Source organism: Apus apus, chromosome 6, assembly GCF_020740795.1.
Source record: "Apus apus isolate bApuApu2 chromosome 6, bApuApu2.pri.cur, whole genome shotgun sequence".
NCBI classification, from domain to species: Eukaryota; Metazoa; Chordata; class Aves; order Apodiformes; family Apodidae; genus Apus; species Apus apus.
In genome coordinates this window covers 39,053,851-39,191,038 of record NC_067287.1, presented here as the reverse complement: position 1 = coordinate 39,191,038, position 137,188 = coordinate 39,053,851, and the positions used below count along the sequence as shown (strand labels likewise).

Below are 137,188 nucleotides of genomic sequence, written 5' to 3'. Positions count from 1 at the left end.
TTCCCAATCACCAAAATGATCTGTACCCCCTGGTGCCATCCTGCCCCAAGGAGCAAGACAGAGGTGGCTTTGTTGGGTCTGATCTTGGCCATCAATCCTGCTCCATGTTCGGATCCCCCAGATGGAGCCCAATTCAGTCCCTCAGCTTCTTGACCCTAACCACCCCAGGGTGTCCTTGGAATGCTCAGATCTCTCACTTCTCTTAAACAAATTATTATATTCCTAACGCTAGGGTGCATATATATATAAAAACCCCAATGCTACACTTCTAACACTGGGATGCAAAAGCTACATTACATTTAATTTCTAACAGACCTGAAGCAGTTGAGTTGTCTTCTGTTCTCATCTGTCAGAGGCAATCGTGTCACAACAAAGCAGCATCCCTCCTCTTCAAACCTCCATGGACTTCTCTGCAGAGGTGTCTGCTGGAAGCCTGCTGTAGATCTCCATAACTGCCACTTGGCCATCTTCCTATGGCAGAAGTTCCTTGCAGTCTGGCAGATTGCACTTCCTCCCCCCTGTTCCTTCAGCCCTGCTCCTTTCCACGATCCTTAGGCTGTTCCTTGTTTTTGAAAAGTTCATCTGAAGGCTTCATTAAACTGCTTCATGGTGCCTTTCAGATGCTCCTTATAGTTGTTTGCTTGTGAGACAGTGGCCATTCAAAGTGAGTTTGGAAACAGATGTCATGCAGAAACTGTCATCAGCTCTTCTTTTTTGTGCTTAGATAATCCCTTCCATCCCACAGTTTATCAGTCTGAATGGATAATAACATCTCCTCCTCCCAGCTGACAGCGTTCAGACAGAAGTGGTATTTGAAGTGCAGTTGTGACTAGCAGCTCATGTCTTGTCTCCTGACTTCTCTTCAAAAGTGAAGTCTGGTGTCACGAATCCCTGAGCACTCTCCTGATGTTGCTAATGTGTCACTGTCACTTCTGCAGCTCCCCTGCTTGTGTCTAAGGTTTGTTCAGGGCTGTAAAGGGACAGGGAGGAGAAAGCACTGAGATGGAGGCTGCTGTGGACTCATTGCATATTTTGTGACTTGATTAGAGAAGAATAATTAATAACTGAAGTGTCTTCCTGGGGAGATAGTGGCAGCTGAGCTGACCTGAATGTTTTTATAGGTACACCTGGCCTTTTTTGTGCTACAAAACTTAGGGAAGTGAACTAGAACCTCAAAGGTTGAGCTCTCCAGTTTTTCCATATTAATTGGACTGGTCTTGCTAATTATCCAGATGACAGGTCATATCACACAGACCTGTCTGGAATGCCGGGTGAGGTAACTTGTCCTTTCACAACTCTGGCAGCTGGTAGAGCCGAGGGTATTTCTGCTGTGAGGCTGTTGCACCTGCAAGCCTGCTGAGCTCCAGAGAACCCTGGGCCAGAGAACAGCAGGACTTCATGTAGTAACACACATTTGTTTTGTCTGTATCAATGGTGCTGTTGGGAATCTGGTCAGCCTCACAGTTCTAATAACTGGGACAAGCCTGCACAGCAGCTTCTGGGCTCTGTGAGGGGAGGAACTGGTCTTTCTGGCCCTGGAATTCCAAGCTGCCATGCAGAAAAATGCCTGCCTCTCCCTGCCAGGCTGTCTCTCTTCCTGCATTCATGCTGATTCAGCCACATATATATCACAGAATCATGTTTGCTCCTGGTTTTCCTCCATTGCCCCTAAAATTCTGACAGCTGGATATATTGGAAAGGGAATTTCCATGACTGAGAGGTGGAGGGGCAGTACAGCAAGCAGGAGCTGACTGCTGGGAAGGGAGCAGAGTAGCATGTGTGGAATGGATGTGGGTAACAAAAAAGGTCAGCACGTCTGCTGCTGTGCTGCAAACTTGCATTAGAGATGGGCTTGATTTTCAGATACCAAGTGTTAAGCTGGTCCTTTCACCATTTAACCTCCCCTTCGATGTGATGGAAAATTACTGCCCTCATAGTCTCTCTCTGTCCTGTTGTAATTCTAAATACTCTCAGAGAGATGCTTATCCATGCTGTTAATGTGTAGTAATGGGATTGCTATTTTAAAAATCAATACAAATATCACACAAAAAAAGAAAGGCTTATAGATTAGTCTGTCAAGAGCTGTTTTAATAGATCTGACATTTGAGACACTTTCCCCAAAAGTACTCTTTCAGTTTCAAATTACTTTTTAAATGTTGCTGGCTGCAGATTCCAGGCTAGCTAATACAAATTGTTAGAGTGAAAACCTTTCTCTGCAGTTTGAGAGAAGCTGGAAATCATAAATGTTTTCATTATTTGTTCAGTTGATCAAGAATGTGTCCTCTCACAAATTAGGGAGCGGCAGCTTCAAACACATGCTTTATTTTTGTGGTTTCAGCCTTCTGGTAGACTGGAGGAGCTGGGAAGTTGAAGATGATGTGCAAGTTTAGAACAGATCTTTCTAATACTGCCACTTGCCCTGTGAGAAGCTGAATGATGCAGGCTTGATTGAGACTCTCTTTTTGAGATGCCAGAATTTTCTAGCAGAGCAGATATGCATTTATAGTCTTAAGTATTTGAAGTTGTCTTAAATATTCTTTTAATATTTTGACAAGATTCTTAACCTTCTCATTGCTTTCCACAGCTCTGTGTGGAATGTCTCAATGGTCCTCATCTGTCAGTGTACTCACAGCTTTTCTTTTTATGTGATTTCTAAAGGTCTATTAAATATGATAATTGCAGTTGTTCATCAAATTCAGGGCCATGTCTCTGGGGTGTCTGTGTCCTGGTGAGAGGCTGAGACCAAAACACGTTAATGCCAATAGCCTGGAGAACGGCAAATCTTTGGAGAATTACTGCTGTTGTTACTCCCAGATTTAGCACTGCTCAGAGAAATACAAGTGTTCACACATGCCAGAGTTTGGTCCAGGGTCAAGTTCATCTGAATGTCTGCTGTAGTGTCCTCTTTGCAGGCAGGAAGGAATGAAGACCAGGACTCCCTTCCCCTTAGAGCCCACACTATCAGTATGAAGCAGGTGGATAGACAGAGGGAAGAAAGGGAAAAAGGTGGTAGGCATTCACAGCTGCAGCTGAGTGGTTCTTCCCTCCTTTGGAGTTGGTCCATTCTGAGACTGGACAGAAGGTTCTGCTTGTTTGGGATCACCTTTGTCCTGTAGCAGGTATCAAGAAGTGTTGCCAGGGACTGCTGGGCTTGTTGGTGCTGATCAGGATGCTCCAGTGAAAGCCTGGGTGGTTGCTGCACTTCAGTACAGCTAGCAGATTTTGTGATGCTCTCACCTTTGGAGGCCAACTGTGGAGCCATCCTGCTGGTTTATGTGCTCAGATTATTCTAATCTATGCAAAATATTAGGATGTTTTGTCCTTACTATTCAGCATTTTGTGGAGGTTTGCTCTAAAGCTGTGTTTGTCAGAAGATCTGTGTGGAAGGGCTACGTGATCCAGGCTTTCCCAAATAGGCTATAATACCCAATTATCTTTAGAGCACACAGCTCTTGGCATGAACCTGATAAAGACTCCACAACTGCTTGGAGGTCCTCAAGCTTTAATCAATATAGAGCTGGACGTTCAGACTTGGGGAAGTGGTGATGAGACCCTCAGAGCTGGGGTGCTTGGTGGTAACTGCAGTGAAAGAGCCAAAGAAGAGATTTGGCCTGAGGTGTCCACAGGGCAGTGAGGCTGAGAGACTTTGGGGTAATGTTCTTCCACTTCAGGTCCACCAAAGCCACTCACCTTCCCAGATACCAAGCTCCTTATGGTCTTGGGAAAACAGTGAAATGTATAAGTAAGTGGATCAAATTCATGGTTTACTCTGAATCACTTATCTTCCGTTACAGTGCTGCATGATGGACATCAAGTTTATAAACTAGCCCTGTAAATATTGCTTAGTGTTTTTAAGCACATAGGCTTGACAGCAGCAGCTGATTAATAATTAATTAAAATAATAGTCAATGAAAGAAATATACCTTTGCTAATCTTTAATTACTTGGAATCTTCTTCATACATTTTCTATGAGACTCTTTTCCTTGTAAGAATCTGAAAAAGTATATTTAGTGTTTGTTTGCTTTCAACGATGGTTTTCAGCGGATATGGACTCAAACAGTGTCTTAATCAGCCTGACCTCAGCCTCCAGGGGACTTTTTTCCATTGACTCTCTCTCTTCCTCCTCACCTCTCTCCCTGTGTGCTGAAATTCTTGTCAGAGCTGCTACCTCTGTCTCTTAACTTTGCCCCTAGTCCTTCTTATTTTAAGACTCTTGTTAGCTCCAAACTTTTCTGAACGTTCCCATCTAGGTGGGCAATTCTTCATTTTGACCTTCCAATTGTCTTGGAAGCAGTTTTCTCCCATCCTCCTACTTTTCTCAAACTGGCTTTCCAGCAGCAGCTGTGCTGAGAACAAAACAGCAAGTAAAGCAAAGCATTTTAGAGGGCTGGAGGAGTCAGGTCGTCTGTGTGAAGACGATCACTCCAACTGGGTTATTCCCACTGCAAGCCTGGAGTTTGGCTACTACTTTTTCTGTGGACTTGGTGAAGGTTCTTGTATTCTGTTGGTCTTCTCTGCATTCCCTGCCCCCTACTTTTCCATTATTTCCTATTTCAGCAAGTTTGTTGAATCCAGCTTGGGAAGGATGCTTGTTGGGCTCCTCCAGGCAGTGGATGGATCGAGGAGAAATGAATAAGAAGGATCAGTGTCTCTGACAGTCCCATTCAATCTTTTATGACCTCTGCACGTTGCACCCTTGCAGTTTCCAACAGGCACTGCTGGCTGGTAAGTGGGTTTAGCCTGTGCCCACATCTGTGTTGGAGCAATAGTCCAGTTCCTGCTGCCAGAACTGTTTTCACAAAGCTGGAGCACCATAAATTTATCACTTTGCATGACCTGCATTTCCAACCCCTGCTTGAACAAGTCTCCTGGCACTCTTCCCATATCACCTCCAGTGATTGCTGTCCCTTCCTGGGCTTGTACCAGCAAGAGTAGGGCCAGCAGCTCCAGCAAAGGGATCCTTGGATCCTTCCTCTTTATGGAGCAGTTCTGAGGGCATCTCTGGAGTGCTGTGTCCAGCTTGAGGCTCATCAGTGCAAAGAAGACCTGGATGTACTGGAATGAGTCAAAGCAGAAGCCACCAGGGCAGTTGGAGCTGGAGCATGAGGAGAGGTTGAGATGAGAAGGTGCTGGGAGATCTTGAGGAATCTTAAACTGCCTAACATGGGAGAGGGTAGAGAAACCAGACCCAGCCTGCTCCGAGATGTGCGGGAATAGGGCACGATGCCACGACACAATTTGGAACACAGGAAATTGCAAGGAAGTAGTTGAAAAAAATTTCAGCCTGAGCGTGGTCACACACTCAGAAAGGGGTCTTGAGAGGTCGTGGGGTTTCTGTTCTTGGAGAGAGGTTGCTTGGAGCCATGTGGAGTTCAGTTTTCATTTACCTGGACCTGTTTTTTGGGGGATTAAACCAGAGACCTCTAAAGGTACCTTCCCACTTAAAGCCCCTGATTCTGTGATTTCCATGGATTAGAGGCATTTTACCAAGGGTATTGTTTGGTTATTTGATTAAGTCTACCTGTTAGGGGGGGAATAATCAAATGCCTTCCACTGACACACACTGTTATCTGCATAGTGCTGTGAAACTTGAATAGATGTACAAGGTTTGCAAGTCACATCCAGTTTCCAGACAAGGGAGTCTGAAATAATCCCAAGAGTATGTTCATTATGACTGAATATGATTAGTTGAATTTGACAGTGTATTTTAGGAATTTGTTTCTATAAAAACAAGTGTACTTCTTCACTGGAGCAGTTTCTTTGGATCAAATTAAAAACTGTGAAAGCTTTTTCTTTATTGTTACTGCTTGTCCTCGTGCCATACACCTTGGATTTGTTTATGATCTCAGTTTGTGCAAATTAGGCCTGTGAATATTGTACATAAAACCCCCTCAAGACAGAAAGCTATATTGTCTAGCATGTCTGGATTATGAGCTTTACAAGAGTGGTACTAGTTATTACTAAGGAGAATTTTCTGAATCTCACACCAATGTTCTAAGGATCTTAAATGAATGGATTGATATTTTTCTCAAACGTCCTAAGTATGTTCAAGCTATGACTGAAGTATGTGTGCCTCCTTCTAAATAAGGTGGTCTTGATTGAGTTTAGTTTTGATTCAAATGTGAAGAGAATTTAATTTCAATTTCTTGACTTTTTAGTTTTCCAAGCTTTCATTGCTGAGTCCGTATCTTCAAGAGCTCCAGAGTTAAATGCAGTGGACTTCCCTGTGATAGTCAACAACTGGATTATTCTGGATTAATGCACATTGTTATTTCAATCCCAGTTGAATCTAAATAAATCCAAATAGCTGTAGCAAAGCAAAGCTTGTGAGCCTACTGCACTGAGAGTGGTGGGAGTGAGTCCTCAACTGACTAGTGTGTTTGATGTAAGGGACTTGGTTGGGGGTTTTTTTAGCTGATCTAAAGTGTCCTGAGCTTTTCCTCTTCTCTTGTTTCACTTTTGGAGCTTGATGAACACTTTCTCAGAACATTTCCATCAAACTGAGTGCATAAAAGCCTGAGGTGCACAACTGCTACTCACGCTGAGCATTGGTAAGCTGAAAATGATACAATTATTTTTGGTGGATTTCTTTTATTTTTAAGGCTTTTACAGAAAGAATCTGACAGTGTTCTGTTCAGACCTATTAATATTTCACACCAGAATCACTTTTCAAGCTTTCTGGGCTAACATGCCTATTGGAATGATTTCACCCATTGTACTCCAAATGCAGTGCACTCTCACACTTGAAGTAAACACAAGTGTCTGCATTTAGGAATCTAAATTGTTAAAAAGGGTTTTAAAAGCTTGTGAAACAGCAGGATAGGTAATAAGAGAGAGCAGAACCTCAGCTTGCAGGGTCTCATAATGCCAGGTCTCTCTTTGCAAGGGCAGGCTTATGCTTGTGTAGGAGATTGTCCTCTTTAAGTGAGACAAGCTGGACACTGACTAATAAGAGCTGCATCTCACAGATTTGGACTCTGTCAATAAACCCTTTCTGAATTGTTCTAATGTCTGTAATTGCCAAAATATCACCATTTTGCACAGGTTATGTCCTCTACAGTGTGACATTTAGTCTGTCATTGTAGACTTGATAGAATATTCTGTTACCTACCTTGGAAAGAAAAAGGACTGAAATTAACTAAATTGCTGTCAGTAATTAATATTAAATCCTTGTGACTTGAGCAGCCAGCCAGACACGTGCCATTCTACAGGGCTTTCCATTCAGGATAAGTAAGAGTCACTGGAGCTGCCTGTCTTTTACCCAACTTTATCTTCAGTGGTGCACCTGCCTTCCTGAATACGGGAAGAAAGGAGTAACCAGAAGGTGTTGCTGCTTCATTGAGCTGTGTCTCTGGAGCAGTTTTCTCCACAGAGGTTATCTTCAGGCTTTTCCAAGATGCTTAAACCCCAAAGAAGCTCTGCTATCTGGGGTTTTGTTGCCAAAGTTGTACGGGAACGGGACTTAGCACACCTACACTGCAGGGAGGATTCTGGTATAGGTTGAATATTTTGAGGAATACCTTCTGCAGATTCTCCTCTTACTGGTCGTTAATATAATCTAGAATTAAACCAACAAATTACCTGTGTTATCTGAAAAGGAAGGACTTATTGTAGTGGCTGGTAGGTGCATCCCAGTGGTCCACACACAGAAATAGGAGTCAGATCTGTCTTTGCTAAAACAGTGAGAGGGACAGTCTGCCCTGGTCCTTTTGCTTGATTTGAAGAGTTTCCTCTGCTTTATCTCAAGGCTTCTGTGGTATGCCTGTGTGCTGAAGAACTGACCCTCCAGCTACCTAACAGCTCCAGATGGCCTTAGCCAGAGCTGGGAAACAGTAAAAGACACAAGCAAAGAACTTCTCAGCTTTGCTGAGACATTTATGGAGCCAGGTGAGGTAGACAGACAAAGGACATGGGGGTGAAATGGCAGATAATTACCTTTATTTCTCCCCAGCTTTGTTGTGCTTATGCTAATGACATTCAAGGTGCTTTTGAGGATGAGAAGTGCCAAAGTATTATCTTAGAGTTCACATTTCATCATTTTCATTGCTTTTTCCCCATCCTCTTCTAATGCTGTTGAGAAATACAGTATCTGAGCTGAAAGCACCATGAAACAGTTTTGTTCTCCCCAGTGGTTATGAATAAAAAGTAAGGAATTGAGAGCAAGTTTTTTGTTGAGTGAAAGTATCGGTTGCTAAAAAATCCCCTGTTGTACTCACCAGTGTCTAAACAACCTTGTAGTAAATTAGATTAATAGGTGTTGATTTTAGAACTGTTTTGTTATCTTTTCTTACATTAAAATCTAATTATTTATTCCCACAAACATTTCCTTGTGCTTCTGGCTTTTTAATAGTGCTGTTGATGGCATAAATTTAGCTGCAGTGTCATTACCAATGTCTGCAGCCCATTGGCAGCAGGTGGGACAGGAGCATCACTGTTCCCCTACAAATAACCTGCAGCTGTGACTTCCTGTACCCTGCAGCAGTTGTGCATTATGAATTGGTGAGTAATCCTTGCTCCTGGGCTCGCTCTCTTCCTCTGTGCCCTCCCTTAAAAGGAAAGCATGACACAGATTAAAAAAGGTGGGGCTTTGCAAGCTGGAGTATATCAAAACCTTGCTCTCTGAGTAATGATATCAGTAGGATTGCTGGAGCATGTTCTGGAGTCTTTGGTAAGTGCTCCACACAGGTACCTGATTTGGCAGTGTCTTTACATAAAGTATATGCTTTGAATTTGCTGAAATGGGGGTGGCTTGTGCATCAGAACTTTGGCAACATCTTTCTCTTTCTGGAAGCTTTCATGTAAAGCCAGTTAGATTCATCTGGTTAGATTTAGCTGAAACCTTTCTGAGAAGCTAGTCTTGCTTTTTCAGTTGCAGACAAGTTTTTTTAAAGCCTGTTTATTAAAGTCTCTTTAGAACTAGTTTGTTGTTGTTGTTGTTGTTTTTGTTTGTTTGTTTGTTGTTTTTTTTTGTTAGCCACTTCCAGGCTGAAGTTTTCCTTGGAATATGCTCCTTCAAGTGCTGTGGAAATCATAGTAATAATTTTATATTTCCAAGATTATTCTGGTGTTTATCTAATCATTATTACTCTCAAAATGTTTCAGCTTAAGAAGGTTATGCTTTTTGCTAGTCTGTGCTTTAAAAATGTCTTTCTATATATTTGGTGGCTTGGAGATGTGATGGGAAGTGAACTGCGTTTGCCTGGAAGGGTGGCTGCAGCTGTGCCACGGCTTCTAAAGGCTGAACCATTGCTGTGCTGCTTGGAACACTTGTGGGTTTCATAAGCTTCTCACACAAATACCCAGTGAACACTGTGCTGTCAATGCACCCCTTTGAAACTGAAATTCAGAAACAAGTCCAAGGTTTTCAGGGTTCATTGGCACTCTTGATAACTTTTTTTCAGCTTGCAGCATGTTCATTCTTATCAATTATTTACAAATGCAGTGAGACAAACTTGAAATACTGTAGTGTTTTGAATGAATAATTTAATGCTCTTGTTTCCTTTTCTCTCTGTACATTTCTGTCCGTAGTCAGTTTTATGGTGTTAACTTACTATACAAATCAACAAGTAAAGTAAAACTCGGCCAGTAACCATGTTGCATAGATCCGGACCAAAATCTCTTTCTCTCCTTGGAACTTTCATCTTGACTTACAGCTTTAAAAACATCTTTACACCAAGCATCACTCATATGAAAGGAATTGGGTTGTTAAGAAATAAGTCTTCCAGTGCACAGTTGTTGTTCTTACTCGGTGTAACTGGTGTGGTGGGGGGTGTGGGTGTGTTTGCTTTGTTTTAATCAACACGATGTTTTTAGGGACAAGGCTCTCTCAGCCATCATTGTGTGGGTTGTTAGCAGAGCCAGCAGGGCAGGGTGGTTGTGTTGTGGCTGTAGCCCTGGCATTCCTCTGGCATTCCTCCATGTCTCTGTACAAGAAGAGCTGCCAGAGCTTTTTGATAGTTGCTTCTCTGCACCTAGCTCATGCCTGGAAACCATTCTTGCACTAGGGAAGGTGTGCAAAGCTCACGTGCTGCACGAGGAGGAAAGGAGCACTCCTAAAATGTTTAGGCTGCTGAGTGAAACCTGCCATAACCAACACTGAGGTCAATTCTCTTGGAGTTTGTCCTGCTTGGAAATAGTGTGAGACTTACCAGCTTCACTGGTAGTCTTCTTGTTCACCAGGCCCTTCTTGATCTGTTCTGGAGTTAGGGTCATGTCACCTGCAGGACCGTGGACTTGGTTGGTGTTTAGAGGGTTTGTGCAAAGCCAGGGAGACCTAAGGATGGACAAGGGGTGGTGCATACTTAGGGAAGGTGAAGCCAGGCTGTACTTGACCAGATTGTATAGCCAGACTGTAAAGCCAGGACTGCTGTGTTTGGTCTTGCATCTGTCAGTGAAGGAGCCATGCTAGCCAGGTCCCTGAATGGTTCCCAGGTCTCGCTTCATGGGTGTCCAGCATGAGGCTCCAGTGACCCTGAAGTGGCAGCTGAAATGTTCTTGGGAAAGTGATGAGCAGGAATGGTAGTTTGGCTGTTCTTGGCAAACTTGTACTGCTTCACACACCTTTGATAGGGCTCTGGGCCACAGCAACCTGGTGGTTCTTTACCAACCCTCTCCACTGAGCCAGCAGAGACAGGAGGTCACTAGTGCAGGCACGTGACACTCTCTGGGCTCACAAGCACACACACATTTGCAGACCCTCTGAGCACCTGAACAGCCCTGCTGTCTGCCCAGCAGCTCTACCCAGGTGGTTATGAAATAACTTATTAATAGGGACTGCAGTGATCACAAGCAGGGCTCAGCAAGACAAGTGCTTGGCTGGCCCTGTTTCACGTGCAAAGGGCCCCATTTATACCCTTTTCTGCCCTTCCTCCTTTGTTCTTTTCCCTCCTCAGCTGGCAGGATCCACAGGCCCCTCTCCAACATCCAGAATGTCGGGTTTTCATCTAGTCAGCTGCAAAGCCCCAATTCCCGTGCAGTTTCTTGAGACACCATCAACTGGTGCAACAGACAAGGGGGTGTTTTTCTTGTCTTAGTTTCCATTACATTTGCTGCAAGTTTGAACCTCTGTATATTTTGAGTATGGCTTTCTCTCTTTCCCCCTGTATCCCATTAGACAAGCTCTGTGGGATTCAGGAAACATTCCCTCATTCCACATACCTTCATGAGTTAGTGTAATGGACCATGTTTGAGTCTCATGACTCCCTTATTGTCTGTCATTGTTTTCTTCTCTGTATGTTCTAGTTTATGGCTTTTCCACTTCATTCTTAGCCTTTTCTTTTTTTGCATGGAAAAGGCACTTGAGCAAATACCTTTAAAGGAACAGATGCTCTTCTCAGCATCTTCCTTGCAGTTCTTGGACAAATAAAGCCATCCTTCTTTTGTGGAGATCTGAAGCAGGGTGTGACCAGACCAGTGGTCTCTCTGGAGGTCACTTTGTTCTACTGTTCTGTTATGATCTGTTGTACTAAGTTTGCCACAAAGTCTTTTCCTGAATCTGGCCCAAAGCTTGCCAGACTTCTGTCCTTGCTTCTGATACATCATAGGATATTTGTTAGTAAATTCAATAGAAATATAGCCTAATAAAAGTTTACTAAAATAGTGAATATACTAAGGGTTGCTTTTAAAACAAGGTGATTTGTGAAACTATCAGTCAACTATGCCCAGCATCCTGTAGGTTGTGATAACATCAAGTCTTCTAAGAACCTGTGGGGCCTACAGACAAGTTATGTGGATTCTGACCCACCTGGGCAACCTACCAGCGGGAGACTGGAGACAGGACCAGAATGAGAGACCAGGACAAAGACAACAAAGGACTAGAATCAACAAAGACCCCCACAGGAGACCCTCGAGCAGGCATAATTACAAAGATAGCCAATTCCAGGAAATAAAATGACTATGTAAAAGAATTCTGGGAACTCATTGACATGGAACTGAATATGCCTGGTTTTGGTGTATATTATTCGGGTTGTTTCACTGACTCGTTGGAGCACTCATGGTGGAGGATCCCCAGTGCTGCCCAGCGCTGCAATAAGGAATGCCTGCTCAATAACAGCTTGTTTGTTGTGATTGGGTCTTGATCTGGGAATCCTCACCCAGCTGCACCAGCCTCCCGCTGCCGTGAGGAGTGTTAGGAAGCAGGGGGGTTTGGAAGCTCTGAAATTTTTGTTTCACTCCAAAGAGAGGAATCTGTGGAAGGTGGTGATAAGCTGTGCTCTTGGCCAGTCTTGAGGGACAGCATTGCTGGTCCCCTGTAATAACCCTTGGTTCTTCCAGGCTTTTGCTAACATTGGCTTTCTGTAGGTGCTGGTTCCATGAGGTCAGGTCAAATCCTGTGTTGGAACTGCATGCAGGTGCCTTTCTAAGCATCTTGCTTTCACACATCACTCAATCAGTGCAGAATAAATGGGACTTGACTTCAAAATTTGGGGCAACTGCACGGTGCCAATAACTCAGGTTGCAATATGATGAAATGCACTTTCCAGCCTTTTGCCTTTTGTTGTGTTCAGATCTTTCCTGTTTTGTGCAAAAGGTGAGAAGGAGGCCAAGGAATTTTTCTGTGTCCTTCCATCACCTAATGGTGATCAAGAGAGCAACTGAGATCCCAGGCATGCCCATGAATTTGGGGAAGTCACTGTGAACTTCTACCATGATCAGTAAACAGCTCTGAGTGAGTCAGTCATGCTCCCCCTCAACGTGAAGTGTTTTTAAAAATATTTTTAATAAGCAAGGTATAAATATATGGCATTTTCTCTGCAAACTCATGTTTTCTTTCTGCTTTGGGGGCTGCCCAGGTCCCATTCCATCACTCTATCTATGACTACTGCTTCCTGCTGCCAGTACCATCCCTATTTTCTCTCAAATACCCCAAATATATTGTTGTTCTTGGACTTCAGAAATTATGTGTTCTTACCCAGGAATGCTTCATCAGGGCTGGAGAATGTGTGTTCCTGTGTCTGGGAGGGATGCTTTTCACCATAGAGTGTCACCTGAGAGGCAAGCTCAGGGCACACGGTTGAGAGAAAAAGGCAGGAGGGGAAGTAGTGGAAGTGGAATTGGAGCTCACAGTTGTGAGAAGCGTTTGTCACGCTAATGAACAGGCCGACACAGATCCTTCAGAGAAGCACAGTTTATTTACACTCTGGCAAGAGTGGGTGACCTAAGCAAGTAGGCACACCCACAGTAAGGTGAATAACTGTTTATATTCCCTATTCCCGACGCAAAGTTCCCTCCTCTGTTTCCCCACTGGCTGGGCACTCCAGGGTTTCCAGCCTCTCCGAAGCTTCAAATTATCCTGTAAGTTTCCTGCCCCTGTTTACACATTCCATTCTAGCAGGTTACTTTTTACCTTTTAAGGCAAAATTTTGACCTTTTCTTGCCCCTTTGGCTGTCTTCCCAATTAACAAATCTACTGGTGTCATCCTGCCCCAAGGAGCAAGATAGAAGTGGCTTTGTTGGGTCTTATCCTGGGCCATAAATCCTTCTTCCCCAGATGGAGCCCAATTCACTCCCTCAGTTTCTTGGGCCATAAACCACTCCCGGTGTCCTTGAAATGTGCAGATATCTCACTTATCTCAAACAAACTATATATTCCTAACACTAGGATGGATATATATATATATGAACCAAACCTGACACTATGTTTCTAATGCTAGAATGCAAAAACAACACTACATTTCATTTCTAACACCATGATAACTGGCTAATTCCCCTTCAGGAAAATATATTTTTCAATATGGTTTTGCAAAGTAGTGTAAAGGGAATTGAACTTTTGGCTGGTGGCATAAATAACATTTTGTTCTGTGCTTTGGTGCAACTGAAGTGATGCTCCTTCCTAGACAGTGAGGTCAATACAGGGATCTGCTCTAGAGGGCACTGAAGTGATTTGCTTCCAAGGGTGACTTGTTACCTTTTGGACCCAGCAAACTTTAAATCCCTTGGCAGATGCAGGCTGTCCTTGGTAGAGACCTGAGGGATTGGTGTTCAGGTGCTGTATCTGTCCTAAGCTTCTGGAGTACTGCCAGACCAACTCCTTGTCTCCAGGTTTTTTTTCTCTGTGATTGAAATGTTTCTTTTTAATATCCCATGTAATTTGTAAATCCATGGGATTAGGGATTGCTCTTTGTGTGCAAACACTGAATAGCACATCTTCCTCAGCACACCCATCAGAGAAGGGAAGGGAAAGAGTTAAGACGTGGCCATGAATTGCACAGGGTGGCTGTAAGGTATGTTCCTTTCTCAAGCCTTGTTGACTTGGAGTTCTTTTTGGAATGGAGAAAGAAAGAGGAAGATCTCTTTGTGGTATGAAATAAAGAGAAAACATTATTTTCTGAATGTTAGTTTCCCATTTTATGAATCCATACACCTCCTAATCCTTTATGCTGGATTGGAATAACCTCTCCCTTGAGTTCCAGGGGCACTGGGCGGCCTTGCTGGCTTTATCTGGACTGTTGGTCCTTCACCTCCCCCTCCGCTGTGTTCTTCCAGGTCTCTATGGGCACCATGCGGCACCGAAGAAATGGGAATTTTGAGAATTCCAGGCTCCTCTATTCCAGCATGTCTCGCAGCATCGACGTGTCCTGCAGCGATGGCGTGAGTACCTGGTACACCCTGGATAAGCTCAGGAGTGGGGCTCGGGGGTTGTGCATCGGGTCATGACAGGAGGAGGATTGATTGATTGATTGATTGATTTCCCTGCCAGTGCCCCTCCAACCAGCAGCAGTGCCTTGTTGACCTGGTGGATGTCTTATAGATGGATTCCATTCCTTTTGATTCCTGTGCCTCTGGATCGTTCATTCTCAGTCACTTCTGCTTTTAAATCCTTTTTCACATTTCAGTCAGAAACAAATCCTCAGTTTCTAGAAATGTGGGAAATGTTTGTCGTGCCAATGAGCAGGCCCACACAGATCCTTCAGCCAAGCACAGTTTATTTACATTCTTGCAAGAATGGGTGACCTAAACAAGTAGTTACCCCCACAATAAGGTGAATAACTGTTTATATTCCCTATTCCCAACGCAAAGTTCCCTCCCCTGTTTCCCCACTGGCTGGGCACTCCAGGGTTTCCAGCCTCTCCAACACTTCAAATTATCCTGTAAGTTTCCCGCCCCTGTTGACACTTTCCATTCTAGCAGGTTACTTTTTACCTTTTAAGGCAAAATTCTGACCTTTCTTGCCCCCTTGGCTGCCTTCCCAATCACCAAAATGATCTGCACCTGCTGGTGTCATCCTGCCCCAAGGAGCAAGATAGAGGTGGCTTTGTTGGGTCTGATCTTGGGCCATAAATCCTGCTCCATGTTCGGATCCCCCAGATGGAGCCCAGTTAAGTGCCTCAGTTTCTTAGACCATAACCACCCCAGGTGTCCTTGGAATGTGCAGATATCTCACTTCTCTCAAACTATATATTACAAACACTAGGATATATATATGAACCAAAGCCGACAGTGTTTCTAACACTAGAATGCAAAATCAACACTACATTTCATTTCTAACAGAAAGAAGCACCCCAGCCTCCTCCTCAAAGGCAGACAACATGTAATTATGTTAAACATTCCTTGAAAGCCTCAATCGTTTGCTGATCACAACGACTGTCTGGCAGATTTCTTGCTTCTGATGGGCTTGCAAGACGCCTAATGACTTGAGGAAGTTCGTCCCCCTCCCTTTTATTTTTTGGTCTCGCATCATTGTGGCTTTTACTGGCTAATTATGTTCACTTCCATTGTCTTTGTTTTGCATATTACAGTCCTTTTCAAAGAATGCTTTTCCACTTGGAATAACTTCCTCTTACTGCTGTTTTAGCTACAAGTGTTCTGTCCAAATGGGTAACTTAGTGGCTGAATGTCTTCCCTGTTCCTCCCAAGGGATTGCAAATCCACCCTGTGCTTAAAAACAAAACCCCCAAACCTTTATCAGCAAGTGGGAGTTAGTTTCCTAGCTTGAAGAGACAGATCAAGAGAGAATTTGCATCTTCCAGGTTTGAAAGCTTCCCCTGCACTTGCGGAGTTCCAAGGTTAATGTGAGAGTTAATGGTTAAACAAACTGTAGCTCACATAAAGCAAGACTCCAGTTGTTCAGGACTCCTGCTGGGCTCTTGTGTTGAATTAAAATATCCCCTGCCCAAGAGGGCTTTAATGTCTTTTGGGTTTGTTTTGTTTTTTTCTTTGGGAAGACAGTGTTCGCCATAGTCTTTTAAGCAGTATTTAGACCAGAATTAACCACTCTTTTACAAATATTGTCAGTGCTGCAAGTTATTTGGAAGCAAAGCAGTGCATGCACATATAATGCTGCATAGGTTACAGGCAGCCTATTGAGCCACTGAAGCCAGGTAAGGTGTTTTCTCTGTGTCTTGTGGATGATAAACTGAAATGAAAACAGGCTGTCCAGCAACACTTAAGATAGCAAACCTGCTCTGCTGTTCACGATGATGTTTTTAAGGGGAAACCACACCTTTTGGTATATGTTGTTCTGTAAAAATACTGACATCACATGTTTTTTGGAATGCCTATTTGTGATTTTTAGTGGTCTTTTGTGTTCTGTTGACTCTCACCAGTGCCTTCTAGTTGCTTCCTACCATCTTCTTTGAGAGAGGAGACACGTATTAGCAGCATTTTTACTTTGTGTTCAAACTGTCTGTGCTGTTTCTGCAGTTTCTCCTGTTTTCTGAAGTATTTGAAGTATTTTTTTTTTTCCTTTTCAAGGACTTGGTCAACTTCATCCAAGAAAACTTCAAGAAGAGAGAGTGTGTCTTTTTTACAAAAGACACCAAGTCAACGTAAGCAAACGTTTTTCTCGTTTTACAGGGGGGCTGGGAGCTGAGGGTGTTTCTCCCTTGTGGCAGGGAGCAAATTTTTTTTATTTTTGTGAAGGGCCTGAATCGAGCAGTGCAGCCTCACCTTGGTCCCACTTGTGCAGCTCTCAGTGTTGTCACTGGGTTTTCTGCAGTCACAGTCAAATAAGCTGCAAGCCTGATGGTCAGGTACCCTGGAGTGCTTCCCCCAGCTCTGGACCAGTGATCTCCAAACTATTTTGACTGCACACCCAATCAGTAAAACAATTTGAGCGTACCCCCAAATATCTGTTTATTTACCAAGCCTGTACATCTACTACTGTACTAATATTATGTACATTATAAGACATTTTTAAAATCACTTGATTATGAGAGATAGATGAAATAAGTATTTTTAATTTTCTTAAAGTTTAGTGCACTCCCCACTTCGAAGACCACTCTAGACTGTCAGGAGTTCATGTAAAAACTGGAAATACATCAGTTTGAGCTCCTCCACAACTAACTTGGTGCAAAACTAGGGGCCTGACCTTCATGCTAACTTTGTCAGGATGCCTTCCAGTAGCTCTGTTGAAGGGCTGTAATATCAGATTCCCCATCTGAGGCATAATTGTGGCAGTATGTAGGTGCTTTCAGGGGTGCAGTACCAGCACTGGTATTGGTGTATAACAATATATGTATGTAACAGAGCTTTGCATAATCTCAATTTTCCTTTTAAACCCAAATCACAAGCCACAGGCCTTTACAGCAGAGATGCAGCCATCAGGCTGGTGTTTTCTTAAGAAGGATATTACACTTGCTCTGTATTTAGGCACAAAGCTCTTATGCAATCGAAGTTTGAGGACCATAACGTTGCTTTTGGGTTTTTTGAGTTTTCTTTGTAGTCTTGGGAGAAAGGTGATCAAAGTCATGTAGCTGCAGAAGTTCTAATACGGAACTCTGAGGGCTCTCAGTAACTCCATTCTCCTCTGAAGCTGGGGGCAGAATTGCCTTGGAGAGAGAGAGGGAGGGAAATTAGTCTTGTTTTAGAAAGCCTTACCTAGGGTCCTCTTCTGCCATCTAAAATGGGGTGTCTGGCAAAGGACCAGCAAAGATGGGGAGCTGGTTCTTAGCAGCTTCTCTTCCTCCAAGCCCACTGGGAGAGGAATGCAAGTCATACTTGACAACTTGCTGGCTTTTTTTGTCTTACCTGTTTTTAACATAAGCTGGTTTTATTTGAGAGCTGCAGCAGAGCAGGAGGACCCATGTCAGTTCTCTCTCCTTCAGAGGGGAGGGCTGTGACAAGCCCTCTTGTCACAAGCCCTCTTGAAGCTGCAGTCTTCACAGGAGGACATGACCCCATCTCACATCTGCAGTCTGCAAACTCAAAGCTAACTACAGAGGTCACTGTAAGCGCACTAATTAGTGTCCTCATCTTTTGGGCCGATGCATTTCTCCGTCCCCCGTATAGGCTAAATCACACGGTGCTTTCAATAGCATCGTTCCTCTGGCTCCCTAGCTACTTTTTTCTGTGCTGCCAGCAAAATTAATACCGTGCAAATGTTTCCCTGATGCCTCTTGTTAGTGCAGAGGCCGCACTTGTTCCCTCCCGCTGCTGCTGGCAGCGCTACTGATAGGCAGGCAGTCCTGTCTGTGCGAAGCCAGGACCTTCTCCCTGCCCTCTGAGGAAGCAGGGATTTAGGCTGTGCAGAAGGTTCCATGGTCTGTTCTGCAGCGTTTCCTAGGAAAAGAGTTCTGCCTTTCCCAACTGGTCCTGCACAACCCAGAGTGCAGATTTTTTTTTCCCCCCTCTTTGATGCACTTGGAGTGTTGGGGAGGACAGTGGTCGTGACTGCACACCATGCTGTGCAGCAGGCAGGGGTGGTGGGAAGAGTGCTAGGAGCACAGAACTGGCTGCAAAACCTTCTGAGAAACCAGAAAGGGAAGAAGCCATTTGTGCACACCAGGTTAGCAGTGGATGGAGTCACTTCTGGGGGTGTCTGGTGCTGAGTTCTGGTTCCTTATTTCTGTGCACCGTTGTAGGGTTTCAAGTTAAGCTGCTGGTGAAGTACCTTGGTGTGTGATAATGAAAGGGGTCAGGCAGGTGAGGCCCATCCAGCTCATCTCGGCACAGGCTGGTTCCTGAGATGGACTTCAGTCCATTGCCCGGTGCCAGAGAGAAACAGATGACAGGAGAAGGAAGCATGATCAAGTGCTGGTCTCAGCTGAGGTGGTTCCTCTTAGCTGTTGATGTGTCAGGTACCGAATGCAGGTCGAGTCTCATGCACAGCTGGTTCTGTAGCTCCACCTGCTGCTTGGCTTGTGGAGCTGTGCTGGTCCCACCCTGCTCCCGGGCTTGGCGCTGGATGTGACCCCAGGGGCAGGCACCGTGTTCTGCTGGCTCTGGGAGGCTTCCAGAATAACGCTGGTTGGACGTGTCCTGAGTGGGCAGGAGTTTTGAAGGCCATGTCAGCTGTGGAAGAATTTCCCTCTCTTGTTAATAATAACACAGGTTACTTTTCAGTGCTCAGTATGGTCACTGAGGGGCTTCATGTCTATTCATTCTTCTTTCAGGGGTAATTTATGTAAATGTGGATACCCTGAAAATCAGCACATAGAGGGCACTCAGATTAATACGAGTGAAAAATGGAACTACAAGAAGCACACAAAGGAACTTCCTACTGATGCCTTTGGGGACATTCAGTTTGAAAACATGGGAAAAAGAGGAAAGGTAAGTGGTTGTTGAGGGTACACATCAGATCCCTGTTGTGTGCTCTGTATCTAGAGTCCTGAACCCAGTGCCAGTGGAAGCCCCTGAGAAGCAGGGGAGGGGGAGCTAAATTTGATTTTTTTCTGATGGGAATGGAAGGAGTTAAGACAAGCTGTTTTCTCAAGCCCTGAAAGCAGGTAACAAAGAAGAATATCTTGTGTTTCATAGGCTGATGGTGGGAGTGCAAAGGGTTATCTGTTTCCAGGCATGGCAGAAGAATGGGTGAATGAGCATGATGCTCAAGTATTATTTTTCTTTTTTCATGCAGCTGGTTTTACTGTAATTGGTCTAACAAAATTCTGAAGGTCTTGGGCCAGGAGGAGATAATTTTGAAGTAGCTCTGTGATGTCTCTCACTGGGACTCTGTACCCTGACTGTGTCAACGGGCAGTTAGAGAGGCCATTTGGTGGTCCCAGTCTACACAGAAATGTCGTGGTGTTGAGGAGCAGCTTAGTTCCCTTTTACCCATCTGTAGTGGTGAACCCAACGTGATAAGCTTAATTGCCTGAATGATTAAGCTCCTGATGAAGATGCTTTGCTCCTGACTGTCTGACTTTGACACCAAGAGAAGGACCAACTTCTGCTTTAGAAAGAAAATGGTGTGAGAGTGCACACCAGTGCAACTCGTGGGCCTGGAGGATGTGCCTTGCTTTTGAAGGTGCAGCAGGATCCGTGAGGTGATAACCACAAGGATTTCATGTTTGTAGGGGTGTAAGACCTTTCTCAGGAGGATCTGTACTCTTGGGTGCAGAAGCTGCACATACCTACTTGCTATATTCCATAACATCATCCCTCATGCATTGTAGTGGCTTTAACCTTGCAGGGCACATCATCCAACACCTGCCTACAGAGCTTGCTGGTCTGTATTCCCTTCCTCCCTTGCTGTTCCATGTGCAGAACATGGCAGTGTGGATGTAGAGTGGTCCTTTCCACACAGTTGTATCTTAGGCCTTGGGCTGGATGCTCTGAGGGATGTTGTGAGATGCTGAAAAGGGGGGAGTGTGTCCCACACCCACATGGAGTAATTTTATTTGGAAGGGCTCTCTGGGGTTTTCTCACCAAAACTGCTTGCTCAAAGCATACCCACACTGATCAGGATGCTCAGGCCCATAACCAAAGAATACTGAGTATTTCCCAGGGTGGAGAACCTACAATGATGGTCAGTTCAATGGGGATGTAACCTATCAGGAGAACTTCAGAGGTTTTATACTGTTTGGGCTTTTCCCCATGTTTTTCTTTGGTGTGTGGACACTGGAGGGCTGGAAAGAAGAGAAGAGCTGGTGTTGCTGTTTCTGATGATTTATACTGTGTGAGGAGTCACGTGTGGCTGAGCTCATCTGCCTTTTCTAAATGGCTGATATTTACCACCAGTGCAATGAGGCAATCAAAATAAATGAGGAAAATCAGAGCACGCTGTGAAAATTAATTGGGTTTGTTTAAGTAACAGAAACAAGAGGTGTTTCAGTGGGAAATAAAACTGAAGGTTTTGAATAGTCTAAACAAATCCAAATGCTTAATATATTTATTGATATGCAAATTTTAGCCTCATAAGCTGCTGTTTGCCTTTACTGAAAGAAGAAGAGGTTCCCTCTATTGCAATATTTCTGAGTTCCCAAAGCTTGAATATTCCAAACAGAAATATTCGATGTGAACAGCCCAATGAAATCTCTGCACACTGCTGTTCTGCTCTGCTGCTCAGCTCCTGTAACGTCCGAGGACTCTGCAGTTGCTGTATCTTATGTTCTGGTAGCTGAAAACAGTGCTCCTCTGGCCTACCTTCTGAGTTCAGCTGCTGAAGCACGCCTGGAGGGCCGGGGGGTGGCTGTTGGGGTGCGGCAGCCGGCAGCACCAGGAGATGGCACCGATGTGCAGGGAAAGAAAGTGGCTGAGCCCAGGGGTTCACCCCCCCGAGCTGAGCCTGCTAGTGCCTGCAATGTGTAGGTGGAGCCAAATCATTCGGCTGGAAGCATCAACTGTTGATGGACCAAAGGCCATACCCAGCAGGTAGGTTTAGAAGAAGTGCCTTCTGACTCCAGAGCTAACCAGGTTTGCGGGGGGGGGTGGGTTTACCAGCTCTGTGGAGCAGTGAATGCTTCTGGCAGGCTCCCCTCTCCTGTGGGGGACCCTCTCCTGGAAAACACCCATGGCTTGGTGTGGCTGGTGCTTCTGAGGGCAGAAGCTATGGAGGTGCCTTAGCTCCCCTGTGTAGGTGCTGGAGCCTGTGGCTTTCTCTGTGATGTGCTGTTCTGAGCCAATTGCAATCATTTTTCCTGGGAACCTGGAAACAGATGAGGAGTTCTTTTTTACTTTAAGTGAAGGAAGTTTCTTCCTGAAACTAATCCCTTGCTTTTGCTCTGCTGCAAATACTGAGTGTTCTAGACCAAATCCAGTAGGATTCGGGTCCCTGGTATCATCCTCTGGTATGGATGGTGTATCTATGACTGTCTTTCAAAAGTCCATCATGCTAAGCTACTAACAGTGATGAAATTGTGTAGGGGCTCCTGAATAGCACAGCCAGGACAAGGCAGAGCCTTGTACATAAACCCAGACATAGCAGGTCTGTCTGAAGCCAGCTTATCTAGAGTGCTGTGTGGCCTCCTCCTTCGGTGTGCAGGCTTTTAGACATCTTGGATACAGTTGCTGTGTGTTACACTTAAAATGCTGCCATGGGTATATGCTGTGACAGGGACACCATACCCATGGAGCCTGGAATTCATAGTTCATTGAATTAAGGCTTGAATAGTGTAGTCAAAATAGAGCTATAATTACTAGTTCCCTTACCGTAATGCTACCCCTAACCCACAAGCTAAGCTACTGATAACTTGTTACAGCTAAAATGTTGATACTGTAAACTCCCTTGGTGATGTGTTCATCCTTCCAGTATTCCATTGAATCCCAAGGTCAGTGCTCTTGCCTTCCTCCAGTGGAAGGTGCCTGGCGGTAGGGGGAAGGTAAAGATGCTTTAGAGGAAGAAGCAAGACTCCATCATCACTTCACTTGTCTGCTGGCTGTTGGAGTGTACCTGAGGGAGGAAAAGGGGACTCCTGGTCTGTTCCCAGGTGTCACTGTTACCCTCTTTCTCTGTTTGTTCTCTCACTTTCTCTCACCCAAGTACATCCGCCTGTCGTGCGACACAGACTCAGAAACACTCTATGAACTCATGACCCAGCACTGGCACCTGAAGACCCCCAACCTGGTTATCTCCGTCACTGGGGGCGCAAAGAACTTTGCGCTCAAGCCCCGAATGCGCAAGATCTTCAGCAGGCTGATCTACATTGCCCAGTCCAAAGGTAAAGACCTGCACGTGTGTCTGTGTTCTTCCATGGCTGCGAATTCCTGCTGGAGAGTTAGCAGCTCAGGGGCTTGGCAGGAAAGCAGGGCGCTCAGGCATCGGGATGCCCATGAGAACGTGAGGCAAGGTGTGTAGTGGATCCCTTGCTAACTGAAGAATAAATGCCTCTTCTGAGGGTGAGGCCTTGAGAGGGGGGTGGGTTGTGCTACCTTACGAGTGATGTGTTAGGAGGGGGGGTATTCCACTGGATTCTCCTGGGTTCTGTTGTCCCCAGGGGCCTGGATTTTCACCGGAGGCACACACTATGGGCTGATGAAGTACATTGGGGAAGTGGTCAGAGACAACACCATCAGCCGCACCTCGGAGGAGAACGTGGTGGCCATTGGCATCGCAGCCTGGGGCATGATTTCCAACCGGGACACTCTGCTTCGCAGCGCTGACAGCGACGTAAGGAGCGTGTGTGGTTGGTGGGGAAGCAAAGAGAAGGCTTGGTGTGAATGGCATGGATTATGTCCCTGACTGACCACTGCCCTCTGCAGTGTCTGCTAGGCTGATGCTATCGGCCACGAGATGACAAGCTTGAGTGGTCAGTCAAGCTCTGCTCGTACGTTCTGGTGAAGCAGAGCTCAGCAGAATCCTTCCTGGTGCAGTGTTTATGTAGAAGAAAGTCTCTGCTTAGCCTGACCTACTGTCCCCCAAACAACCCAGCCTGGAGGCAGCTTTTCTTCAGTGTTCACAGCAGTGAGCTGAAACATCCTGTGCTCTTGCCAGAACAGGAGAAAACTAAGGTGTTCTCAGGTTCAAGATGGTTGCACACATCAGGCCTGGTGGGGTGGATTTCAGCTGTGGGCTTAGTGTGTCTGTGTGGAAGTTTAGCTGCTCTAATTTCATGTCTGGTAGAGTAACCTCTTCCATGACTCTTCTCGCTGCTGTGAAATCCCTACACAGCAGCCCATAGTGGGGATTCCCATTAGCTGAGACATGTTGTACTTGCTGCTGCTATTCTGGATCTTGCTCATCAATACTATTGTCTTACCTCTTACATACTCTGGACTTCTGCCCAGTAGATGTTACAGAACATGGCTAAAAAAACATCCTGTCAGATAAATAAAAGCAGTTTAGTTTACTGAGGGCTCTAAAGAGGTTTGAGTGTTGAACTAGAAGATCTCAGGAGGCCCCTTCCAACCTAAAAGATTCTCCAGTGCTGTGAGGTGTTGAAAGTAAGTTGGCCCCAGACTTAATGTTTCTGATGGCTGAAGGAAGCATTCATTGCTAAACAGGATCTCTGAAAGGACTAAACTGTTGCAAGTAACTTGTGTTTTGCTATTGGCTGAGGTGATTTTGGGACAACTATCAAAAATCGGATTGTTCTTGTAAAGAACAATCTTGCAAATATTTATGCTGTGTGCTCATGCAGGGTTTCTCTCACTGTCTTCTGCTGCTGTTGGGACCACCCACCAGTGCGTAGTCTCTCAAGTCGGGTAATCCAGACTCCTGATTCATGAGGCTGATGATTAGGGGCTCAGCTGTCACTGGCTTGTGCGTGTTCTGCCCTTAGATCTCTGCTCAAAGCTGTGCTTGTGCTTCTAGGGGTACTACTTGGCCCACTACATCATGGATGATCTCAAGAGAGACCCTCTCTATTGCCTGGATAACAATCACACCCATCTCTTGCTGGTTGATAATGGCACCCATGGACACCCCACGATTGAGGCAAAAGTGCGAACTCAGTTAGAAAAGTACATTTCGGAGCGAGTTATCCCAGGTAGGTGTGGGTGCCAGGCTGCAGGCTTCCTCCTCAGTCCTTCCGTGCTTTGGGGTGATGCACAGGGAGTTTCTGAGAGCAAGAGAGTAGAGGTAGCATCCCTTGGGTGCTGAGCTGGAAGGGTGTGTTGGCTGCATTGCATGGCAAGGCTTCCAGGAGCAACCAGGCTTCTTCAGAGCAATAATCCTCCCCTCGTCTTTGTGTGTGACCATAGTCCTTTGTGGGACACAGCAAGTGATGGGTTTTGGCCACACAGCCTTTCCTCTCTTCCTGCTGGGCTCTCTGTTGGAAGGTGAGCCTGCTGTGTGCTTCCCACCTGGCACTGAATTCCAGGTAGCTGAAGCACAGCTACACAGGGGTTGAAATTAGGCTTTTCCCAAAATACTAATTTGTGAAGGTCATTGATCCATCTGAAGCCTGCTCCTAGATAACTTCTCTTTCAGCTCCTTCTTGCCCAAAAAGCAAAAAATCAAAAGCCTTTTCAGGAAATTCTTAGTTCAAGAGTTTGGGGTTTTTTTTATGGTGTACCTCAGCTGAAGTGTATTTGCTGTTTGTGCTTCATGATGACGACCCAGAATTGTAATGAGCTTGGTATGTTGCTTAAACACCTAGATATACAGAATTCAAAATGTGAAGTCAAAGGTTCTGAATCTTCGACTTGTGATAAGAACCTTGCACCTAGACCCAAAGTGGTCAAAGTTTTGGCTAAATGGCATAAAATCACATGTTTTAGGGGCTTTGGAGCCAGTACAAGTTATGATGGTGAGAAGGAAAAAAAGCATCTGGTGGAGAAGGGTGTCTGCAGCCAGGGATGCAGAATGTTAGGCAAAACTGAGTTTTTATTAAAAACAGGGAAAGCTGTTAACAGATTGGGCAAAATCAACAGTAAACTAGTATTGGAATGTCTGCATGAGCTACTTGGCAAGTCTTTCATTGTACTCAGGGATAAGAAGTTGTTTAAACAGCATTAATGAATTGAATCTTTTGCTTTTTTAACTTTTGGCATATTTCACAGAATCTAATTATGGTGGGAAGATTCCAATTGTATGTTTTGCTCAAGGTGGAGGGAAAGAGACTTTGAAGGTAAGTTTCTTCCTTTTACTTCTTTTCAGGAGTGACAGTAGGGACATGGCTCTAATATTGAAGACAAGTTGCTCCACAAGCAACATGGTGAAACAGACAGTCCTTTTTTTACTGAGGCTTGCCCAGCACTTGCTATAGAAAGACCTTCCTTGCAATTGCATTTCAACTTAGGAAGTTTGTTTCTGTAAAAATTTTCTGTGCAGAATTGTTGCCTCAGGCTGACATCCTGGAAAACTAGCAGTTGCTTCAGTTCTTCCACAACAAATCCAGCACAAAAATGTGTTTTTGTCTGTTCAGCAGCAATCAGAAGAGCCTTTGTCAGCCATGCAGCTCTTGATCCTTTTTATACAAGTTTGCCTAAACGTTGTTTTGAGAAATCTTGGCTTGCCCATGCTCAGTGGAGATGGGTACTTTCTTGTGATATACAAGGGACACCACCTTGTGCTGGAGATACTCTATCTCAGAGCCTCTTTGAACCTCCTGAGAACTCTGGGCTGCACCCAGATTAAATCTGGGCAACTGAGCAAGGCAGGGGAGGGCTCTGCTGACTCTGACCCTTGGAAGCCTAGAAGGGGAGGGAACAGGCTTCAAGTAGATGACAGGTAGGAAGAGGATGAACAGAATGGAGAAGGCAGAAAGTGTGAAAAAGAATGTCTAAGTGACACTTTGGGAAGGGGAAACAGAGCTGAGGTCTAGATCTGTCTCAGTGTTAAATAACAGGGTGTTTTTACTTTCCCCTCCACCTTGCAAGAGTGACAATGAGGGACCTGGGACCAAGGAGTGTGAGATCAGGCTGTGTGGGAAGGGATCAGCAACACTGGGTGAGGATGAGATGACTCTGAATAGCAGCAAGAAGGGCAGCTGCCATAGTCTGGGCTGAAGGACCTTGAGGAAGAGCTGGGAAAAGGGCTGGGGTTTGCAAGAGGATAGGATACAATGACAGGAGTAGGTCAGTGTTTGAGTCAGTAAATTGAAGGGTGATATTTATAATTAATTCTTTTGCAGATGTGATCTTTACTACCTGTTCTGACCAGAGCTTTGCTCTTAATATTGAGGCTAATCAAGCTGTGTTGCTGATCAGGATGACAAATAATGTGAATTCAAAGAATGGTCCCTGTTACCACTTCATTGCTAACACTAATCAGGCAGTCTGAACCACCCTGTGAAATTTCAGATCATTATCCCAGCCTCCCTGTATGTTTCTGGGGCGTGTTGGTTCCATTCACATGATTAATTAGACCTTTGCTCACAGGTAGATTGCAGATGAATGCAGATGCAGAGCTCAATGTGTTCATCAGAGCTGCTCAGGTGAAGTGAAAACATCCCTTGAGGTTTCAGAACAAAGCTTTGCTGAAGACGACACACTGGATATGCCCATCTCCTCTTAGATCCAAATTGCCAACTTTTAAGAGAGGATTTGGCCTTTGCTGAGGGAGCTGCTCCTACGTGCCTTGCAGTGTAGTTCCTTGAGCAGCCTTGTGGTTACATGTGTATTATGGGGCGACCTCAAACCCACTGTGAAGAAATGATACACAGCACAGACTTCCTGGCTGTCTAATGAGAATAATAAAAGCCATGTTGAATTAAATGCATCACTCCTGGCAAGAGGCTCCACTGGAAGGTAACGGGATGATAGTTCAACAAGGGTTCATGCCAGTCTCTTGGCTGTTGTTTGTAGGTGAAGCTATTGGCTCATGTAGGTGAAGCCATCTTCTCAAGGACTGAACAGAGGCTCTGACCAGCCCGAAGTGACACAGCAGGTTCTGTGCTCTGGATGTCTGTCCTTCCCATGCCTTGACCTTAGCTGTGTTGGCCAGGAAAGACTCCCTCTTTCTCTTCTGACTGGCGCATGATGACAGGAATCAGCTTTAGCAGAGGAGAAGTCAATCTCCTGCAAGCTTCTGTTTTAAACTGCCTATGGTGTAAAACATGCACTTTAGCAGGACCCTTAGGAAAGCCACTTGGATCTTGTTGGTAAGAAGAAACATCTTGCTTTTGTCATGGACCCACAATCCAGTTCACAGCAGTGACATGCTCACAGCTTTGACTCCAGGTTGATTTTTTAAATTTTTTTTTTAAACCACTCTCAAACTGGGAGGCTGGTGATTTCTGCACCTCAGCTTCTGTAGGGCTCTTCACAGCTCTCTGTTGTGAGGTGGAGACTGCTTGGTAAGGAATCAGTGGGCAGGACATGGGCCTAAGTCCAACCTCACATCTTCAGGTTTTCTTACTGCACAGTAGGCACTAATAACACAGTCATCCTTTAAGTGACCACCTCTCCCTCTTTGGCTCCCTAGTCTATCAACGTGGCTATTAAGAGTAAGATTCCCTGTGTTGTGGTGGAAGGCTCTGGCCGGATCGCTGATGTTATCGCTAGCCTGACGGAGGCAGAAGGCACTCCTGCTTCTTCATGTGTCAAGGAGAGCTTGCTCAGGTACCTGCCTCGCACCATTTCAAGGCTCTCGGAGGAGGAGACTGAAAGCTGGATCAAATGGGTAGGTGTGGGCAGGGAGCTAGCGAGGCTGAGCGTGGGAGAAGGGTGGAGGAAACGAGGTCAAGAGCAGCCAGTGACCTCCGAATCAGGGATGTTGCTGTCTGGTGATCCCTATGGGATGTGCAGGGCTCCTTGTCATGGCATAGCCCTGAGGTGTGTGTTTAACAGGATTTTGAAAAAGAGAAATCCCTACTTTATAGGGACTGGAACAAAAGGGGCAGGGAGCTGCATTGTTTTGGAAAGGCAGCAGGTGTCTGGGTTTAGGTTCAGGTACAGGAGAGCCAAGGCCATATGGTTAGTAACAGCCAGCTCCCTGCCTGCAGTTCCTGCTGGATGTGCTTCTTCCCTAATGGACTGGTTGGTGTCACAGTTCCTTCGTGTGCTTTGCAGAGGTGGAGAATTTGGATATTTACTGAATCAGGACTCACACTGGTAAATCCTGCTGCATTGCTCGGGGACTAAGGGTTGTCACTGCTACCCCAGGGACTTTCAGATTTTGGCAAATCTACTCCAGGAATCAGGAGCTCCAGAAAAGTCTTAATGTTCTGTTACTTTTCAGAAGTCTTGGTTCCAACAGCACTTCAACTCTCTGAACAGTCCATTAACTTGGGCTAATTGACTTTCTCAATTAACTGGCAGATGCTTTATCCTGGAGTCTAATTCTGTTTTCCTCTCTTGGTTCATTATCTCCTACCCACGCTCAAAGTGGGGGGTGATTGTGTGTTCAAACCTCAGCCCAAGTTCATAACAGGGGATGGAAATTGTTATATTGCTCCTGTATACTTCAGGCTCCTTCTCTCAGCTTTCCACCTGCCCTCTGACTTATTTATTTTTTATAAATGTAACTTGTTTGCAAGCCCCAGACTGGAATTCAGACACTGACTCCTGTGTGTATTTTCTTTGCTATGAACCAAAGCTTCTGCTACTGAAGCTTCAGAAGCTGTTGTTTCTGGTGAGGCCTGACTCAAACCTCTTGGTGAGAGCTTGGCAGAGTGAGCCCATGGGACAGCCTGCAAGTTCTGCTTGACCCTCATTTGAGCAGTGGGATCTCCAGAGCTATCTTAGAACCTGAACAATTTTCTGCTTCCGTGTTAAGAAGCTTGCAGGAAAAGGGAGATACAGGGCAGGGCCTTTTGCAGAGAGTCCTGCAGAAACAGGGTCTGGACTCGCACGTTTGAGCCTGGGGGCTGTGGTGTCCAAACCTGAAGAGGAAGAGCAGCCTGTGAGCCTCTGGTTTCCAGAAGGAGCTCTGCACTGGGGAGCCTGGAGCTGCTGGAGGCAGTTTCCCTGTTTGGGAAACAAGGCCACAGTCTTCACAGCTTCTCCTGAGCTGCCTCACCCTGCAGTTGACAAGGGCTAAGATTGTTTACTATGTCCTAGAATGAAAGTAACTTTTTAAGGTTTGGTTATGTGAGACATTATCTCTGTCTTGGACAAAGCTCAAGGAGGTAGGAACTGTTCTGTAATGAACTGCTAGACATTTGTTGAAACTTGGGCTGTCACAATCTCTTTTTTTAATTTTTGAGTAGTTTCTGATTACTGAGATCATATATTTTTGGTTATGATGTTCTGCACAGAGGGAATCACAATTATTTGCTGTATGTTCAGAGGATAATTCATCTTGTACTTTGGTGACTTTAAAATAAATCTCATTATCTACTTCTGTTTGGACTTGATTTTTAACTATGTGGAAACAGGGCTGATGAGAAAGCAGCCTTGCTGCCATGTGGGGAGAAATTGCCTTTAAAGAGTTTCTAGGGAGTTTAGCTGCTGAACAGTCTAATTGCTTTGAAACTAAACTTCTCCTTTTTGTAGATCAAAGAAGTACTTGAGAACCCTCATTTATTGACAGTTATCAAAATAGAAGAAGCTGGAGATGAAATTGTGAGCAATGCCATTTCTTTTGCTCTGTATAAAGGCAAGTAATTGTTTCTGTTTTGGTTTTGTTGTGTTTTTTTTTACAGAGAGAGAAAAATATGGCTGTTTATTTTCTAGAACAGCCTTCCCTAGAGCAGTGCCATCTCTCTAGAGTTAAGCTCCTGCCACAGCTTGTCTTCATCTGAAGTGGTGTGGACAGCCTGCAGCAGCATCGTGGGCTCTGTTAGTGTGGGTGAGATCAAAACCCAGTGCAGACACACTCAGGAAGGCATTTTGGCAGAGCTTTGGAGATGCTGGGATGGTGTCTCTGAGAGCAGCACATGTGTAGACAGCACCACAGGGAGTCAGGAAGCCACGCAAAGCATCTTTAATGGTTGTACTGCAGAGCTGGACTACTCAGCATCCTGAAATGTAAAATCAAGTATCTTCGATATGTGGATTGGGGAGGTTTGACTGGCAGGGAAAGAAGTATCCAGATATTTAACAGTCAGTGTGCAGTGACTTGCTGCTGTGAATAATTCAGACCTGGGCTCCCTACTACTCTGGCAGAGCAGAACTGGTACTTGGTGAAGGTTGCTGGGCTGACCTTATTTTCCACTCTGTGTGTGGAGAAAGTCTGCAAATGTTACAGCTTCTCATGACACTTCTTGTGTAGGGTTCTGTTGGGAATTCTGCAAGATTTCTTTTGTGTAGGGATGCAGGACATGGAGGAGCTTGAAGGAAATGTGCTGATTTGGGTTGATGAGGTGCTCCTAGCAGCTCATTTGTGGCCCATGTTAGACCATAAATACAGTCTCTAAGCCTCCATCATCCTCTGAAACCCAATCAGGAAATGTGCACGAGTCTGGGGATAGACACTTGATAGGGCTCTTGTCAAAAAGCAGAGATAAATAGGTATGCCAAGAAGCTCTCCTGTCTGTGGTCTTAGAGGATTGTTCCTCCTCTGCAGCTTTCAGCACCAATGAACACGACAGAGATAACTGGAATGGGCAGCTGAAGCTGCTGCTGGAGTGGAACCAGTTGGACCTGGCCAGTGATGAGATCTTCACCAATGACCGAAACTGGGAGGTACAGACCACTCTGAGTGCAGTGGCATGGGGCAGGGGAACAATGGGAAGAGAGACACTGTGATAATAACCACTATCTCAGCACCCCAACCTCTGTGATAAGTGTCTGTTCCTCCTTGCATTGACATTACTGATTGCAAAGCTTATCTGCCTGTGCCACAGGTACTCTAGGCCATCTAAAAAATGCAATTGCATACAGAAAAACCCTCATTGTGATGAAAAAGTGGCAGCCTGAAGGAAAATGCAGCAGTTAGTCACGTGTGCCAGCTCTTAGGTAACCTTTGTGTCTCATCTGCCCCCTAATATTTGCTTCTCCATTTCTTCCTAGTCTGCTGACCTGCAGGATGTCATGTTCACAGCCCTAGTGAAAGACAGGCCCAAGTTTGTCCGTCTCTTCCTGGAAAATGGCTTGAATCTGAGGAAGTTCCTTACCACAGAGGTCCTTAGAGAGCTGTACACGAATAATTTCAGCAGCCTGGTGTTCAAGAACCTGCAGATTGCAAAGAACTCCTATAATGATGCACTCCTCACATTTGTGTGGAAGATGGTCGAAGACTTCCGAAGGGGTCTTAAAAGAGACGACAAAAATAGCAAGGATGAGATGGAGATACATCTTTCAGTAAGTGATGAGCACTTTGATTCCCCTTAGAGGAACAACAGAGGTTGGTTTGTTCCTGGAGCAGCAGGATTTGCTTTCACAGTCTCAGCCTTGTGTTATTTTTAACATTCTGCCCCATTTTACACATGCATATAAGGGTCATTGAACTACAAGCAAAATGGGGACGTTTATTTGGGGATAGAGTTAAAATAGTTCTATTAGCACAATCAGTGCTCTAGTTGTGCATGTCATCTAGACCAATATAAATTCAGGGTCTGGTACAGAGGTGCCAACAAGGTCTGGGGAATTTAGATCCATATCTTGGGACAGACTCATGGGTAAGGGCCTGTCACTTGTACCAGAGGACAGCAGAGACAACACACCTGTGTGCTGTGAGCAGGTAAATGATCTGCTCAGCCTGGTGGTGGAAAGATGAAGGACTGGGCATGTGAAAGGGAGATGATTGGTGGAGCCACACCCTACCATCCTTAAGGAAGAGGCAGTAGGTGGAGGCTCCAAGCAAGTACAGGACCCCCTGCCCTCCTGTCACCACGCCAAAGTAGGGGACCTGAGAGACAGCTCCGGGGAATGGAAGCAGGTCCCTGCTTGGGGCAGCAGGTGAGTCCCCTCCAGGCCTCTCGTGGCCTTCTCCCAGAGTATCCAGTCTCCTGAGCTTGGAAGATAAGGACAGAGAGCAGGACAATCCCCTCATAATCCAGGAGGAAGCAGTAATGACCTGCTAAGGCACCTGGACACTCACACATCCATGAGACTGGATGGGATTCACCTGAGAGCACTGAGGGAGCTGCCAGAGAAGCTTGCCAAGCCTCTCTCCATCATTTATCAACAGTCCTGGTCAACAGGGGATATCCCAGAAGAGGGGAGGCTTGCCAGTGTGACACCAATCTACAAGAAGGGAACTACTGGCCTGTCAGCCTGACCTTGGCACTGGGCAGAATCATGGAGAGGTTCATCTTGAGTGCACTCACAGCAAGTGCAGGACAGCCAGGGGATCAGGCCCAGCCAGCTTGGATTCAGGAAGGGCAGGTCCTGCTTGACCTACCTGATCTTCTCCATGGCCAGGTGACCTGCCTGGTGGAGGAAGGAGGGAAGAGCTGTCGATGTTGTCTATCTAGACTTCAGTAGAGCCTTTGATGCACTCTCCCACAGCATTCTAGGGAAGCTGGTGGCACATGGCATGAACAGATGTATGCTTAGCTGGGTAGATAACTGGCTGGATGGCTTAGCCCAGAGAGTTGTAGTGAAGAGAGTTGGATCCAGATGGCTGGTTGACAGCCAACTTATCATAAGCCAGCAGTGCGCTCAGGTGGACAAGAAGGCCAACAGCATCCTGGCCTGCATCAGGAATCGTGTGGCCAGCAAGAGGACAGAAGTGCTCATGCCCCTGTATTCAGCACTGGTGAGACCAGCCCTCAAGTACTGTGTTCAGTTCAGGGCCCCTCACTAGAAGGGCATTGAGTTGTTGGAGCATGTCCAGAGAAGAGCAACCAAGTAACCTAGGAGGAGAGGCTGGAGGGATCTGGGATTGTTTCGTTTGGAGGAGTCTGATAGTAGACCTCATTGTCCCTACAGCTACCTGGAAGGAGGCTGGAGCAAGGCAGGCATTGGCCTTTTCTCCCAAGCAAATGACAGGACTAGAGGAAATGTTCTTGAGTTGTGCCAGGGGAGGCAGCTGTGGAGTTACCACCCCTGGAGATGTTCAAGAAATGTGTAGACATGGCACTTCAGGACATGCTCTAGTGGCCATGGCGGGTTTTTTGTGGTTGTGTGTTGGTTGTGTGGGGTGAGTGACTGTGTGGGTGTTGTTTTTCTTGTTGTTGCTGTTTGTTTGGGTGGGTTGTGTTGGGGTTTTTTTTTTACCCCACCCCCCCAGGTGAATGGTAGGACTAGATGATCTGAGAGGTCTTTTCCAACTGTGGCAATTCTGTGATTCTGTGAAAATGCTGCTTAGCTTCCAGAGTTTCCACCACAGTTTGTGATTCTTAAAAATTATGTTGTTACAGAGTCACTTTGTGATGGCTTTGCCTTTCCCAGGTGCTAACTGCTCTAATGCAAAGCAGATAGTGGAACAGGAATTCCTCTTTAAGTTTTTGTGAATTTCAGGGTCTTGCTTTAACTCCAGCAGGTACTGGTGTAAAGTTAGTGTTCCTTTTAGAGGATATTGATCTGGGTTCTTTAGGCACAAAGTCAAGCTGTGAATGAGGCTGCCTGAACTGCATGGGTCAGAGCAGGGACACTGGTTCTTCCACACCAAATAGGGAAATACAAGGCTTTGATGTTAACATGAAATATAAACTAAATTCAATTAGTGTAACAAGTGTTGGATAAGAGGGAGAGGGGATTGGTGGGCTGGCTGTGAAAGGAAGAAAATACAAAAGCAGGAGAGTGGCAGCCTTGAAAACAGTTTAGTGAGCTTAGCGCTGAGGAGCTGTTGCTGTGTCTTTCAGGATGAGTGTCCTATCACCAGGCATCCGTTGCAAGCTCTGTTTATCTGGTCAGTTCTTCAGAACAAGAAGGAGTTGTCTAAAGTTATTTGGGAGCAAGTAAGTTGAATTCTCCTTTACTGCTCTGCAAACAGCACAGTGGCGTCCTTGTCTTTGGTTTGTTGGACTTTGAAGGCTCTGGGTCTGTCTTCAGACACAAAACCAAGATCAGTGATTGCAACGTGACTCTGTAAGGAGGTTTAATATGACCTGGTTTGTGTTTGGGTTTCATGCTTTGCTAATGTTGTGGGTGAGTCAGCAGTCAGCTAGCAGTTACCTAGTGTTGTATGTTCTCATTTGGGTTTGAGCTTGGATGCTGAGTTCCCACCCATTCCTTAATATGGGTGTGTTCTGATCCCAGGTATTTGATTGAAACCCATTTCTGATTCGATTAGACAGTACATTTAATGATGATTGGATCAAATACATAATTCACAGGCTGATTCACAGGTAAATATGAGGCTAATGTAAGCAAAGCTAAGGGTGCTCCATCTCACATTGGTCTTTGTGTCTGAAACAGAGAGCCTCTGCCATGTCTGTGTGGATGCATGTTGGTCTGCATGTCCAAAACAGAGTGCTGCTTCCCTGCACGTGTGGATGTTTTGAATACCCGACTGATGGACAGTGGAAATGGCAGTGTAGCTTGTGGCAGAGCAGACCCTCTGTTATGAATCTTCAGCCAGAGCTGCAAAGCTCATTTACAGCTATTAAAGGCAAGACCTTTCCAGACTGGCCACAAAGTTGTTGTCTCACCAATACACTGTTGGTTACCAGTCACTTTGCTGAACTGGATCTTCATTTGCCAGTCTGGACTGGGAACTGAGCAGCTGCAAAAAACATTTGATAATTTTTAAAGACTCTGCTCACACTCCCTTCTCAGAGGGCTTTGAGTGGCTTAACTCTCTCTTACAGACCAGAGGCTGCACATTGGCAGCCCTTGGGGCCAGCAAGCTCCTGAGAAGCATGTCCAAGGTGAAGAATGATATCAATGCTGCTGGTGAGTCTGAGGAACTCGCTAATGAGTATGAGACAAGAGCAGTAGGTAAGTACTCCTACTTCACAAGGTGAAAACTGTTTAAAACACTTTCTAAAAGGTGTCTGTATCCCCTGTAGCAAGACACAGAGAAGTGAACAGGTCCCACTGAAGTCTATCTATCAAGACTTCTCTCCATGTTGCAGTCTCCGTGGTAATATCCCAAAGCATTGCTGGATGTGTGCATCTTGGCAGTTGTAACAGCCCTTTGGGAAATGCCTGGGAAAATGTGCTGTTGGAGAGGAGAGCTTCTAGGGGAGGCTGCTGTGCTTGATGAGAGGCTGGATCACTCTTCAGGGCAGTTGTGCTGTCACAGATGCACCAACAGAACTGCCTTTGAGTGGCAAATGTCCAGAGCTGGAGAGAGAAATGGTTTTTCATACTACACACATTGTTAGTGGCAAAAATCTATGGGCAGAATAAGGTGCTTGTAGCTTTTCTAAAACAATGTTTGCAATGAATTTACCTGTGAAAAAACATCAGATTCTGCCCTTGTTGTTCAACTCTTCTGTTAACATGGGACTACTGTGTCTGAGTCATTAGATCAGTGCTAAATGTATGGAAAGAAGGTGAAACAAGCTGATACGCTGAGCCATGTGAGTAAAAGTTCAGGGTTTTTTGCTTAATTTTTTGTGCAGAACTCAATGCTTTCTCCATGTCAGCTGATGTAATATTATGGTTTTCATTCCACACATAAACCCTGTATGAAGGCTTAACACGTGCAAGTGGGTTTGTAAAGCAACGCACACGTTGTTTTGACTTGCTGAAAACATGGACAGAGTTCTTGCATCTGCATTCTTCAGTATTAGAAACGTTACACTTGGGGTGTCACTGAAGGCAATGGCACCCAGGGTGGTGGGAAGTTGAACCTGAAGTTGGAGCTCAGGGTGGGGCTGCCTCTTTCCTCCAGAGCTGTTCACCGAGTGCTACAGCAGCGATGAGGAGCTGGCTGAGCAGCTGCTGACCTATTCCTGTGAAGCCTGGGGAGGGAGCAATTGTCTGGAGCTGGCAGTGGAAGCTAGAGACCAGCAGTTCATCGCCCAGCCAGGGGTGCAGGTAATGTCAGTGAAAAAAAGGTGCACAGCTCACTGTAACTCTTGTGGTCTGGGTAGCTTAAAAGCCCCACAATATTTTCTGGCTGTGAAAATGCTACACACAGGGTGTGGGGCCTCTACTTGAGAGAGGAGCTGGCTGATTTGCCCACCAATGCAAAGTTAGGAGGGGAGGACTTGATTTAGAGCTGCAAATCATAATGAGCTGGATGGTAAGGACTGCCTGAAGTGACTTCTCCCTTGGCACAGTTCCCTGTGTGCACAGTATGGATGTACTGCTCCAATTAATGCTGCCTTTTAAGTTGTGTCAAGTCCTGCTCATTTCGAGCTCGTGGTCATGTAGGCTAGAGAATGGCTGGACTAAGGAAGCAGCACAGTTTGCTGAGGAAAGCTTTCTGTATTGTTGAAACAGGAATCCCAGCTATTTTGACTGAAATGTCAAAGTTTGGGTGTTGTTTTATTCTACTAAATCAAGTGTCCTCTGATAGGATTCCTAGATTATTTTGCTGCTGTTAAAACAGGATATTTTCTTCCCTGCAGAATTTCCTTTCCAAGCAGTGGTATGGAGAGATTTCAAGAGATACTAAGAACTGGAAGATTATACTGTGCCTGTTCTTTTTCCCTTTAATAGGCTGTGGTTTCATCTCATTCAGGTAATCAAATGGCTTCTTATTAGCAGAAGCAAAGTAAATCAATTAACCATAGAATCACAGGGCAGTTCAGGTTGGGAGGCACCTCTGGAGATCATCTAGTCCAACAACCCTCTGCTCAAAGCAGGGTCAGCTGGAGCAGGTTACCCAGGACTGTATCCAGCTGGGTTTTGAGTATCTCCAAGGATGGAGACTCCAAAGCCACTCTGGGGAGCCTGTTCCAGTGTTCAGTCTCTCTCAAAATTATTTAAGGGCTGAATAAGCTTTTGGCAGATGTGTCCTCACTCTGATCTGAAGGTTCCACTTGTGTGTCTGGTCAGCGGGTGCAGATTGTCATTACCTTGGAAGTAATGTATCATAGATTCATGGAATCACAGAATGTGTGGTGTTGGAAGGGACCTTTAAAGGCCATCTAGTCCAGCCCCTCCTGCAGTGCACAGGGATCTTTTTAACTCAATCAGGTTGCTCAGAGCCTGGTTGAGCCTGGATGTCTCCAGGGATGGGGCCTCCACCCCCTCTCTGGGCAGCCTATTCCAATGCTTCACCCTCATTGTGAAGAACTTCCTAGTATCTAAATCTACCCTGCTCCAGTTTAGGGGCACTGGCCTTTGTCCTATCACTGCACACCCTTGTAAACAGCCGCTCCCCAGCTGTCCCTTAGCCCCTTCAGGCACTGGAAGGTGCTCTAAGGTCTCCCTGGAGCTTTCTCTCTAGGCTGAACAATCCCAGCTTTTTCAACCTGTATTTGTAGCACTGATGTAGTCACTCCATTGCAGAAAGCCACATGTCCTGTGCCAGGCTTTGCACCTGTCTCATTTTCACTTTGAAGAGCATGAATGTTTCCAGGCACAAAAGCTGTGCTTTGAGACCTTTCTCCTATCCTATTTCCTCAGGAAAAAGCCTGTGGAGAAGAGTAAGAAACTCTTCTTGTACTACGTGTCGTTCTTCACCTCCCCCTTTGTGGTCTTCTCCTGGAATGTCATCTTCTACATAGCTTTCCTGCTACTCTTCGCCTACGTGTTGCTGATGGATTTCCAGAAGGAACCCACTGCTCTGGAGATAATCCTTTACGTGCTGGTCTTCATTCTGCTTTGTGATGAAGTGAGACAAGTAGGCAGGCTTGCAAACGTTTAGTGCTAGATGAAAAGCCTGGTGCTTTTCCCCCTCCTAGTGGTGTAAGGCAGCACAGACTGCCTCTAAGTTACAGCCACTTCTTGGGAGATCTGTTCAGGCACAATGAATGTATTTCCCCCCCAGCTAGTGATTAATTCCTGCTTGTGCCCCAGTAGCTGCAGTGTCCGTGCACTGAGAGGAGTGTGTATGTACTTTGAGGCTGGGTGGATAAACTGATGCCAGTGGAGATATCCTCAGGAGTGCTGGGCTTGGATTGCCAGAGGAGATGAGAATAGGAGATTGGATTTAACTCATGTATCTGGGCACATACCTCTAGATCAAGTAATTCTTGCCTCTCTTCTCCACATCTCCCCACCTTTTTTTTTTTTTTTTAAACCAATGAGCAAGATATAATATATTTCTCTTGGTCTTTTAATGATAAATACAGTTTTTGTTAGTTTTATGTAGTCCCAGGGACCAGCTTTGGATTGCCTGCATTGCTTGTGCTGGTGTGGGAACTGTGTGTGTGACTGACTGCCTTACAGCTGGCTGCAGAGCTGATGTTATTCCTGCTTCATGTGTTAAGGGAAGAGATGAAATACATTGCTCTTCAGTCACCTGGGTCTCTACCAGTTAGTGTTCAAAATACTAGGAAGATGCTGGGGAAATGGGAAGAGAAATGGGTGTGTGGTTTCTGTGCTGCTCTCAGACTCCTGTAAGGCATTAGTCTGCACAAGAGTGTGTGTGGGGTCTGCTGGGTCAGGCCACCCTGCAATAGTGTTTCTTACATGAGCTCAAATGACATTGCTGAGTGTTGATGCTACTGTGCTTAACTTGCTGTGTGGTCTCCTTCCTTTGCAATAGTCAAGGTGGTTCTCTGTTTAAGGCAACTTCACTTGCTGAGGAAAATGGGGTGAAGTAAAAGGCTCCATTGCAATGAAAACACTAATGGAGTGTTTGTTTCTGCTGATTTAGGTTCTGGTGTCTCTGGACCTGTCCTTGCCCTTCCCGTGTGTACCCAGCAAAAATCCTGGGGAAAGCCTTAGGGATAGAAACCCTTTTTTTCTATCAATGTCACTATTTCTCACTACCCTGAGCAGGTTAGAACAGCTTCAGATCCCAGTAATCCCATTCATAGCTGGTGGCAACGGTACCAGTTTTGATGGTGAAAGTGGAGGCGGCTAAAACCAGAGAGTTTATTGGAGATTTAAAGTCATCTTAAGCCAGTGTCCTGGCTTCAAACCTATTTTGCTCAGGAGCAAAATGCAGACCAGTGTCCCAGGAAACTTTCTGCCTGGCTTCCTCTGTGGTAGATTGGGTGTGCATTGGTCTAACTCTGAAGTCAAAATAGTACCTGAGTCCTTCATATTTCCAAGAGCAGGATTGTATCAGATTTTGTTTTTCCTGTCAAAGGAAAACTAAATGTTGCCTGGGGTTCCACTGTAGCTGCTGCAGTCAGATAACTAATTCTGGGGAGAAATCAACCCTCTGATTTGAGTGTTGTGCCTGGGGAAATGGAATCTACGAGACATTGTTCTAAATGTAAAGCAGATTGTTTCATTGTGTCTGAACCAAAAAGCCACTGGATCAGGCTTGTTTTCACTCCTGATGATCCTAGAGTTTTTTAACCAGCCAGAGCTCCTTTCTGACATCCCATTTAGGGCTGTCATGGCAATAGTGAAATCAGAGATGTATTTTTCCTGCTACCTTCTTAGCCACATGGATGTAGCCTCCAGCCAGGTGAGTGGATAGACTGGTGGGGTGTGCAGGAAAGCCTCGTTTTCTCAGAAGGAACCTGGACAGAACCTCCATGCACATGAACTCTTAGCCATAGGAACTACTTGATATTTGAAGTACTGGCCTGCACTGCTATCACAGTTGTTCTTACTTGCTTACATGTATCTGCCTGTTTTTTTCCTTTTTGCTGGAGATCAAAACCTGTTTCCTTTCCTCCATCCACAGTTGTGCCCTTTAGTAGAAGAGGCATCAAGCTTAACCCTGCTGCATTTAATACAGCTTAGTGTAGTGATGTGCTTTGTGAGAGGCTTTTGGGCCCTCCTCATCCAGCTGTTCATGGAAAACACAACAGAGCCAGACAACTTGTTTGATTGAGGGAGTTGCTAGACAGAAACAACCCAGTGTCACTGATGTCAGACATGCTGTCCTCACTCAATGCTCAACCTTTGGTACCTTAGATAGGAAGTGAGCTGTTTCTTGGTCCCAAGATGCTGAAATAGTGTCTGGTCTGGAGGCTGCCACCCTGTTCATCTTTAGCCATGTGTCCCAGCATGTGAAGAAAACCCAACAATTGTGCAAATGGCCAAGTGGGGACTCTCTGCTTACAGCTTCCTCTGCAGTTAGAAGAAAACTCCCCTTCATCTTCAGTTCCCATAGAAGTACTGAGCGCAGAACTGCCTTCCTTGGATGTGCCAGTAAGGGAGAGAGTCACTGGTCAGTACTCCACTCAGCTTTGGTTATTTCAGTGAAAATCAAAAAGAATTATGATGAGGGACTCGGTCTATTTTTTTAGGCCTGTTGGAGGTTTCTCCTGGTTAACTTGTCCTAACGAGTCACCTCTAATTATATCCAGAAGTACTTTCTTGTGCAAACTCTGGATCCAGGGTGCAGCACCCCAGTCAGTCTGGGAATGGGCAGATCCTTACTAGGCTTGTACTTCAAAAAGAGATAAAGAGGTGGTTGACAGAATAAACTAAATCTGTACCTTTGATCAAAAGCATGTGTGATGGTTACTTGCTGCTCTTCTTGCTTTCCAGTGGTACATGAATGGCAGTAAGTATTTCTTAGATCTGTGGAATGTTATGGATACACTAGCAATCTTCTACTTCATAGCGGGGATTGTGTTCAGGTGAGTGAATATCCTTTCTTGTGGCCATGTTGTGGCTTTGTTTCCTTTCTGGGTTTTGACTGCAATCTGTAGCAAGGTTTTGGAAACGGATGTGTTCACCAATTTCCTTGCTCTTTATGAAGGCCCCAATGCTGCCAGATCTTGACACTAAAATTTTAAAAGCAAATAAAGAAATGAAATAAAGCAAAAAGGGGAACATCTGCATGTAATATTTTCTCTCTAGCCAGTTCTACCAGCTGTCATCAGGTGGGAGTGGGCAGGAGGGGGCATAGGGTCCTGCATAGCTGTGCTCTGTTTCCCAGTTACTTTCTACTCCCCATTTCAGTCTGTTTTCTCCTGACCTCCACATGCTTTACCCAACACTTCTCTTCATTTTCTCTTACTGTCTCCATCAGGCTTCACTCATCTGATGAAAGCTCTTGGTATTCTGGGAGAGTCATTTTCTGTTTGGACTACATAGTTTTTACTCTGAGGCTGATCCATATTTTCACAGTTAGCAGGAATCTAGGACCCAAAATTATTATGCTGCAGAGGATGGTAAGATTCTGGCAGCTTTTCAAGAATCTATGTGAATGCTGTGACACCTCGTTTTTCCTCAAGAGTGAAAATCACCACCATTCTGATGATGGCAGCAAGTTATCTGTCTCTTAAACCTGCTAAACAGGTTTCATTAAGATTTAAATAGATCCTAATTAAGAGCAGGGCCTTTTTCTCTTCCTCTGTATAGGGAAATTATGAAGATCAGGTTGAAGAACTGAAGAGGAAATTTGCTTCCTGGTAGCTTTTGTCGTACAGGTTTCCATTGTTTCAGTGTATATTCCCTCACTCCTGTTGCTCACACAATGCTCCCCAAACAAGACAATAGCAATGAATGCTATTGGAGGAGGACTTCTGTCTTCCACTGCATCCATCACACAAGGAACTGGATAATTGGGTGGTGAGCAGCCTCTCATGGAGTGGCCTGGCTGATTCTGCCCTTTGTAGCTGAATGGAATTCGATTTAATACAGAGCTGGCCCAGAGATAGGTGTGGGAATGAGGAGCATTGGAGAGCTGGAGAATGTCTGCTTGAATCTCCATGTCCCCTGGAGCTGATCTTCCCTCCAGGGACACCTTTGCATGCTGGGGAGCCTGTCTAGAGAATGGCACTCAAAGGGCATGTGCAGTGAGTGCTGTTAGAGGGTTTTGGGAAGAGGTTTTCCCAAATGTTCTGCTTTTCTACAGTGGTTGGGCTGTCTTGTGCCATGGCAGAGGATTGGCATCTATGGAATGTAAAAACCAGCTATGTAGTGACAGTGGCAGCTTACCCTGAAAGCCTTGTCCCACTGCTGCAAACCAAAGTCTAGACATGACCTGGTCGTAGAAAGCCTTAGGATATGGGAGCAACAACACAGGATTGTTTGCTGTCCATCTTTTGTTTGGCCTTCTGAGTAAGTCTAGTAAGATGCTGGGGGCTAGTGGGAAGGCAGATCATGGTGGAGGTGGGTCTGCAACAAATGGGAAAGCTCAGCTGGGTTATTACCAGTCTTGGATTACCTAAATATGAAGAGGCAGAAGTTAATGAAACTGTTGGCCAGTGTCTGACTTCCCCGAGTGGGAATGGGTAATTATTTGTGTGTGTGTGAGACTGTAAATGTATGGAGCCATGATCTGCAAACTTGCACTAAAATGGTGCTCAATCTGTAGGTTTTTTCTAATGTTTGTTCTCCACCCTAATATCAAATTGGAGAGAAAGAAGTTCTCTTGTCCTCTTTCAGATGATAGATGTCTTCTTCTTCCTCTTCCTCTTTGCTGTGTGGATGGTGGCCTTTGGTGTGGCCAGACAGGGCATCCTGAGGAAGAACGAGCACCGCTGGGAGTGGATATTTCGCTCCGTCATCTATGAGCCGTACCTGGCTATGTTTGGCCACTACCCTGATGATGTTGATGGTACTGTCTTCTGTGGGAGGCTCTTCTGGGCGGGTGGGAGGCTCTGTCCCTTCAGTGGTTGTCCAGTCCTCTGTTGACCCCGTTGCTCCAAGCAGCAACAAGGCGAGGTTTGGGTGGGGAGGTGGGAAGGAGCAGACCACACGTTTTGTGGTTGGTGGCAGTACCTGGGGCTGGACCCAGAAGAAAGAGCAGGAGAGTGCTCACTGTTTGCTCTCCATTCTCACCCTCTGAGGTACCACCTACAACTTCGACCGCTGCACCTTTTCTGGGAATGAGTCCAAGCCCTTGTGTGTGGAGCTGGATGCCAACAACCAACCCCGCTTCCCAGAGTGGATTACCATTCCCCTTGTCTGCATTTATATGCTCTCAACTAACATCCTCCTTGTGAACCTGCTTGTGGCCATGTTTGGGTAGGTAAAAGACCCGTCACTTGCTTGTGATCTCTGTATCAGTATCCCTCTGAGAATGAAGTCGTGGGAAAGAGCAGGACTCTGCTTGTGTCTTTTGCAGAGAAACTGCTGGGAATAGTCTGGACAGAGTTCCTAGCTTGAAACAGGCCCCTCAAGTTAAGGGTGGGGTGTGGGAAGGTGAACAAAGGCAAGGCTCTTCAGCATTTAGAATAACAGAATCACAGAACCATTCAGGTTGGAAAAGCCCCTTGGGATCACCCAGCCCAACTATCATCCCTACTCTACAAAGTTCTTCCCTAAACCACATCCACCAACACCACATCCAAATGACCCTTCAACACATCCAGGGATGGTGACTCAACCAGCTCCCTGGGCAGCCTGTTCCAGGGTCTGACCACTCTCTCTGTGAAAAAACTTTTCCTAATGTCCAGTCTGACCCTGCCCTGGTGCAGCTGGAAGCCCTTCCCTCTTGTTCTGTTGCCGATGACCTGTGAGAAGAGACCAGCACCAACCTCTCCACAATGACCTTCCAGGCAGTTGTAGAGACTGATGAGGTCTCCCCTCAGCCTCCTCTTCCTCAAACTAAACATTCCCAGCTCCTTCAAGCCTTCTTCATCAGATTTATTCTCTAGACCCTTCACCAGCTTTGTTGCCCTCCTCTGCACTCGCTCAGCACCTTGAGATCTCTCTGGAATTGAGGTGCCCAAAACTGTCACAACATTAAAGAGAAATTAAGGCCTTGAGGGACATCAATATAAATCAGTGCTCCAGAGAAGAGACTTTAGGCAAATGAAGTTTCCATTCCCTGCATTAAAAAAAAAAAAAGGTGGGAGTTGATGACCATCCATTGATCTTGATAGTTTATTTGGGCATGTAACACCTCCCTGTAGGGAAGCCTAAAAGGCTCTTTGGAGAGGAAACAGGATGAGTGGCACAAGCAGAAAACCAGACCAGTGCTACTGGTATTGCAAGGACCAGACTTAGAGGTTACTGGGGGATATTACACTTGCTGCTAGGCCATCCTGAGGCTTGACCATGTGCATTACCAAGTGTGTTTAACATGAGCAGGAGCTGCTGGTATTGAGCTTCTTCAGAGAAAGTTTTAGGGTGTGGCTTCCTAGGAACACAGGATTATCTCCAGGTATGAGTTACTGAAGACAGGATCTGGTAGAAAAGAATTTCTTTGGCTGTTCAATTTTTTGAATGCAAATTTTGGACACAACACTCCAGGGGTGGCCTCACCAGTGCTGAGCACAGGGGGACAATCACCTCTCTCCTTCTGCTGGTCACACTATTTCTAAGACAAGCCAGGATGCCACTGGCTTTCTTGGCCACCTGGGCACACACTGGCTCATGTTCAGCCACTTGTCAGTGAGAACCCCAGGTCCTTTCCTGCCAGACACTTTCCAGCCACACTTCCCCAAGCCTGGAGCGTTGCCTGGGGTTGTTGTGGCCCAAGTGCAGGACCCAGCATTGGCCTTGTTGAAGCCCAGACCATTGACATTAGCCCAATCTATCCAAGTCTCTCTGTAGAGCCTCCCTATCCTCATGCAGATCAACACTCCCACCTAGCTTGGTGTCATCTGCAAACTTACTGATGTCCTTATCAAGATCATCAATAAAGGTGTTAAACAGAAACAGTCCCAACACTGAGGAACACCCCTTGTGACTGGCCCCAGCTGGATTTTAATTTCTCACAGCAGTCTGATCAAAAGGAGTACAGCCTTGTGAGGATGGATGGTGCCTGTCCTCTCACTGCTTACCTAAGCATCCTGTGCACAGGGGGCTTATTGCTTCACATTGAGGGTGCTTGCTCAGTGCTTTACCAAGTATGAGTTGCTGCACAACTAACCTTGGTAGACTCAATAAATGAGTGATTATTATTGCAGTCTGTTTGTGATACTATGGTTTTATTAACCAGATCTGTGTGGTGCTGATGGGTCTGTACTGCTCTGGTGGGCCTGCTATTTATTGCTCTGGCTTAAACTGCTGGCAATGGGCTGCATGTCCTTCGGGCATACAAAAGGACTTTGTCTTGAAAAATGTCATCAGCTCTGTTTTTACATGGTAAATTTGTCTGTCTGTGGGTCTACCAGTCAGGAGAGCTTTTCTGGTGTCTTGTGAGGTGTTACACCACTTAGATGATGGATCAGATGCCTGAAATGTGGTGCTGGTAACTGCTGCCTTTATCATACAGCCAGCACTGAATTGCCAAATAGAAATGGAGGCTGTTGTGCACATTATTAACTATATATTGCCTCAAGAGGATCTCCCTTCCCAAGGACAGTGCCAGTTCTTACTGGCCTGAGAATAAGATGCAGTAGTGTGATGAGTTGAAGGCCTCAGATTTGATATCTGCTCTCCCTTCTACTCTGAGCCATTCTTCCCACACTGAACTGGCCTCCAAAGACAGTCAGAAATGTGATTTTTGACAAGGCAGCTAGGACTGGTGCAGTGTATCTCCTTATTGTACATGTTTTCTTACCCTGCACAGGACCTGGGGACAGCAGGCAGTGCTTGCACTCCCTAGAAAGGCTGAAAGCAATTCACATTAATAAAGAAAAGTGTAGCAGTAAGACAGTTCTACCCTAGAAGCTTCTGATAGTTGCTAGAACACTTCTTCTAACAGCACCTAATGGTAAATGCTCTGGTTTGTCAGTACAGCTTATGTTGTGGAAGGACCCAGCATGAATTCTCTAACAACACACTCAGAACTTTGCATAGTTCATTTTAGCAGGAGGTGGAATGATTTGATGAAGCAGGAGTGCTGCATTGTCCTGAGCTTGGGAAGCCCCATGGGCAAACTGTCATCCCAGGTGATTTTCTTCTTGATGCAGTTAGAAGTGTGTGAATCTGTGATGGCTCCTCCTAAAACCAGTGTACATAGAATTTGTCAATCTTTAATAATAATGGTGAATATTAGACAGTCTAATAAGTGTCTCTATATGTTGTCATTATAAGTATATGTTAATGTTAAGAACTGAGAATCCAACTTTTTCTTTGCATCCAGTATGCATTAGCTGAAATGGATGAATAATTTTAGATACTTCTGAAATTGTATTTATCTTCTACAACAAAAGATAATTTCCAGCAGGAGAAAGCTTTCTTTTCTCTTGTGGAAGGGTCCCTTAGGACCTCAACACAGACATTTTGGAAGCATCCATCTGCTGTGTAGTGTCAGCCATCAAAGGTCAGGCAGTCTGTGAGCTGTTGGTCCTCAGGGTTGCTGCTTCGCTGGATCCATGCAGTGCTTAGGTTTGATCTATGCCTGGAGCACTCTTAATGCCTCCACTGAAAATCTCAGGAGCTTTTCATTTTTTGTGAACGTTTTATTTTTAGGGTTTGGGGTTTGGTGGTTTTTTTTGCTTAGAAAGCAGTGAGGTGATGAGCTAATGAGACGCAATATCTTGCAAAGAAGCCTCCTGTTCTCATGTGTCTAGACTGGAAGAAAATCACCTAGAGCTAAGGTAGTGAAAGTATGGGGAGTGTTTTCTCCCTGCTCCAATTTCTTCCAGCTTATTTGTAACCTGAGGTTGTTTTTTTTTTTCTATGGCCTTAGCTCCTCCCACTTTCAAACTTCTCTCTGAAGAGGAGAACAAGCTCAGTAACCTCCTGGTCAGTAAAAACTACCAACTCCAGGATGCCTTTATGTAAACATGCCTGGGTATAATAAAGAAAAACACTGCATGTGTTGGCTCTGGTGCAGGTCTGTGGTGAGTAACTGACACTGTAGGTGCTTTCTCTGTCTTCCCCTGTTAGTTACACCGTTGGATCAGTCCAGGAGAACAATGACCAGGTGTGGAAGTTCCAGCGTTACTTCTTGGTCCAAGAATATTGCAGTCGCTTGACCATCCCCTTCCCCTTTGTTATCTTTGCCTACATATTCATGGTGATGAGGAAATGTTTCAAATGCTGCTGCAGGAAAGAAAGTAAAGAGCCATCTATCTGCTGTAAGTAGGATTATTCCTTACTGCCTACAGGTCAGCTCTGTGGGAGGTGCATTGCAGCTCTTCCCTGGCATGGTGGGCTTCAAGCAGGCGGCGTGTGTGGAGATTTTCAAGGGCAACATAGACCCTGGAAGAGGTGGTTGTACTGGAAATGAGGAACAGCTCATTCATGTTCTTCATCAAGTGCAAAACCACTGTGTTGCTGGAAACCCCTTTGATAAGATTCAAATCCAAGACCCTAGCTGTTTCTCACCCATAATTTTCCTTCAGTACTCCAGGTGTGCTCCCTCTAGGATATGAGGAATTATACTCCCAACTCCTTATGCTGAAACTCCAGTGACCGTTGTTGTGATCTCCACCCTCCAATAGCTTTGGTTTTGGTCTGGTGAGAGAGCTGTTGTGTTCTACCATGTTCTATCTGCTCCACTGCAGAACTGTGTAGTCATGTAGTGCTTTCTTGTCCAAGCCATTCTGAGGCAGAATTACCTCATGTATGTAAATCAATTAAGTCATCAAATTAATCCTATCAGTTTAGGGCTGCCTATGCTGCTTCCTAGCTTTGAAAGTATTTTGGGGGGTTAGAACACTGCATAAATTCATCCAGAGCCTGCAGCAGCTGAGTGCCATCTTCATGCTCTGCATGAAAAATGCAAACTGTCCCATTTGTCATTAGCACCTGGTGGTGCCTCCCTCCTGCCCTGCTCGCCAGGGGCAGAGATCCCTGATCTTGCAAGCTCAGAATGGTTGGGTAACTTGTACAAGAGGTGGTCTTCACCTCTGCTTACCACTCAGGAATTGTTTCTTTTCTTTTTTTGTCCTTCCATTACAGTCTCCCAGCTAAGACAGGCAGTAGCTGCCAGGGCAGCCTGGTAGAACCCAGTCTTCTTCAGAGGCTCCTCTCCCTGCTGAGGAGTGATGGACAGAGAATGCAGAGTCTCCTGGCCCTCTGGATGTGGCCAAATGGACAACCTGGCTCAGACATGCAGGAGGGGCTGAGTCAGCCCTCCAGCTATTTCCCCCTTATTTACTCTGTCAGAGGGCACAGACATTAATTGTTTTAACAATCTTGTTTCCCCCAACAAATTGAGTGTTTTTGCTTTTTTAAGTGCCATTGTGAAGCAGATGGGAGAGGGTAGGTTGAGTTAATTGACAGAATTATTCCCATCCATCAGCAGCCTGACTGCTGCCCTGCAGCACAGCCTGGATTTGTTATTAGTTTAGGAGAAAGATGCCTGCTCTGAGGTATAAAATTCCTTAGCACTAACTAAATAATTTTGGCTGACAAATCACTGCTTGTTTTCCTTACTGGGGAGGTTGTTTAACAGCAGATATTTCTGCCCAAGTGGTGCACAGTGGATGTTGCCATTCTAAGAGCAACTGAAAGGATTAATTAGAGCCAGAGTGTCATTGTGGTTGAGCTGGTGACAGGAACAGCACTGCATGGAGAAAGCAAAACCAATGTATTAACTATTGCAGAACTCTGGCTTCCTCACCTGACTCCTGCAGAAATGTTGCTGAAATGCTTGTCAGTACCTGGAAGAAGAAGTGAGGCTGGGTGAGGGCAGAGGAGCACTGGGGGAGGAAATGGGACTTCAGTCATTTGCCAGCTGTGGGCTTCTTTCATCTCTGTTAATTTATTTTTTTTTTAAATTAAAACCCTTGTGGTTTGTGCTGTCTGGTTTGGAGCAGGATAAAATGTAGAAGTAGTACCCTGAAGGACTTTGATGCTCTGTCACTCTAATTTGCAGCAGCAACAGGAGATGCCTTTTAGAGAAGATAATGCTTCATCATTTTGAAATGTTTTAGTTCAATGCTAAGTCATGCAACGTGGTTATGAACACGTTATTCCTAATGATCCAATACAGGGTTATGTAGCTTAACCCCAGAGAGGAACCTTCTGCAATGTCCTACATCTGTTGAAGGGGCTGCTATTTCACACGGCACTTGCCTTTTAGTCTTAACCAAGACTAAAAATCCAGAAAGACTTTTAGAATTTGTTGGGGTGTTTGTTTGTTTATTTTTTAACCAGCTCTGGCTGAGAGGAGCATCCATTGAAATTGATGTCTGTTTATCAGAGCTGTGTCACAGGTGGGAAGTGGGGCTGCAAATGCTCTGGAAGCAGAGAAGGGAACCAGTAGCCTCTGAACACAAGCACTAACCCAGCCTTTTGGCTTCTTAGCAATGGAAAGGCAAATTAACCAAATCTAGTGGTGGTGTTTTTCTTCACCTATATTTTCCAGGCTCAAAAAATGAGGACAATGAAATTCTGGCATGGGAAGCTGTCATGAAGGAAAATTACCTTGTCAAAATGAACACCAAAGCAAATGATTCATCAGAAGAGTAAGTCTGTCCTTTGTCTTCACTCTCCTGACTTTCTGCTGAGTATTTGTGGTGAAACCAAGTTTTCAGCAGCTCTAACTGTTTTACAAGCTAACAAGTAGATAAATAAACTCCGCTTACAGGTGCCTTTTTATTTTTTAAGTGAAATGATGGCTTTTTTTGCCAGCTGCTGCAGACTCTCTTTAGGAATCGTTGATTGGGCTGGTTAGATGCTACCAGCAGTATCACAGAATCACAGAAATCTTTGGGGTTGGAAGGGACCTCGAAAGATCATCTAGTCCAACCCCCCTGCCAGAGCAGGGTCACCCAGAGCACATCACACAGGAACGTGTCCAGGTGGGTTTGAATGTCTCCAGAGAAGGAGACTCCACAGCCTCTCTGGGCAGCCTGTCCCAGTGCTCTGTCACTCTCACAGTAAAGAATTGTTTTCTGATATTCACAGGGAACCTCCTCTGCTCCACTTTGCACCCATTGCCCCTAGTCCTGTCACTGGACATCACTGAACAAAGCCTGGCTCCATCCTCCAGACACTCACCCTTAACATATTTGTAAACATTAGGGTTGTAATGGTACATCGTGCACACAGGAGTTGGGTAGATGTGTTAAATGTCCTTGTTCCAACTGCCTGGCGCAGGACGTCGCCCCCGACACGTGGCCCCGCAGTCCTGAGGCAGTTAAGTCCCAGCCAGGGTCACCTTCCTCCCTTGGTGCAGGTACATTAAGCTCAGAAGGATCAGCTTTTAGTCGGGCCAGCCTCCCCTGCCCTGAGCAGCCCCACGTGGGGCTCCCAGCCCCTCTGCCCACAGGCCGGGGTCTCGGCTTCTCGCGACCCGCCCCGTGTCGGCCCCGCCGTCCTGAGGCTCCCGCGCCTTCCCCCGGGCTGGGGGGTTTGGGAACGACCCCGAGGGCTCAGACCTGGCGCTCGCCCCTCAGAGGGGCGGCCGCTGCGGGACCTTGCTGGGGCTGGAGGCTGGAATCCCACCCTCAGCGCGCCCACAAACTGTTACCGAAGCCGATGTTTGTTTCAGGAATTAACCGGTTTATTAAGGGTTAACACAACCTGGGGGGTGAGGTTTAGGAAAAACGTCAAACGGGCACATGGCTGCCAGGGCAACGTGTCCGTCTTGTGTCCTTCAGGGCCGCGCAAAGAGCTGTGCCCTGAGCAGGTTCTCCCCGAGCCGGGGCTGTGGATCAAAGGGGAGGGAGGCAGGAGGGCAGGCCCCACAGACCCTCCTCCGCGGAGAGGTCGCGATGTGGGCGCAGGAGTGGGGAGAGGAAGAGGGTCGCGCGGAATCGTTCCCTCCCGCGGCGCTTCCATCCGGCGCTGGGTGTGTGGGGAGGGGGCAGCGGCTCTGGGTGCCCCCTCCGAGCCCGGGGGGCTGTGGGTGCCCCCTCCGAGCCCTGGGGGGCTGTGGGTGCCCCCTCCGAGCCCCGGCAGCTTCTCTCCTCCGCAGGGTCCCCCCATCCGTGGCTCGGGGGGCAGGGCCTTGGTTTCCCGGCAGCAGGACGGGGGGCTCGGGCAGAGCAGCTCAGGGCCCCGCGCCCACCCCTGGGGCTGGGCTGGACCCCCGGGCAGGGCGCAGGCAGGTCCGGGCGTGGCGGGGCAGGGCTGAGCAGCAGCAGGGGGGTCCCACGCAGGGCGCTGAACCTGCTGGACCCGCGGCCTTTGACAGCCCAGGGACCCCCTGCCCGTCGGTGCCAGCGCCCGGGGCATTGACACTCGTGCCCAGAGCCAGCGGGCAGCCACGCGCCCGGGCTGGAGCCGTAACTATGAGGGGCAGTGCAGAACTTGTCGCCCATCCCTCCTGCCTCGTGTCACAGCTGGTGTTTTGCTTTCAGTTGTCCTCGAGCAGCAGGCCTGGGTATAATCAGCAGAAGGCCTTTGCTGACTTAAAAGGCCTTTTGTTCAGACTTACGTGGGGAAGAAGAACCATTTCCCACACAGCATTTCTCAAATGACATCACCTTTCTGAACTTGAGCCTTTCTATTTGACAGGGAGGTTGATACTAAATGATCTTTAAGGTCCTTTCCAACCCAGAGCATTGTATGATTCATTCTGTGATTGTTTGGCCACTGGAGGAGAAAATACTGCCTTCCTGTAGTGTTTTGAGGTCTCATCATGGAAAGCAGTGCTATAGCTGACTAGTTTTGTAACGTTGTCCAGTTAGCATATAATATTTAGTGTTGGACCTGGAATATCAAGCATTCCCAAGGCATCAGTCTATGTAGAGGTGTGTACATAACAGCGTGACTAGAAAGACCTCTGGAGAGGGGAACATGCTGTTTGAAATGGTGGTATTAGAGGGCTGGTGACTGGAACTACTCTGACTGCCAGATCATGACACTACCTTTGGGATCTGTCTCAGGGTTTTCAGAGTGATAATTTAAGAGGGAAGTAAGAAGAAAGCTAGCAGACCCAGCTAACTGCTGGGAATGGTGGTGTAATTTTGCAGCTAGCTTCCAGCAGCTTCAGGATTTCCCTAAATCAAAGGTAAGGGAAGAGCTGGTAAGAATGGATTGCAAAAAGTCCCAAGTTTCTCTTAGGCCAGAGGTGAGGACTAGGTCTCTTAGCTCCAGCTAGGCTCCTGCTGCCCACATTTCAAGGAGAGGGTGGTTAGCCAAGGCGCCTGGGATACTGGTCTCAGTCCTCTCTTCTGTGTTCTCTTTCTGTTTTTAGGATGCTGCATCGATTCAGACAACTGGATGCAAAGGTGGGTGTGTTTCAGGCTGCTCTGGGGAGGTGCTTCTGTCTGGTAAAGCAGGGAGTGGCTTACAAGGACAATGGGCATCACTGAGAGCCATGTGCAGGCTTTGGTCCTATTGCCACCCCCCCCTTTTAGTTGGGCTTTTTTAATGTGCTCCTTTGCACCTTTGATTCCCTTTGTGGCTCCACATTGTGCTGGAAAATGAAGCAGAAAGGAACTTGCTTAGCATTGAAGTGTTTCCCAATATTCCTTCTTGGATGGACTAGAAGGAAAACTAATTTAGAGTATACACTTCTCAAACACATGTTCTGTTCAACTTAAGTTCTAGTGCTGAAGGCAGGAGGTAATTAATCCTAATTTATTTTTTCGTTTAACTTCTGCTTCTAAAATGAAATGGCAGTTCAGGTGTGTTGTGGGAGGCCTTCAAGTAGCACAGGCAACCCCTCCTAGGTAAACAAAGGATGCTCTATATATATGCACGAGGGGTGTTTTTTGGGGCTTGATTGATTTATGTCTTTTTATCTCTGGTGTGGGGAGTTGCTTCGGTGTGAAGAACAGACTTTTTAGAAGTCCAAGAGTGAAAAGGCCCACATGTACTTCAAAATGCTGCTTCTGGTTGCTGTCAAATAAATTAGATTACAAAATAATAGCTTACTTTCAAGAGAGAAATGTAGAGCTACCAAGTATGTCTTGTGATCCTCCCCTTGAAACTGAAACAAAATATGATAACCTTAATTCTCTGCTGGCAAGTAATACCCAAATCCTCCCTCTGTGAGGAAATACTTTACAGTAAGCTGGTTTGTCTGTTCCTGCCTGCAGCTTTACCAACAAAATGTCCTTCCTTTCCCTTCATCCCAAGCTGCAATCATCTGTTGGGATGAGTGAGGTTGACTTTATAGACACAAAGTTTCTTCTTCTGTTTTGGTTTGTTGTTTTTTTTTTCCTTTAAATTCTTCAGCTCTCTGATTTGAAAGGCCTTCTGAAAGAGATTTCCAGCAAAATCAAATGAATGCAGCTGACATCCAAGAGCAGCTACCTGAGCAGGGTAAGCCCTCTCTACATCCATTCACTGACTGGAAGGAGTTGTCAGCATCTGTGATGTTGGATTGGTTTGTCTCGGGAAGAGGAGGTTGTATTAATTACTGATGCTTGTATCAATCTTGTCTAATGTTTGAAAATAATAACAGCTAAATTCTCTTCTTCATTTGTTGTTGGTTTTTTTTCCTGAAAAATAGAATTTTTCCATCTGGTGTTTCTAGCAATTTTTGGCACAGTTTAAAATATCTTATTTTGCTCCCTTGCCTTTGGAAAACTGAAAAACCCAAGGAGTTGTCTTTGTGCTGGAGGCCCTCTGGAAATTGAGGAGCTGCTCTGCTGGATCCTTTTTGTTGAGTTCATTTTAACTCTGAAGAACATAAAAACCAAATAGTAAAGACAGTTCTGGGTAGGGATAAGGTTCATTTCCCCCTATGAAAAGAGGGCGTTGTGATGGATCACTGCAGCCTTCCTGTGTCCTCTAGGATAAACTGCAGAGTGAAGAGTTAACCCAAAGTCCCCAGAGCTGCAGTTCAGTGTCTGGTCATCAGCTCTGTGTCCTTTTCGTCAAGTTCTGCAGAAGAGCTGGGTTGGTGACACAGGTTCCAGTGGAATGTGAAAGGCAGGCAGAACATCAATGGGTGCAGAGAGCTCTGTCATGGGTAAAGACAGTAGGCTAGGAAGGAAGAGTCACTCTTGACAAGGATAATCTGGAATGATTGAATCAGCCTGATCAGCTCCTCCTAAAGATTTTTTTCTTTCTTTCCTGCAAGACAGGTTATACATGTGCTAGATGTTCCCGAAGCAGTTGTCTCACCATTTTTCAAGGATGATTTCATATTCACTTGACCTGAAGTTCAGTGTAGTTATGAGTGACTTGCAACTGCCTAATAAAATCCACAAGGATCTCCAGTTACTGGGCATTTTCCTGGGTGCAGTAACCTCCAAGTCACCAAGAGAATAAGTAGGCTGTAGAATAATGGAACTCTGGAGGTCATCTTGTCCAACCCTGCTCAGATTAAACATGACTTTTTGCTGAAAACAGTAAGAACCTGTGCAAATGTTACAGTTACCTGGGAGTGATGGGCTACATGGGCACAAAACGGAGGCAGATCTGAGGAGACAGCAGTTCTGCAGGAAAATGTCTAAAATGGAACATGAAATAGCTGTTGTTTCATGGTCTGTGAGATGCATGGAGTAATCCCTCCAGTGCGGGGAATCCTCTGTTGGGTAGGGCAGCCAGTGCTAGCACTGAGCTTCAAGGAAAACAGTGGAGGGGCTGAGAAGTATTCAGAACAGGGACAAGAGGAGCTGGAAGTCTTAAACCATCTGTAGAGAGAAGTGAGTGAATTATGGTTAGATAGCCTGGGAGAGAAGACACCTGTTTATGATGGAGCTCCTGGAGACGTCCTTTCATTATAGATTGTAAGTGCCTTGAGAAGATGGGGGCCCTTCCAGTTTGTCTGGTAAACTACCATGTTCTGGATGGGTGCTGCAAAGAGCTCCTTGGTCCCAAATGTTGCACAAGACATCCAGTTTCCAAGCTGATGTTGTGAGGATGGAAGCAAAATGTTGAGGTGGGCCAGGAGCTCTGCTCTGAAGTTGTTTTCTTTTGCTCACACAGGTACCAATTCATCAAGAATAATTATCTGAGCTGGCAGTAACCACCAAGCAAATGGTAACTGATCCACCAGAGTGTCACCATTTCAGCAGGAGTTACTAAGACTTTCTTTAGTTTCTATTTTTTTCAGAAAACAGCCCTTTCTGCTTGTTGCAAGAAAATGGTAAAATGTTAAGATGACTGTTTATCTCCTGGCAGGACTCCCACATTCCTCAAGCTCTTATTTCCTCATCTCCCTTGATGTTCAGTGCCAGCAATTAGCCCTTGTCAGCTGCTGTTAACAAGCACTCCTAATTCCAAGAGTTCTGCTCTTGCTGCCAAAGTCCCTTTGCTTTTTGGGTTTCATTTGGCCAGTAATTCCCTGTCTTAACGAATTAATCTCCCTTCCCTCTCCTTTGTGTAGTAGCCAGATCTAGCTTGATGCTTGCATGGTCTGTCTGTCAGCCCTGCTGATGTCTGTAATGCTTGTGTGCCAGAGTACAGTGTATTTCAGCATCATGCCCCAGAGGAAAGACTGCCTTTGCTCCCACCATGCGCCCACATTTCAGACTCCACGTGAACACTGTGAACTTCTTCCCCCTCTACCTGGAACTGTGCAGCAATGCAGGAGCTCAACTACTACAACTCTACATGGGAAAGATTTCATTCATCTGGGAAGTGTTTCCAGAGACCTCATATGCAGTCCTTGCTTGTTCCTTGAGTGCAGTTGGAGCATTGCAACGTGTTTAACTCCTTGAAGCATCTGTTTGCAGATGTTTGTGTTTAGAAATGGAGAAGAGATTGTTTGTCAGCTTTCAATATTGTGATGCTTGCTGTGGTGAGGTTGCTCTTCCTGCTCCCTTTCTAAACTAGCAGCTGAATTTTGTGTGGTATAACTGGATGCATTGCCCTCTGAAGGGAAAACACCACAAATGGCATTTGCTTACCTTCTTAAGAATTGTATCTGTCTTCTTCCCCAGTGTCTAGGAAGGATCTCCCAAGATGTTTGATTTTGAAGATTGAGGTATTTTCCTTTTGCTGGCAAGGGCTTTCATAGTCCCTTCTCTTGCAGCTACTCTAGGGGCTGCCAGGCACAAGATGTGGGTGCCACATGAGGGCTCCAGATGAGTAGTTAAGTAAGCAGAGGATTTTGGCTAAAGCAGAACGCTCCCCAGGTGAGCAGTGTGAATAGAGCCATCTGCTGCCAGGCTGGAGAGCAGGCCAGCCTCTGTGCACAGCAGCATGTCCCAGCCCACCTCTGCTGTGAAAACAGGCTGGTCCAGGCTGGTGAAGACCAGACTCTGCTGTGTGTTTTGGTGTTTGCTTCAGAAGCACTGCTGAACAAGGAGAATGTTTCTGCTTTAGGGAGCAGCTCTGTGGCTGAGGCCAGCACAGCTGTGCATTGTCTGCCAGAGCTGCTGCTCAGCCTGTGTAGCTGAGAATGGAATAGTTCTGCAGGGAAAACTGTGATGAGGCCTTGTCAGAAAGGTGACTTCTCTTTTCTTGCTGCTTCACATCACCTAACTTGCCTGTATGCCCTGCCTACCAATAGCAGCCTTGCTTGTTTACATGAGGATATATTTGTGTTTTCCTCCTAAAAAGCTGAAAAAAGACTCAGGCTTCTGTTGACTTCTGTGGCCATTACCTTGTATCATAAATTATTGAGATAAGTGTCCTTTCTAGAAGTATTTTTTTCCTGTGCCATTTATATGCTTTGAATGTGAAAACTGTGCTTTTAGTCTGTTCCTTCCATGTATAAAACCTGCAGTGTTCTCGCCAGCATCTCTGGTGATCTGTTCTCTTACAGTAACTGTGTAACTTTGAACCATGCTCTGAAAACCCCAAACCCTGGAGTCTGCCCCTCCCAACCGCTGCAGCCCATCACCACCAGCCTGCCCCCCACACGTGTTCCCCTCCAGGCTCCTCTCCCTCCCTGAGCCTGGGGGTCCAGTGGACAGCAGGGTGGCACTGCAGCACCCCAGGGAGCACCCAGCTCTCTGCTCCCTCCAAACCTGGCACCAGCTGGCTGGGTATTGTGGGTGCCAGGGCTGGGGAGGACAGTCCTGGGTGTCGGGCAGGGTCTGTGCCAGCCCTTCCCTCCATCCCCTCTTCATCCATCTCATCCATTGCTCTCCAGCTGGCAGAGAACAGCAGCAGAGCAGATGAGTCCCTGGACGAGTCCCTGCAAGAGGCAACCATCAGGTTCGTTGGTGAGCCACCACCCCTGGGGTCCCTCCAGGCCACTGTGGAGCCCCGAGTGCCTGATGTGGCTGGGGAGGGTTCCACTCCTTGTGCAGACTAGGGGTGGTGTGGGCAGAGCAGAGAGAGGTTTCAGGGGCACATCAGGTATTTGTGGCAGCACTTTCTAGCTGGTCTTGTTGGTCCCTGCTCCCTCCTGGCCATGGGAAGAGGTGGGTGGGGTGGCCCTGGCAAGAGTGGTTCCTGGGGTTCCCTGCAGATTCAGGCTGTGGAGGGGGGGAGGGCATGTTCTCTGGTCACTTGTGGGACCAGGATATCACTTCACTGTTCTTCCTCATAGGTACCAACCAGCAATAGATACAAAGCCTTGGCAGGGGACAAACCAATGGATGAATTCACTGGGAGAAACTGCACCAGCAATGTGTACTAAAAGCTGCAAAAGGAAGAAGCCTGTCACAAGTGAGGTCTCCTGGGGTCCCTTGTGCTGTTCTACATCCTGGATGAATGGATTAAAAGCACCTTCACCAACTCTGCTAGTGCCACCATACTGGTTGTTGAGGTGAACATGTGAAAAGGGAGAAAGACCTGGGCAGGGTGGAAGAGTGGAAAGGCAAGAACACAACGATGCTGAACTAAGACAAGTGCAAAGCCTGATACCTGGGACAGAACAACCAAAGAGCTCAGTCCAGGCTGGGATCAGTGCAGCTGGGGAGCAGCCTGGCTGGAAAGGACCTGAGGGGCCTAGTGGCCAACCAGCTGAAGGTGAGTCAGCAGCAAAGGCAGATTGGATCCTGGGCTGCATCCACAGCAACATTCCTGGCTGAGACAGATGCCTGATCATCCGACTCTGCTCAGCACTTGTTGGGCAGCACCTGGGGCACTGGGTCCAGTTCTGGTCATGCCAATTCAAAAATCCCAGCTCCTTCATAAACTGCAGTCAGAAATCAAATTAAATGAGACCAGAAATAGGGGACCTTTCTCATCTCTCTTGGACATTACTGCAAAACAGTTGAAGGTGCAACTGCTGCTTCTTCTTCCACCAGTATGTGGGGTTTGTCAACACCAGATCTGAGCCAGGTTGTGCTCCATTGTCCAAAGACTGTTCAGAGCAAGCATGAAAAATAATGTATGCACAGCACAGAGTCCTGGATATTGCTTTAAAAAGCATCCAGTGGGAACAGGGACCTGGTGTCTCACTGAGAACAGGCTGGTTTTGCTCTCGTGAGTGGAAGCAGGAGTTCAGAGCTGTGAGGACAGCAGCCAGCTAGTGTTTGCAGCAAGCCTGGGGCTTTAGTTCTGAACCTGCACCTGAAAACATACTTGAGGAAGTAAGAGGTGGAGTGGCTGTTCTGAAGGGACAGTGAGTAATCAGTCTTGCCAGGGTTTCTTAAGCATGTGTTTGTTTTCCATAAGAAAACCACTAAGTTGGGTAGTTCCCTTTGGAGAACATCCTGAAATGTTGCTGGATGCTGTTGGCTCTTCTCTGTTGTCATGTGAGGGTTTGTCTGGTTTCAGGATGATACTAGGTTGTTGTGGGGGCCTTTAGACAGCCAGTCCTGTTACCCTGGGTCCCAGCAAAACCTCCTAGCAGGTCTGGGTCCACGTGTGGGTGCTGGTCAAGACTGGGATGTCCTGGAAATTAAGGCAATGGATTTTAAGCTTCCATGGGTACGTGCACATCGAGCACAATGATGCTCCTTCAGGATCCTGTCCTGATGAGTCTCCCCTCTTCTGATGGGTGCTTTCCATGTCACGTGGTACAAGTTGCTTTTCTGTGGAAGTGTCCTGCATCTGTCCCCAGGTGTGGGGGTTCTGGGGTGGGATGGAGAACCACAGGGAGAGGAGGATGTGTCAGGGCCCCCTGCTGATACTCGAGGCTCCTGGGGCAACACCTGAGGCCATGCCCCTTGGTCAGGAGGGACATGGGCCCTGCCAGAGCCTGAAGCAGGAATCTTGGCACAAATAAGCCAGTCTGTGCTTCCTCAGAGGTGGCCCATGTGTTTTTGTCTCTGGCTGTCTCCTGCTTTTCCATTATTAATCTGATGGAAAATGTTGATGTGACACTGTCTCAAGGCAACTTTGTGTTGAGTTGTCCCCGGTGTAAGTGGGTAGTAGCTCTTGTTTATGGCATTCCTATTATATTTTTGTGTAGGATGTTAATGTATTTCCAATAACAACACTGTAAAACTGTCATGTAAGAAACATGTAAATCTAATAATCTCCCAGTTAATCTATGATACAAGATTTTCTATCAGGAAATCTTTCTTGTGAAAAGGAATATTAACGAGATCATATAAAATACTTGGGGTTTTTTTTTAATGAGGTATTTACTTTGCTTAAAAGATATCGATTTGCTCTTCATGGTAAATAGCTGGAAAACGTGTTATATCTGCAATGTGGGCTTGGTCTTGGAGACACTAAAATGACACACACTTTAAAAATACTGTCTCAAGTAAGTGAAAGCTGAAAGCATTCTGCTTGCCTAGGCTGGTATGCAGGTATTGTGAAGAAGGATTTATGTCATTTAGAAATTAATTATGGGCATAATCAAATCTTGATTGCAATAAATGTGCTTTTTGTGAAATCTTGGATTTATAAATACAGGATGGTTTCAGCAGGAGCAAAAATGCAGCATCAGGCTGTAACCACGTGGCTGTACTGACTGCAGGAGAACTGCTAGAGGTGAAGTGTTTCTTCATTTCCACAACATGCCCCATAGTTGCTAAAAGAAAGGGCTAATTTGTAGTGAATGATTCATTCACAAGCTTTGTCTTTCTTTCCTTTTCTGCTCACAAAATAGTGAGTGAATAGACATGATTTCTAAGGTTTTGTTTGGATATTAGAAATGTTCTTCATGTTGTGACTGGTCCTAGTGCTTGTGCTGCAGTGTAAAGGTAGAACTTAGTCTCTGTAAATGCTTGCTGACGGGCTTAAATTGGGAACTGCTGTCTCCAACAGGTGTCTTCTTCAGGGAACCTTGAATACACAAAGTATTCCTTCCTTGCTGAAGCTGAACTTATGTACAATTAATTGCTTTGGATAACTTTTGCTCCAAGCCCTGTGAGAGCACATTTCCCTTAAGGCCTTGCCTCTTGCAGTTTGGGAATCTCCACTTAAAAGCACGAAAAAACCCAAAAGCCTGCTGCAAGCCCTTGAAAAGGTCAGCAAGACATGAACTATAAAATCCCCAAATCTGTTGACAAAGGTCTGTACCCGTTCTGTAACGTCCTACAATCCTTTGGGCTCTTTGGGGTCTGGTGCAGAAATACTTGGATGCTGAGAATCACTCGTGGTGGTGGTGGCTTCAGTGCTGTTCCAGGCACGGAACCCGCAGGAGGCAGAGGAAGTCCAACACTACCAGCTGCCAGTAGGGAATCCCTCACTGAGCAAGACTACCCAGAGCTGAGATGTGCTCCTGGTGGAGAAAATGTAATGCAAAAAATCGAAACGTAAATTTTAGGCTCCTTGGCATTCACTTTTGTAAAGAGAAAATGACCAGTCATGGATGTGTCTCCTGATGAGTTTGGGTTTGGGGTGTGCCTGAGAGGGGAGGGGCCTTATCCCAGCTTTGGGCTTTAATTCTGTTAGCTGTAAAATGTGAGCTGAGGTAATCCGGCTGGAATCATGACAGGGCTGATAATGCCTCTCCTGAGAGCAGTGTGCTTGGAATCAGGGTCGATTCACCCACAGGCCCACAGCAGTTCATGGGGGAAAGTGCTGGAGATGGGTCCCTTTTAGGCTGTTTGGGGGTTTGACAACTGCTTAAATCAAGCACAGCCCTTGAATGAATTTGTATCACTAATTGCTCCAAGTAATTAAATGAGTCTGACTTCTCAACAGTGGGCGCAGGGGCTCACACCGTGCCTAGCCTGGGAGAGCAGGCTCTGGGGTGTTCTCAGTGCTGGGGAAAAAGGATGATTAGGACAAGGCTTGGTGGTGGGACCCAGAGGAGGTCAGACAGGGCAGAAGGAGCTACCAAGCTCTTGAGTTTGGTGTCCACTCCCAGCTGTGCTGGTGCTGGGTGGTTGCCTTGGAGGTGTGTGGAGGAGAAGGGCTGGGTACCTGATTTTTGTCTTTGAAGCCTTCCCCTCCAGGAGTGGGTTTGCTGAGGGCCTCCATCATATGGTGTGCACTTGCTGAGGGACTGGCCTGCTGAGCTGCTCTGTCCTGGCACATTTCCCCTCAGTCCTCCTCCTGCTATTTGCATCTATTTGTTCTCTGTGGTCTCAGGTAAACAACTCCTGCAGTCAGTGCCTCTGGCTCTCAGTGTGGCCACACCGGAGCTGCTTCTGCCTGCTGAGCACAAGGGCTGCACACCCAGTTTTGGTGATGGCTTCTTCTACAGAAACCATGGCTGTGCACCACCTGCTGAGCCAGGACCAAAGATGATTTTTTTGGGTTTTTCTTTGCTTCGTTATAGTGGTCTCACCCTGTACAGTCCCACCTCAGACACCAGATCAGTCCCTTTTAGCAGCTGAAAGTCTTTGTGCTCTCATGTGGGACATCTGTGTCACTAAATCCAGGCTGCTACTGAGCAGGACACGATACAAGGCAGTGCCTGGAATTGCCTGTTTGGCTAATTCTTGGGTCTGCTGCTCATGAACAAAGTAATTATCTAAAATATACGCTGGTGTAAAGCTTGAGCTCCCTGCCAGTGACGTATAATCCAATGTTTAAAATCATGTGTAGCTCAGAGACTCTAAAAAACAGAGGTGAAAATGACAGTGTTAGTACTGGAAGAATCCTTCAAGCTTGTTTGGATTTCTGCTTTTTGCTGGTCATGGATCTTGATGCCTCTGAAATTACAAAAGTATCCTACATTTTTTTCTTGAAAGATTGTAACTGGAAAAAACTTAAAGTCATGACCTGTGTTCTTCTGAATACACAGCTTGTCATGGCTTGCAGCCAGGAATAACCCTTGGTGTGTTGAACTACCCTGATGCTGAGGCTGAAATAGGATTAAAGGGAAATGCTGATAATGGGACTGAGTGCCAGGAGGGCTGAGCCTCCAGCAGCAGTACAAGCCACTTCCAGGCTCACCAGGAACAGGGTATGACCTGGTGGCTGCACTTGGCAGCTGATGGCTTCAGGAGTGGGAGGTGAATGTTTTGCCTGGTTTCACTGAGGGTTTCAAGTGCCACCAGGGCTTGGTTTGACTGGTGGTTGCAAGTAGCTTTCACTAAGCATGCACAAGGATATAACAGCTGAACTATCTGAGAATGTGCCCTAGGAATAGGGAGAAAACCTTGAAAATTATCAGCATGGTCAGCAAAACTTAAAAACATTTAACAGACTAATAGCTTTGGCTTTCAGGTAACAGTCTTTGCATCTGGAAGGAATGTTTGCTTGCATCAGTTGTGCCAGTGACCCTGTAAGAGCTATTACTGCTGACCTAGCAGGAACAGAAGAGATAAATATTTAAAGTTTCAAATGCTTAAAGTAATGAAGTGAGGCCTCTGAGATGCTGCTGCAGCCTGTGGTGTTTTGGAACAGTGATCCAGTGTGTGTTCTTGAGGTTTTGTTTGCTGTGATGTGTGCTTTCTGTTGCCTCACTCTCAAAGTCCACTTCCAGCAGCAGTAGTAGAGACTGTGTAGGCTTAGGCTGTGTCCATGAGACCAGCAGGTCATGGTGCACCTCAGAGTGAATGCTGAGGGGTGAGGCACTGCCTCTGTGCCCTTTCTGAAAAATTTCCTCTAATCTTTGGAAAACAAGGCATCGGTCCCTGTGGGTTTCACTGTTGATATAGGACAACTCTGTGAGATCTCCTGGAGCCTCAGCAAACCTTGCAGAGTGTGAAACTGCCACGGTATTAATTCCAGACTTGTGAAATGCAGCTGGTTTCATCCCTGACACTGCTGGTGTGGGAAGCTCAGGTGTTGCTGTATTCGCTTGTCTTCCCTCTCCTTTTGATCCCCAAATCTTCAAGTGGTAGAGCAGAAAGCTGTGTGGGGGGTTGAGAAACACAGCCAGCATGGCAGAGGACACTATCCTGTGAGAGCAAGTAGAGAAACTGGAAGAACAAAGACTTATTCTCCATCTCAGGTGCTCAAGGGCTGGAGAACGATCAGCAGCACACGGGCAGTGTCCTCTCTGGTTGTAAAATTAATCTCTGGATTCTCAAGGGACATGCAGGCAAGAGCTGAAGGGAATCAGTCTCTGCTGGTGTGTGGTCAGGTCTCAAAGCCTCTCTTAATCTGAGTTAGTTGTCCATAGAGGAGAACTTCTTTGGTTTTGCCAAAGACATGCTGTGAGAGCTGGGGGAGGGGGTGGAAGAACATGTTGCTTTGGATTTAGTCAGGTTTTCTTTTGTCTGAAGGGACATCATTACCTTTCATCTGTCATCTGAATGTCCAGGAACCATGGGATCAGAGTAGCTCCTCAGTGCCTGGGATGCTGTTTAGACTGTTTTCAGCATAGAGGAATGAGATGATGCTGGATGATTTATATTTCAAGTGAAAACACATCTTGTAATTATCAAAATTTCACTCACAAGGAAATTATTGTTCTCCTAGTTGCCTGGGAACAGAACTGACTTGATTTCTGGGAGTGAAAGTGGTCTGAAAATAGCAATCTACCAGAAGCTCTTTAATTTCCTCTTTTCTTAAATAGCATGTGTGTTTGTTGTGTAGATAAAATTGGATACAAACCCCTCCCCCTGCCCCATGGTGCTTGGCATCTGGAACCTGCTGGAAGTAGAGTCAAAGTTTAGTCCTTAAATTGTGGTTTTTAAATTGAGATTGTCTTCATCTCACCCCCTCTCGAGTTTCAAGAGGTTTTATATTCTTGAGGGTTTAAATGTAACATTTTCCTTTGGAGCAAGATGTAGATGTGCCCGTGTGCTTTTTCAGTCTGAAAATGTAGAATTGGTTCCATTGCTTAAATCTGCTGAAAGCAGAGGTTTCCCAAGAATGCTTTTCTCAACCCCTTGCCCTAGAGGAGAGTGCCCCATCCTTCTCTTGTTGTTTGCCCCTGGCCTATCAGCACTGGCAGGATTGCCTGTGAGTGGGGACAGCACTACACCCTGCTCAGACTTGCCTTTCCTCCCACCAGCACCTGCCTGGAGTGGTGTTCTCCACAGGCCCTCCCTTCTCCCTCTTCCCATCCTGCCCACCCCTGGTTTCTACCTCTTCCACAGCTCCAGCCTCTGTTTGGGTTCCCCTCAACACAAATGTGCCTCTGACACAGACAGTGCATGAAACCAATTTTGTTGTAAGATGAATCTACTCGAGTAGATAAAGTATCTGTGGAGGGACAGGAGAAATATTTACCAAGTTTGTTACAGACTTAGTGAGCCAGGATTCAGAGAGATGGAACAGCAAACATCTCCATTCTCTGGATGCCTCAAAGCCAGAGCCCTGCAGAGGAACTTTCATTTCATTAAGCAATTTTGTTTCCAAGCACTGTTCAGCATTACTGCAGTCCTGCTGGCAGCATTGCCAAGTAGCTGGTCTAAGAGGAAAATCTTTAAAGCCTGAAGTTAGTTCAGGAACTGAAAGTACTGTTGGACAGGCTGCCAGGTTGTGGCTTGGCTCTTAGGAAGCAGTTCTGCGTGTTCTGGTGGAATATTAACTGGTCCTGGCATACAAGAGGTGGATGGTTCCTTTGCTAGGGATGAAGTCAAAAGCTGTTATCCAAACTAAGCAAGTCAAAAGCTCAGTGTTCTCCAAACTGCTGTAGCAAGTTGGTGGTGAAGCGTGCTGGAATCAGTAAGGACCTTGGGGCTCCAAGTGCCAAGTTCTTTCCATCCCAGGGGTTTGGGCTGTCTTGTCTCTTGTGTTTCATCACCACAGCAGCATTGATTGAGAGAAGCCACTGCAGAAGCAGGTCAAACAGTGTATTGGGTGGTTTCCTCCTTGACCAGAGGCAGCATGGTCTTGGCCCTGGTTGCAGAGAAGCTGAGTGTAGAACAACAGACTCTGTTCCTGAGAAACTCCAGCTCACTTCCAGTCCTCCACCTTGTGTTGTGCTGGCATGGCTGTGGCCACAGGAGAATGTCCAAGAGCCATGAGTGAACATCTCCAGCTGCAGTGAACAAGGAGAGTGGACAGACAGAAGAAGCTCTGGCTTTTGACTGGACAAAGCTTCACCTGGTGTTTTTGATCATGTTCCCAGTGCTGAAATCCAGGTTGGCTCATAAAAAATGCCCACCCCTTTTTTGGAATATGCCTCCACATCCTCCTTTCTCAAAGCAGTGCTGGGGTGGGATGGGATGGCACTCGTGTGGTGTGGCATGAGCCCTGGCAGGGCTCCAGGCAGCCATGGGTGGACTTGTTTGAAGGCAGCAGTTTTCCTCCCAGCACCCATGGGCCCGGGTGCACCTCTGAACCTTGCCAGTAGTGTTCCAGTGGCTCTGTTGTGGGGTGCTTGTAGCAGAGTGAAACCAAGACTAGCAGGCAGCTTCAGTTAGCTAAGTGCTGAGGTGTTGTGTGTAGCTCATCCCGTTAATCTCGTGGTGTTTTCAGTCGTGAGGTCAGGCCATAATTTTCCAAAAATCCCATTAATTTCTTTGCTGAAACTGAAACCTGAGCATCACAGGGGGAAACAAATGTCCACAGCTGCTCTCTTGTTAGGTTAGCTGGGCTCAGGCTTGGCAAGATTCAGAGCTATGTGGAGCTCTTCTGGCATGTACCAAATAGCAGAGGTCACAGGAACTTGCATGGCAAACAGACCTGGGGTGTCCCAAGGGTCTGCCGTGTGCCCAGGAGGCTTCTGTTGGATGCCTTGGCCTGCAGGCTGGTGGTGTCAGACAGGTCCACATGGGTGGATTCCCATTCCATGCTGGGGAATCGTCCCCTCCTTGAGGAATACCAGCTTGTGAGTGCTTCCAGTTGCTGGCTGAGACAACAAGGTGCTGGCTCCAGTGCTGAGGGAAGAGTTGATTCACTGCATGGAAAACTAATGGCTAAAAGTGAACAAAAGGTTCTGCCTTTGGCAATGGAGGTATCAGGATCTCAGTGCTCCCTTTTAGTTGCAGTCCTGGGAAAAAGACACAGTGGCCCATCTCTTATCAGGGAACCACTGCTAAATGGAGAAAAGCTGACAGCAAATATTTACTCTCCAATCAATTATGTTTAAAGTGCAGTGACTGTAGCAGAGCTTGGACACAGGACGGTCAGGTGTAGGATCAAGGCTACATTTATATAAAGACTGAGGAATGTGTGCTGGAAACTCAAGCTTAGAAAGGGAAAGGACCAGAGGATTTGTAAGTCACACCATGAGGACCTTAATTTTTGTCCTCACATTGAGCACTTTCTCCTGTTCAGGTGAGTTGCTCCGAATGGAGCCAAATCTTCCTTCTTATGTTGGCTTTGGAAGGAAAGGTGCCAGACCACGGTGACCTTTTAATGGACTGTGTGTCTGTCCCAGGGTTCCCAGTGTACGACTATGAGCTCCCTGTCACAGAAGAGGCTCTGAATGCTTCCATTGCAAGGATCAATTCCCAGTCATGGGGGACAAACCTGTATGGTGTTGTCAGGAGCCGTGTCACAAGAGTAAGTGTGCAGATGATGAGATCCTTTTCCTGAAATATGCTTTGCCATGGTGGGAAACTTTTTTCACCCAAGCCTGCAAACCCAGATTTAGTTGCAGTTTTCCAGTGTTGCTTGGAAGAGGGTGAGGTTTGGGGCATTATCTGAAGAAACCTAACTTAAGGAACCTAAGAGGTTTAGGAACCCAACTACTAGGTTAGGTTCCTATTACCTATTAGGAACTATTAGCTTTAGGAACCTAACTATTCTTTTTATGCTGGTTTGTAATTAAAAATACTTCATGAGTTTAAATTTTTCACCCCTAGAATAGAAATATTTGAGGGGTGTCTTGTAAGATTCTGTTCAAAACTTTTGTTATTAAATGCCTCCAGCTAACTGCTTTGCTTTGGGCATTAAGTAACCTGGTGCATCTGGAGGTCTCAGCCAAACATCTGCACTGCTAATTAAATGCTGCCACACACATTCAGGATTCGTTCTCCAATCTGTGTTTACATCATCTGTCCTTACACACTGATTCTGGTTTGAATCTACTAGTGTCTAAACGCTGGCAGGAAACTCTTTACCTGTTTTAATTAATGTTTTTGTTCAATTCGGGTTTTTGTTTGGTGGTGGTTGTGGGGTTGTTTTGAGTCTCAAATTTTGTGCAAAACCATTGATTAGACTGTAAGAAGGAGGAAAGAAAATCCCACAGTGTCAACAAAAGGAACCAAACTCTCTGGAGCTTGCAGTGCATCGTGCCTCTTGAGGCACCCAAGCTGACAAGGAGTGACTATAAACCACGTTAATTCAGTTGCTTTGTCCTGTGATTTACTTTCCCAGTGATGTATTTACAACAGACTTCCCAGCACTCCAGGTACCCAGAGCAAAGTTGTTAGCACCCTGGTTCCCACCAAAGAGGGGTCAGTGTGTGATGGTACCGATGTGCTTACCTACCTGTGACAGCAACAGTCCCTCCAGCTGACTCTCAGTAGGAGCATCCTGCAGTGGCTGTGGGATGTGAAGTGAAACCTCCATGTTGCTGCTGCCAAATCTGCCTAAGGAAGTAATTCCTGAGCACAAGAAGATACCCTTTCTCACGCTGTAATCTACTCTAAATTAGGCACTGACATGATGCTCTTGTCGTGCTCCTGCATGCCAAAGCAGCAGAGCTGCCATGTAGTGGACATGGAAGAAGGACAGGCACCAGTGATATGTTGCACTGACCTTTGTTTTACCAGGTTGACATGTGGGACAGTGACACTTACAGACTAGAGCTGCAGTTCAGTGTTCGTGAGACTGTGTGCACCAAAGCTTCAGGGAGAGACCCAGCCACGTGTGACTTCAAACTAGGGCCCTTCGTGGTGAGTACCTCTGGTGGGAAGGTGAACAGGATGCTCTCAGGACGTGCTGAAACCCCGTGGGTGCTGAAGAATGAAGAGGGACTGGCCTTCTGAAAACAAAACCAACCCCAAACAAACACAACCTACGGCATGGAGGGGGTGGTACGTGGGAAGGGTCAGTGCTGGGAATCTCTCCTGCCTGCGCAGTGGGGAATACAGGAGCTGCTCTGAGCTGGAAAGAGGATGTGTGTCTTGGAGCAGCACACAGTGAAGGTGCCTGTGTGCTTTAGGACCTTCCTGCAAGGAAGGTATGGCTGCTTTTTTAGGATAAGAGGGTTGGAAAGCTGATGATTGACCTGATTTTGTCCATCATGCATCCAGGCACCATGTAAAAGCTGATCTTCTTCCTACAGAGTGCAGATGAGCCAGTGATAGTCTTTTTCACATTTTCAACTCACTTTTCAGCCCAAAATAAACATGGATCAGGCTCCTGATATAGCTCATGCTGCACTCTGATTCTTACATTACCAGCTTTGGTGTAAATACATCATCTTTGAATCTGGACCTCTCTGTCCACAGTTATTTTTGTCAAAACATGGCTCCCATTGCAAGCTTCTGAGTGGCTGTGTCCTAAATGCTTGTGAGTCTTACCCAGCGTGTGGAGCAGCTCTTGAGTCCCTGTGTGCAATGATGCCATGACTTGTGTCAGGCTTCCACAGAGCTTATCCCTGGTTCTTTGTGCTGCTCCAAGCTGAGCTCTTCTCACCTCTTTTTCCGCTGTGAATGGCTCCCAAACTTATCTACCCTTCCTGGGAATAGTCTTTGGGGAAGAGGAGGGGTTCTGGGAAGGCACTGAACAGGCTTTCCTCATAGCTTGAGTCATGCTGCTACCTCAGGAGGTACTTTACCCCATGAAGAGGGGGGTAAACATCTAAACCTCTTTGAGAATTGCTGCTCTTGAGCTCAGCGTAGTGTGTGTGCAGGTCGATGGAACAACATGGAACTGATGATTGTTGCTGGGTTTTCTTTAAAGATGGAAGTGTTGGCTGCTGTGAAGTTACTGCTGTATGCTAAACAGACACCATCCCTCTCCTTTTCTTCTTGGGGTAATATGCTATGAAAGATAGTGTGAGGGCCTTTGTTTTCCAAACTTGAGTGCAGGTTTTCCTGCAGCTTCTGTCAAATCATAGAGACATTTTCTTTAAGGGTACTGGAACATCTAGAGCTGGAGCTGCCTTCAGCAGAGCCCTGCACAGCTCTGGTTTGTGCTTGGTGACGCCAGAGCCATGAAAAGGACCTGGAGATTTTCTTATACCTTGAGCAGGCTTGAGGCTTCATACAACTAACATTCAACTGGGGAGGAATAACTTGAGTGTAGTCACATGCTGCTAAAATACATTTGTCTGGCCACAATCTGCTCCAGAAAGTTGTTAGGTGTGTAAACTTGAGACTCTTCCTTTTGGAATTTGTTTTAGAAATCCCTGCATGGGTTCCCTCCCCCAGTGATGCTCCCATGAGAGGGTTTGTCCTGCAGGTTTGCTGTGTGTGACTTGCTCTGCTCTCTTGCAGCCAACTGCTCTCTGCAGCAGCCTCGTGCAGGTCTCCGGGGAGCGGATCTCCAGCATGATCGTGCGGTGCCGTCATGGCACCTACAGCTCCGAGTCCATGAGCAGCGAGGAGGTGAGGAAGGGGAGCACCAGGTCTTGCTGCCTGGGGGAGTGAGAGTTCTGCTTGTCCTCTTCTCAGGAGAAGGCAGGAAGCTGAATGTGGTTTGAGATCCAGCTGTCCCCCACAGCTCTGCAGTGGGTGCTGTGCCTGAGGGCAAAGTAGTTCCACAAGCAAGATGCTAGGGGATATGACAGCTTTTATTTCTGGGAGTGACTAAATGAATAATGTCAAGCAAATAGGATTCTGTGTCACCTTCTCCTGGTTTGAATTGCCAAATTAGCTTGTCATTACCTTTTTTGTTGTTGTTCAGAATCTCTATTCAGAGCTAGTAGTGGATGCAGCACAGGAATTCTTGATTTGCAGAGCAGGAAGACTGCATGTGAAGCACTGAAATATGTGAGGGGGTCTTGATTTGCAGAGCAGGAAGACTGCATGTGAAGCACTGAAATATGTGAGGGGTCTTGGATCTTCAGTCTGCCATCTGTAGGTCAAGCATAACCCTTGTTTAATTGGGCACTCAGGATAGACACTAAATTTACAAGCAGAGATCTTCCTGCAAGTCGTCTTTAACCGTCACTTAAAGTTCAGTACTGCTGCCAATATTCCTGCTGGGGAATGTATTTCTTGCAATGTTAATGAGGAAGAAATGCTAAAGGAAATGCACATGAAAAGGAAAGGATTTCTCTCTGCAGAGGGCTGCAGCAAGTGCACTGCAGCTCTTGCTCTAGAGCTGCAACTCAGTCCGAGGGATCTCAGCCTGATTCACTGTGGATGATGTTGGTGTAGCTCCAGTAGTGCTGGTGGCATTTGGATAGGAGAAGGAATTGTGATTGGCCAAGGCTGGGATTGTTTTACTGGGATAGAGACTAACAAGGGTATAGGGAGCTTTTAAAAGAGGAATTTGGGATAAATGAGTCAAAGAAGTGCCCTGTGTGATTGCACCTGAGGAACTCTGCTCTCCTGGCTGTATCTGCACTACTGGAAGGTCAGGTCAAGCCTTATGTATGAAAGAGGTTGACCTGAGGGCCTACCTGCAACATCACTGCTTTGCAAAAGCATCAGAAAATCTTGTTTCCAGGTAAATTAATGATGACTCTGGAATTAATCCAGTGATCACGCAGTAGCATAGTGAGGCAGTGAAGGCCAGGCAGATTTGCTGACAGACGAGCTTTTTAAAGAAACTTCTTTCATTTCCAGATGATGCACGTGCCCATAATGAACCCCAACAGGCAAGGCAGCAGTCACAGAGAAGGTGAGCCATTTCTGCCATGATGCTCTGTCCTGGTTTGGATCATCTGCTTGGGCCTCCTGAAGGTCCTCTGAGGGAGAAGGAAACAGGGAACACCAGGATTTTGCCTGGGTCACAGGCAGATATTTTTTCCTGTGCAGAGGGGTGTCTCCCTGAGGAAGCTGTGAGGGCAGTGGGCTTCAAAGTTAGGGCAGTGCTGTGCTTTGTATACACTGTGTAAGAGTCTTCTGGATTGCCAGACTCTTATCACCATTCTTGAGGGCATTCTTGAGGGTGTCCTGACGTTGAGCAGAATGCTGAACAGCCACGTGTTTGAACACACATAACGTGTGTCTCTGTTCTTTCTTAGAAGATGTGTTTGCTCCTGAAGCCTTGCCCTCAACAGGGAGAGGCAGCAGCCCTGGAGACTGGCACAGACCCAGCCATTTCAGCTCTGCCAAGAGGGAATAGTGTGGTTTGGGTGAGTACAATTCCCAGCGTAGCTTTTATGGCCCTCAGGTCTGCAGGTTTGGTGGCAGAGTGGGGCAAGTGGCTGCTCAGGAAAAAAGGGCCTCCTTGAAATGTGCTTCTTGACTGTGGGCATGTTAAAAGGCATTTAACTCTAGGCATTTTTAGGACTCACTTATGGGGACATGCAGTGGAAAGGTAATAACAACAGTACCAGCACCCTCGACAAAGGTTGATGGGGTGGCAATCCCAGTGCCTGCAGAAGGGCTTGCAGAACAAGGGTCTGACCAGTTGCCAAGGCAGCAGAAGACATTTTTTATTTTCCTCTTGTTGCTTCACTCCCAGGAAGACACCCCAACTACAGAGCTCACAGCTTTTGCTCTCTCAAGTAGTCCATCCCACCATCTCATATGCTCATGCATGTGTCCTGCTGTGCAGGGAGTGTGAACAGTGTGCAAGGAAATCAGCCTGCTGGCCTGAGATTAGCATATGGCTCAAACCTTCACCTACAGCTCTGCTTTTTTGCCTCCATCTCTCTTGGCTAGCAGACACACGTTTCTGTCTAATGTTTCATGGACACTTTGGACTGGCTTGTTTTTTTTAACTCGTTGCCCTTAGCAGGGGTGCATCACTTGGCTGTGGGATCTGGAACATTCCCTGGCTGCATACTGGCAAAAACACAGAGGAGTTTTGGTGAGGTGGGTGTTTGCCTCCTCTCCCAAGTGAGTAACAACTGGACTAGAGGAAATGGCCTGAAGCTGAGCAATCACTGTGACAGCCTCTTGTTGCTGTATTTGAATAGCAGCAATTTTTGCCTTGCCCTTTGTCCACCTCTTCTGGATCTGTTTTGAAGGATTAGACCCATTGCTGCAATGAGGAAATTGTTCTTGCCTCTGGGGGATGCAGAGCTTGGATGATCCCTTGACTTCTCTATGTCTTTAGGCCTGATTTCAAGGCCCTTAATCTAATTCCTGGAGAAAACCCAACAGGACTTCACTGGAGAAGCAGAAACCTTCTTCAAACCTACTGCTCCATGTTGCATTTCACAAGCACTAGAAGTGCACCTTTCAAAGAATCATGCAGGTTGGGAGGGACTTCTGGAAACCCAACCCTAGCTCAGAGCAGGGCCAGGTCCATGAGGCTGCATAGCTGAGGTTTGAATATCCTGGGATGTAGATCCCTCATCCTCTGTGGGCTCCAGGTTCAGTCTTGGAGCACTCCTGGGGGAAGATTTTTCCTTGGACTAAGCTGGAATTTCCCATGTTCCCACTTGTTCCTGTTTCTTGTCTTGTCAGTTGAGTGTAGGGGCTGGTCCTGGTTCTTCTTCCTGCATCCCCCATCTTCAGGTCTGGGCAGGATCCAGGTGCTCCTGGTCAAGCTGCTCTCAGAGGGTCACAGTATCACTGTCACATGTGTGGACACTCCTTTCTGGCACAAATCTATCCCTAAAACTTAATTTTTGCACATGTGAAGTGCTTTGCATCTGCAAGTTTCTTTTTACAGACTCCTCATGGTGTGATTCTGATGATAAACAAATCAATAAGTAACTCAGTGAAGCTGAACACATTTTTTTCCAAGGCTATGGATGTTTGGTTAGTTCTATGAAGTAGGAGACAAATTCTGAGCTGACATTTCTCCCCCCTTCCCTTTTTTTAAAAGTACTTTGGAGAATGGGAAGAATCCAGATTCAAAGACCTGGCATATGAAGAAAGAACCTAAAGAACCTGATGCCATTTCCTCTTTTTTTTCCATGGAAAATTCATCTGTAATGAAGTGATGGTCCTTTTGCCACAATGTCAAATAGCCAGTGGATGAGTTAAGGAGCTGCTAAATGCACTTGTCAGTCAGTAGCTGCCTTCTGATGTGTTGGAGCTCCCAGGGAGGACTGTCCCTGACACCTGGCCTGACTGTGTCCACTCTGTGGTTTACCATCTCATTATGATGCTGTTAAAGGATCATCATTCCACCTTCTGCATTGCTCTCTGGTTGCTTGTAATTTTCTGTGATGCTTGTAGCTAATTATTGATTCATTCAACATAATAAAGGCGCTTAATTTCTTTTTCCCTGGGGTGCAGAAATTGTGGACAAGGTTGTCTTGCTGCAACTCCAAAGGTGAGAGTTTCAGCCCAGCAGTAATCTAGCTGTAATGGGTACTTGACCAGTAACGGGGGGAGGGCTGCCCCCCCAGGCCTTTGGGAAGGGAAAGGTTACTCTGCAGTTCAGGGGTGTGTTTGTTAAGGCTTTACCACCAAGTTTACTCTTTTGTGACTTAAGGTGTAGGGTGGATTTGGGGCTGTGGTTCCATGTGTGCCTGGTTCACCTGGTGCAGGTGGCACCTCACTGGACACACACAAGTCATTGGGAAATAGGCAAGAGAAGCAGCAGAACCTGCTTCAAACTGCTCTTGTTGCAGCCAACCTCTCAGGGTGAGTTGATTCCCTGTGTGTTGCCTGATGCCAAGACCCCAAGGATGTTGCTCTCAGCAAAGCCCTCTGTGAAGCTTGACTTTCCACTGCTCCTGACTGCAAGGGGAATAAACCAGGTGAGCAGTTGGCAGGTCTGGGACGTTCCAAATGTTGTTTTCTCCCCATCTTTCTCTCTTTCCTTCCCTGTTTCCAGCTCTGTTTTTGTGGTAGGGGGGGAAGAGGCCTCTGCAGGAGATTCCTGTTGCCTGAGCACTGGAGATAGCACAGGAGAAAACTCATGATGGTTTTGTGCCAAAGTGGACCAAAATAGCAGGTGAACTTCCTGAGACAGAACCAGTCCAATTAGCTGGATATCTGCTGGAACACAACAGCACCATTCAGTGCTGGAGAAGTCTTTAAAGCTGCCATAGCAAAGCTGCCATCTTCAGGAAGAAGCCCCGGCTGGGCTGTAAGGTCTGTTTCCATCCCTGCTCACTCCCACCCCGCAGCACAGGGCTGGGTGTGCCGTTTTGCTGCCGTGCTCCCTGGTGCTGCCCCGGGAAGCGGTGGTCATGGGAGCTGCAGCTGCCCCTCCTTTCAAAACCAAGGGGGTTTTCTCTCCTCTCCCACCCACTCTGCCTCCCAGTTCGTTTTCCTGCCAGGTAACCTAAAGGGGAGCACAGCGCTGGGGAAAGCGCTGCCCTGGGAACTGCCGGCACTGGGAGCTGGGAGCAGGGCAGCTCCAGGGGCACAGGAAACAGCCCCAAAGGGCCTGGGGGGCTCCAGGTGACGGGGAGATCCCCCCTCCCGGGGGGAGTGCCCGATGCTCTTCATTAACCTGTCCCTGCTGCAGGGAAAGGAGGGGGAGTAAGGGAGGGAGACTTGGAAACTGAACTGCAGGGCTCCGGTGCAGCAATAGTGCTGAAAAGGATGGAGTATGTACAATTAGATACACCTGTCTTCTTTTTTCTATGCTTCTCCACTTGTTCCAGCTCAAACCATAACTTACCTCCTCATCCATCCCCAGGGCACCAGGTCCCCACCTCTGTGTTGGGTGCTCGCTGGCTGCTTCTGTTGGCTTCACCAAGTACAAAACCACAGAGGAACCTGAGGGAGATCATTTTCCACATGTGGTGTTGCAGGCCAGGATGTCCCCATGGGTGTACACACCCCAAAGAGGAGACTTGACACCTCCAGGGCTGTGACCCCCCCCATAATAGGGAGCTACCCCATCACCTTCCCAGGCCAGTGTGTCTCAGGTGCTCCTTGTTGAGCTGATGTACCTCATTGTAATTAAATGTGTCTTCTGCTGGTGTAATAGACTTCACTAAGGCAAAGGAGAAGAGAAAGAAAATTAATGGATATAAGGGTCTCCAGGAGGTGACAACTGCTGCTGGGGGAGGATGCTGAGTGGCAGCAGGGGAAGCTTTCCTCTGAGGATGGGCAGAAGATGTGAAACTCAACAGATGTATGCATAGCCTACAGGTTGCACCTTGGCTGTGCTCCAGGCTTCTCTGAGAAATGCTTTTGCTGAGGCTGTTTTTGAAAGCCTCAAGAAGGCAAGGGTGGGACCAAAGGCCAGGAGTCAGTTATTGCCCTGCATGCGGGTCCTCCCACCCACTAAGCAGTCTCAGTCTTGCTGTGTAGTTCCCTGCTTCTCACCAGGGCTTTTGGCTGCACCATCTTTACAGGAACCTGTATTTTAGGGCCTGATCAGCAGGTCTCTGGGGTCCTGCCCTTGGCAAATGCTGGGGGGGGAAGGTGGTGGGGTGAATTCAGGACAGCTGGGATGGCAAGATGGAATGGCTCCCAGCTGGGACTCACAGCACCCATGGGAGACAGGGTCCCTTAGGACAGGGAGTCCTGTAGGGCACCCAGGTCCCTCACTTCCCTTCTGTCTGCACTAAGACTTGCCAGTTTTCAAGTCAAATTGAGGATCTGTGTGTATTTTAATCTCCTTTGAGGCACTGGATCTTCAGGAGAAAATTTAAAAAAAAAAAATCATTTGCATGCCCTCACCTGGGGAGTCATTCTGTGAAAAGCCACAGAAAAATGTCTTCATTCTTCTCCTCTGGACTGTCCTATGCAGCAGACTGGTAGAAGACAGTTGCACAAGCCCCAGATGCTCACAGCTTCCTAACAAAGCTTTTGCTGGAAACCCAATGCTTTTCCTCAGTGCAGTGTTCAGGACTTTTTCATCCTGTCTCTGCAGACAGTTTCTGGAGCTGGAATAAAAGTATCTAGTCAGTCTTTGGAAGAGGGATGTGAAACCACACTTCTCCTGGTGCTCTGAGAGCAGAGCAATTGCCACATACATTTTCTCCAAATTAGGAGCACCTCTGTGAAGATCTCCTGAGCAATAAAACCAGTTGAGCTTGGCCAAAGGCTTTTGAAGACCAACACGCTTTCAAGCTCAGCATAATTCCTCATTATAAACACTCATAAGCTTTATGCAAATTATCACCCTACCAACATGCTTAAGGTAGGACAGAAGATTTAAACAATACCCATGGAGTACTCTTACTGTTCCTTCCATCAGCTGAAAAGGTTCTGCTTGATGATACATGGCATCTTTAAAAAAGAGGCTTTACTCAATGCCTGACATCTTTTTCCAGAGACAGCTGCCTGCCCCTACTGTAAAACAGTTATTCTCCAGTTCTCTAATGTGTTCAACCACAGTCTTGGGTCTTTGGGAAGAGCTCAGTATGGAGCTGGAGCTAGGGATGGGGTTATCCTTGTCCTCTAACTCACCTGCTCACAAGCACAGGACCTGCAGGTCTCTCCTCCCAGCAGCACAGCAAGGCTCCCTGCTGAGCACCAGTCCTGCTGTTGCTCTTGCCTCAGTATCTGGCGCAGACGGTGAAATTACAGTTTCTTCTTCACATCCTTAATTTTATGTTTTATATCTTTCCTGATGGCATTACCACAGGTCTGAGTGTACATCACACTTGGTGTGCCTGAGAAACCTTAGAGTGCCTCTCCCTGTGACATGTCTGATCAGCCAGTGCTTAATCACAGGTGTCAGCAAATTCGGGCTGCCCAGTGTCTGTACCCAGAGGAAAGCTGGCACTGTGTGCCAGGCTGCAGGCACCTCTCTTTGATGGGGTCAGGGCTGCTCCTGTGGCCACGGGCTGCAGAACAAGGTGCCCTAACATCCAGGGTGGGCTGGCATCCCCTGAGCTGTCACACAGAGCTAGCACAGGAACACAGGTATATCCAGCCCTTGCTACCCACAGGGCTCACTCGGGGCTGATGGTGCAGTCGTGCCTGTACATATGCATGTCTGTGCCCTCCTGCAGCAGCACAGAGCAAAACATCACTGCTGCTTCATCAGGAGGTACAGCCAGATGTAGACACATCACAAGCCTGGGCTGTCCAGGTTTGAGTCAGTACGTGTTTAATTGTATAAGGCCCCTTTTGCCACACACTGTTGTAAGGAGCAAGAACAAAGAGCCTAACGCTCGAGGTCTGGTTTAGCCCTGGTATTTCTTGGGAAGTTTTTACTCTTTACCATAAAACATTGGGTGAGCTGGGTATAGCATGACCATCCAAAGGAGCATCTCCCAAGGAGCCCACTTCTGCCTTTATTCCCTGACCCCCTATCCATCCACCTTAGCTCACCCCCAACACTGCTGCTAAATGCAGGTTAAATGCCGTTTTGAAACGTCAAACCTTTGTGTTCCCACCTCCTCGAGGGAACAGGTAACAAGTCTGCTCCCATGGGAAGCTCTCCCTAAGCAGGCACTTGCTGCGGGGCAGCAGGAGTGGTTTCCAGGCTGAGAAAGTTGCCACGGGGCTGTTCACAAACCAGCAAACCACACCCCGACTTCAGCCCAGCCTGGAGCTGCGCAGCAGATACTCCCATTTCAGACAAGAAGCCACCTTCTCCCCCCAGCAACAAGTCACCCCTCCAGACCAGAGAGGCACAAGGAACACCAGCAGACTCTGGCTATGATGTAGCATGACTTTAATGAGAAAGAGAATAAACCAGTTCAGATAAGTGCATTTCCAGTGCTCGGTAAAGAAATGGACAAACCCCACCCCGGGACAAGGTGTCCCTCTGCCCCATCACCCCAGGACTACCACCTTCCACCTACAGCCCGCTAGAAGCACCTTTGCCCAGCCAGCAGGAAATGCGGTGTAGCACCACCAGGTGTGACACCTGCATGGAAACCCTCAGCAAGGCTTAGCAAGAGAAGGGTACGCAGAGGCACGGCCTCAAGTGACAAGCTCGCGTGGCTCCCTCCGCGGCATTTCCTTAGTCCTCCTCCCCAGGCTTGGTCCTGTGCTTCGTTGGTCCTTCCTGATGCAGCCACCCTGCTGGCCCAGGCGGGAGGAGGTGACAGCTGGGGACACCCCTAGAGCCCGCTGCCCAGGCACAGCAGTCCCACCTTGCCCAGCCCCCGGGGACAGCCGGAGGACACGGGCACCCCGCAGCACCGCAGGTAGCTCCCGACCGCCGCCGACGCCGTGGAGCCCACCGTGGTGTTCTGAGGGTAGGAGCTGAGGATGGGCCCGGGCAGGGTGACCACGACAGCGGGGGGCTGGATGACAGCGGTGGAGTCCCCGCAGCGGCGGAAGCAGGGCTGGTTGCAGCTGGTGGCCAGTGGCCGGGGAGCACAGGAGGAGGGCAGGCACAGGTCGTAGCAGGACATTGCTCAGCGAGGACGTACACCTGGAAGGCAGAGCCAGAGAGTAAATGCAAGGCAGAGGCTGGAACACCCCTGCTCAGCCCTCATGCATCGGCTCCTGTAATAAGAGGTGTGGGAGAACTACCTAGAGGGTGAGCTTGGATGTTTCAGAAAGCCTGAGGGAAGGCTTTCCCAACAGGCAGGAGCTGGCTTCCCCCTCCCCTTGCCCAGTACCCTGCTTGGGAGAAAGCAAGGAAGTTGGTTTGAGGTGGACATGTGGGGAAGCTGGAGGCAGCAGATGCTGACAGACATCCTGGCTGCCCAAGCTTTCAGCAAGAGAAACGATCCCTGAGGAGCCCTTAGTTGTAGAAACACAGATCGATGGACCATAAGCAAGCTGGACTTCACCTGAGCTGAGCTATCCCACCCCCAAAAATATAAGGGACCTCTGCTGCTCTTCTGTAAGCAGGGACGGATCTATCTCTCCAACCTGGGCACATGCTGGGTTTTATCTTTCTCCTCAGCAGGGAAAACCATGCGGGATGCTCCCAGCAATGTGGTTACAGACACTGCAAGCTCTGCATCCCACAGCCCCTGGCACTTTGCACCCAAACTCCTCGTTCTGCAGCTGAAACAAACCCTTCCCTGCCAGCTTCCACAGGCAGGAGAGAGGCAGGTTACAAACCCTGGCCCCTTGCAGAGGAGGACCAGGCAGAAGGCTCTGGTGAAAGCAAGAGCCGAGTGGGGAGGAGGAGGCAGAGCCTGTCTCGACTTACCCAGGTGGTGGAGGCAGCAGCAGCAGCTGGGAGCAAGTGGTGGGGCTGGTGCTGTGCAGGGTTTTATAGGGTGCCGTGGCCCCCAGGGGAGCAGGCACATACCTTCCACCTGAAACTCCACAACAACCAGCAGTTTTAACCTGGACATCTCCCCTGGCTGATTAAACAGTTCCCTCTTTCATCTGTCATGTTTTGCTTCCATTTAACACTGAGTAAGATTGAAATTATTGGGGTTACAGGCACCAATTACCCTTCCTCCTGAGGCCAAGGTACGTTTTAGGTCTAATGCCACCAGACAGGAGAGTGTTTCAGCAGAATCCAGAGCAGGGGCATCCGTGGCACATCACTCCCCACCTCCTCCCAGCACAAGTCAATTCAGGTCCCCAGTGCACCTGAGGTGAGCTCAGGCATTTAGGCTGCACAAGAGGAACGAGCATTTGTAGGTAAAACCCTGCAGCAGAAATCTCATCCACAGCAGGAAAACCAGGGGGGCTGCAGAGGTGAGGGCACTGGGGGGGCCACGCATGGCTTGGAGAAACATGCCAGAGGGACACTTCTCCTGGCCCAGCTGCCCAGGTGCTAAAGACACAGACTTGGGACTTGAACTAGCCCAGCATGACCAAATTATTAAGATTTTTTGATCCACTCAGAGGATTTTGCCTTCTTTTTGTTTTGTTTTTTTTTTTTGGTGTTTGGTTTGTTTTTGTTTTTGTTTTTGTTACTACTCCTTGCACTTGGGGTAGCAATTCTGCTTGGAAGGCACATCAAATTTTACAAGCAAAGTAAGCAAGGGCTCTGGAGCCCACCCCTGAAGGTGATGCACAGCAAAACTTAACTAATTTTGTGCTGTGAGCTGATTTCCAAGGCCAGGAGCCTTTGAATGTCTCGACAGCTGTGAGCCAGAAGTTCACAGCTGTGCTTCCTTCTGATGGAGTGACATTGTCAGACTGTTAATTACAGGTGACACCAGGTTGCTCTGCTGAAAAAGCCTGTTAGCCTGTTAGCTGCCACAGCCAGGGAGCCACACGCCCCGACCTGCACTTAACTGTGAATCACCTGCACATTGAGGTGAGGGAGTTGCTGATGTGGTCCTGAGTCAGGGAATGAGCCAGCAGGCTCGAGGGGCAAGGACAGTTTGAGGAAGGCTCTTCACTTCACGCTAGCAGAGCCCAGATGGAGGCACAAACATCTGCCCCAGAATAAACCATGGCAGCACCAGGGCATGTGCCCTGTGCATGTGTGGAGCTGGGGGTTGCCAGCACCACTGTCAAAGACGTGTCTTCTAGGGTTTTGGGGGTCATTTTAGTTCGTAGGGTGACTTGGCCTTGTAGAGTCACAGCTGATAGCACTGAAGTGTCCCCAGTGACTCCTTCCTTCCCTGCCTGCCAAAGCAAAAAAAGCCTTCCAGAGGTGCTCGGGTCAAGCCCAGCTGTTTTTAACATCATTCTGGAAGGGAAAGGAGGAAATAAGCTTTTCCAAGGTGCAGCAGAGGACACACGCTTCAGGTTCATCACAACCTCCTGGATGGCAGCTTGGTGAGCAGGAAAAGATGAGGCTTTATTTTAAGCTTTACCTTTCTGCTTTTTGCACCACTCTTGAATAACAAAATGATGCCACAGGTGCACCTTGGACCCACAGACTAAGAATTAAACCCTTCTTCTGTCACTCAGGGTGTTTCCCTCATCACTAATAATCTTCCATCCTTTTTGTTTGTTTGTTTGTCCCTCTGTGCACTCCCATGATCCTAGGGAAAACAGCCCTTCCTGGGTGACTCCCCTTCAGGCTTCCAGACACAGGCTGGGATCTTCTGATTTGCAGCCTCACCACATGTTTCAGTTTTGCAGCCCAGTTTAAGTACTTGAGGTTCTGCTCACATCGGCCCACCCTGTCCTAGAAGAATATCCACGGATTCAGGGATGCTTGAAATAAATGCACGGGGGCAGAGAGGGCCTGCTGCTGAATGTGAGCAGATCTGTGTACTGAGACAGGTCCCTGACCTGAAGAAAGGGGCAGGGGAAGCAAAAGGCATGTTTCAGGAAGCTAAAATAATCAGATTTGTGTCATGAATGAGAAGAAAACCAAGGAAAACAAAGGAAAACCATAGGGGTGTCTTCCTGGAAATGCATGTATATGGGAGAAAGACAAGGCCTGTTTTTTCTGACCTGTATTCATTTCAGGGAACAAGACACAGCGTTCTCTGGAGGAACCACAAAACAGAGCAAATTTCACCAAACCAAACACATCAGACACATTTTCTTAACTTCTGCACACTCTGGATATGTGGCCATCTCGGCCTTGGTTCTTCCTGCAGATAAAGGCATAAGGAGAAACGTGGCCCTGAACCAACACTTGCCCCGTTTCCCTTTGCATCCCTGACCCCAGCAGCACTTTGCAGCTCCGGTTTCACTGCCCTGCATTTCCATTTCCAGCAGCCCAGGGGCCAGACGCCTGCCAGGCTGGCTGCGGGCTGGAAGCCTTGCCCTGCCCCAGCATTCCTGCTGAAAGCCAAAGCCAAGGGCATATTTTGGAGGAGCAACAGACCCACTGCCTCCCACCTCCAGGTGGGACCCAGACCTTCTTGCAGCACCCTCACCCCGGGCTTGCCCCGGGCTCACAGCTGACGTGTGGCAGGGCTGCTGCGTGGTGGGACACTCTGGTGCCAGCCCTGACACAGCCAGACCCGCCACTGCAGCCGCAGAGCATCCTTGGCTCCTGTGTCCAGGCCAGGGCAGACTCAGGGTGCTGCAGGGCCAGGGTGCAGCCTGGGGGGGGTGAGGAGCCCAGCCAGTACCACGGGAGCCCCGCTCCAGCTGCCGCCCGGGGCCGCGGGTGTCCCAGTTCTCTGCCGCCGCCACGTCCCCTGTAATTGCTGGGTCCCTGGGTGGGCTGATGCTCCCCGGCGTCACCGAGGCTGGCACATCTGCCCCAGGAGGCCCTGTCAGCCCGTGCCAGGGCAGGCTGGGGTGGACATGGCCCAGCAGGGTAGAAGGGTGTCCCAGGGGACTCAGCTCATCCCCTCTCCCGGCTTCCTCTGCCCCCCCAGCCCCTGGTCCCACCCTGCTGCAGCGGCCCCTGTGCCAGGCACCATTCCTGAAGGAGCCTGGACCCGCTGCTCCTTCCCATGTCACCATCTCCAGCTGCTAGCTGGTGCTCCTCCAGGGCTCTAGCCCCAGTGCACAGAAACCCACGCCTTTTCCCCAGGAAATCTCCTGCGTCCCTCTTGCCTGGCTGGCTGGGTGGGGACAACCCCCCTTCCCAGAGCAGCAGAGCTGGCCAGGCACCAGGGCATCCCCTGGCAGTGGGATAGGGACAGTGTTTCCCTACAGCCTGATCATTCCTGGCTTGGAAGAGGGAAGCAGGTCCCAGCTGGTCCCCAGGGACACCTTCCCAAGGCATGGGAAGGAAACATGACCCCAGGGAAGGATGAAAAGCCAGTGAAGGGCCTGCAGCATGGGCAGCTGAGCCTGAGCATCCTTGCCTTGCCTCCAAGCCACAGCATTGCTTGGCCACATTCACAGAAAGAAGGGGTGGGAGCAGAGAAAGCACCTGCAAGGCCACGTTACCCCAGCTGCCTTGAAGCACAGACATGCTCAGAGAAATGCCAAGTTTCCCCCTCTGCAGGGCTGCTGGGATTTCAGCAGCTAAAAACCTCCCAGCAGGCGGGTCTTTCCTCCCCACCCCTCGGGGCTGCTGCAGACGGAGCCCCCAACACACACTGGCTATGCCAGCCTGGAAAAGGCACCTCTGGGATGGGCTCATGGCTCAGCTTTGTCCAGGGCTGGCTTTTGGCTCCCACTGGCATGGCAGGGATGCCCAGGGTTTGTGTATGAGGTACAGAAAGGTATACCCAGTGCCCAGGTGCAGGGTGAGCCCAGAGCACAGCCCAGCCAGCATGGCCAGCCTGGTGCTGACCTTCCCTGCCCATCATCTGGTGCTTTGCCTCCTGAAGAGGTAGCTGGCTGTGCCTCGTGTTGCTCTGAACTCTAAAACCATGTTTCTGTTTAGGGAAACCACAGCTCAGAGAGGCTGCAGAGCCCAGCCCTGTGAGCACCCCCGGGTGAAGATGCTGCTGTGTGGGTTTCCACAGTGACCCCAGGGCCAGCTCAACCAGGCAGGTTCCAGCTGTACAAACCATGCCAGGTGGGCAGGAGGGTGAGCAGGGGGTGGGCTGAGCTGGGGGAGGGGGGCTGTTGCACAGGGGGACACGCAGATCCCTGAGCAGCTTTGGCAGGGGGGAGCAGCTCTGCAGAGGCAGACGTGTGTTCCCCGGGAGCCAGCAAAACAGGGAGAGGCAAGGGGAGCCTTGGGCACCCCGGGGGCTGCACCAGCAGCACCCCCTGCCTGGCAGTCCCCGACGAGGGTGGGATTCGAACCCACGCGTGCAGAGCACAATGGATTAGCAGTCCATCGCCTTCACCACTCGGCCACCTCGTCCTCTGCTCTGCCCCCCTTTTTGGAGATTCCCCCCCCCCCTTGTTTGACCGAAGGCTGCAAATCTCTGGCTGATCCGGGATGCCCTGCTGCTGGCATCCAGCTCCCTGCTTCTTGTCAAGGCAGCAAGCAGGTTTCTGCAATTCATCTGCCCCTCTCTCTGCTCCCTCCCGCCCCTGTGTTCAGGGGGGCGTTTATTTCTGCCATCAAAGCATGTGCCACAGACACACAGCCCCTTCCTTGTGGGTCTGCATCACTGCCACCCAACCACCCACCCTCAAGCACTGTCCAAAGGGTTTTCCTACAGGATTCAGCAACAGTTGTGCAAATTAATGGAGAAGGTGGGGGGGGCGGGGGTCCAGCCAGCACTGGATGATACTTCTTTATTCCCCAGCTTCCCCCCGGGGCCTGGAGATAGTTAGGGTCACCTCTCCACTGAGACCTCTCTAAAGAGCAGGGACCAAAGGAAACTCCTTCCCCCCCAGTGTGGTCACATGGGATAGAGGGGGGTGGGCCACTGCCTGTAAAGGGCAGAGACCCCCAGCAGTGCCCCCAGCTTGGGGTAGGCAGGAAAAACAGCCCCCAGGCCCAGGCACCACTGGGAGTCGAACCCAGGATCTCCTGTTTACTAGACAGGTGCTCTGACCAGCTGAGCCATGGTGCCCACCTGCCCCACAGCCATGGGGCGCCCCCCAGCACACCTGCCCCTCTGCCTGCCCCTGCTCCCCAAGCCCCACACTGCTGCCCAGGTCTGGGGTACCCCAGCCCCCGTACCCTTCCCTGTCTGCCAGTGGGAGCAGCCCCAGTGCTGCCCCAGGCCCCTGGCTCAGGAAGCCCCACACCTCCCCTACTTGCACCAGCTGAGTTTTGGGGTCCCAGCCCCTCTTGGAGACTCACTGCCCCCCTCCCCTTTCCCCAGCAGAGCCCTGCCAGCTGCCCCCAGCCCCTGCACTGCCCCGAGGTGGCTGCCTCTGCCTCAGGTCTCTCTGGCTGCTCACCCCAGCACCTGTGGAGGTTCCCCCTTTGCCCAGCTCACCCACGACTGCCCGAGGCCAACCCAAACAGCCCCGAGCAGGCTCTGAGGACTCAGGCACCCCCAAAGTCTCCAGTTTTTAGAGAGGTGTAGGAAGGGGAGAGTGGCCAGGAGCAGTTCTGCAGTGCAGCAGGTGCTGGTGACACCTGGTGCTCACCCAGTTCCATTTACCTCCTTCTGGCCTGCAAAGGAGGACCTGGGAAGGAGACCAGCCTTTGCTCCACCACTTCCCACCCTGCAGGGAGGCTGAAACACAGAGTGAAAATCAAGCCCCACAGCATCTTCCAGCTGTGTCAACGACCAAAGGGGAACCGAGGACATGTCCACCCACTGGCACTGGCAGCTCCTGCCTGTGGGGGACTCTGTGTTCTCCCTTGCACTTCTGCTGGAACACAGTCCCTGTGGGGTCAAGGGGGACAGGATCAGGACTGAGTCTCAGTTCCACACCTTGGCTTGTTGGTCTAGGAGTATGATTCTCGCTTAGGCTGCAAGAGGTCCCAGAGCCACCACCCAAACAAGCCCTCATTTTGGGCACCAAGTGCCCTGCTCTGCTTCTCTGGGGAGGCAAAGGGCCATGGAGATGCTGGGGGTTGAATCCAGGGCCTCTTACATGCCAAGCAAGCACTGAGCTACAACCTCTGCATGGGCAGGGACCTGGGCAGCTCCCCTCATCCCCACCACTGCCCCCCACTCACCCTGCTGTGGGAAACTGTTCTTCCCCACATCAGTCTAAACAAAATGCCTTTTCAGCCAGCAAAGGCCTCTCCTGATTATCCCCAGCTAAGGGACTAAAACAGACTTGCTTCTCAAGGACAACTGAACCCAAAACAACAGATGTGGAACAGAAAGGATGGGCGACAAGCCATCCTGTGCCCCTGGCAGTCACCGCCCTAACGTGGGGCTCATGGTGGGCCCTTCACACACACACACACACTCCTCACACTCGCACACACAGCACGACCTCTTCAGCAGGACTGACATCGGGTTTCCTTCCCTCCTTCCCTCCTCCCTTTGCTCCTTATTCCTCTCCCTCAAAAGCTCAGGACCTCTTGCATTGCCTCCCTAAAGGAGCTTTCTCACTACACACATATTGATATCCCTGGTAGCCATTCACACCTGCATTGTCCCTAAACATCATCCCTCGGTGTGTGTTAACCCTTAATAAACCGATCAGTTTGTGGAGCAAACCTTGGCTTCAGATGCAATGTCTGAGCGTGGTGGGGTGGGGGGGCTTTCTATCTGCCCCCTGAAATACGGCCCCGCGGTGGCCGTTCCTCCGTGAGAGGCAGCGCCGCGTGTGACCCTCGGGCTCATTCACAAACCCCTCCACATCGGGAGGGGCAGTCGCAAAAGGATCCTGACAGCCGGGAGCCCCCGGTACCACCTTGTGACACCTGCAGCGCCCCCAGGGCAGCTCGGGACACCCAGCCCTGGGTGCCAGTCCCTGCTGCCCCGGCTGCCCCTCCCTGGGCACGGCAGGTCCTGAGGGCAGCCAGGGGAGGGGGTGGGTGCCCAAAAGGAGGGCTCGTCCGGGAGTTGAACCCGGGACCTCTCGCACCCTAAGCGAGAATCATACCCCTAGACCAACGAGCCGGGGCGCTGCACCCCCTGGCACCCCCAGCCTGGGACACCCCAACACTGCGGGCAACCCTCGGCACAGCCTGGAGCAGGGGGGTCCTTCCTGCCGCCCTTGGCCCCCGGAGCCAGCAGCTGGGAGCTATCGCAGGCTGTGGGTGCCCAGCGTCTGCAACTCCCACCATCGCGGGGTGTTTCCTCCTCAAAACCACCTCCCCGGCTCTTGCGGAGGTTGAAATAGGCCGCTGCTTTTGCAGCATCACCCGGAGACTTTCCCACTGCCCAGGAAAAGATGATGCCCAGAGAGGAGCGGGGTGCCCGGGGCGGGGGGGCAGGGTCCCCCCAGCTGCCCTGGGCTGGGCTGGGCTGGCCGAGAGGCGAAGGCGTCGGACTCAAAATCCAAGAGTGTCTCCCTGCACAGGTTCGAGTCCTGCTCACAGCGAGAGCTTTTACCCTCTGTGCTGGTGACCATGTTGGGGGTCTAGGGGTGCCCCCACTGGGGGCCCTTGGAGGGACCCCAGAGGGAGCAAGGGCAGCTTCACCTCCTCTCTTGCAAGCAGCTCCTGCACGAGGGAACCTGCTCCCTGGCTGAGTCCCCCAGCAATGCCCCAGGCAGGGCTGTGTGGCAGGAGAGGTGCACAGGGTGAGCAGGACCCCCCTCCCCCGCCCCGACCACCAGGACCCTGGGAACTGGTTGGGGTGGGATGGGACTTGAGGAAACTCTTTTTGGCTCTGATGGGTGCTCACAACTAGGAGGTGCCCCTTGCTCTGTCCTGCCTGTGGGGCTGGCACTTGGACAGGGCTGTGGGCTGTAACCACCCTCGATCCAACAGCAATGGGTCGGGAGGAGCAGGGTGGGCACAGGAGCCCTGGGTGCCGGGAGTTCCCTGAGCAGGGGGATGTAGCTCAGCGGGAGAGCGCTTGCTTCGCATGTAAGAGGCCCTGGGTTCAACCCCCAGCATCTCCATGTCCTTTTGCTGCCTCCTCAAACACACCCAACAGCCCAATAGGCAGCCCAACAGCCGCTGCCCCCACAGTCCCTTCCCCAACCACGGGGGGATGAGCCCTTGGCCATGGCCGAGCTGTGTCTCCTTGTCCCCATGGCAGTGGGCACCACCTGGCTGTGGTGGGACCAACCCAGCAGAGGTCGATCTGGGGAGGCAACATGTCCCCCTGTGCTGGGCAGCATCCCTCTATCCATGCCCCATCCCAACGGGGGCTGTGCCCAGCAGTGGGTGCCCAAAAGGGGGGCTCACCTGGGAGTGGAAGGTGGGGCCCACAGCCCCAGCAGCACCCAGCACAGAAGGGAAGCTGCGTGGAGCAGCTCCATCTCCCTCCTCCCTGTTCCCCAGCCCTTGCAAGAAGGGGCTTCCCCGGCCCCCTCCGTGCCGCGGGTAAAAGCTCTCGCTGTGAGCAGGATTCGAACCTGCGCAGGGAAACCCTATTGGATTTCAAGTCCAACGCCTTCACCCCTCGGCCATCACAGCCCCTTCCAGCCCCCCAGCCTGGGGGCGTCCGGGACCCCCTCACCTGCTGCGGGGCCATCCGCACAGTCCCGGTTCCCCTCGGCAGCCCCAGGACCCACACGCGCCCGAGCTGCAACAAAGGAACATCTGGGGGTGTTCGCAGTGTTAGAAATGAATGGTAGTGTTGATTTTGCATTCTAGTGTTAGAAATGTAGTGTTTGGTTCACATATATATATTTTAGTGTTAGGAACATATAGTTTGTTTGACCACATTTATCACATTTATATTGGGACCACATATAGGATTTTAGTGTTAGGAATATAATTGTTTGTTTGAGAGATATCTGCACATTCCAGTGACACCTGGAGTGGTTTATGGGCCAAGGAACTGAGGGACTTAATTGGGCTCCATCTGGGGGATCTGAACATGGAGAAGGATTTATGGCCCAAGATAAGGCCGAACAAAGCTACTTCTATGCTGCTCTTCAGGGCAGGATGACACCAGTAGATTGTTAATTGGGAAGACAGCCAAGGGGGCAAGAAAAGTCAAAATTTTACCTTAAAAGGTAAAAAGTAAACTGCTAAAATGGAGTGTGTAAACAGGGGCGGGAAACTTATAGGATAATTTGAAGCGTCGGATAGGCTGGAAACCCTGGAGTACTCAGCCAGTGGGGAAACAGGGGAGGGAATTTTGCGTCGGGAATAGGGAATATAAACCGTTATTCACCTTGCTATAGGTGTGCCTACTTGCTTAGGTCACCCATTCTTGCAAGGATGTAAATAAACTGTGCTTCGCTGAAGGATCTGTGTGGGCCTGCTCATTGGCGCGACAGACGTTTCTCACAGCAGGACCGCAGAAGGGTTTGGGGCTGTGCCTGGTGTTGCTCTGAACTCCAAAACCGTGCTTCTGTTTAGGGAAAGCACAGCTCAGCGAGGCTGCAGAGCCCAGCCCTGTGAGCACCCCCGAGTGAAGATGCTGCTGTGTGGGTTTCCACAGCCACCAGGGTCGGGGCCAGGAGCAGCGTGCCAGGAGGGCTGCAGCTGCAAGCTTTCCGTACCTTATACGTCACCCTCACTACCAATCGGGAAGTCTGGGGGATGTCTTGGGGCTTTTACCATGGCTGCTCTCCGAGAGGCTCCCGCCTGTCTCGGCTGCTCCCGGCCTGAGGACCCGCCTGCTGTGCCCGTCCCTGCCCCTGGAGCTGCGCTGCTGGCGCCGTCTGGGAGCAGACAGCTCACCGCGGCCGTCTGGGGCTGGAGGAAGAGGTATCCTAGATCAGCATCGGCGGCAACACTGCTCTTTACTATCACTCTTTTAAATCTGCTTTGATTTCAATCCACAGGTCTCCTTTCCCTTTCCTATTCCCCCTCCCGGGGACGGGGGGGGGGGGGGATCGGGTGACAAAACAACTGTCCAAAGCGCGACAGGGTTGGAAGGGACCTTAAAGCTCATCCAGTCCCACCCCTGCATGGGCAGGGACACCTCCCACCAGCCCAGGCTGCTCCAAGCCCCATCCAACCTGCCCTTCAACGCTGCCAGGGATGGGGCAGCCACAGCTTCCCTGGGCACTTAGCGATGGCTGGGAACAAAAATCCAGGTGCAGAAGAGAGCCTGGCCAGAGGATGAGCACCAGAAGGAAATGTCCTCCTTTTGGGGGGAAAAGGACATGGAGAAGCTGGGGGTTGAACCCAGGGCCTCTTACATGCAAAGCAAATGCTTTCCCGGGTTGGGGTGGGGTCCCCCTCTCGCCCCTCCCTGGGCACGGCAGGTGCCGAGGGCAGCCAAGGAGGTTGTTTGGGTGCCCAAAAGGAGGGCTCGTCCGGGAGTTGAACCCGGGACCTCTCGCACCCTAAGCGAGAATCATACCCCTAGACCAACGAGCCGGGGCGCTGCACCCCCCGGCACCCCCAGCCTGGGACACCTGGGGGTCCCTGGCGCTGCCTCTTGCCCCCGCACAGCGCGGAGCGGGGAGGCCCGTTGCGGTGCGGCCAGGATGTGGGGCCAGCGTTTGGAGGTGGCCACAGCAGATCCTCGCCCTGGCCACAGTGGCTGGGGGGGGGGTCAGCTGGGCCATGGGGACCAGTGGGACCCCGAGCACCCCTGAGCACCCCCCGCACTCCGCAGAGGGGATGTAGCTCAGCGGGAGAGCGCTTGCTTTGCATGTAAGAGGCCCTGGGTTCAACCCCCAGCATCTCCATGGCTTTTTGCCTCCCCAGCCCCCCTCTCTGCCGCTGTGGGGCTGCCGCAGCCCCTGAAGGCCCCCAGAAAAGCCCTGAGGCTCCCTGCGGGCGCGGCTGGCCTGAGGCTGAGGGTGCAGCCGTGGTGCACGGTGGCTGCAGCAGGTGTCCCCATCTCACGATAGGACCCTCGAGAGAAGGAGCCACCCCACTCACCCTGCCCAGCCCGAAGATGGGGAACACAAGGGGGGTGAAAGCCAACAGCAAGCCCCAAATGAGCTCTGTAGTCCCCAGAAAAAAAGCAGGGTTGGTTTTGCCCAAAGCAAGGGCTCCCCTGGGAGTTGGACCCACATCCTCTCACACCTGAAGGTGGAACTGAACTCCATGCCTGAGTTGGGCTCCTCAGCCTTTACACCTTGATCCCACAGCCCTGGGCTCTGTGAGGGTCCCAGCTGGCCCACTGGTAAAGGAATATGCAGATAAACCCACAACTGACACCCCACAGCTGTGGGTCCCCAGCCTCTTCTGGTGGTCCCTCCTCAGACAGGAATATTTCACCTGGCCCCAAAGCACACAATCCATGGCTCCCTGCCCTATGTTGCCTTCACCTCCTGGGGCTGCCACGAAGCAGGGACCATGGTGCGAAAGTTGCTCCCCAGAGAGGGAGTGAGGGGCATGGCTGGGGCTGCTGTGGACCCCAGACCCCTCCCAAGCTCCAGGTCAGCTCCTAAGGCAGTAGGAGGTAAAAAAAGCTCTCGCTGTGAGCAGGATTCGAACCTGCGCAGGGAAACCCTATTGGATTTCGAGTCCAACGCCTTCACCTCTCGGCCATCACAGCCCAGCCCTGGGCAGCTGGGGGGGGACCCTGCCCCCCCGCCCCGGGCACCCCCCGGGGCCTCATTTTCTTGGGAAGACGGGAGGAGTCCCACGGTGGCTAAAGCATCCCTGCACACGGGCTCAGCTCTACACGCAGGGCCTGACCCCCAAAAAGCAGCTCCTGTGTCCCCAGGTCCCTGAGCAGCCCCTGCCCCCACGCCCCCCCGGGCCTGCCACAGACCGGGGGTGCCAGCCGGGATGGCACCCCAGCTTGTTGGCCTCGGGGTGTGATTCTTCTGTGATTCTTGGGTTCAACTCCCAGACAAGCCCCCACTTTTGGGCACCCACCCTGTCCCGCCGAGCTCACCTGGGACCCGGGGGTCGACGTTTGCCCCCCAGGGACACCCCACAGCCACCGGGGGTTTGAGCTGGGTGTGACACACAGGACTGACCCCAGCCCCTGGGGTCCCAACCCTGTGCCCAGGCTCTCACTGGTCCCACGGGGTGACCCTGGCGTCCAGGTTGCAGCAGGATGGGGAAGGGTCTGGGCACAGCTGGGGGGTGGGGGGCATCCCATGGCTGTGGGGCAGGTGGGCACCAGGCTCGGCTGGTCAGAGCATCTGTCCAGCAAACAGGAGATCCTGGGTTTGACTCCCAGTGGTTGCCTGGGCCTGGGGGCTGTTATTCCTGCCTGCCCCAAGCTGGGGGCACTGCTGGGGGTCTCTGCCCCAAGAAGGGGTCCCTGATGGCCCCTCTCCCTTCCACCCCATTGGGGTTGTCACCAGTGCCTACAGCCTCCCATCCTCTGGCCCTTTGAGGAGGGTCCAGCTGCCACCTCTTGGTGACCCCCTTCAGTTGGGGATGTGTTGGGAAACTGGCTCCCCACTTCTCTACCCTGGTTTGCCCCTTCCCAATGACACAGCTGTCCAGGAGCAGCCTGAGTGGATGCTTTTACCAGAAGCTCGTATCAGGGTAGGACAGGGACAGTCCTGGAGGAAGGCTGGGTGGGGGCAGAAAGGACTTGGGAGCGTCACACACGCAGCGATGAAGCCTGTGGGGACAGCAAGGAGGTGCCCCTGGTGGATATGGGGTCCTGGGAGAGGGGTCCCTGGGCACAGGCTCTGCTGTGGAGCTGAGTCGTGGGATTGGGTGCCCTGCAGTGGGTTTCCAGCTCTTGTTAGGGGCAGCAGAACAGACACAGGTCATTCAGGGTCATGTCCCTCTTCAGCCCCCTTGCAGGATCCTGTCATGTCCGGGTGCCACTACCTTGGGGCACTGAGGGCTCCTGCCTCCCCCTTCGCCCCAGGCAGACTCCGGCCCCTCCAGGATGTGCCTGTTGGAGCAGATGAAGCGGATGCTGGTGGCAGCCACTTCATCCTTCAGGAGCCCACTCCGGGGTGCCTGGACCCGCAGGGCCCACCAAGCCCCTGGGTGGGGGCACCAGCAGCGACCAGTGACCCCATCTAGACAGAGGGGAGAGAAGAGGTGCCGAGGCCAGGCTGTGCGGGAGGAGGAGGGAGTTCCCCCCGTGGGGCTGGGGGGGCTGGGGACTCACCTGCCTCTCTGGGCTGGGCTGTGTGCCCGTCGCTGGGGTCCCGGCGGTGGGAGCGGGGCAGGCAGATCCCGCCGTGTCCTCCCCATCGCCCCCGGGGCGGCTCCACCTGCGAGGGAGCAGCGGGACATCAAGACCCCGCGGGAGCAGCCCCGGGCCCCGGCACCTTGAGGCTGCACCCTGGGAACGACCCCGCTGGCCTCGGAGCCCTTGGGCACCTCTCCGGCCAGGCCCAGCCCCCCCAGAGCCCCCGCTGGACGCGGCAATGACCGAGGCACCGTTCCCAGCCGGGTCCCGCCCGTCCCTGCCCTGCAGCCCTGCCAGCAGCAGGACCTGTCCCCACACATGGATGTCCCACCTGCGGCCAGCCCACCCGCTGTCACACCCAGGAGGGCTGGCAGGAGGGACCTGCAGCATCTCAAGCACCTTCCCAGAGCGCCCAGACCTGTTGGGTGTCGGGATTAGCTGCAGGAGAGACCCAGTCTCCCCCGCGGGTGGGGCACAGGGAGCTGAGCCCCCCGCTCTTTCTTTGGGTTCCTCTCTGGGCAGGTCACCCAGAGCCACCTCGGTGCCAACCTGGCCTTGGGGCAGCGTGGGGCTGGGGGCACCTTCCTCTCCTCTCCCCCTCTGAGCTCCCACTGTGTGCAAGATGGAATTTGCACTCTGCTTTTTTTTTCCTCTCCCCAGCGTATCCATTTCATTGCAGCTTCATGTTCCATTTGTCCCAGTTCACTTTCCTCTTTTGGAGGGTTATTGTTATATGGCTTAGCAGCCACCTTCTGCGTTAATCCTCTTTCCAGGGTTTCTGAGGGCTGTTTTCATTTGGTTTGGGTTTTTTTCCCCATGATTCCCAGGTAAGAGACCTCCAGCCACCTCCCTGCCAGCATCTGTCTGCCCTCTTAGATGCTGCTTCCATTGCTTCTACCCGCGCTTCTCCGTTCCCTCCCACCTTCCCCTCTCTTCCCAAAACCCAACGCCACTGTGGGGGGCACGGTGACCTCTTTGCCTGGGGTGGACACACTGGCCACAGCGGCCCAGAAACCTGCTCCTAGATCCACCCGCGGGGCCCAGGCAGCCCTGGGGGGGGTGTTCCCCGCTGTCCGGCCAGCCCGGGGGTCCCCAACCCCGCCACGCTGCAGCAAAAGCCCCGACGAGGGTGGGATTCGAACCCACGCGTGCAGAGCACAATGGATTAGCAGTCCATCGCCTTCACCACTCGGCCACCTCGTCCTGCCCTGCGCGGGGCCCGGAGCCCGAACACCCGCGGGTCCGGCCGGACGGGGCAGCCCCGCCCTGGGACACCCAACCCTGGGACACCCAGTCCTGGGACACCCCCCTCCTGGGACACCCAACCCTGGGACACCCAGTCCTGGGACACCCAGCCCTGGGACATCCCGACCCTGGGACACCCCCCTCCTGGGACACCCAACCCTGGGACACCTCCCCCACTGGGACACCCCCCCCACTGGGACACCCCAACCCTGGGACACCCCAACCCTGGGACACCCAGCCCTGGGACACCCAGTCCTGGGACATCCCAACCCTGGGACACCCCGACCCTGGGACATCCCGACCCTGAGACACCCCCATCCTGGGACACCCAGCCTTGGGACACCCCCGCCCTGGGACACCCCGTCCTGGGACATCCCAGCCCTGGGACACCCAACCCTGGGACACCCTCGTCCTGGGACATCCCAACCCTGGGACACCCCGACCCTGAGACACCCAGCCCTGGGACCCCCCGACCCTGGGACACCCCCATCCTGGGACACCCCGACCCTGAGACACCCAGCCCTGGGACCCCCCGACCCTGGGACACCCCGACCCTGGGACACCCAGCCCTGGGACACCCAGTCCTGGGACACCCAATCCTGAGACACCCCCGTCCTGGGACACCCCCGTCCTGGGACACCCCGACCCTGGGACACCCAGCCCTGGGACATCCCGACCCTGGGACACCCAGCCCTGGGACACCCAGCCCTGGGACACCCCCCTCCTGGGACACCCCAGCCCTGGGACACCCAACCCTGGGACACCCCGTCCTGGGACACCCCGACCTTGGGACACCCAACCCTGGGACCCCCAGGCCTGCCCGGGCTGCAGGGCCGGCTCATCCCGAGGGAAAGCAAGCAGCTTTGGTGAACTGCCCCCCGGGAAGCGCCCAGCCTTTGCCTGAGGGCGGGGTGGGAGGGTTTAGGGTTGGATTCAGCTGAGGTGCTTCTCCGAGCTGTGATTGTGGCGCCAGGGAACAGGCTCAAACGGATCCTTCAGCACAGTTCATTTGCACTTATGCAAGACTGGGTGACCTAAACGAGCAGGCACACCCATAGTAAGGTGAATAACTGTTATATTCCCTATTCCAGACACAAAATTCCCTCCCATTTCCCCACTGGCTGGGTAGTCCAGGGTTTACTGCCTATCTGACACTTCTAATGATCCTATAAGTTTGCTGCCCCTGTTGACACATCCCATTCTAGCAGGTTACTTTTTACCTTTTTAAGGTATAATTCTCACCTTTCTTGGCCCCTTGGCTGCCTTCCCAATCACCAAAATGATCTGTACCTGCTGGTGTCATCCTGCCCCAAGAAGCAAGATGGAAGTGACTTTGTTCTGTCTAATCTTGGGCCATAAATCCTGCTCCATGTTCAGATCCCCCAGATGGAGCCCAATTAAGTCCCTCAGTTTCTTGCACCATAAACCACCCCAGGTGTCCTTGGAATGCCCAGATATCTCCCTTCTCCCTTCAGTGACCACACAGTTTCTTCTCACTAGGGCAGAAACAAACTATTATCTTCCTAACAGGAGGGTGTATAAAAAAAACCCACACTATGCTTCTAACTCTAAGATGTGAAAACAACACTACATTTCATTTCTAACAAAGCTAAACCAGAATCGAGGTTTGTGCTTTGTTCCAGTTCTGTGCAGAAAAGGGTGCCAGGGGATAACTCACAGAGCCTTGGTTAGCACACAGAAAGCAACAGTTACCAGCATTTTTACACTTAATCACCTCATGCCCACTCTCCCCTACCTGAGGGAGAGTTTTTTTCCATGTTAATTAGGATAGTTCACTCACAATTAAAGCAGTTCTGTCTTTGGCCTTGTCAGTAGTCCTGTTCTATTTGTGCTTATCTTAGAATTCTCTGTGCTTTGTTGGAGACTAAACATGGTCCAAGGAGTCAACCTGACCAAGGTCAGATACTCCTCTTATCAACCACACAAGGCTGCAGCAACTTTCTAACTCTTGACCCTTTTCTTTCACCCTCAGTGGGAAGGAGCTCTGCAGTGGGCCTGTTGTCCCAACACCAGGCTCATCTTCCTGGTGTGCCAGCCCCACAGAGTCAAGGCATATTCAGCACAGTCACAGTTCACCAGTTTTTCACTGGTGCTTGCAATCCCTTATCTTAAAGCTGACTGGGGTAAGGGATCCTTATCTTCATTTAAAATCACAGTGTCTTTTAATTTTACTGCACCAGCCCAGTGGGTGAGGGTCTTGAAGCAGAAGAGGGTCTTAACTTCTAGAGCTGTGGGGTTTGGGTTAGCAAAGCTCACCTAAAGGACGCACTTCCAGCTGATTCACACGGCACAGCTGAAGTTCTCAGGCAATCAGCCTGAAGTTTCTAGCACCTGGTGTTATGTCTGCTTGTTCCTTCTACCCCATTGTCTTATAGAACCACTTTAGGTTGGAAAAGGCCTTCAAGATCACCGAGTTCAACCATTAACCCTACTCTACCAAGTCCAGCACCAAGCCATATCCCCAAGCACCAGATTTATACAACTTTTAAACACATCCAGGCATGGTGACTCAACCACCACCCTGGGCAGCCTGTTCCCAGGGCCTGAAAACCCTTCCAGATAATTTTTTTTTTCCTTATGTCCAGCCTAAACCTCCCCTGGTGTCACTTTTGGCCATTCCCTCTGGTCCCATCACTGTTTAGTTGTGAGAAGAGACTGACACCTACCCCTTTGCAATGTCCTCCCAGGAAGTTGCAGAGGGTGATGGAGTCTCCCCTCAGCCTCCTTCTCTCCAAGAGCCCCGGGCCCTTCAGCTGCACCTTGGGAGACATTTCTCAAGACCCTTCACCAGCACCTCGGTGTTGAGGTGCCCAAAACTGAACCCAGGACGTGTCTTACACCAGTCACGTCAGAATCATAGAATCATAGAATCATAGAATCCTAGGGGTTGGAAGGGACCTCGAAAGATCATCTAGTCCAACCCCCCTGCCAGAGCAGGGTCACCTAGAGCACATCACACAAGAACGCATCCAGGTGGGTTTTGAATGTCTCCAGTGAAGGAGACTCCACAGCCTCTCTGGGCAGCCTGTCCCAGGGCTCTGTCACTCTCACAGTAAAAAAATTTTTTCTGATATTCACCTTGAACCTCCTGTGCTCCAATTTGTATCCATTACCCCTTGTCCTATCACTGGTCATCACTGAAAAAAGCTTAACTCCATCTTCTTGACACTCACCCTTTACGTATTTGTAAACACTGATGAGGTCACCCCTCAGTCTCCTCTTCTCCAAGCTAAAGAGACCCAGCTCCCTCAGCCTTTCCTCATCAGGGAGATGTTCCACTCCCTTAATCATCTTTGTGGCTCTGCGCTGGACTCTTTCAAGCAGAAGCTAGTGAAGCACGACAGCCATAAAGACCCCAACACCAGGCCCTGCCCTGCCCCTCACCCCCGCAGCAAAAGGCGAGACCGCCCTGCCCTCTCTGAGGCTCGAACTCAGGACCTTCAGATTATGAGACTGACGCGCTGCCGGCTGCGCTAAGAGGGCGCCGCAGGTGCAGATTTAGACCGGGTCTGCAGCGCCCGGGGCGGGGGTCGGAGAGGGCGGGTGGTTGGGTGGCAGTGATGCAGACCCACAAGGAAGGGGCTGTGTGTCTGTGGCACATGCTTTGATGGCAGAAATAAACGGCACCCTGAACACAGGGGCGGGAGGGAGCAGAGAGAGGGGCAGATGAATTGCAGAAACCTGCTTGCTGCCTTGACAAGAAGCAGGGAGCTGGATGCCAGCAGCAGGGCATCCCGGATCAGCCAGAGATTTGCAGCCTTCGGTCAAACAAGGGGGGGGGGAAATCTCCAAAAAGGGGGGCAGAGCAGAGGACGAGGTGGCCGAGTGGTGAAGGCGATGGACTGCTAATCCATTGTGCTCTGCACGCGTGGGTTCGAATCCCACCCTCGTCGGGGACTGCCAGGCAGGGGGTGCTGCTGGTGCAGCCCCCGGGGTGCCCAAGGCTCCCCTTGCCTCTCCCCGTTTTGCTGGCTCCCGGGGAACACACGTCTGCCTCTGCAGAGCTGCTCCCCCCTGCCAAAGCTGCTCAGGGATCTGCGTGTCCCCCTGTGCAACAGCCCCCCTCCCCCAGCTCAGCCCACCCTGTGTCAGGAGCTCTGCACAGCAACCAAGTGACAGCACAGATCAAGCCACCAACAGTTTATTAGGTACGAAGCACAGTTACAGCAGATGGTGTGACCCACAGCACGGGGGGGGTTTTGTACCAGCCCTTTCCAGGTAAACATGAGCAGGCCCTGCAGGGCAGAGCAGCACAGGGTAACACCCCTCAGCCCCACCCCAGTCTATGTCCTGTGACCAGCCTCAAAGTATCATGTCTCCAGTTTACACTTCTTATTTCACCTTACTATTAAGCTAACATGGTTATTCTAGGTTTAAGAGAAATAATACAACTGCTACTTAAAAAAAACCAACACAACAGTTAACACATGACTTTCTGTGAAGGCAGCTGGCAGGTTTGGACTGCTGAGAATTTCAAATGAAATCAGAAGCCAGTCAGAGCTGGTTTCTGGCAGGGAAGACCCCCAGAGCTGCAGGAATCTCTACTTCACCAGGCAGCAGTTTCTGCCTGAGAAAAATCTGCTGATATTGCAACCAAACCAGCATTTGTACAGGAGCACTGCAGACATGAAGTACATCTTCCTACCATCTACTGGGAATCAAACCAAAACCAAAAAGGTCTTCAACATCCAAAGCCACAGCTTCTTAAATACTGGAGAATGGAGGTATTCAGCTCTTCCAAAAAAGGAAATTCCTTTCTCCACAGCTGTTCATTCTTTCCAGCATGACAATTACTCTGTCAAATAAGCAACTCAACTGGTTTTAATGCCATAAATTCAACGGAACAAAACTTGGGCCCAGCAACACAAAAATGCTTCTGGATTTGCACTGAGCATCTTTAAATGTAAAACACAGCCAAGTGTTGCACCAACTGGAGAATGGCAGCACTGACATTCCTAGGCAGCAGAAGAGCAACTTCACACCACGGTGCTGCTGCAAGGCAGCTTCTGCAGGAAGCAAGTACAGAGCTGAGACATCTTGATGTTGTGACCTGACTGTGACTATGGAGAGAAATTGCTCTGGTGTCTCCAGGGGCCACAGCTTCCTCCTGGTGAAGCTGTGTTTGCCAACAGTGAGAGCTGGTAGACAGAAAAATCACCCAAGTGTTAAGTCCTTCCAAGAAAGCATTTGGTTTGTCTGTGCCTGTGAAACAGAGGAGGGAGTCCCAGAGCAGCCAAGGCTCCACAGTGAGCCAGAGGGACATGGTGAGCCCCAACATCACCTGTGGGCAAGGCAGCCACTCCAGAAGGGCCCAGGCCTCACATCTGCTCTGTGGTCTTCTCCCATGTGCCCTAGGAGCTGAACTGTTCAACCACCTGGCCCTGGATTTCTTTACCATTTCTTGGTCTGCACTCGTGTCTCAGCTCTGCTCAAATGTCCAGCATGTCCACCAGAGCAGACAGGTGGAGCTCAGAAGCAGTTTCACCCTCCCTGTTGGCTCTGAGGAGCTGCTGCAAGTACTTCAGTCTGTCCGACAGCGTGGGGCTGAGCTCCTTGGTCAGAATGCTGCATCCTTCCTGACTCTCAGCCTGGTAGGGGGAAGAGAGATGAGACTGAGGAACAACAGTTACCCAGAACCAAACAGGAGCTTTCCAGCCCTACTTCTGAAAACAACCAGGGAGGTCAGCACCCTCCAACCCTGAGGAGGCAAGGCAAAAGCTGCATCTTCTGCTGTTTCTACACCAGCCTTCAGCTGTGATGAGTGAAGCTGAAGTGCAGCACCCCAAGGGAAACTGTCCTGACTGCAGGGAGCAGTAACACCACTGAAGAACCCTCACTGCAGCTCTGCAGAAAGCACTGCCTTCCCTGGACAAGAAGTTATTCCCAAGGTGTAGTCTTCCAGTGCTTTACTTCCCAAGCCTATCCAACACTGCACACCAAGGGAACTCCCATTAAAGGCTTTGCAGTTGTGGCAGGTTTGACACCTGCACTCCTCAGAGCTGCAGTCACTTTTCAGTACCACCCTTCCTCACCTCTTGAGCAGATGATGTCAGACTCTTCACCAATGGACAGGTGACAGTTGTGGTGGGGAGCAGAGACTGGGGGAGGTAGAGAGGAAGACCTACAAAATCACCAAGGGGCTCGATGTCCTCAGCTAGCCATTGGTGCAGTTGTTCTTCAAACCTGGGCAGAGAGACCAAGAGCATCATTCAGGCTGCAGCCTGGCTTTGTTCTTGTAACCCCTGTGCTAAGGGTTTGGGGTTCAGAAGTGTCTGCAGGAAGGATCTAGCATTCACACGTGTTTCCAACACTGTCTGACATACCCCACCACTATGATGAAAATCCATCATAGAACATTGTGACACAGAAAGGACCCACACAAACTGAAGACACCCAAGTGATGGAGAAGGCACCAAAGACAGGAAACCCTTGGGCCAACCTCAGAAGCCTTAGTTCTTCAGCTTTGTGGTCTGCATCACTACAGGCACCAAGCTGACATCCCAAGGAGGACTTTACAGACATCTGTGGCACTGCAGTGCACACAGACAGCAGCACACACTGCACTGCTTCAGTGCTGGTGGCTTGGCTGACCAAAATCAGCTTCCAGCTGTTCCTTAAAGCTCCAGGTATTTCTACCACCCTGGACTGCTCCTGTGGTGCAAGCAGGAGGCAGCAGGAAACTACACTGATGAAGCTGAAGATTGGGCTGTCTCCTGGCACTGCTGTACTTCAGCTCCCCACTAGACACACGTTAGAAATTCTTTACAGCCCTGGGTTGGAGCTGCAAGGAAAGGAGGCTGCTCTGGGAACTTACCTCCTGCTTTCTGTTTTCTCCAGTTTCAGCTGTGCCAACAGACGTTCTGGGAGGAGCTCCTGGGCTGAGGCTGTGTCTGTGAGTCCATCTGCACTGGGAATGCTCCTTTCTTCAGCTGGCAGCATGCTCGTGCCACAGCTGTACTGCCCTGGCAGCAGGGACACACTCCAGGGGTTCTTAGAAGAGTTTGGAGATTTTACCCTTGACCTGAGGGGGAGAAAAAAACCAGAAAACCCAACAAAAGTACAGACATTGGTATGAGAGTGTTGGTATTTCCCTCCTAGCTTGAAGTTTAGAAATAGTAGGGAGTGAGAACTGATCATCTGGAGACATAACTCCCTTGTACCAGAGTCAAACACACACCACCTGAGCATGGAAGGAATAAATCTGACAAAGAGGGCTGGGATTCACCCCAAAGTAAGGGATCTATCCCAACATCTCCTGTGACACAGCAGAGCAACAGATAAGCTTCCACGAGAGAAGAGAGACTGGCTTCACTCTGAACCAGGCTAGGGGAGCAAGCTAGACTCTTGAGATCTCATATACATTAATGCCACACAGCTCTAAGGCTCCCCCTCAGCCTCTAGCATTTGCTCTTAGCAATGGCACTTTCCTGATGTCTTCCCACAAGCTGGGGACAAAGCCTCCTCCTAAAATGCTGCAAAATTAAAATACAACATCCAAGGAGTAAGTCTGGAAACCATCTAACATGCAACTCACCTGTAAGGCTGCAGCTGAAGGTGAGTGTGAGGGAGGGGGCACTGTTACAGCAAGGGCAGGCTCACAATTTATCACTATGCTCTTCCCCAACCTCACAATGTTTTTCCTCCCTACTTTGTGCACCTAGAGCACAAGCCTAATTCCTAAGCTTCAGCAGCACTTTCTTTGGCAGAAGTTAATTTCTCCACTTTAAGCTCTTCCCAAGCCATCCATCTCTCTGAGAGCTGAGTAACCCTGCAGAAATAACATCTCCTTACCACCCTGCTCCAGCTCACCTCTGTACCTCACTGCACGGAGCTGTTCTGGGAAGATGCCCTACACTGGGCTCAGCACGGTGACTGCATGGTGTGTCCACCAGGGAGGCCCTGGGCAAGCCCCTGGAGCTCAGCAAGCACCCCTGCTGGCAGCCAGGGCTCCCAGTCCCACAGGCAGTGCCAGCAGCTGCCTCACCTCTCCTGGCCCAGCCGGATCTGCTCCTGTGTGCGCAGCCTGGCTTGTTCCCACGAGAAAGGGGGAGTGAAGCTCTTCAGGTGCTCCTTGAAGAAGTACACGCGGATCTGACCATCTTCACTGACTGCTTCTGTGAACGAACCCAGACCCAACGTTTATTATTAGAACAGATCCTCCCCTTCAGAAGAGAAGCTTCAGTATTAAAAAGCCCATTTGAGGAAAATTTGTGTGCTCACTTTCAAGTGGCTTTAGGTTGCAATTTGCCTGTGAAAATGAGCCTCCTTGAGCTGATTTACTGTTCAACAGATCCCAGATGACTGTGAAAGACTGTAAACACCTAATTTATCTTAATTTTAAAAGTTCTGGTGCACCCACACTCAGAGGGTTAAGCAGGCATTTAGTGAGAAGAGGCACCCCTGTAGTTAAGCCAAACGGGGCACCAAAAAAACCCCACACACTTTTGGAACTGAAAGCAAACAAAACCTGAGATAGAATTCATTAATCCATGAAACTGTGGCAGCCTGACATCACAGCTGACCTGAGCTGACATAACTTCTGAGGGACCAATTCTTGGCTGAACAAAAATCCTCTCCTACTGGGAGAGGAAGGCTGAAAAATTGACCATATTCCTCCACACAGACACAGCATTTCTCATCACAAGGTCAAGTCAAGTCATAATCAACACTAAATACTCCAAGGAGCAGAAAGATGTGCACAAGGCAGAGTGTCATTCTACAGGAGGAGACCAAGACCACAGCTCCCTCCCTGCCACGTGTAAAGGCACCACTGTCAAGATATTAAATGCAGTCACACCAGAAGTATGATCCTTGTTGCAGAAGGACAGGTCATACCTGGAGCAAGAGGCAGCTTGGGTGGTTTCCAGTCTCTCAGTTTATGATCAATACAGATTGCCAAGATATTATCCCAAGGGATCTCATCAACAGAAGGCCCATCTTCATCAGAGTTTGCAGATGTCCTGTTTTTCCACTTCTGGTAAGTTTTGCTCAGCAGATTCTCCACCTGGGACTGGATCAGTGGTTGAGTCTGGGAAGAACTTGCAATCTGAGACACATACTGAAAAATCATGTGGCAAACAGGACGCCAGGGAGCTATGGAAAGAAACCCAAAGTAAATGGTTAGAATTTGTGACAGAGCCAAACTACCCTCCTGAGAGGCTGACAGATCAACAAAGCACAGGCACACCAGGGCATGATGTGTCACCCAAAGGACACCTCAGCATGAAGCACATACCTCCCAATGGAGGCAGGTCTAGGTAGGGGATCTGGAAGGACAGCACAGCCTTCTTCAGCCAGGCCAGGTGATCAGGCATGTTCCACTGCAGGTGGGGCAACAGCTTGTTACCCCCAGGCTCTGAAAACTCAGTCACAGGCCAAGACAAGTCACAAAGGTGCTCTGAGGATGCCACATCTGAAAGGAACTGCAGCAGGCTGTTGTACAGCTCTATGATGACCCCAGGCTCCTGGGATGGCAGGCCAGCTGAACGCCTCTCCTTCCAGTCGTGGAAGAAGCGCTTCCCAAACTCTCCATCAATCCCATCCTCAACGTACTCCTGAAGGGTCTGACTGCAGAGCTCCAGGGAGTCAGGGCACTGGGAAACCAGCCAGCCCACAGCTGCAGAAACCTGCAACACATAGAACACATGTGGTTGGGAACTGCTCCCAAGGGATCAGGACACAAAGGATTCAATCCTGCAGCCTCAAGTTGGACGCAACAGATTCAAGACACTACGCAGCAAAACACAGACAAACCAACCAGCAACATCCCAGGGTTTCATCAGTAATTCCCCAGCGAGGTGGAACTAAATTTCACACAGTAGATCAGAAACAGACAGAAAGAGGCTGCTCACACCAGGTGCAGTTGTGCTGTGGAATTCCCTGCTGCAGGACACTGAGGATGCTGAAAACTTATCTGAGAGAAACTGGACAGATTGACAGAAATAAGTCCATGATGACTGCATCCAGAGAAGCCATGTCTGATCCTGGCAGCCCCTGAATGTAGGGAGATGCAAGCTGTGAGGGTCCTGGGGGAAGCATCACTCCAGGCTTGTCTTGTTCTCAACTTCTCCAGACACCATGAAAAGGGAACATGGGGCTGGACTTGCTTTTAGTCTGAAACAGCTTGGCAATTATCCCTTCCCACCTCTCCAATCCACCCTGCGATGACGCCCACACTTAAAAACTATTTTAGATGTTGAGAAGGACCAGACTTTTCCTCACAGGAAAATAATATGTCCTTTAGGTCAGCAGTCATAACTGATTTAAAATGGCTGCTCCGTCAGGCACTTCAAGCACCCTCCTGTCTGCTTGCCTCCTCTGCCACAAAACAACAGCTTGGACTCCGTGAGGGAGTAACCAGCTGTCAAGCCAGGAGCAGTGGCAGAGTCTGCCCAGAGATGATGCAGCAGGATGGGAAGAAAGGCCCTGCCTGATTGGCAGGGAAGAGCCAGGAACAAGAGACTGGCAAACAGGGGACAAAGGAGCAAGTCCCTGAGAGCCACAAAGGAACTGCCTGCTTGCTGCTTGTGGCTGCTCTCTGCAGGGACACTGGACCTGCTGCTGTCTGCCTTCTGGGGGTTTGCCTGCTCCTTGGGGGTTCCTGCCTGTGGTTCCTGCCTGCTGCCAACCACCTGCGGTGAGGCTTCTTCCTGCCACCCGTGGGTTCTAAGTTGCAGGGGAAGCCATCTGCACTTTATAAATATCTAGACCATCTCAGGAATAAAGTAAGGGATTGCATTTTGGGATTGTTCCCTCCATAAGGTGTTCCTGCCCTGGCTTTCCTCCACACAAACTGTGACTCTATATGGGACAGGCATCAGGCAAATCCCTCCTTCCTCTTCCCCTCTTAGATAATAAGAGTTAATCTGGGTGTGTAAATATTAAGGTGTATTCATACATAAGTATTAGTACATGTATAAGTATTTGGTGTTTCAAAGACTCTATCTCTCCTGAAACCTTCCTCCCCTAAATTGTGTTCAATTCCCTAATAAACTGTTTTAATTCATTAAACTGTAAATTTGTGGTCAGGCTAAATGAGTGGGTATGGTGGGAGGTGTGACCCAGCATCCCACCTCAAATCAGCTTGCAGAGGCTGCTCCTCAGAGAGGCAAGCACCACACCCAGACCCCTTGGATCCACTAACAAGGTTTTCCAACAAGGAAGAAGAACCCTGTTTTACATCCAGACAAATCCTGCCAGTTTGCGACAGATGCGTAAGGATCGTTTCCCATCGTGGGTTTTTGATTAGTCTCCAGGTCACTGGGGCCAAGCACACAGCAAGCTGAAGGACAAGGGGAGAAGCTGGTGTCTGAAGGCTGTCAGGGAGAGATCCATACAATCCTTCTCTGCTGATGTGGGTGGATGGAGGCATCCCTCAGTCCCATTGATCAAGATGGAATAACACCGGGTGATCTCTCAGCAGCCAGAAGAGCTACCAAGGGTCCTTTTTCATGTCAGGCCTGGGGTCACCAGGGTGCAGAGGTGTGTCCAGCACCAGCACCCATCTGTGGGGCAGCAACAGCCCCTCTGCTCGTCAGTGCAGGCAAGACAGACATGGATGGATTTACACCATCCATGTATTCTGGTCTCGGTGCAGTTTGCACTGTTACACAGAAGAAACTATCTTTTATGTAGCAAATGCCACTAATCTCTAGTCAGTTAATACAGAACAGTCATGAATAATGGGACAGTGGCAGAAATACTTAATTTCAGAATAGTTCTGGGTGATGCTGGAATCACTATTAACAGGCGAGTACCCAACTAAGCAAATTCAGGCCTGTCAAAAAGTGGTCAGAGAGCTTTTTGAACACCAACTGCCCTACAGAAACTTTGACAGAAAAAACATCCCATTACATGAGACTCAGCTGCAATTTAAGCTGCTGAGAACATAATGATTTCCTATAAGGCAGTAGTAATTGAGAGGTTAATGATAGTGCAGTCAAATATCTCTTCATGTGAGTTGCTGTTCTTACCCTTCTGGTGCCTTGTAAGTCATTGATGGAACTTGGGAGCTCAACAATGGTGTAATCTGAAATAAGCTGGGCTGAAATCAAGTCCTGCAGCATCAAGCCTTAAAAGTAAGAACATCTCTCATATACACACAGAAAGAACAAACAGGTATCTCCTACTCTGACCTAGTCCCACACCCTGCACACACTCACAGCACCACTGCTCTCCTCCACCCTTCCCCGCAGACGCTCAGGGTCAATTCTGTGTGCACAGGAAAACTGGAAGCCAAAAGAAAGTTCATTTTTTCCCCCCATATTGATCAGTTCTTAAGGCCTCTGGATTTCCAGCAAAGCTTTGAGCAGTACTGTATTTCAGTCTCTCCCTTTACTGGATGCCATATTTTAGAGACTGCCCTAACTGCAGCAATTCTACTTGGGGCAGCCCTTAAACATTCATGTTTTCCCCCAGGGTGCAGAACTACTGACATACCTTCTTCTACTTCTTTCTCTATGGCCTCCTCTTCCTGGCTGGGGACAAGAACCACCAGGGGAACTATCGGGTGGAAAGGTTTGGCCTGAAGCAACTGTTTCAACTGCAGCAAAGCTGAGAGCCAATAAACATCATCTTCTGCAACATCTTCACTCCTAACTCGAGGGGGCAGGAGAAGGAGGAGACCACTGGTCCCAAGCAAGTCCTTCTGCGTCTCAGCCATGTCAAGCTCAGAGTCAGAGAGCACACCATGTGCCACCTATACAAATAACAAAGATAAAAAGTGTCACGTAGCTAAAGCCAAAACCAAACCACCCTATTTTCACACTGGAACCTGCAGTTTATTATTATTATTATTCAGTTTTGACACTTGGTACCAGGAGCTCTGCAATCCCTAAGCTGTTAGACAGACAAGTATGGGAGTGTCCAATTGATGCAGGTGAGCACGAGTGCACTTCAGCACCTGATCTGCCACCAGAACTTGAGATGACTGAGATTCTAACTCCTGCACTGTATCTAGGCAGGTATTTACCCCATCGGCTGAAAACCAGGAAAAAATTCCATCTTCTTTCAGACCTTTTCAACAACTCCATTCCCCCCAGTATCATCTCCCTCCATCTGACAGCACAGTGTGAAAAGCCCCTGCATAACATCCACTGGAAGGGAGCCCACCCTGCTTCTGTGGCCTGTTGGGTAACAGAAAATTGTTCTCACCTACCTTGACACACACGCTGACTTGGATGCTCCTGCTCCCTTGCATGCCAGGAGAATGAAATAATGTCAGTGTTTGAATTCTGCCTTCTGGATGTGGAGCTGTTTTCCTCCAGCTTTTGTCTCCCATAAATTTGGCTTTCAACCACTCCACCAGTATTCTAGCAAATAAGAAAAAATGGACTTCTGGAGTGTTTGTTTTAGAAAAAAAAAAAAAAAGGCATTTTAGGGTTTTAGCACCAGCACCTCTAAAAAAATGTCAAAAAACCCCAAACAAACCAACTGGAAATTTGACATGGTACAGGAAAAATGGACATCAAGGACTGTGTGCTACTACTCTTCTGTTTGACCACCCTGCCTGAGAGAGGGGCACAGCAATCAACTCCTTCCCTCACCTGTTGGGATCATCCTCCCCATATTCATCTTCATTTGGCAAAACCAACAACACCTTCCAAAAAATCTGCTCTTGTTGAAGTGGAATATTTTCAGTGATCAGTGAGACGAGATCCAGGGGAGTCCAAGCTAAATCACTTAAAGAGAGACAGAAGCTGGTAAGAAGATCCCACCTGGGAAACGATTTGGGTTTTTTTTTGGCCTTGAACAAGTTACAATACTTGAAGTAGCTACTGTCCAGTTCAAACAGCCCCAAATTAGAGCTAATTCCTTAGACCTGTTGCCCATCTATTTCACCACAGACCAGATGCTTTCAAGAATTGCAGCTGCTAAATCTACTACACGAGCCTGACTCTGGGGCCTGCAGGACCCCTTGCCTAGTGCTTCATTGCCACTCTGCTTCAGGATGAACACAAAGGCCACCAGAGTGTGTGACAAGCCATGAATGAGAGGGCAGACCTCTGGCTGCACTTCAAACATCTAAATCAACCCCTTTGTGCCACCAGCCAGGCCAGAACAGCTCCCTTACTCCTCTCCCCCTGTGCCCCATCCCAGGCCCCATGCCACCCAGGTACAAAAATCACCATAATATCCATTAGATCCTCAAAAGTTACACCCACAGCAACAGGATCAGATGGCCTAGCTCTTTGATTTAAGTCATCTCCCAGTTTCCTTTATCTTGACACTACTTTCAGAAGCAAGGCTGCAAGTGGGCTCTGGAGTGTGATTTGCCTTTCCTTACTGATGTTTTTGAGATCTCCAGCATTTCTGTTACAGTTTGCTGAGAAAGAAAACAAGGAACTAACACCAAAGTACCTTAACAATCGCTGGTAGAAGTGCTGAACTTTCATTTCATGCACTGTCTTGTTTCTCAGCCAGTTCAATCTAGAAACAAAAGATTTTTAGTTTTAATTTTTTGTATAAAACAAAATACAAGAAACACGAACATCTGAGAAGTACTGCAGACACTTCAGAAAGTTGCCTGTAATAGAGGGAAGGATTTCTTTGGATTTTCAGTCTTTGTAATGGCATTTGTGCAGAAAGGGTCCTTTTAGGAATATTTAAGAACAGTGTTGGAAACCCACTGACATTCACAATTGCAAAAGGCTACACTGTCATTTACCATCCAAAAATCAACGAGATTGCCAACCGCTGTGACTAGAAGTCTCCTTACCTTGTACAAGAGATTCCCAGCTTTCCTCCATTCCCTAGGTTTACAATTCTCCTGCACAAGTTCTCCATGGCTATAGGCCACTCTGCACTGGGTGAGAGTGCTTTCAGTTTATTTTTTGGATCTGGGCAAGAGGGAGCAGCTGGAAATGCCCTCATTTGACGTTTCAGCTTTGTTCGAGCTGCCACTGCCTCCCTCCACCTTGGGAAGAGAACAGACAAACAGGTCACATTCATCAACTCTCTGCAGGCCAAACAGGTTTTCTCATCTTTGCTCTTCAGACTGGTCTGGGCCCTGCAGCACCCCACAGGTCAGCCTGCCCAGAGGACAGTGTGAGGTGGTGGCTGTGGGTGGTGCAGCAGAGCTCAAACCGTGTGTGCAGGGGACAGGACCTGCCAGCTGTGCATCCAAAAGGAGCAGCCTTGTGCCTGTTTCAAAAAACCAGTGCAGACAAAAGGGAGCAGCCCCTGCTTTCCAAGGTGCAGCTGCCCTCAGTGGCCTCACAGATCACAGGAGGGAAGCAGGATTGCCCTTCTTCCATCTCATCCCTGCCTCAGCTCTGCTGTGCCTTGTCCTGTGCTCACCAGGCAAAGTTGAAGCACAGCTTTCCAGCCCCATCTTAAAGGTCTTTTAATGTTCCTATGGCATTTTCCATATGATCCCTTATAAAGCTTTTCTGACACCTTAAGCAACCCTTGAAAATACTTTTGCAACATCTACTGCATAAAGAGTGTGTCTTGGTTTAGTCAGCTGTCCTACCACCCAGTGACCCCTCCCCACCCAAGAATGGGAGCTGGGAAAAGGAAGGGAGACCTATGGGTTGAAGTGGAAACAGATTTAATAAAATAATACTAATAAAAAGCAAATATCAGTACTCACACTGATATAAAATAAGTTGTTATACTCAGCCCCTGCACTGGTGGTGAGCTGTGCATGCCAGATGTCACACACTGTGAGCACAGCAGCTCCAGCAGGCACACCATGGTGGGGGCAAAGGGGAGAGCAGGAGGATGGGCAAGACCCTCTGGGGATGGGGGCTGCAGAGGAGAGAGACCCCTCCCAAGCAAGATGCCCAATTTATAGCCAGGGTGGTGTTTAGGGGAGGGGGCAATCCTGTTGGCCAGCTTGGGCCAGCTGCCCTAGCACCCAGCTAACTCCTAACTGCTCAGGACCTTGATCACCATGGAAGCCCACAGACCATGGCTGGCCACAAACCAGAACAAAGTGTCTGACCAACTTGGTTCCCACCACACTGGGTGCTCCAGGCTTCCAAAAAAATCCACTTTTCTCACCAGAACATTGATTCTATCCCAGTAAAACCAGGACAGAAAGGTATGCCTTTTCTTTTACATTTATAAAGGCAAATTCACCAACAAGGAGTGAATATATAACAAGGCCCTTCTCGTTAGATGCTTGTGTATTTTTCTATGACCAAATGGGTGACACCCAAGAGTGCTGTAACACCAAAATGCCAATTTACATAATAAAAATATTTTATTGCGTTTCCTCAGGTATTTTCAGGGCTTATAAAAAACTCCAATATTCTTGACTGTGGCATGTGCACCTGTTTCTCTCTAGGCTCCTCCTCAGCCCTCCCTGGTGCACTGAAGGCTACTTACACATGCCCTGAAGAGACATACGAGCTCAATCTAAGGACAGGAAAACTTTGCAAGGGAAGGTGCTCCAAAGAAAAGAGACCAGCCTGCTGCTTCCTCTTCAGGAGTCAGAAATGCCACCTCAAGTGCACCTCAACATGGCTGCACTGGGGCAGCACAGGGAGAAATGTTCTGCCTCAGAGCACAACCACCACTGAGCAATTAGCTCATACCCAGAAAAAACAAGTGTCCAAGAAGAAGAATACAAGGAGCAAGCCTTTTAAGTTTTTAGATAGAACAAAGCTGAAATATCCCACCAAGCTCATTACCTGACTAATGAGGTGTGCTCCCCTCCCCACATACAGCTGAGGCTGGTAATCAGACTGCAGGTCTCCACTTAGAGCAGAGACAAGAGGGCAGCAAAGAGAACAGAGCAGACAGCTGTAGTTCACATTCCACTGGCCACTCCTTGCCAATGCTGAGAAAAGCAGCTGTGTCACAGGGTGGCAACTCACCGCTGCAAGTACTTGCAGAAACACTGGAGCTCCTGAAGGGTCTCCTTAGCACTCTGGAAAATTTCATCCTCCAGAAAGAGCTCCATGACATGACCACAGACTTCTTCCGAACAGCGGGCGATGCGGGCCTGTCGGTCTCTTTCTAAGGCACATCTGGTCCAAAATGAAACAAACCAAGACCTCCAGGTGAGGTGGAGACTGCAGCAAATGCCAGGACAATTAGCTAAGGTGCAAGGAGGGAAGACCCTCACATTTAGCAAAGGGGAGAGATCTTCCCCACCGTTACTCTGTGGCCATTCTAAATAAGGCCTGTAATCAATCAGAAGCCACTCTAGCTTTACATTGATCGTGGGCTTCCAAAGAAGGGTCTACAAAAGAGCCCACAGAAGATGATGAGTCAGAAGAAAGAGAAGGGCACAGGGCAGCCTTGTCCTAGGCAAAGCATCTATTCCCTCCACCCTGGGGAACCACCACTGCCTGACAAAGTGCAGCCTCAAACTGGCAGCCTGCTGTACCACCAAGCACACTTACCCTCTTCTAAGCAGCTCACTGAAGATGACATCAGAGAAGGCCAAGCAAGACACCCACCACTCCCCAACAAATTCTTACCCTTAGGGAAGCATCCCATGAAGTATAGCACAGTGCATGTTGTACGTACTTTAACTCATGGGTTGAAGCTTCTTGTAGACCTTCCTTTATTACTTCTTCCATTAACTCCATACCCACCACCTGGCTCCACTGCTTTATTAACTGTTCTCTTTCCTGCTTTTGCCTGGAAGGACAGAGAAAAGATTTAGAAAAGTGAAGAGACTTAGACTGGCAAACTTGCTGCCTGGTTACACAAGCATCACAAGCAGTGTCAGACAGTTCATTTGCCTCCAATTGAGCTCCCACAGGCTGGTTTCTCTCTCTAAAGATAATAAGCTTTGTGTGGAGCTTGGTTTCCTTAAAACTACAGATAAACATGGGATTATTTTACTCTTACCCCAGTAAGCTATAGACAACTATCTCGCTCAAACAGGACAAGTTCCTGCATACAGCAGTGCCAGGATGCATCTCCTTCTCTGGAAGCTCTGGGTGAATAAAAGTTCCCAGTGTTCCCCAAATTCCCACCAACCATTTTCATAGTGGCTGTGTCAGGTCACCAAAACCCTAACTAGGAGACCACCTGAGAGCAGGAAAGGGAGGGTCTGCAGGACCCCAGAGCAGTTCAAGGTTGGCACCAGCTGCCTTTGCAGTGCCTGAGGGGGCACAGAGCCCACCCTGCCCCCAGCAGCAGCAGCAGCCTCTCACCTCTCCTCCTCCACTCGGCGCCTCTCCTCTCGGGCGCGCTCCCTCTCGGCGCTCAGCACCCTCCCAGCCACCTGCCTGAGGATCTCCTCCACCAGCTCAGTCACCAGTTCCTCCACGGCAGCCTCCGAGGTGCTGTGCAGAAATAACAATGCCCTTTTCAAAGCCAGGAAGTTTTCATTCAAAGCCCGAGGCCTGGGCTTTCCTCAAGCACACCCTTGATCTGCCCTGCTGGGCTGACTCGGCCACCAGCCGAGCCCCCTCATTGCTGCTGGCTCCCTCCCCTCACCACATGGGGATAGGGGAGAAAACAGGAAGATCTAGAGCAAGAGAACTCACAGATGGAGATAAAGAGATGTAATAGGTGAAGCAGAACAAATAAATAAAGCACAGCCACATCCCCACCAAGCAAAGGCAGTCAGCCAGCACCTCCTTTGGCAGACCAGAGCCCAGACAGGTTCCAATCAACAGCCACCCTAGAAGATAGAAAACCCCACGTTCTTCTTCCTCTAACCCAGTTTTATTGCTGACCATGGAATCACATGGCATGGACCTTTGTCAGTCTGGGTCACCTGTCCCATCTGTGTCCCCTCCCAGCCTCTGGCACACCCCGAAGTCTATTCACAGGAGGGCAGAGTGGGAAACAGGGAAGGCCCTGACACTGCACCATGCCAGCCATAATGAAAACACCTGTGTGGTCACAAACCCAGATCTATGGCTCTACCAACAAGCACAGAAGCAGCCAAATCTGGACTTACTTCTCTTGTCCCCCTTTGGGCCCCTTCCACAACACAGGTTTCTTGTGGCGGCAGTGAGAGCATCGTGCAAGACAAGGTTTAGAGAGGCCTGTGGTCAGCTTTTCATTAGCCTGGCTGGTGTGTAACAGAGGTGGCAGACACCTCAAGAAAGGTCTGCTTCTCCCTGTATCAGCAAGACCATCTCCACTACAGACCTTGCCTCACTCAGTTTGATGATCATGATGGTGCTGCTGTGATGACAGACCCCTGAGCACCAGCAGAACACGCTCTTACCAGATGGCAGCTGTCACGTAGGCCACTCCTGCTCTGCCAACTTCTCTGCACTCTCCTTTGAGGACCTCGTGCACAAGATCATCCACCACCTCAGCAATGTCCTGCAGCACAGCAGAGGAAGCAGGTGAAGCAAGATGTGGTTCTGCTCAGGATGGCCTGGGCACACAAGTGACATGGGTGCGAGGCCTTTCAGACTTGTTTACCTGACTCTAACTGGGAACATCACCTGCATTTCTACTTACAAACCCAGCCAGTAACCACACACAACAGCCTGGAAATTTTAGACTACCTACAAGGTTAATTACCAACAGTGCAGAAACAAAAGCAGCTTGCTGTATGTTATGGGCAAGCCAAGTCAGGAAATAACAGCTAAGAAAGGTGAATTTGGAGACAGATTCCTATTTCTGTACTGGAGACTCTCTCTTAGAGTTCCCATTGTTCTCCAAGTGCTAAGTAATTTAATTCCAAATGACCAGGTCTCATCTCCCCTGAAATGCAGCCACATGTAGACAGAACACAGCAGCCACACTTTACAGAGCAAGACACTGAGACGTGGGCTCAGCATCAGTGCACATCTGAACACCTGTGGGATGGAGAACAAGGGGAACTGCAGGGATACACAGGGTACCAGTCAAGACCCAACATTAATAATCATGTATCCAGAGCAAGAAACTTTGTCATGTCTGAAGTGCCATTAAAAACAGCTCACTATGATGCACTAAAGCAAAGTTTGCCTACTAAGTGAAAGATAATCACTTTCTACCTCTCTCCTTAAGAGTTTTCTCAAATCAATGCTCAACAGACTCAATGTTTATCCTATGAAGGAGCTGGAGCAAGCACTGACACTGCAGGCTGGCATCTGAAATCACTCAAGACTTTCTCTTTTCAGAACAGTTCGAGGAAACAATTTCCCAAAGTATCCAAAGCACTGAGGCAGGGAGTGTTTCCTTTTGACTCTACATAACACATGCAGATTCTGCAAAACTAAAACAACTTAGGAACTTGGTTACCTTTTATTATATTTCACAGATCTTTCCCAACTACTTCATGATGGTTTTAAATTTCCTTACTGTGTCTGTGTAGACAGGCTGAGGCTTTGAAGGGAGAGGCTCAGGTTCTCCAGCAGGCTGGGAGACTGCCTGTGCAGGAGGCATGGGTACAAGCTGACGAGGCAAGAGTGAGGGCAGAAGATGAGCTGGGGGCTGGACTCGTACTGCTGCAGCATCCAAATCCATACCTTTGCTTTCCACTCTTCCTTCTGGGGACAGAAGAAGAGAAAAAACAAGGGAGCCAGTTCGGCCACAAATAGAAGCAGAACTATTCTTCTCTTCCAAAGCTGACTTGTCTGATAAGTCCCATCAGATCATAAAATGAATCTATAACTGAAGCTTGCTGCCTTAAAGATGAAAATATAATTATATCATAGAAACTAATGTATATTTAGGAATATTTTATATAAAACATTCAAAAATGTCATTGCACATTACCTCCAATACCAAGTATTGGTACCATGACCAATAATAACTCAGCTGTTTTCAGCCCAGTACCCCCAGCACCCAGCACCCACCTCTTGAATAACTGCAAAATATCTATACTTTCAGGACAAAGAAAGCACATGCTCAGCTGACTTGAGAAACGTGATTGTACACAGAGTGGGAACAGAGCTGCAGTACAAAGTCTGCCCACAGCCAGGGAAAGAAGCTGGATGTCTGAAGCAGCCAAACATCTGGCTATTTCACATCTGCTGGCAAAGCTGTGCTTGTTTCCATTAGTGTGCTTCCTGTGTTGGGAAACCCATCTTATGACTCAGTTTGCTGCTTAGCTTTTACAGATCTGTATGTACACCTACATCAAAACATGCTTTCAGGACACCCAAATTGCCATGCAATTCCAGCCTGTAGGAGCCAAGAACTGTTACTGCTTTGTTAAACAGAATGACCTGCAGAGCTGACCCAGCAGAGTGTTCCTGGGCTGTGTCCCAGATGCCTGCTTGCTCTTACCTGCTGCTTCCACGCTGGCTTTTTGGCTACCGCTAGCTTGATCCACAGAGGTGCTGCCACCTGTGTACTTGTTCTGTGCATTGAAGCTGGACACTGGCACGTGGTGAGGCACGGGGGGCAAGGGCCCACCATTCACAACTTCCCCCACAGAGACCATCAGCTTCTGGCTGACAAACAGGGACTTGTGGGGCTTGGGCAGCCCATCCGGCTCCAGGAAAGCCGAGCGGTTCAGCTCCACGTAAGCGCTGCAGAATGAAACAAAACAGGAGTGTGTCCTCAAAGCTCCAGCAGGTTGCTGTTGGACAGCTTGGAGGGGCAAAGCAAGACAGGTCCTGGACACTCAGGATTACTCCTTGTAGGCTGGATCTTGATCCTTGGCTGGAAGCAGAGCAGGGAAGGCAGCGAGCACGGTCCTCACAGCTGTACTCCTAGCACAAGCTGTACCAACACTTCTGGGAACCTTCATGGACTATCTTGTCTCTCCTTTCAACCTTTACCCACTGTATAACCTACGTAGGCTGTACCTAGACTACACCCCACATGAGAGATGCCAAGACCATCCACAGAAGTCATTTTAAAAGCTGCAGCCTCCTTCCAATCTTGGCACCTGTAGCCTGGCTAGTTTATCATCTCAGACCAGAAGGTTAGCAGGAAATAGAGCACACTAACTGGCATGCTCAAGCTTTTTGTCTTCTCCAGTCTCCTGAGACTGCAAGTCTGTATGAGCACACCTTGCAGTGTGTGTAGTATTTCCACAGCAGACACTCTCATCTGCAAACCACTGGCTTCTCATATCCTCTACAAACTGCTCTACACTGCTCAGCTCTGTCCTGCCCTACTGTATCACCACAATGCCAGCTTCCTGAGAGACCTGCATCCTCCTTTCCTGCAGAGCTGCAGCTTACTACAATTCAACTGCAAGATAAGAATTTAGTTTTGTTGTGTTTTGTTTTTTTTTTTCTATTGGGGTTATCCACTTTTCTTTCCAGGGAGGAAGTCCCTGGAGTCCATTGGAGACAGAGCTCAATATGCAGTGTCTCTGTCAGGGGAAATGTTTCTCTCATTTTCCACCACCTTCCAGAAGGCTGAAGGGATTTTTTTAACTGTTGAAATCCCTCACCACCTTACCAAACCAAGGAAATAAAAAGTCCAAGTGCAGAAAAAGCTTCTGTGGAAAGTCAACGTAGTTACAAGGACACAAACCCCATTTCTCGAGGGAAAGATGCAAAATTAAAGAACTATTCCTATTACAGCCAGAAAAGTAGCAGACATTATTAAAATCTGCATCCACCATTACCCTGTAGTGCTCTACCTACAGAGCCCAGCCCCTCCTCACCCTTCACCTGTTCTTTTCTTTTTCTGGCTCCACATTCCAGGACCCACATTAACACTCACCCAACACTGGTCTAACCCCCCCCCTTTCCTCACACTCACCCATCAGATACACTCAGGCCATAATAACTGATGAAATCAGCTGCTTCCTCACAGTCTCTGAACAGCAACATGCGAACCAGGTGGTCCAGGGGAAAGGCTGTGCACCTCTGGGTGCTGACAGTGTAGGCAATGTTGAGAGACTTGAGGGCATCTTTACGGATCTGGGGGAAAGACAAAAGCAAGAACCAGGTCACTACTAAGTTAGAGACCCCAAAATAGTGCAATGTGAGCATGAAAATCATGTTGAAAAGAAATCAGTACCTCGTCATCAAATTGCCACAACAAACAACCATTCAGATGTAACTTTATTTTTAACTTCTATGCACTTGCTTTCTAGTTTCTGCTTCTATTTGGTGCTGCTCGTTTTGAGCACAGCCCTTTGTGATTCTTGTGCAGAAGAAAAAGCTTGCAAAGGCTTCTGAGACTGCAGGTTGATCTTTCCTTTGTGAAAGTCTCAGGCCAGATTCCCTGCTTCCCAATGATTTTCAGGGGAAATAGTATTTGTACAGTTATGGGAAAAAAAATGCTGCAAAGAGCATGTTAATATCTGCCTTTGTATCATGGCAGGAAACTTGTAATAAGCTTTTTAAACACTTCTGAAGAAGCAAGAAAGGACTATTTTTAAGGTTAAATATCTACCAAGGTTTATGGTCACTAAGATTTCCTCCCAACAGTCCCTTGAAAAAACATCCATCTGCCTTTTTCTCACCTGGTTGAAATAACAGTGTAAGAGACAGGCGTTCAGATAGGAGGCAGCTTGCACCAACTTGAAAAACCTCACAAAGTTGTTGCTGTTTAGTGCAGCAAAAACTTGAACTGCAAATCTAACTTCAGGAGAGTTTCTAACCTCTGGACGAAACTGCTGTACTTCCCTGTGGAGACAAAAGACAGAGATTAACCTTTTGCTTCAGTCTTAATGATCACAAAAAAAGCAGTAACCTGTGACAAAACAGAATTGAAATTATGAGCTTTAATCAGGACGTGCAACTCTTGCTCAACCTCATATTTGCTGCATTATAGTCTTCTAAAGATGCCTGCATAATTAGTGCAGTTATTTAGGTGCATCACTCCTCCATCTAGAGAGGAAGGCAGGCAAGACATTGGCCAGCAAAGCCAGGTATGGCTTCCCAGAAAATGGCAGATAAAGCAGTAAAGCTTGGACACCTCTCTGGGAAGAGGAAAAAAAATTCCTTGCTTGAGACTAGTGAAGATGTGACTTGTTTTTGTTGGGGTTTTTTTTACTATCTGCAGGAGCTTTAGTGAATTATCCAGGGAAATGAAGCAAAGCTTTGTTGTTGTTTTTTTTTTTCTTAAGAAGAGAAAATTTTACAATGACTGACTGAAATACAGCACACTTTCTTTGACCAAACCACTCTGCAACTAAACTCTCCATTCCAATTTGCCTGGACTTAATCCTCAATTCTTCCCAAAGGCAAAGAGAGAAAACAAGGGGTATCTGTTGTTCCCACCTGAGAATATCACCCTTGTTGAGGTTGAGCAAGACATTATAACCTCTGAACTCTGCCTCACTGTTGCAGTAAATCCCCTTGTTAGCCAGGTCCTGATACATCTCCTTCAAGCTCTGCAGGCATTTTGTCATGTTCTCGTTGTTGATTTTGGCATCGAAGGAGGACATAGGCTCCTCACACAGGTGGTGAGCACAGTGGATGTGGAAGCGAGTGCACTTCTCGATCAGAGACACCATCAGGGGGTTGCACAGATGTTGCTGGGTTATATCCTAACCAGGATGACACAGAAAGCATTGGATGGGTTTTTACAATGCACAGCCCTTTGGAAAACTGCATTACTTTTTGCTTCACTGTTACAGCATTACATGATCTCTTGCCTTTCTGCCACCACCAAACATCTCCACCTGCCAGTGCTCACCTTTCGTATTCCACGAGTTCTGTTCCAGACAAAGTCGTACCACTCTCGGTAGTTTCCTTCTCCCTGATCCATAATGTTTGTCACTAAATAGTCCATGGTCATGCTCAACACCTCAGAGGGTCTCAATTCATGGGGCAAAGGTTCCTCCTGATCTGCTGAAGACCTGCTGTATTCCTTGATTGCTGCTACATGATCTACCTGCAAAATGTGGAGAAACGTCCAAGGAGCCTGTTCAACTTCTCAGGGGTACAGAGGATTTCAGCCCATCCCTGCTTTTAGTCAGGAGCAGAGCACTGAAGTAATTTCTCCACTGCTCACACTAAGAGCCCACAACCACTCCACTGTGATAGCAAATATCTTTTGTTTTCTTTTATGACAGGACCCCAGGGGTTGCCTTGGCAGTCTCAAACTCAAATCCTTCCAGTCTGTACTGCTGCCCTATCACTTTAGAGGCATCGTTCTAAAGGTCTGTCCGTAGCTAAACAAAAGATGCCACTTAGAGCGAATAAGGAATTTTCTTGCCTTCTTTGTTTTACAACAGGGAATTTAAAGGCATTAATGAAATGGCCAACAGATTTTTTTCACAAGAATGAACCCTGTGACCAACGGGTCATGGGATGACAGAACTGTCAGAGCTGGAAGGGACCTCTAGAAATCATCCAGTCCAACTCCCTTCCTAAAGCAGGATCACCTGGAGCACATTAGTCAGGACTGCATCCAGGGGGATCCTGAATACCTCCAGAGAAGGAGACTCCACAGCCTCCCTGGGCAGCCTGTCCCAGGGCTCTGTCACCCTCACCCTAAAGAACTTTCTCCTCATATTTCACTGGAACTTCTCACGTTCCAGCCTGTGCCCGTTGCCCCTCATCCTGTCACTAGAACTACTGAGAAGAGTCTGGCTCCATCCTCCTTGCAACCACCCTTTAGGTACACAGGCATTAATAAGGTCTCCCCTCAGCCTTCTCTTCCCCAGGCTAAAGAGTCCCAGCTCTCTGGGTCATACCTTGTCAGATCCCAGAAGCACCTCAAAGATACTGAGCTGGTTCCTTGTCTCTCTCATGTAGCGCTCCTTTTCAGGGCACATGTCCGGGCAGGTGCCAACAACAGTTTTAGCTTTGCCAAGATCAGTTCTTTTTATTCGAGCTAAGAGAAAACAAAATTGAACAAACACTAAGCACCTTTCATTTTTCTTCTCATGACAAGCTATTACCCTGGTGTGGAACACAGCCCTCAGGATGACAAATGCCTCAGCTGAGTCTGTACACTGGCTAATGGACATCAAGAAGTACATTGCTAGGGCAAGAGTTCACAAAAAAAATCTGTTAGGAAAAAGGTCTCTAGAGATTCCCATCCTACTTCTACTCAGAGCAAGGCTGTATCCACACCCTGGCAGGGTCAGAAACGTAAGGATGGGGTTCCCTCCTCTCTGGAGCCTGTCTCAGGGCTGCACCACTCCTTTGGGGAAGCTTCTCCTATCATCCCACCTGGATATCAAGAGTTCTGCTGAAAAGATTGAATTTTCTAAAAGATACCATGTTTTGTATCCGAACAGCCTACCCTGTTTTGTGTCTTAACTAAGCATGAGCCATTTCCCAATTTCATGCCAAGTGGCTGAGAAATCTGTTTGTCAATACTAAAAATAATGTCTTAAATAAAAAGTAGAGTCAGCTTTGAAATGGCGAGAACAGGATGGAAGGGTTTACAATCCAACACTGTGGAACAAAGGACCATTTCTCAACATAATGACCAACTTGGTAATAGTTTGGAGAAACACCAGTGGGCTTTGGGTGGCTTCCTTAGAAGAGCCTGCAGGGATGCAAACCTCTCCACATGGCTCCTTCACAGAAGATGAACAGTCTGCTATTCACTTTCCACAAGAAATAGCCACGTGCAACAAGTATAACAGATTTCTGTGTGTTCTACAAGAAGTTAATGCATACGACTCTCCCTCACAGTAAGGAACATCCCACAGGCTGCTCCATATTAAACTCTCTCTTTGAAGCCACTTCTATAATATCACAACAGCTGTGCCACTGACACCAACAACTTCTTTCTTCCTTCCCAGCAGAGAAGCCGACGTTATGCTTCTCGGCCCGTGGCGTTACCTTGTCGCATGATCTTGTCCCTTTGGTCCAGAAGTTGGTATCTCTCTTCTGATGTCTCAGCCACTAATCCTACCAGGTTACTAAGAGATGACAGAGAAACTCCCAGGGTCTCCAAACTCTGCCCTTCAGGGCCAGGATCAAACAGATCTGCTTCAAACTGCAGCGCTTTTCGAAGACCAGGCTTCTTTGCGGGAGAGCTACAAGTAGAGGATTTTAATCAGTGACACTCCAACACGTGCCTGGCCCTAATCAGCTCACTGCTCTTTGTTAACATCTCTGTTCAGAAGGGTATTTAGTGTGAGAAGCCTGAATGCTTCCTGTAGTAACAGAGGTGAAAAGATTTTACAGGGCGCAGATACAAAGACACTTTTTCAATCAGGGCACATGGACCCCTTCACAACGTATTACTAATTTCATAACTCTATGACCAGGCACACCAGATGGCTTTTGTCAGACCAGACACACCATTGAGGTACCACAAGATGAGAACCCCACCACTTCAGTGACTGACACGACATGGGAAGAGTCCTGTGCAAAGACCATTCCCTTGAAGTGAGACAAGATGATGATCCAGATTCACCAGTTGCTCTGAAAAGGGGATTCTCATCCCACAGAACTGTAACTGCCCACAAACGCACCTGCTCCCTTCAGAAGCCCCTCTCACCATACTGAGAGAGGGGTGTCATGACTGGTAGCTGCTATTTGGCTCTGCACTGTTACAAACAAAACATTCAGAGACAAATATGCTGACCAAAAAAGTAAAAGGCCTTTCTATGTAGCTAGAAGTACCTTCCTGACAAAGCGTGAGGTCTGTGAGCTTACAAACCAGCCAAAAAGCCACATGTGAAACAAAAGCATGCCAGAAGAGACAAGAGCAGCACACTCCTCAAGAAAAATATGGCTGTTGGCCACACCCTAATCATCTTTCACCCCATCCATCCTGCTTCCTGCCAGATGGATTCTCAGAGCAGTAGATGTACCTTTTACCAGGCATGACACTGCTGGCAGAGGATCTTATTAAGGGCTTTCGAAGAGGGGAATGCTGATAGTTTGGCTCTTCATTGCTTGGCCTTCCTTCATCTTCACCTGCTTTCTTCTCCTTGGATGGAAATTCTCTTTTTGCTGGACCTGAAGTGACATAGAAACATGAAGCCAGGTACTTGTCAAAGGGTTTAGGCAACAACTCTTCTTCCCCCATGGGAGTGGTGGTAGGCAGCTTGCTTAAAAAAATCCTATTAGAAAACAAATCTAAGAGTCACAGTTTTGCACACAGATGCAAAAGTCCCATGACAACTGGCACTAGATGCTGTACCAGGTAAGTCTACCACCTGCTAGTCAGCTTCACTGTTCTATAAAGATTAAGCATTTTTAATTAAAATTTCACTTGGCAATAACTGTAATTGGTCAGTGGACTGTCAGTAAATGAAGCCTGATCACCCTCCAGATTTCAGTTCTCTCAGATTTGGGATATAATCCACAAGTCAACACTCTCTACAGAATATGAAATCCACTTCATCTATGTAAGGCACAATTCTCAGTGCTTCTACTGAAGCATTTTAGTTATTAATTTCACACACCTAAGCTTAGGTTGGCATGCCTTCTCAAGAGTTACATCTACACTCGCCCAAAAGGACCAATTTCTTCCCCCAGGAACAAACTTCCAACCAGTTGGATTTCTTAAACCCTCTCAGATTAGTTATTTCAGTTATCACTGCCATTCACATTTCTACAGACCTACCAGCACAATAAAATGACAGCAGTGACCAGGCAGCCCTGCAGCTGCTGCTGCAAGATGTTGATTCTTAGCAAGGCAACTCTGCAGCTGTTGATTTTCTGGAGGGCAGGCTGGTCAAAGCTGTGGGGAACCCTTCACCTGCTGACAGCTGAAGTGCATCTCCAGGCCAGGGCCTCTGAGGTACATGCAGAGCACTCATGGGGCTAAAGGGAAACACAATTCAAGCATTCCCCCAAGTTGGCGAAGTGCCATCATTCACCTTGCCCTTGTCCCCAGCTAGGTCTGGAATCCAGGTTTCCAGCTTCTAAGCTCAGTTCTCTCTAGGTTGCTCTTTTTGGTTCAAGCAGTTAACTGTGGATATGCAGAACTCAGTTCTCAGGACACACTCCTGAAAGGCCACGTCCCAATCCATGCTCTGAAGCAGGCACCAAGGCAGTTAAAAGCGGGTTTTCTTATGCCCCCAAAGAACGTGCTGCTTCCAGACAAGACCATAAAGTTAACATCACCATGTTCCTCTCGTGTGGCTGCATGAGTGATTTCTAGATTCTCTTGTAAAACTACCTGTCATTTCAAGTGTCTTCTGCTTTTTCACATGGCTGAAACAACATTTTGGCTCAGATCAAGGTAAACGTTTTAGACAACAAGAATTTAAGAAAGAAGCAGTGCAATTTCCAGCTGTGACTGGCAGCCACTCACTGAAGATTTCCCCAGCACCAAAGAGCAGTACTGTGTGGGGGCTGGAAGCTCACACAGTTACAAAAGCAACTTCACAAAAGAAAATTCTCCAAGGGGTAAGACAACCCTCCTGGCGGCCAGGGCTCCTGAACCACGTGCTGGTAAAGGCTAAGAAGTTATTCTGGAAGCAATGACATGCTTTATCCTGTTCTTTTTTCCTTCCCCTGCACATTTGCTACTAGCCTCTGCCACAGACAGGGCGAGTGGGGATGCCACATAAAATGCTGAGCACCTCTCTTTGTGCTTCTGTAAAGAACAACCTGCAGTGCTCCCAGGAGCTGAGAGCACCAGGCAGCCTGACCAGCAAAAGCCAAAGGGAACCACTGCACTTCTGGAGCTGTAACATCCCTACTGTGGAGATCATCTTTGTGCCACTCTCAGCACATCAGGACACACAAACAGAGCAGATGGCATGCCAGTTACGTGTCCCCTGGTCATCCTACCTGGAAACACAGACTTACTTGTTTTCTTCTTATGCCAAAATGTTATGATGTCTTTGTTCAACTCTTTTGCTTTCTTTCTGGCAAGAGCTGCAGAGGCCTGAAAAGAAAAAACAAACAGGAGCAGAGGAGGAAAACCTATTAGCATCACAACACCAAAACACGCAGAGCAACTTGTGCTTCGGACGCTTTTACCGATTCCCACAAAACTCTGGTTACAGCATTTTAACCTCTCAGTTTGGACAGGTTTCCAAGAGCAATAACCAGCTGACAGGGCACGTTTTTAAGCACAGAGGGAGACCAGCTGACAGCTGCACTCCCAGCAAGCAGGGCACCCTGCGGAGGCTGCACAGGCTCATCTCACCTGCCGAGACCGAGCCAGGATGCAGCAGCACCTGGACTTCAGCTCTGGGCAAAGTCAGACAACGAGCAAAAGATCAGTTCGGTGTTGGAGCTGGGTGCCAGCGGGACAGCTGAAGCCGGGCAGAGGTCTTGCAGCTACCAGGCTTCAGGTGCAGCTCAGCACACGTCCCTCCCTCCCTGCCCACAGGCACAAGGCTCCGGCAGCTGAAGCACAAGGGCCAGAAGCAGCTCCCGGGGGAGCGGGACCCCCCGAAGCGCCCGGCCCCGCACGCCTCCCGACACTTACGTGGTCGAAGAAGTGGAGAATCGCCACCTTCTTGTTGCGCCTGGTCAGGACCCGCCGCACTCGGACGAACTGCCCGAAGTGCTTCTCCAGCACCGTCCGGTCGTTGAGGTAGTCGGGGACGTTCTTGCACTGGATGGCGCTCAGCTCGCCGGGCTGCAGCCCCGCCGGCCCCTCCGCGCCCCGCGCCCCGCGCCCGGCATCCCCGGGGACGGGGAGGAGCCGGTCCCCGCGGGGGGCTCCGCGGGGCTCCCCCCGCCGCCCCGGCTCTGCCTCCCGGGGGGGCTCGGCCGAAGGCAGCTCCTCGGGGGGTCCCCGCTCGGCCTCGGCGGCCTCCCCGCCGCGGGGCCCGCGGCCCTGGCTGCGCAGCACGTCCTGCAGCGTGCGGCCGAACAGGGCCCCGCCGCGGGGGCAGCCCCGCAGCACCGCCCGCTTCTCCGGCGGCGGCGGCGGCGCCGGCACCGACACCGACACCGCCCGCCCGCCCGCCGCCCGCCGCGGGGAGCGCTCCCGCTCCTCCTTCCGCTTCAGCCCCTTGCCCGCCGGCTCCGACAGCTCCTCCAGGAGCGGCCGCGGGTTCTTCTCCTCCGGGCGGCCCGGGGCGGCGGCGGCGGGACGCGAGAAGGAGAAGGACTCACCCCCCCCCGCCGCCGCCGCCTCCGGGCCCGCCTCGGGCGCGAAGCCGAAGGGCGGCGAGAAGGTGAAGGAGGCGGGGACGAGCGGGCCCTTCTCCGCCTCGGCGCCCAGCAGCGGCCTGAAGGCGCCCTCGGGAGCCTTGAAGCGGAACTCGGGCGCCGCGAAGGCCCCGCCGCCCGCCGCCTCCCCCGGCGCGGGGAAGCCGCCCAGGTTGGTGGGCGGCTTGAAGCTGAAGCCCGCGTTGGCGGCCGGGCCTCCCCCCGCCCCCAGCCCGTAGGGCTGCCCGAAGGCGGCGGGCCCCGGCGCGGGGGCGAAGGGGAGGCCGGCGGCCGAGCCGCCCTGCCCGAAGACGGCGGGCTGCCCGAAGCGCAGCGGCGGGAAGGCGGGCGGCCCGCGGAACGGGCCCCCGGCGTTCATGGCGGGCGGAGCGGGGCCGGGCAGCGGAACGGGAAGGGCAGCGGGGAAGCGGAAGGAGCTGGGGAGGGGACGGGGGGGGAGGAGGCGGGCGGCGCCATGAGCCTGGTGCTGCGCAACGCCCAGCGCGCCGTGCCCCTGCGGCGGGCCCCGCTGCGCCGCGCCCTCTGCGCCCTGCGCGCCGCCCTGGGCGCCTCCCGCTTCCCCCTGGCGCTGGTGTGCGCCGGCGACCGGCTGATGCGGCGGCTGAACGGCCGCTACCGGCAGCGCCCCGAGCCCACCGACGTCCTCTCCTTCCCCTTCCACCGGCTGGCGCCGGGGGAGCTGCCGCGGCCGCGCTCGCGCGACGAGTACTACTTGGGGGAGATCTTCCTGGGGGTGGAGTTCATCCAGCAGCAGTGCCGGGACAGCGGGGAGGACCTGCAGGGCGTCCTGGTGGTGAGCGCGGCCGCTGCGGCTCGGGGGGGGCTGGGGGGGCCGGGGCCGCCGCTTCCCCGGCCCGGCCTCGCGGCTCCTGCTGGCAGATCAAAACCGGAGTGAGGAGGAGCGCGGGCACTACCTCGTCCCTGTGGTTTTGCAGCGGCTTTTCCCCTGCAAGTTCTGAACTAAAGGGCGAGGGAGCCGGTAGGGGCTCAGCCCTCGGGCTCCCCGCCCGGTCGGTGCGGGGGCCGGGGCTTGTCTGTGCGGGTCATCGGGCTCAAGGTTTTAATAACGTGTCTCTCGGTCTTGGCCCTTCCTCTGCGCAGGCGACGGCAGCGCACGGGCTGTGCCATTTGCTCGGCTACCGGCACGACACCGAGCCCGAGTGGCAGCAGGTGCGGGGGGGTGCGGGAGCCGGGAGGGAGGGAGGGCGGGCATCCCGGGAGCCGCTGACCGGGGCTGCTCTCCCGCAGATGTACCAAAAAGAGTTGGAGATTCTGGAGGAGCTGAACCGCCTCACCGGCACCAACCTGCGGCCCCTGACCGCGGGCCTCTTCTGAGGGGGCGAGCCGAGAGAGGGGGCGGCCCGGGGATGGTGGCAACAGGTCCCGGCTGCCGCCTCCTCCTCCTGCTGCTGCTGCTGCTGGGTCTGTCCGCGCTGGCCCAGCCGCCCCCCCCCGCCCTCCGCGCCGGCCACGCCGCCTCCTCGCTGCCCGCGGCCGCCGCTGCCCCGCGCACCAGGTGGGACCGGCCCCCGAGCCCTGCCCTGCCCTGCCAGCCCTGCCCTGCCCTGCCAGCCCTGCCCTGCCCTGCCCTGCCCTGCCCTGCCCTGCCCGCCCTGCCCTGCCCTGCCCTGCCCTGCCCTGCCCTGCCCTGCCCGCCCTGCCCTGCCCTGCCCTGCCCTGCCCTGCCCTGCCCGCCCTGCCCTGCCCTGCCCTGCCCTGCCCTGCCCTGCCCTGCCAGCCCTGCTCTGCCCTGCCCTGCCAGCCCTGCCCTGCTCTGCCAGCCCTGCCCTGCCTGCCCTGCCCTGCCAGCCCTGCCCTGCCCTGCCCTGCCAGCCCTGCCAGCCCTGCCCTGCCCTGCCCTGCCCTGCCCTGCCAGCCCTGCCCTGCCAGCCCTGCCCTGCCCTGCCCTGCCCTGCCAGCCCTGCCCTGCTGCCCCTGCCCTGCCCTGCCCTGCCCTGCTGCCCCTGCCCTGCCCTGCCCTGCCCTGCCCTGCCCTGCTGCCCCTGCCCTGCCCTGCCCTGCCCTGCTGCCCCTGCCCTGCCCTGCCCTGCCCTGCCCTGCCCTGCCCTGCCCTGCCCTGCCAGCCCTGCCCTGCCAGCCCTGCCCTGCCCTGCCCTGCTGCCCCTGCCCTGCCCTGCCCTGCCCTGCCCTGCTGCCCCTGCCCTGCCCTGCCAGCCCTGCCCTGCTGCCCCTGCCCTGCCCTGCCCTGCCCTGCCAGCCCTGCCAGCCCTGCCCTGCCCTGCCTGCCCTGCCAGCCCTGCCCTGCCCTGCTGCCCCTGCCCTGCCCTGCTGCCCCTGCCCTGCCCTGCTGCCCCTGCCCTGCCCTGCCAGCCCTGCCAGCCCTGCCCTGCCCTGCCTGCCCTGCCAGCCCTGCCCTGCCCTGCTGCCCCTGCCCTGCCCTGCCAGCCCTGCCAGCCCTGCCCTGCCCTGCCAGCCCTGCCAGCCCTGCCAGCCCTGCCCTGCCCTGCCCTGCCCTGCCCTGCCCTGCTGCCCCTGCCCTGCCCTGCCAGCCCTGCCCTGCCCTGCTGCCCCTGCCCTGCCCTGCCAGCCCTGCCCTGCCCTGCCCTGCCCTGCCCTGCCCTGCCTTGCCAGCCCTGCCCTGCCCTGCCCTGCCCTGCCCTGCCCGCCCTGCCCTGCCCTGCCAGCCCTGCCTGCCCTGCCCTGCCAGCCCTGCCCTGCCCTGCCCTGCCAGCCCTGCCCTGCCCTGCCAGCCCTGCCTGCCCTGCCCTGCCAGCCCTGCCCTGCCCTGCCAGCCCTGCCCTGCCCTGCCCTGCCAGCCCTGCCAGCCCTGCCAGCCCTGCCCTGCCAGCCCTGCCTGCCCTGCCTGCCCTGCCCTGCCCTGCCCCCAAGCCCTGCCCTGCCAGCCCTGCCCTGCCCGCCCTGCCAGCCCTGCCCTTCCCTGCCCTGCCCTTCCCTGCCCTGCCAGCCCTGCCCTGCCTGCCCTGCCCTGCCCTGCCCTGCCCTGCCCTGCCCTGCCCTGCCAGCCCTGCCCTGCCCTGCTGCCCCTGCCCTGCCCTGCTGCCCCTGCCCTGCCCTGCCAGCCCTGCCCTGCCCTGCCCTGCCCTGCCCTGCCCTGCCAGCCCTGCCAGCCCTGCCAGCCCTGCCCTGCCCTGCCCTGCCCTGCCCTGCCCTGCCTTGCCAGCCCTGCCCTGCCCTGCCCTGCCCTGCCCTGCCTGCCCTGCCCTGCCAGCCCTGCCCTGCCCTGCCAGCCCTGCCCTGCCCTGCCAGCCCTGCCCTGCCCTGCCCTGCCAGCCCTGCCCTGCCCTGCCAGCCCTGCCTGCCCTGCCCTGCCAGCCCTGCCCTGCCAGCCCTGCCCTGCCAGCCAGCCCTGCCCTGCCCCCAAGCCCTGCCCTGCCAGCCCTGCCCTGCCCGCCCTGCCCTGCCAGCCCTGCCCTGCCCGCCCTGCCAGCCCTGCCCTTCCCTGCCCTGCCCTTCCCTGCCCTGCCAGCCCTGCCCTGCCAGCCCTGCCCTGCCCTGCCTGCCCTGCCCTGCCCTGCCTTGCCAGCCCTGCCCTGCCCTGCCCTGCCCTGCCCTGCCCTGCCCTGCCCTGCCCTGCCCTGCCAGCCCTGCCCTGCCCTGCCAGCCCTGCCCTGCCCTGCCTGCCCTGCCCTGCCCTGCCAGCCCTGCCCTGCCCTGCCCTGCCAGCCCTGCCAGCCCTGCCCTGCCCCCAAGCCCTGCCCTGCCAGCCCTGCCCTGCCCTGCCAGCCCTGCCTGCCCTGCCCTGCCTGCCCTGCCCTGCCTGCCCTGCCCTGCCAGCCCTGCCAGCCCTGCCCTGCCAGCCAGCCCTGCCCTGCCCTGCCCTGCCAGCCAGCCCTGCCCTGCCCCCAAGCCCTGCCCTGCCAGCCCTGCCCTGCCAGCCAGCCCTGCCCTGCCCCCAAGCCCTGCCCTGCCCGCCCTGCCCTTCCCTGCCCTGCCAGCCCTGCCCTGCCCTTACAGCCCTGCCCTGCCTGCCCTGCCCTGCCCTGCCTGCCCTGCCCTTCCAGCCCTGCCCTGCCTGCCCTGCCCTGCCTGCCCTGCCCTGCCCTGCCAGCCAGCCCTGCCAGCCAGCCCTGCCCTGCCTGCCCTGCCCTGCCCCACTGCCCCACACTCCCCTCCTTGCAGCCCCCTGAGGGGACAGGGTGGGTCCCCCCACGGGTGACTTGCCATATCTCTGAGCCACTGGCTGGCAGTGCACACAAGGGGCCTGTTTCCCTGCTCTGGGGGCTCCCACCTGTCTGCCCTCCAGCGGGTGGCATGTGCCCTTTTCAGAACCCTGTCCCTCTTCCGTGTGTGCTCCCACCTTCACATTCAGCTCTCAGCAGTCAGTAACATGCCAGGGTTTTCATCGTGCTCACCACATGACCCTCAGGACGTGGCAAGACAGGCCAGGCTTTTTACAGTGATAGGACAAGGGGCAGTGGGTGCAAACTGGAGCATAGGAGGTTCCATGTGAATATCAGGAAGAACTTCTTTCCTGTGAGGGTGACAGAGCCCTGGGACAGGCTGCCCAGAGAGGCTGTGGAGTCTCCTTGGCTGGAGACATTCAACCCCCCCTGGACACGTTCCTGTGTGATGTGCTCTGGGGGACCCTGCTCTGGCAGGGGGGTTGGACTGGATGGTCTTTCCAGGTCCCTTCCAACCCCTAGGATTCTGTGATTCCGTGAAGACATTCGAGGGGAGACATCATTGTGGGTTAAAAAAAGTGTAAAAAGTGTAAGCTCCCTGAAATAATTGTATTGCTTTTTTCTCCCCAGATACCTGCTGTATGATGTAAACCCTCCCGAGGGTTTCAACCTTCGCAGAGATGTCTATGTCCGCATTGCTTCCCTTCTGAAGACCTTGCTGAAAAGTGAGAACTGGGTGTTAGTTTTGCCTCCCTGGGGACGTCTGTATCACTGGCAGAGCCCCAACATCCTTCAGGTCCGGCTCCCTTGGTCCCAGTTCTTTGATATCCCAAACCTCAACAGGAACATCCCTGTCATTGAATATGAGCAGTTCCTTGCAGGTAGCGTATGGAATCCTACAACCTACAACTGACTAAATGTTTGTGGTGGTTTCCTCACAGGCTTATCCATGTATGTGCTTTTATCCCTATCTGTGAAATAAAAAAGGTGGCAAGAAGAGGGATGGGATAGAATTGTGCTGTGTAAGAAACCACTGGGATGAAATAACCCAAAGACTTGGCAGCTGCTTTGAAGTCCCCTTGACTTCATGGGGACCCCAGAGAAAGACAGGTTGAAGTAACAGACACTTCTGCATAGTTTTGGCTGTAGCAGCAACCCTGTAGGAGAGAGGCAGCCTGGCGCCCTCTGTCCAAGTACAGACCACTTTTTGTCCCCTGCTGTTTGTGTACCACATGGTATATAAGAAGGCTCTCCTTAAGAACATGGAAACCCTGAAGTTGATTCCTTTAGGATTTAATGCAGTGTTGAGCCAATCACTGAATGTCAAAATACCAAACGTCACAGACTTTTTCAGCAAAGAAAATAAAGGCCACCAAGCAACACACCTCTGCAAAGAGCTCTGAAAGGATCGTTGCCCCCTGCCTTTCAGGAAAAAGCATTTAGAAACCCTGAAATTTAGAGGAAGAGCACCTTGCACTTGTTATTTTCTTCGAGGCACTTTTCCCATAGGAGCTGCCTACAGCATTGAAACCTCTGTGCTTCGTGTTGTGCTTTCTCCAGCTTTTAAAACAAATTTGCATGGTGATTCAGTTCTGCCTGGCACATAAAACCATGCTTAGCTGGGTTGTCACATCCCCTGACCCTTGCAGCTTTCCTGGCTCACACAGAACTTCCCATTTTCCAGGGAAAACAGGGAAGAGAGAGTGTATCATTAGCATTTTTAGCTGATTTTCAGCTGCAGGTAATGGCAGTGTGGTTTTTCATGCTCATAAACGCTTTGCTTTGCCTTCATGCTCAGAGTCAGGTGGGCCCTTTATTGAACAGATCTATGTGCTACAAGGATATGCAGAAGGATGGAAAGAAGGAACATGGGAAGAAAAAATAGATGAAAGGCCATGCATTGATCAGCTTATGTACTCCAAAGACAAACACGGGTACTACAGGTAACATCTGGCAGTCCTTTCAAGCCTTCTTTTTAGTTGTATTCTGTGAGACATTGGCCTACTCTAACAGAACAGACTTGAGCAGCTGCAGTGTCTGTGAATCTGTGGATTCTTGGGGATGCTTTGTTTTTAAAACTCCAGTCAGTAGTAAAATGCTATACTGGTACTAGAATATCTAATTTCAGAAAGTTTTTGTTTCACACAAAAACAGCATAAAGGAGATGGCTGTTTCATTTACATTATAGAACATCTTTCCAGGGCATACTGTTTCTTTGTTTCGTTATATGTGGCATTAATTTAAAATTCAAGCCTATGAACCAATACTTTTTGTTCCCTTCCAGGGGATGGTTCTGGGGTTACGAGGAAACACGGGGCCTAAATGTGTCTTGTTTGTCTGTCCAAGGATCTGCCTCTATTGTGGCTCCCATCCTTTTGAAGAACACTTCAGCACAGTGAGTTGCCTTCTGTTACTATTTGTTGTTGTCCTGTGTGCTGGCAAACCCATTGCCAGGTGGGAAGAGCGTGGGCAGCTTACAGGCCATGTCCCTCTCTTGTGGTACTTTATCACTGAGTTACTGTAATCTATTAAAATAGTTACAAGAGGAATTTACACTGCCAGTTGGGTTAAATGCTGCAGTTAAAAGGAAACATCCTTGAGCTGCTTCGTATTCTCAGGCAGCTAAATGTTCTCGCCCACCCTGTGTTTACTTTTTTATGGTATAACTCCTACAAATAGAACAACATTCCTTGTAGCCTTAAGTGTCCAGCTGATTGTCAGCAGTGGTAATCTAAAGTTGGTTATTTTCCCCCTCTCATTTTAGTGGTGCAAGATCCTGATAGTGACTTTGACCCCTTCAGCAGAAGCATTTCTCTGTGTTTGCTCACATTCCGTGTGCTCAGAGCACAGACTAAGCCTGCATCCATCCCCTTTTGCTCTGGGATCCTCAAACATCTCATAGGCTGTGCTTTATCCTAGCAGCTGTAGAAAGAAATTCATAATGTAAATTCTATTCCTAAGGAAAATGCACTCAGTTTTACAATTTTTAATAGGTCAGTGGTGTTAGACAGAGCTGAAAACCTTCTTCATGACCACTATGGAGGGAAAGATTACTGGAATGTGAGTATTTTCCACTTAGCTTCTGTAGACTTTCTGCTTGGTTCTGATAAAAATTCAGTAACTGATATGTGCTTCAGCTTTGCCTCGGGTTTCTTTCCTTGGAAGCAACTTGTGTCTTGTATTTCAGTGATACATGCTCAGGATGGTCTTCAGGCTGCTGTTGTCTTGTCCCCAAAGACTCAGTGCTGCAGGGCACTGTGTTCAGGAGGACGTCCCCTGTGCAACATGTCTGCAGTCAGAAGGGAGCTGCCTTTGTGCAGCTTCCTGCCTAGTCAGCCTCAAGAACAGACTTTTTCAAAAGAATTCCCCAAAGTGCTCAGTATTGTCCCAACTGTCTCCCCCTTGGCTTCAATGGCAAAACTCCCACGTGTTTCAAGGTAACACTCAGCACTTTGGGAGGCCCTGCCCAAGGGTCTGCGACAAAATCACTGCTGTGGGAAAAGTTTTAAGACAAGAGTTGAAATTGAGCCACAGGATTGTTGCTTGTAGTGCTGCGTGGGTGTATCAGGAGTAATTGCATCCTGGAAGCAGCACGGGAAACTGTCTCCATTGAGTCATTTGCAGCTCTGCCTCTTCCCCTGTATCCCCCTCTGCTGGTGTCCCCACAGACCCGCCGGAGCATGGTGTTTGCTCAGCACCTCCGAGTGGTGGGAGACCAGTTTAGAAACAAGTACCTTCAGTCCACGGATGAGGCAGACAGGACTCCTTACAAAGAGGACTGGACTCAGATGAAGGTAAAATCCTACGAGTCTGTTCCCCATAACAAATGTAATGAATATTTTGTGTCCTCCTGGCTGCACTTCACAGGAACAATTGGAAGATGTGCGTGAATTTAGCTCTCCCTGCTCAGATGGAGGTGGGGATGTTGCTGCTTGTACCCTCTTCTCCCTGTGACATGAGTTAGCAGCCTCTGTTGAGATGTGGCTGACTGGTTCTGAGTGCCAGATCTGTTCCCCTCATTTCACTAAAGGAGCTTGTATTTCTTCATCATCTGTGGGTGTAAAACTCCGCTGCAAACTGCCTGTTGTGGGTCTGGTCAAGCAGAGCAGTTTTTGTTTACCAGGATTTTGTACTCTAGTTTCTCTTGTATGATGCAGGCCACCCAAGACCAAAAGGTTGCAGAAGTGTCCCAGAATACTGCCAATCCATACCTTAAAATTACTTTCTGCAGCTAGAGCAATTCAGTTCCTTATCCAGAGGTCAGGCATTCAGGCCTTTTTAGGGTAAATGAACAGTGGTGCTCTCAAGTTTTGAAGTTCATTGATCTTTCTCTCTTAGGTTAAGATGGGCACAGCTCTAGGTGGTCCATACCTTGGGGTTCATCTCAGAAGGAAAGACTTCGTTTGGGGTCACAGAGAAGATGTGCCTTCCCTGCAAGGAGCAGTAAAGAAAATCCGCAGCCTCTTGGAGATCCATAAACTTGACAAAGCCTTTGTAGCCACTGATGCTGTTGAGGAGGGTAGGCAGATCATAGTCAATTTAGGATTCATAACTTGATGAGGGCAGCAATTACCACTATTGCTATAAATGACTGGGAGTTCATGTGCCTCAGCCGTTGAGTGGGCACGTGAACAGGTCTGGGTAGCTATTTCTTTCCAGCTCAAATAGTTGGTATCAAACCATTCTTTTGGTATTTCCCACACGAGATTTGATGGTCTATACAGTTCATCTTTTCCTTTTTCAGAGATTGAATTGCTGAAGAAACTGCTGCCAGAGATGGTGAGGTTTGAGCCCTCTTGGGAGGAGCTAGAACTCTACAAAGATGGGGGCTTGGCTGTGATTGACCAGTGGATCTGTGCACATGCAAGGTAGCAAATCTGACATGTCTGAGGAGCTAGATCTTGCTGTCACAAAACTGAATACTGTTTTTCACCTAGATATTGCTGTTTACAAATCACATATGACATTATATCATTGATATTTAATATATGCATAACTATATAGTGTGTGTATATATAACTACGTGTGTGTATATAAATACCCTGTGTTACTGTGTGTATATAACTACATGATAATTTAATTATCATTTCAATTAACATCAAGCCCATTTGACTGAAATTAATTACCTGCATTTAAAAAACCTGTCCCTTCACAAATGCATTTTGCTTCTTCTCACAGGTATTTTATAGGCACCTCAGTTTCAACATTTTCCTTCCGGATTCATGAGGAAAGGGAGATCTTGGGATTTGATCCTAAAACAACTTACAACCGATTTTGTGGTGAAAAAGAGAAAAACTGTGAGCAGCCAACTCACTGGAAAATTGTGTACTAAATCTACAGAGAAATCCAAGGACTTCACTACTGGCGACCTCAAAAGAATAAGGAAAAACTATGGGGAAATACCAACCTACAACTCAGTGCCCTTTTCTCCGTGTTTACTTGACCTCTGGGTTGTGAAGTAGAAGCAATACTCACCTTCTTAGCCAGGCACTCACGGGAGCCAGGAAAATGCAGGCAGCCTGAGATCCAGTTCCCAGCAAAGCCAGGACTAGGGGACAGCACCAGCCACTGCAGGTGGGACCTGAAAGGCAAAACTTTGTCCTGAAACCAAGTAACAAAGTTAGCTGCAGTTTTCCTTGAAGTTCTGCTGAAGAAGAGGAACAGCTGAACTTTTATAAATGTAACCCAGCTGTGGTCTGCTCTCTGTTTGTCTTTATTTTTTGTTCTGTTCAGTGTTTGACTCTCTGATCACAAACATTATGTCTTAGTTTTGTAACCTGCACTACGTGAGCTGCAGAGCTGCAGCTCCATGGGGAAGTCTTCCCTTTTCAGGTAGTAATTTCTGACCATTCAAAACTGTCTTGATGCAGGCAGGGCTTGATGGAAGAGGAGGAGGTGATAGTTCTACCTGAACACCAGCTGCTTGTAATTGCAGTCTCAGTGGGACTGTGCTGAGAGAGGCACAGAGATGGGGCTTGTGGGATGGTAAAAGAAAGATGAAGGAAGGAAGCATTTCCCCATCATCCTCCAGAAAGCCCGTTCAGTTGGACTGATGAAACAGTCAGCACTCTTTTGGGATTGCCCAGTTACTTGGTTAAGGAAGTTGGTGATGCTCTGCTTAGGGAGCATGCTGAAAGGCCTGGTACAGTTCCAGTCACATGGACAGTCCCACTAATTGAACAAACCAATTTTCTTCATTTCTGCTTCTGTTTCATGCAAGGGAACAAACTGAGGACAATCACAGGCAGCAGAGGTCACTGCATACAGTCCTAGCAGTCAGGAACCTTGCAGGTGAGGGTGTGTGGTGGAGTCTTCTGGCTTGTTCTACAGGGGAAGAGCCCCATGCTGCACCCTCAGCCAGAGGGACAGCACAGCTCCTGTTTGAGAAGGGGTTTGTACCAGTACCAGTTCTAGCTCTTGCAGTCTCCTGCTATGTAGAATTGCTGCTGGGAAGTATTCTGCTCCATTTTGTGCTTCAGGTGGGTCTTTTGCCCTGCAGGTCTACATGGTATAGGGGCAAGAAGCTTTTTCAAAAGTGCATGAGGAGACAGCTTTCAGAAGGTGAAGCAGACATTTTCCCCTCAAGTCCATTTTTTCCAGATTATGTCATAGCTGGCAGACCCTTCACTTGCTCTTTCCTCTTGACTTGCATAGGTTATATAATGCTCCTGCACTGTGCAGTGAACATCTCACAGGTGCTTCCAGACAATGAGGTTGTTTCCTCCCATGCAATGGCAGCAGAAGCTGTGAAGTCTTCTTGGACAGTAGTAGAGGCAGCTCTCCTGTTCTTACCAGCCATTTATTGTATCTCTGCAGCAGCTGAGCCTCTGCCAACAACGTGGAGAGCCCAGCATTTCAAAGCAGTGCCTTTTCCCACCAAATCAAATGTCCTCATGTAGGCTGTGCACCATGTAAAGCAACAGTGGCATTTTACGTGTGATGTATGTATACCTCATGAAGAAAAATATAAAGCTTTGTAGCATTTTATGTCATGTGTCCGTGCTTCTTGATTCTCTCTGTGCACCTTGAATCCTGGGTTCAGTTTTGGGCTCTTCACTGCAAGAAGGAGACTGAGGGGCTGGAGTGTGACCAGAGAAGGACAGCTGGGGAAGGGTCTGGAGCACATGGTTTCTGAGTGGCAGAGGGAATGAGCCAGCAGTGCAGCAGGAGAGGCAAATCAGATCCTGTGTTGCACCCACAGGGGCCTCACTAGCAGAGAGAGAGATGTGATCACCCCACGACTTCAAACTCCTTTCCCAAGAGCAGCAGCAGCTGCCCAGGCCCCTGCAGCCCCAGCCTCTGTGCTGCCCTGCAGACCTGTCCCTGCCCTGTCCCTGCCCTCTTGCCTTCCCTGAGCAGCAGGGACACAACTGCCACCCACCCAGGCAGCACAGGGGGTCCCCGGGCAGGGAAGGCAGCTCCCACCTCCAGAGATCCCACTTGCAGCCACAGCACCTGCACACCCAGACCTTGTTTCACTCTTCTTTTTTCTTTTTTGCTGCCACTAGCAAGATCAACGTACACAATGATGAAACTTGGCAATGATATAGCTCTTTATATTTTCAAATCTCTGTACAAACATGAATTAAACAAAGCAGTGTGGTATGCACAACAGTCATTGCTCAGAGTAACTAAAGGATGGGTTGTGCTTCAGCAGTGACCCTGGGATAGGAACAACTTGCTGTAAGGAAAGTGACAAACCAGAGGTAAAATGAGGTCTTGTCTTCAAAGTTGAGATTATAAATGGAAAGAATAAGTGTTCAGGAGAGTATCTGAGTGTGTTCTTTACACCAGGGAGGTAAAGCAAATGTATTCACACTATCATACATGAAGGCTGGGGAAGAATAACTGCTTAATGCAAATACTATACAGCAATATATATATATATGTATAAATATATATTCACACACACATTTGATCTCAGATTTGTTAAAGACATCTCAGCCAAACTACAACAAAAATTACATTGGTATGATGATGATGAAGAGATTAAAAACATAACACTGCAGTGACTGTGGATCTTTCCCTCCAGAGAACAGAAATGCTTTAAATCATTCACACCTGCTGAGCCCAGCTGCCCTTGGTACTGCACCAAACACAGCTCTGAATTCCTTTTCTCTGGAATGACTGAAGAGAACAAACCAGCTACTCCTAACACTCATTCCTGCACATGCAAATGCTGTTGGCACAATTAACAGCCCATTTATTAACAGGCAACAGGACAGACCTTTGGCTGCAAAGATTCTGGAAAACACCACACGTTGCCACGATCCAAGGAGAAACTCAGGTCCTGTTCTGCCCTCCAGCAGCTCTGACAGGTCCAGGGTTTCAGCCCCAGCTCCTTTTCTGCAGCCCCTATAGGTTTGCATCATTCCTACCACAACCAGCTCAACACAACAAAGGAAGTTCCATCAGAAGCACCTTAACAGTTTAGGCAGGGGATGGTAGCAGATGGAATTAGGGAAAACTGGGCCCTAGTTTTATCCACCTGGGTGTGTTTTAGGGACAAATGCCTGCCCAGTGATTAAACCACCTTCCCTGGGCATCAACACAAAATTGTTGAAAACAGCCCAGACCAGCTGTTTCCAGAGGAGCAGCAGCAAGCCCAGTGCACGCTAAAAGCCTTGGATTTGCACAGCACCGGAGCCCACCTCTTCTGGGATGTCTCTGGGAAAGGCAGCAGCTGGGAAGCACCTACTGCCAAGTGGACAATTCATCTGGGCCATGGTCCCCATCTCCTGGCCATGAGCCTCTCCAGCAGAGAGCAGGAAGGAACAGAAATCCCATCCCATGCCCTCATTTCTGCTTTAGGAACTACAGAAAGCAGGAATTTCTCTCTCCTCCTGCTT

The 137,188-nt window shown here is 49.6% G+C and overlaps 6 protein-coding genes and 11 non-coding genes across 21 annotated transcripts; 7 read left to right on the top strand and 10 right to left on the bottom strand.

The window, feature by feature from the left end:
• The first annotated feature begins 19,431 nt into the window (after window positions 1-19,431).
• On the top strand, window positions 19,432-56,772 carry TRPM8 (transient receptor potential cation channel subfamily M member 8). Of its 3 annotated transcripts, XM_051624027.1 has the most exons (23): window positions 19,432-19,488; window positions 22,640-22,817; window positions 23,094-23,266; window positions 24,410-24,584; window positions 25,600-25,667; window positions 27,965-28,162; window positions 29,977-30,079; window positions 30,989-31,107; window positions 31,435-31,725; window positions 34,173-34,268; window positions 35,121-35,250; window positions 36,152-36,297; window positions 36,834-36,946; window positions 37,837-38,053; window positions 40,831-40,922; window positions 41,318-41,459; window positions 42,679-42,850; window positions 43,083-43,260; window positions 47,020-47,210; window positions 49,448-49,547; window positions 52,226-52,259; window positions 53,212-53,298; window positions 54,913-56,772. In XM_051624027.1, exons 1-22 carry the CDS (start codon window positions 19,471-19,473, stop codon window positions 53,260-53,262), a joined length of 2,985 nt encoding a protein of 994 aa, XP_051479987.1. In that variant the 5' UTR covers window positions 19,432-19,470; the 3' UTR covers window positions 53,263-53,298; window positions 54,913-56,772. The 3 variants fall into 3 exon arrangements, with proteins under 3 accessions (XP_051479987.1, XP_051479985.1, XP_051479986.1); XM_051624025.1 differs by lacking the exons at window positions 19,432-19,488; window positions 22,640-22,817; window positions 23,094-23,266; ... (3 more) ...; window positions 29,977-30,079; window positions 30,989-31,107 and having other exon boundaries at window positions 31,443-31,725; window positions 37,837-38,044; XM_051624026.1 differs by lacking the exons at window positions 19,432-19,488; window positions 22,640-22,817; window positions 23,094-23,266; ... (4 more) ...; window positions 30,989-31,107; window positions 34,173-34,268 and having other exon boundaries at window positions 31,443-31,725.
• Window positions 56,773-66,179: 9,407 nt separating this feature from the next.
• Window positions 66,180-73,322, top strand: SPP2 (secreted phosphoprotein 2). Of its 2 annotated transcripts, none has more exons than XM_051623750.1 (7): window positions 66,180-66,351; window positions 66,455-66,579; window positions 67,794-67,916; window positions 69,465-69,575; window positions 70,761-70,815; window positions 71,165-71,272; window positions 72,919-73,322. In XM_051623750.1, exons 1-6 carry the CDS (start codon window positions 66,243-66,245, stop codon window positions 71,260-71,262), a joined length of 621 nt encoding a protein of 206 aa, XP_051479710.1. In that variant the 5' UTR covers window positions 66,180-66,242; the 3' UTR covers window positions 71,263-71,272; window positions 72,919-73,322. The 2 variants fall into 2 exon arrangements, with proteins under 2 accessions (XP_051479710.1, XP_051479709.1); XM_051623749.1 differs by having other exon boundaries at window positions 66,181-66,351; window positions 71,162-71,272.
• A 4,700-nt stretch (window positions 73,323-78,022) lies between these two features.
• Window positions 78,023-78,319, bottom strand: LOC127386531 (beta-keratin-related protein-like). Its single transcript, XM_051623709.1, has one exon. It carries the CDS (start codon window positions 78,317-78,319, stop codon window positions 78,023-78,025), a length of 297 nt encoding a protein of 98 aa, XP_051479669.1.
• A 5,104-nt stretch (window positions 78,320-83,423) lies between these two features.
• Window positions 83,424-83,505, bottom strand: TRNAS-GCU (transfer RNA serine (anticodon GCU)). Its single transcript has one exon. It is a non-coding gene; the product is annotated as a tRNA-Ser (tRNA).
• Window positions 83,506-84,092: 587 nt separating this feature from the next.
• TRNAT-AGU (transfer RNA threonine (anticodon AGU)) lies at window positions 84,093-84,166 on the bottom strand. The gene has a single exon. It is a non-coding gene; the product is annotated as a tRNA-Thr (tRNA).
• Window positions 84,167-86,056: 1,890 nt separating this feature from the next.
• On the bottom strand, window positions 86,057-86,128 carry TRNAP-AGG (transfer RNA proline (anticodon AGG)). The gene has a single exon. It is a non-coding gene; the product is annotated as a tRNA-Pro (tRNA).
• An 877-nt stretch (window positions 86,129-87,005) lies between these two features.
• On the top strand, window positions 87,006-87,077 carry TRNAA-CGC (transfer RNA alanine (anticodon CGC)). Its single transcript has one exon. It is a non-coding gene; the product is annotated as a tRNA-Ala (tRNA).
• Window positions 87,078-87,515: 438 nt separating this feature from the next.
• Window positions 87,516-87,597, bottom strand: TRNAS-UGA (transfer RNA serine (anticodon UGA)). Its single transcript has one exon. It is a non-coding gene; the product is annotated as a tRNA-Ser (tRNA).
• A 1,791-nt stretch (window positions 87,598-89,388) lies between these two features.
• On the bottom strand, window positions 89,389-89,460 carry TRNAP-AGG (transfer RNA proline (anticodon AGG)). Its single transcript has one exon. It is a non-coding gene; the product is annotated as a tRNA-Pro (tRNA).
• A 242-nt stretch (window positions 89,461-89,702) lies between these two features.
• On the top strand, window positions 89,703-89,774 carry TRNAA-UGC (transfer RNA alanine (anticodon UGC)). The gene has a single exon. It is a non-coding gene; the product is annotated as a tRNA-Ala (tRNA).
• Window positions 89,775-90,510: 736 nt separating this feature from the next.
• TRNAS-CGA (transfer RNA serine (anticodon CGA)) lies at window positions 90,511-90,592 on the bottom strand. Its single transcript has one exon. It is a non-coding gene; the product is annotated as a tRNA-Ser (tRNA).
• A 2,678-nt stretch (window positions 90,593-93,270) lies between these two features.
• TRNAS-GCU (transfer RNA serine (anticodon GCU)) lies at window positions 93,271-93,352 on the bottom strand. The gene has a single exon. It is a non-coding gene; the product is annotated as a tRNA-Ser (tRNA).
• Window positions 93,353-96,825: 3,473 nt separating this feature from the next.
• TRNAM-CAU (transfer RNA methionine (anticodon CAU)) lies at window positions 96,826-96,898 on the bottom strand. The gene has a single exon. It is a non-coding gene; the product is annotated as a tRNA-Met (tRNA).
• Window positions 96,899-97,226: 328 nt separating this feature from the next.
• Window positions 97,227-97,308, top strand: TRNAS-GCU (transfer RNA serine (anticodon GCU)). The gene has a single exon. It is a non-coding gene; the product is annotated as a tRNA-Ser (tRNA).
• Window positions 97,309-97,540: 232 nt separating this feature from the next.
• MCM3AP (minichromosome maintenance complex component 3 associated protein) lies at window positions 97,541-124,621 on the bottom strand. The gene is made up of 27 exons (XM_051622739.1): window positions 123,545-124,621; window positions 122,917-122,995; window positions 120,966-121,113; window positions 119,986-120,182; window positions 118,884-119,023; window positions 117,881-118,078; window positions 117,463-117,731; window positions 116,703-116,865; window positions 115,994-116,154; window positions 114,560-114,804; window positions 113,630-113,817; window positions 112,560-112,660; window positions 111,532-111,663; window positions 110,897-111,010; window positions 110,239-110,391; window positions 108,132-108,329; window positions 107,774-107,842; window positions 106,960-107,094; window positions 106,572-106,725; window positions 105,854-106,112; window positions 105,388-105,485; window positions 102,651-103,041; window positions 102,251-102,508; window positions 101,400-101,529; window positions 100,230-100,436; window positions 99,448-99,598; window positions 97,541-99,003 (listed from the first exon to the last, which is right to left on the bottom strand). The coding sequence occupies exons 1-27, from the start codon at window positions 124,592-124,594 to the stop codon at window positions 98,845-98,847; spliced, it is 5,547 nt and encodes a 1,848-aa protein (XP_051478699.1). The 5' UTR covers window positions 124,595-124,621; the 3' UTR covers window positions 97,541-98,844.
• Window positions 124,622-124,673: 52 nt separating this feature from the next.
• On the top strand, window positions 124,674-125,580 carry YBEY (ybeY metalloendoribonuclease). Its single transcript, XM_051622742.1, has 3 exons — window positions 124,674-125,029; window positions 125,338-125,406; window positions 125,485-125,580. The coding sequence occupies exons 1-3, from the start codon at window positions 124,691-124,693 to the stop codon at window positions 125,569-125,571; spliced, it is 495 nt and encodes a 164-aa protein (XP_051478702.1). The 5' UTR covers window positions 124,674-124,690; the 3' UTR covers window positions 125,572-125,580.
• A 23-nt stretch (window positions 125,581-125,603) lies between these two features.
• POFUT2 (protein O-fucosyltransferase 2) lies at window positions 125,604-135,326 on the top strand. 2 transcript variants are annotated; one of them, XM_051622741.1, is made up of 9 exons: window positions 125,604-125,752; window positions 128,970-129,064; window positions 130,138-130,282; window positions 130,624-130,734; window positions 131,333-131,399; window positions 132,008-132,133; window positions 132,678-132,858; window positions 133,084-133,207; window positions 133,518-135,326. In XM_051622741.1, the coding sequence occupies exons 1-9, from the start codon at window positions 125,604-125,606 to the stop codon at window positions 133,669-133,671; spliced, it is 1,152 nt and encodes a 383-aa protein (XP_051478701.1). In that variant the 3' UTR covers window positions 133,672-135,326. The 2 variants fall into 2 exon arrangements, with proteins under 2 accessions (XP_051478701.1, XP_051478700.1); XM_051622740.1 differs by having other exon boundaries at window positions 128,970-129,220.
• The last annotated feature ends 1,862 nt before the right edge of the window (window positions 135,327-137,188 follow it).

Excerpts from the sequence above, each read along its gene's own strand:
- SPP2 (XM_051623749.1), top strand. The coding sequence starts at position 66,243 with ATGTGTGCTGGAAACTCAAGCTTAGAAAGGGAAAGGACCAGAGGATTT. Across the intron at positions 69,576-70,760 it reads AGTCCATGAGCAGCGAGGAG|ATGATGCACGTGCCCATAAT; the intron begins GTGAGGAAGGGG and ends TTTCATTTCCAG. Across the intron at positions 70,816-71,161 it reads AGGCAGCAGTCACAGAGAAG|AAGATGTGTTTGCTCCTGAA; the intron begins GTGAGCCATTTC and ends GTTCTTTCTTAG.
- MCM3AP (XM_051622739.1), bottom strand. The coding sequence starts at position 124,594 with ATGAACGCCGGGGGCCCGTTCCGCGGGCCGCCCGCCTTCCCGCCGCTG. Across the intron at positions 120,183-120,965 it reads AGTGTCATGCCTGGTAAAAG|CTCTCCCGCAAAGAAGCCTG; the intron begins GTACATCTACTG and ends CTCTACTTGTAG. Across the intron at positions 101,530-102,250 it reads CAAGCTGCCTCTTGCTCCAG|AAGCAGTCAGTGAAGATGGT; the intron begins GTATGACCTGTC and ends GTTCGTTCACAG.
- POFUT2 (XM_051622740.1), top strand. The coding sequence starts at position 125,604 with ATGGTGGCAACAGGTCCCGGCTGCCGCCTCCTCCTCCTGCTGCTGCTG. Across the intron at positions 130,735-131,332 it reads TTGAAGAACACTTCAGCACA|GTCAGTGGTGTTAGACAGAG; the intron begins GTGAGTTGCCTT and ends AATTTTTAATAG. Across the intron at positions 133,208-133,517 it reads TGGATCTGTGCACATGCAAG|GTATTTTATAGGCACCTCAG; the intron begins GTAGCAAATCTG and ends TTCTTCTCACAG.
- YBEY (XM_051622742.1), top strand. The coding sequence starts at position 124,691 with ATGAGCCTGGTGCTGCGCAACGCCCAGCGCGCCGTGCCCCTGCGGCGG. Across the intron at positions 125,030-125,337 it reads ACCTGCAGGGCGTCCTGGTG|GCGACGGCAGCGCACGGGCT; the intron begins GTGAGCGCGGCC and ends TCCTCTGCGCAG. Across the intron at positions 125,407-125,484 it reads CCGAGCCCGAGTGGCAGCAG|ATGTACCAAAAAGAGTTGGA; the intron begins GTGCGGGGGGGT and ends GCTCTCCCGCAG.
- LOC127386531 (XM_051623709.1), bottom strand. The coding sequence starts at position 78,319 with ATGTCCTGCTACGACCTGTGCCTGCCCTCCTCCTGTGCTCCCCGGCCA.
- TRPM8 (XM_051624027.1), top strand. Across the intron at positions 36,298-36,833 it reads TCGCCCAGCCAGGGGTGCAG|AATTTCCTTTCCAAGCAGTG; the intron begins GTAATGTCAGTG and ends TCTTCCCTGCAG. Across the intron at positions 43,261-47,019 it reads CTGCTTGTGGCCATGTTTGG|TTACACCGTTGGATCAGTCC; the intron begins GTAGGTAAAAGA and ends TTCCCCTGTTAG.